Source organism: Girardinichthys multiradiatus, chromosome 8 (genome assembly GCF_021462225.1).
Source record: "Girardinichthys multiradiatus isolate DD_20200921_A chromosome 8, DD_fGirMul_XY1, whole genome shotgun sequence".
NCBI lineage: Eukaryota > Metazoa > Chordata > Actinopteri > Cyprinodontiformes > Goodeidae > Girardinichthys > Girardinichthys multiradiatus.
The window spans coordinates 1,785,609-1,929,787 of NC_061801.1; the positions used below are offsets into that span (position 1 = coordinate 1,785,609).

Sequence of the window (144,179 nt, forward strand, 5' to 3'; positions counted from 1 at the left end):
TGTTTTACTGTGAAAGGTCCACATTTCATCCCCGTCACCTAATCAACACGAAACTGACCCCAGTGACAGATAACAAGATAGTCTAACTTGGTTTGGAACACAGAAACTTTAGGCGGGAGGGTGTGGTCATGGCGGCGTGGCGAGGACAGACGTCACGCCATGGCCTTACTTTTACCTGTGATTTCCACATTTCTAAGCCGATCGCCACCAAACTCAATAGGATTGATACTGGTCCAGCCCCCTAAACATTTCCAGTGAAATAATTGGTGGATGTGCCCTAATTGCTCCACAGCGCCCTCTAGGAGCACTACAACAACCAGCCCCAAGGCATGTGTCCGAGGTTTATGAAATTCTGTACACCTATGTAACTTCTCAGGACCTACAAAAAAGTCTCTTGGACCCATTGTCCAAACCCCACAAAGTCGGCCATTTTGGATCAAAGTTGAATCATACGTCGAATCTGAGCGAACTCCTCCTACAGCTTTTGACTTACAGAAATCGAAATCAATGAGCATAGTCTTAAGGCATTGGGCATTAAACGTTATCGAAAGCTTTTTGCTACATGAAAGTATGTGGGCGTGGCTAAGCCTCAAAATCTGACTTCTCGCCATGAAACACGAAACTCTTATAGTTCCTACATAGAAAGTCACAGACACATGAAACCTTCTGGGATTGATCTACCTCTGGCCCTGAACAATATTCACTGATCAGATGCTGACATCATCGAAGCCCCGCCCCCTCAGAACAGGAAGTGTCATGTTTCACTTAGTGTGGGCCATTTTTGATCTCCTTCAACTAATCAACATGAAACTGTCTCCAATGACAGATAACACGATGGTCTAACTCCATCTCCAGTACTGACAGGTTTGGCTGGAGGGTGTGGCCGTGGCGAAATCTGATGTGACGCCATGGCCATACGTTTGCCCCTAAATTACACATGCAGGGTCCGATTTACTCCAAACTCAATATGGTTGATATTTGTCAGCCCCTAAACAGCTATATTACATTACATATGAATTTGCCTCAACGGCGCCCCCTATGACACTCTAGCTCCCTCATGCCCAATCGGATCCACTTCAAACTTACTGTACAACATCATGGATCAAAGCTGGACATGTTGACACGGTCAACACATTACATCACTTTAGCCCCACCTACTAAGAAACACATGACTGTAGCTTCCGTATGGAAGGTCCGATTCACTCCAAACTGAATATGGTTGATCTTTGTCAGCCTCTAAACAGCTCTATTACATTACATTGGAATTTGCCTCAACGGCGCCCCTTACGATACTTCAAGGGCTCTAGCTCCTTCATGCCCGATCGGATCCACTTGAAACTTACAGTACATCATCATGGATCAAAGCTGGACGTGATGACACACTAAACACATTACATCACTTTAGCCCCACCCCCTGAGAACAGGAAGTGTAATGTTTCACTTAGTGTGGGGCATATTTCATCTCCTTCACCTAATAAACATGAAACTGTCTCCAATGACAGATAACACGATGGTCTAAGTTTGTGTCAAGTACTGACTGGGGTGTGGCTATGACGGAGTGGCGAATTCTGATGTCACGCCACGGCCATATGTTTGCCTCTAAATTACACATGCATGGTCCCATTCACTCCAAACTGAATATGCTTGATCTTTGTCAGCCCCTACACAACTCTATTACATTACATTGGAATTTGGATCAACAGCGCCACCTAGGACATTTCAACTGTTCTATCTCCCTCATGCCTGATCGGATCCATCCACTTCAAACTTCCTGTACATCATCATGTATCAAAGCTGGACATGTTGACACAGTCAATACATTACATCACTCTAGCCCCGCCCACTAATAAACAAATGACTGTAGCTTCCATATGGAAGGTCCGATTCTCTCCAAACTGAATATGCTTGATCTTTGTCAGCCCCCAAACAGCTCTATTGGATTACATTTAAATTTGGATCAATAGCGCCCCCTAGGACACTTCAAGGGCTATATCTCCCTCATTCATCATCGGATCCACTTGAAATGTAGTATACATGATCATGACTTAATGATGGACATTTTGACACAGTCAATTGATGATGCCGTTTTAGCCCCACCCACAAACAAACAAGTGAGTGCAGCTTCCATCTGGAAGGTCAGATTTACTCAAAATTTTGAATGCTTTTTGCCAGACTGAAACTCTGCATGACCGAAGATCATATGACATGTTGCTCACAGTACCACTTAGTGATGACGTGTTGAAGTGACGCGGTGTCATCGTATGTTGCGTGTATGAGGCGATGCCAGGCTCCTGTGGTCGCTCAACAGCCCGAGTTGCGCTGAGGGGTGCGAGGGCCTTCAAAGCTGCTTGCAGGTTTCTAGTTTTATTTCTTCTTCTTCTTCAACTCTAATAACCGAAAGGCAGAGTTTTCCTGTCAGAAAAAAGACGTCTCTTATCATACACCAATTGAAACTTTTTAAGAAATGTCGCGTTTGTCAAACGGAATCTCTTTTTATCCCTCCTGATCGTGTGTTGAGGGATTTCAATGACACCCTCACTTGACCTCTGTAAGTAGCCCTCGACCAGCCCTTTGATGCTGTCAAAATTGACCCTCTCGCTGCATTCATGTGTCTGAGTGATGCCTTTAGCACGTATCATTACATTTTTACGGTTTTTGGTCTGGTATGCATAACTCTTGGGTCCTGTCGATGCAAACTCCGAAATGCTGTCATGCAGAGATTAACGGTGTCAAAGTTGCGGCTGTTTTTTCCACGGCTGTAAAAAGTGTTACATGCCTTATGACAAGTGTCCGTTGAGAGGGGTCGCATTTGAACAGTTTTATGCAGCCACTGTTGAGAGAAGCAAGGTGTTACAAACTGTGTACGGCCTTCGCCTCGAAGTCATATGGGAGCATGAGTGGATTGAAATGAAAAAATCAGACCCAGGGGTGATCAGCTTTCTTGAGAAAGTTAATGCACCCGAACCGCTATCCCCCCGGGATGCTCTGTATGGTGGACGCACCTGTCCTATGAGGTTGAGGTACACAGCGGGGCCGGGTGAAACTGTACACTATGTGGATTACACATCTCTGTACCCTTATGTAAACGCCAACTGCGTTTTTCCCCTCGGACACCCCACCATCATTTACAAAGATTTTGATGACCCCAGCAGCTACTTCGGTATAATCAAAGCTGTGGTCTACCCACCACGTAACCTGTTGTTCCCTGTTTTACCTTACAGAACATCCCAAGGTAAACTTGTGTTCACTCTCTGCCGCACATGCGCTGAAATAAATAACCAGTCAGGTCCCTGCATGCATAATGATGAGGACAGAGCTATGACGGGTGTATAAAGCGTTGGAGTGTAGTTATCGTCTTGCGAAAATCACAGAGGTGTGGCATTTTGAAAAGAGAAGTGATACAATCTTTAAAGGTTACATTAATTGCTTTTTAAAGGGTAAGCAGGAGGCTTCAGGCTATCCGTCTGAAGCAGTGGATCAGGAGAGTAAGTAAAAGTATATAAGCGACTACAAACTGCATCAGGGCATCCAATTAGACCCTGAGAAAATCGAGGTGAATCCTGCCGAAAGGCAGGTTGCAAAATTGTGTTTAAACAGTTTTTGGGGGAAATTTGCGCAAAGAAATGATCTGTCTCAGACCACAGTCATCACTAACCCTGAAGACTTTTTCAGCTTCATGTTCTCGAGTAAATACAGGGTTAACTATTTTCATTTTTTCAACCCTGAAATGTGTGTAGTGCAGTGGAATTTTAGTAAACGTGTCATCTCTCCTCCAAGTAAGGCAAACAATGTGTTTATTGCAGCATTCGCCACCGCTTATGCACGTTTAAAACTTCTCAGCAGCATGGACAAGTTACAGGACAGATTGATTTATATTGACACGGACAGTTTGATTTATGTGACAAAAAGTGGTGAAACTCCTCTGGAATTGGGGAATTATCTGGGTGATCTTACTGACGAGTTAGATGGTGTCAGCATTTCGGAGTTTGCATCGACAGGACCCAAGAGTTATGCATACCAGACCAAAAACCGTAAAAATGTAATGATACGTGCTAAAGGCATCACTCAGACGCATGAATGCAGCGAGAGGGTCAATTTTGACAGCATCAAAGGGCTGGTCGAGGGCTACTTACAGAGGTCAAGTGAAGGTGTCATTGAAATCCCTCAACACACGATCAGGAGGGATAAAAAGAGATTCCGTTTGACAAACGCGACATTTCTTAAAAAGTTTCGATTGGTGTATGATAAGAGACGTCTTTTTTCTGACGGGACAACTCTGCCTTTCGGTTATTAGAGTTGAAGAAGAAATAAAATAAAAAGTCACATGGATTTACAGGAGATTGATTTTGATCCTAGATTTAGAGCACCTTTCTCATGTATGATAGTTGGACCCAGCGGCTGCGGGAAAACCTTCTTTGTAAAAAGTATTTTACAAAACTGTAATCATGTCATGGATATTGTTCCAGAAAATATTGTATGGATTTACACATCTTTTCAACCCATGTATGCTGAATTGCAGAAGATGAATAAAAATATTACCTTTGTGGAAGGATTGCGTCATTCTTTTGAAGATGAAAACCTGTTTCCTCCTGATCAGAATCATCTGATTATTCTAGACGATGTTATTGCTCAAGCCTCAGATGATGAAAACGTGATGAAGGTCTTTACCCAGTTTCGTCACCATCGAAATATGAGCGTTATTATGTTGACTCAGAATGTTTTTCATCAGGGAAAGTTCAGTCGCACTATTAGTTTGAACTGTAATTATATGGTGTTGTTTAAGAACCCGAGAGATAAACTCCAGCTGAATATACTGGCCCGTCAAATGTTTCCATCTCAAAAGGGTCTCTTCTTGGATAGTTTTGAAGTCGCAACGAGAGAAGCTCATGGATATTTAATCATCGATTTTACGCCTACCTGTCCAGAACATTTCAGACTGAGAACGGGCATACTTCCTCAGCAGTGGCCTGCTGTGTACGTGCCCAGAACAAAGTAAGTCATCATTTCTGCGCGTATAAAAAGGAATTTACCATTATTCAGAGCTTTGTACCAGGCCTGTCCACAGAAACGTAAAGATATTCTCGCACACTGCTCTCCCGACTTTATTCAGGCTCTGTGTGAGATTGCACTGAATATCCTAAAAGGTAACATTAAACTATCACCCTCTCAACACCGACAATTGAAGAAACAAAGAAATATCATCAGATTGTTGGGTGATAAAAGAACCGGGATAAAAACTAAACAGTTGGCTCTCAAAAAGCAACGAGGTGGTTTTATTCTGCCCATCTTAACGGCTCTTGCACCCTTGATCGGTGATCTAGTGGGTGGAATCATCAGGAGATAATGTCTCTCAGAACATCGCAGAAGATGTTTCTCATTTTACCTCATCAATTCAAGCGTCTGACCCAGTCAGACACGTCCATCAGACAGACGGCGGAGGAGAATTTGGATGCTGAAATGAGAGCGATATTAAACGAGCTGGGTTTGACTTCTTATGAAAAAATCAAGAGATACGATGCTCTTCTCCAGAGGTATCTGACTTTACTTAAGCAAGGTGTCAAAGAAGAAAAACAGCGGGTCAGTTTAACGCTGCAGCGTGACACAGAGGTTCCTGAACATGAGCGGTCCCAAGAAAAACAAGGCCCAGGGCAGGACGAGGCCCCTAAGGATCAGGTTCTTACGGAAGTACTGAAAAGCCTACCTAAACACAACCGTAAAAATGCAGAGTACATTTTGAAGAAATTATCCAAAAGAAGTGAGAGTTGGACTTCGCGAGGTGAATTTGTATTTAAAGGAAATGTTATAAAAGGGTCCCACATGATTGATTTGTTGAAAAATCTCATGCTTCCGTTTAAAAAATCTGGAGCATCACAAACCCGAGGATGGTCTGACTTTCTACACTCCATGTCAGAAGTAAACATACCTATATCTTCAGTCATTAACCCTTATGCTCGTGAAGAATATAGACGTTTCAAAACAGAGGGTACATCGATTGAAAATGGGGGTACACCCCCCAGCGTTAAGCAGAGAAGAAAAAGAAGAAGAAGGCAGATAACTCTTTCTCCTTACTGGTCGAGATCTGAGCTGGAAGATCCAAAAAATGCTGATGGGAGATCAAAAAGGTCTCTTCGTAAGACGACACTACCACCCCGATGGATTACATTTTCACCATAAACCGTTATAAGAAAATGAAACATGTAGCCTATTTCTTTTATTCAATAAAATATGTATTGATTATATTTTTCAAGTCTAACTTCGTTCTCTACTTCACACACTAACATATGATATCATTACACAAATATTAAATCATAAGAAAAAAAAACAAACAATGAAAAAAAAACATAAGACAATTTAAATTCCATAACAATCCATAAATATCTCAAAAGAGCATGTTCCGTGAGTATAAAATGTACAACTTTGATTAACCATTTTATTGAACTATGCTTAAAATACATATATATATATATATATTGTTTTTATTTAACTTTTATTTCCTTACCTTGCTGCTCGACAGCTGTGTCTTCCACAGAGCTCTCAGTCGAATCTGTAAACAGTTTTATCTGAGGTTTAAAATACATTCACTCTCAAAGAAAAATAGTTAGTTCTTAGGACTTACTTTCTGGAGGTGCCGGTAACTTATCCGGTGTGTCTTCAGGGGAAATGATGATAATTGGCGGAGGAGTATTCAAAGAATCAGTTTTAATTTCTGTGTTAGAAGAAAGTTCAGATGTTGTTGGGGGTTTTTCTTGTTTGGAAATAATTCGCCTTCTCAATTTTGACTGTCGATTCCAGCCGCTGAGCCCTCCAACTTGATCATTCGGGTTTACCTCTCTCATCAAATCTATAAATTGAAACATTGTCAAGGGTTAACTATAATATATATATATATATATATATATATATATATTTTATTGCATTTAACATTTACTTACCATAATCTGATTGTGTCAAGATGAAATCATCAAGGTCATCAGCGGTGGGTTCTATGACAAAGAAACAAATATAAATATATATATATATATATATATATATATATATATATATTTTATTGCATTTAACATTTACTTACCATAATCTGATTGTGTCAAGATGAAATCATCAAGGTCATCAGCGGTGGGTTCTATGACAAAGAAACAAATATATATATATATATATATATAAACAATATATATAAACAAAATTAGAGAACATTCACATGCATTTAATGATTTCTTAAAGATGAATACTTACTTACTTACTTTTAAAGATGTCATTGTACTTTTGTGAATTATTAGAAGTAGATACCACAATTTCCAGGTTTCCTGAAATATTTAACGACATTTTTTCTTGTCAGTACTGGTATTTTCAATGTAACAAGTGTTATGGTTCAAAGACATTCAGCATTTGAAGACCCTGACACTGAGGTTAGCCAATGAAACAGAGCCCCCGGACAACATTTACACAGTATTTATACCAGAACAGGACAGTGTTATCTGTTGTGGAATTTTCCTAACCATCAAAACTTCTAATAATGGTTTTTGCAGCTTTCTCCAATAACACAGAGGTTCAGTGGGATGAGGCAATCCAAATGACAGTGTTATCTCAACTGCAAAGACTCTATGTTTTAAGACCAAAACCCTTCTTGAGTTCAAAGGTGATATGGTTATCTAAGGAACAGACCTAACTGCCCTTCCTGACATCGCACCTAACAGATGGATATAGAATAACTGTAACTCCCTGAATAACCTTTTACTCTAAGATGAAAAGTAAATGTTTTAGAAAAGCTACAGGTAACTAAAATTATCATTCCTTTTTCCTAAAATGGAGTCTCTCATGATTCAAAAACAAACATATCATTGGTAGAGTCAATTTATAACTTGGAAACAGTATACTGAAGTTCTTTTTTTTTTTTTCTGTTAATCTCATATTCGTCTTACCTCTTTCAGCTGCTTTTCCAGTATGTTGACGCAGAAGCTGAAGGTTTTTCTCGTTCCATCGATGTAGTGAAGCACAATCTTTTATTTACTTTTTAGGTCTTTTCTATTTTTGAACTGATTTAGACTGGCTCATATATTCAACAAATAGGTCCTGCTGTAAAGCAAAATGAACTTACAATTCTGTCAGGTTACACAGTTCATTTATTAGGATTTCATGTGATAGGTCAATATTAAGTTGATTATACCTTTAAAATATAAAAGGATGCATGTCTTTTTGTTTTTAGATGTTTTAACGCCTGAAAAAACATACAGATTATTAATAAAACCCTTAAACACACCCCTGTGTGTTTTAATTGGCTCATTTAAGGCCTTCCGCGTAACACCGTTAAACACACCCCTGTGTTTTGATTGACTCACTTAAGGTATCGCCCCTAATGACGACAACCAATCAGCATCCACGGTTACCCCCCCCTTGGACACACCACCTGTTTGACCACGTGACCTCCTGCCCACATGGCACCCACGTGGTGCCTTTTGAAAAAGCACTACTGGCTATTGCTTCAGCCCAAGTCAGAGTGGTGCTATCGTTTCATGGATAACAAGAAAACAGTGAACAGTTTAATTGTTAACATGTGAGGCTGAGTACGTAGCAATGGCAGCTACTATCCAAGAAGCGCTCTATCTATCTCAACTACTACAGGACATGGACCACAGTTTTGAACAAACAGCTAAAGTGTTTGAGGACAACCAAGGGACTACACGTCTTGCAAAGAACCCTGTGAATCATCAGAGGAGCAAGCATGTGGACATTAAGAGTCACTTCATAAGGTCAAACGTTTTACAGGGTAAAATTGTTTTGGTGTACTGTCCTACAGACAACATGGTCACAGATGTGTTCACAAAATCTGCCACAAGAGCCAAGATTGTAAAGTTTTGTTCATATATTTTTGGAAACTAGTGTTATGGCTAAAGTGAGTGGCACCATTGAGTGGGGGTGTTGAGTAGAATGTATGCCACTGTTGTATTTTTGGGTTGGCACTACTTTGTGGAGTGGAAGGTTACGCACCATTATAAAAAGTAATAAAGGCGGAGCCTCCCTGCGTTCGACGTTCAGTGCGTGTTTGAGCCAGAGCAGGGCAGTGTGGCTACCAGTTTAAAAAAAATTTATCCTGTGTCTTATGTACCTGAGTAAGTTAGACACCTTAAAAGATGTCTACACAAGCTGCAAATGGTGGGGAAGAGTTAATAATGAGAGTGAATAATGAGAGACCCGCAGCAGGAGAGCCAACAATACCGGATGCCTCCTGGACGCCTCCCTCGGGAGGTGTTCCAGGTATGTCCCACCAGGAGGAGGCCCAGGCGACTATGTCTCTCGGCTGGCCTGGGAACGCCTTGGGCTCCCCCGGAGGTGCTGGGCCTTGGGCTGAATTATGTTTATATACAAAGCATTGTATTTATCAATAATAGACAAAAAGAATAGAGAAGCATTGAAAACGTATATTTTTAAACATTTATATATTCTATAATTTTGTTTGAATGTTTTGAAAACCCTGGCACTTTGTGTTTATGGTATACTTAAGGTGTATCTTTTTTGCTTGTTTTTTTTCTGTTTTCTTTTTGTCAACAATGTACCCAGTTTTGTTGTTCCTCATAAAGTTTTTTTTTTAAAAGCGGTCAGCTTCTCGGTCGGACTTTGAATGTTTGGCTTTTGGTTTCTTCGGCCCTTGGTTACTGCCACCTGCTGGAATAGAGGTGTAATGCAGTTTTCTTCACAACTTCCCAATTTGTCATTAGGATGATTTAAATAAATGTCCTGCTGCCTTTCAGAGCAGTAGAAACAGAAAGTACACAAATGACCTTTTACCTTTACTTTTAACCAGGTAAAAAAAAAAATCCCACATATTTATCCCATGGGACTTTCGGTGGAAAAGAGGTTTTAGTCTAAAAAATAATCATAGTTTAAATACCTCGGTTTTCACCTGGACAACAGAATGGAGTGGAGATGCAACTGTGAAGACATCTACAAGAAGGGACAAAGCAGATTGTACTTCTTGAGGAAGCTTAGATCCTTCAGTGTTTGCAGCAAGATGCTGCATATCTACAGGTCCTTCTCAAAATATTAGCATATTGTGATAAAGTTCATTATTTTCCATAATGTCATGATGAAAATTTAACATTCATATATTTTAGATTCATTGCACACTAACTGAAATATTTCAGGTCTTTTATTGTCTTAATACGGATGATTTTGGCATACAGCTCATGAAAACCCAAAATTCCTATCTCACAAAATTAGCATATCATTAAAAGAGTCTCTAAACGAGCTATGAACCTAATCATCTGAATCAACGAGTTAACTCTAAACACCTGCAAAAGATTCCTGAGGCCTTTAAAACTCCCAGCCTGGTTCATCACTCAAAACCCCAATCATGGGTAAGACTGCCGACCTGACTGCTGTCCAGAAGGCCACTATTGACACCCTCAAGCAAGAGGGTAAGACATAGAAAGAAATTTCTGAACGAATAGGCTGTTCCCAGAGTGCTGTATCAAGGCACCTCAGTGGGAAGTCTGTGGGAAGGAAAAAGTGTGGCAGAAAACGCTGCACAACGAGAAGAGGTGACCGGACCCTGAGGAAGATTGTGGAGAAGGGCCGATTCCAGAACTTGGGGGACCTGCGGAAGCAGTGGACTGAGTCTGGAGTAGAAACATCCAGAGCCACCGTGCACAGGCGTGTGCAGGAAATGGGCTACAGGTGCCGCATTCCCCAGGTCAAGCCACTTTTGAACCAGAAACAGCGGCAGAAGCGCCTGACCTGGGCTACAGAGAAGCAGCACTGGACTGTTGCTCAGTGGTCCAAAGTACTTTTTTCGGATGAAAGCAAATTCTGCATGTCGTTCGGAAATCAAGGTGCCAGAGTCTGGAGGAAGACTGGGGAGAAGGAAATGCCAAAATGCCAGAAGTCCAGTGTCAAGTACCCACAGTCAGTGATGGTCTGGGGTGCCGTGTCAGCTGCTGGTGTTGGTCCACTGTGTTTTATCAAGGGCAGGGTCAATGCAGCTAGCTATCAGGAGATTTTGGAGCACTTCATGCTTCCATCTGCTGAAAAGCTTTATGGAGATGAAGATTTCATTTTTCAGCACGACCTGGCACCTGCTCACAGTGCCAAAACCACTGGTAAATGGTTTACTGACCATGGTATCACTGTGCTCAATTGGCCTGCCAACTCTCCTGACCTGAACCCCATAGAGAATCTGTGGGATATTGTGAAGAGAACGTTGAGAGACTCAAGACCCAACACTCTGGATGAGCTAAAGGCCGCTATCGAAGCATCCTGGGCCTCCATAAGACCTCAGCAGTGCCACAGGCTGATTGCCTCCATGCCACGCCGCATTGAAGCAGTCATTTCTGCCAAAGGATTCCCGACCAAGTATTGAGTGCATAACTGTACATGATTATTTGAAGGTTGACGTTTTTTGTATTAAAAACACTTTTCTTTTATTGGTCGGATAAAATATGCTAATTTTGTGAGATAGGAATTTTGGGTTTTCATGAGTTGTATGCCAAAATCATCCGTATTAAGACAATAAAAGACCTGAAATATTTCAGTTAGTGTGCAATGAATCTAAAATATATGAATGTTAAATTTTCATCATGACATTATGGAAAATAATGAACTTTATCACAATATGCTAACATTTTGAGAAGGACCTGTATAAGTCTGTTGTGGAGAGAGTGATCTCTTCTGCCATCATCTGCTGGGGTAGCAGCATCAGAGCCAGGGACGTAAAAAATCTCAACAAGCTAATAAAGAACGCTGGCTCTAGTTTGGGGACTCCTCTGGAACTTCTAAAATAATTTTGGCTAGCTGAAGTGTGCAGAAGAGCAAAGACTAGCCGGTGATAAAAGGTCAAAGTTAAAGCTTGATCCTACAGAAATTCATCTAGATACCTTAACTGAATTCAGCCTGACTGCTGTCTGCTGCAGGTAAAATACCGACTGCTCTAGGGTGTTGAGTGCAGGGGTGAAAGTGAGCCGGTACGGTCCGGTACTGCGTACCACTAAAAGATTCTGCGCCGGTACGCCATACCGGGAAGAGGGAAGAACGGCTGTCTGTTATGAAGCAGTCATCCAGAACCAGTTACGGCTGCAAAAACTCACGAGCACACAAAGAACATCAGATCCGCTACCAATAGGCAGTCTAAAACACGAGTTAATCTGTTTATAAATATAGCTTTTTTCCCCTCATTCCAAATAGTTTCTGAACTGTTCTGCTATGCTGGAGCCTCAATGGTCTTGCTTAGCTTCTCTCCCCTCGGAGCTTGAGGCTGTTGTGAACGGCCAGCCTTTAATACGAGCAACGCTACGTTTAATGTCTGTCTGCTCGCTGCTAAATACCTCAATTAAAAGCAAAGGGAGAGAAACTTGTTGTGTTTCATGTAATTTTGCTGAATTACAGTACAGCTCGAAAACACCGCTTATGACCAGAGATTTCACATACACGACACGAGAGCGCATGCACGTTTACCTCCTAACAGAGCGGTTGCCAAGGAGATCGGTGCGTTCGATTTAATGGACTGGGAGATTTTACACAGGTGGTGCACAGACATAAAAAACCGCCACTTGCATTAGGACAAGACGAACCATAAATCACTTACCATCTACAGAAAACAACCGAACTGTCAAATTTTTTATTTAAAAGAAAAGACGAAAACGGAAGATGAAAAGTTATGAATTAGAAAATGGTTTATCATTGTTTCGTACATGGCAGTTCTTTAACAATTTAACATTGTGAAGTGATTCTAATTTCTGTATATACAAACAGCCAACAGTAAAGTAAAATATTGATACATTTTAATTAGTTTGAGTTTGGACTTTGCTGAGAGAGAGAGAGAGATCTCGAGGGGGCCACAGACGAGAGTAACAATTAACACACACACACACATATATATATATATATACATACATATATATATACCCCAGTATGCCCCCAGTGCCTCCCTCCCCCCCTATCTCCGCCCCTAAGTACCGGCAAGAATTTAAAACTACTTTCACCCCTGGCTGCGTGGTATAGCAATGACTGCACATAGCTGTTCTCCACAACATTACTCTCAAAATCATGTTTCATGTATACTTCCTCTGACATCTGTCCAGCTACACAGTGCCTCAAAAAAGCATGCCGACTGTAAGTGCCACTATAACATTTATAAAACTTCTAAAGCTTTTCACTTTGACTTCTTGTAATGTTGTTTAATTTGTTGTGCAGAACTTTAAGCTTAAATTCCAAGATCTGAGATATGCTAACTCTCATGTTTTCCTGCAACATAAATCAGAAATTTCAGCTGATCTCTGTCCATGAAGCATTTAAGATGTCCCTCCACTGACCAGTTCTAATACCTGTCTTTCGATTATGTATTAGAAGCAGGAATTTCTGATGATGCCACACACATGCCTAATTACGAATGGTGATGGAGGGATATCTGCATGTATGCTGACTATAAAGGACCATGTCACGTCCACTGCTCTGTGTTCTGCATATTAAAAGCTTTATGGAAGCAATTAATGTGTGCTTAATGGTCAGGAGCTGGCAGAATGATTGTGCGATTGAATTAGCAGTTATGATGGCCAACATTACAAGATTAAGTAAACGCAATTACCTCAGGCCTCCCCTTCCTCCCGTCAGCTTTAGCAGCATGATATGCCTTCATTAGCTCTTGTCACACACTCTCCTGCTGATCTGATCCTGTGACGGTTTAGAGAAGATCTGAAGCTGAGACAGCCCTTAATGTTGATGCTTGGAGGACCTGTGGTTTTGACCGATGGGTCAGGCCGATGCCTCCTCTCCTCTCTGGAGGGTCTGGAGGGCGTTGATCACTAGAGGATCAAGGCCTTTATTCTTCTCTTGGTGTATCCAACCTCATCCAAGCTCATCTCAGGCTTCCTGGTTCCAAGCTCCTCGTCACTGGGCCTTCCTCCACACTCCCGAGCCCAGACTTCTTCAGCACCTTCCACTGCTCTTTCAACACCCTGTAGTGGTCATCAGCAGATTGGCTTCTTTTACTCCTTCTGTACAGTTTTCAATAGCTGAGCCTGCTCCTCATCTCCAGAGTGCAGCTGAGCCTGCTCCTCATCGTCATCGAGGAGTTCACTCCTAGCCTCACCCTGCTACAGCTCAGCTGTCACCAGAAGACAGGCAGAGCTGCCGCAGCTTATCCCTTGTCCTCAGCCTTGTCCTTGTCTACAGCTAAAGCAGCTCCAGTGGTATGCATGTTGCCAGAAGCAGCAATTCTCACATCCATAACGATAGCAGTAGCAGCAGGTCTCTGCTCTACTGTATTGTCTTTTGAGACTCCCACTGGGCAACCTTTAGCCTCACTACCATCAACACCCCTTTCATCTGCTTCTCTGGGTCTGTCATTTTCCTCATCACCATTTACACCCCTAATTTCATCATCATGTCCATCCTCGGAATCTACAGCTCCTGTTCAACCTTCTTCAACTTCACTGTAGCCTCATGGTATGGTTCCAGAGTTCTGCAAGGGGTCCAAGGAGGACAGTTTGTCTCACGGTCCTGTGCCTGAGTTCTTGAGGGGTTCGAGGATAAGCTGCCTCACATTCCAGTTCGTGAGTTCTCCGACGAGGGTGTCCAGGTAGATCTGCCTCCATCTTCTTCTCCAGAGCTCCATCCATTGATTTATGTTACTGGACTGGACTACCGCATGACACACATGCATCATTGATATCCATTGAGTTAGGACTGCTGCAGAAGCAGCATCTGAAGTACACAAAACCGGTCCTTTAAAGGCTAATAAAGTTCTAGAAGTAGAATGACGAATTACTTTGACAGTTTGACTTGAATGTAGCTGAGATATTATTGACATGAAATGTAATTTGTGAAAATTCTAGAAAAAATAAGTGATGTACACATTTATGCCATTAGTACAGTGTTTAAAATACTAAAATGGAACATTTTCCTTGGTTAAATAAGGTTAAATAAAATAATATAAATGATTTTAATATTCATGTAAATTAATTTATTAGTGTAGTTTATGAAGGGTACACAGAATCTGAATTCTAGGACATTTTAGCATTTGCTCAGTATTAGCGTTTGTTTTGGCCCCTTTAGGTTCCTCAAAGAGGCACAAACCTCCTCATTAAGCTAGCTGTGCTGGTAATGTTATGCTAGCATTTTCACTTCAGCACTAGTGTTTAGGTCTTACCGGCTCCGCTACAAACAAATATTAATTTCCAGCACTTTGCTGCATTGGCTGCCAGTGCTTTCTTATTTTTTTTATCCTCCCCTCCCCTCCTCTGCTCCTGCTTTCCTCTTTGGCTGTCTCTGTGTGTCTCTGCACTGCTGTGACAGACAGCCTCAGAAAAAGAAAGGAGGTGGTCTTTGTCTTCAGTCTGGGAACTTCAGTGAAGCAGATATCCCAGTGAGCTGCACAAACGACCCAAACTGAGCCTTTGGTCCTGCCCCTCAGCAATAGCTGAGTGGGCCAGGCCAGCAGCCAGGCCACCGGGAAATGTCCGCCCCCAATGCCTAGTTCACACGGCAGGATTTTATGGCAATTTTTGCCCCGATCTACCATTTTCAACATGCCCTGATCATCGTGATGGCTCTTTAGATAATCTTATTAGATAATCCAGCCAAGTGTGGTGTGTTAAGAGTGATCTAGTCTGCTCGGCAGGACGTCATGACTGCTCAGACCTCAAATCGGGGATATTCAACATGTTGGATTGTCTTGCCCCGATATCCTACCGAGTGGGGTGTTCCCTGAGGACAAACAAGCATGCAGCCTGTTGAATGTGATGTGTAGCCAATCAGAAAGCGACATAACAAAAACACGGAAGGGAATTACTTTGAACTTTTGTTTGATTACGAGAGGGTTTGTGAGATTTCCTGTCTAAAATCTGAATGTTTGTGAGTGAAATCTGTTTGTGTGTTGTGTGTTGTGCTTGCTGTGTGGCTGGACACCACACACTGAGGGACCAAATCTCTTATACATACAATTTTCTATTGTCATCTGTCTCAGGTTTTGAAAATCAGTGGTCAGTTTGAAAATCCTGGTGTGTGAACCAGGCATAAGCCTAGGTGAGCCATATGAACCCTCTTTTAAAATATCAGTTTACAAATTCCAGCATTAAGGCTAGAAACCAACAAACTGATACAGTAATCACAACTATACAGCTTGAGCTGTTAAAAATCATCTGACAGCATGGCGATCTTTGTTGCAAGGTTTCCTCCCTGTTGCCGGCGTCCTCCTAATTCTCTGCCGCCGCCTGTCTCCTGGGTTCCTACGATGCCAACTTCTAGACCTCCTTTGCAGCCACTGTTGACTTCTTGTGCCTCATCTCCGCAATGGCTGGCGAAGGAGACCTGGAAGTGGCCAGCAAAGAAACCTGGAGGCCGCCTCCAGGTCTACTTTGCTGTCGGCCGCCAGAACATTGTGCTCTTCTCGGGACTACTTCACAGTCGCCCACCTGAACTGTCTCTTTTTTTTCGTGCTGTTCTTCCAAGATGTTCCCCACCCGCCCTGTTTAAGTTGGTATAACTTTGTTTTTCTTTTACACTTACAGAAGGACTCTTGGGTGGGGGTCTTCCTGTCATGATCCTTAAGTGTTAGGAGTAATTTCCCTGTTGTTCATTAATTCTTGCCATATTAGATATTCCTTTTCACTTAGTTTCTTTGTCTATTGTATTCATTTTGTATTATTATTCTGTGTTAAATTTCTTCCCTGTATTCCTCTCTGTGTGCTCCATTTCCTTTTCTCTCCTTCCTCAGCTTCCTGCCTTCTTCTACCTCAGCTGTTCCACATCACCTGATTACTCTCACCTGGACTGAGTGCCATTCTCCACTTGTTCCACAGTATATTTTCTTACCTGTTCTCTTTGTTCCCTGATGGATCCTCCCACTATACTCTCTGTCTTTCTCATTCCCATGCATGGTAATCTCACCGTTTGACCTTCCTGTGTCTCTTCCCCATCCTGCACTCGTTTTCTTTTATTTAATAAATTATGATTATGCTCATCCTATTCCAGTTTAGTTTTTAAACAAAGCTGCAGTTTGGCTGCACATTTTGAAAAAACGTTAATTAGACTAGTAAACATCTGCAAAAAAAAGACAAATGTATATCCTCCTGAGCAGTAATCAGACCAACACACCAACAAATTAGAAGGCAAAGTTCCCAAATAAGGAGTGCTCAGTTGCTTGTGCAAACAAAAAATGGCAGTTAGTGGGCGTGTTGCGGGTGTTCTATTAAGATCGCATGCATAATTGATAACAGGAGCAAAAGTGGTGCAGACCATGTTATTTAAATCAAGATTTTGCAGGTGCTCCTGGCTGTCACCATGGAGAGTTTGTACATATTCAGGCATTTGCACAGTCTGACCACTAATGGTGCTCAAGCACGTGGCCTTTTGCCCTGGATGAGAAAAGTGTAATTTTTACCCAAGCCCATTTGTTTCTTCATGCAACAATATTTAAAAATAAAAATTACTCTCTCTGCCACCAATTCCCCCCAAAAGTGTTTTGATATTTGACGGGCAGTTATTTGAGCGCACTGGCCCTGCACCGGCCTACGTTGCGCACAAACTCCCGTCTTCCCCCTGCTCCCTCCACTTTGCCGTCCTGCAGGGTGGAGTGCAGGGCCAAACGGCTGCAGCAGCCACACTTCCCCCCCCATGAGACAGACAGGCAGACAGGTCAGTGTTTCTGGAATCCCAGAAGGGACACTGAAGTAAATAGAAAAATAATAATTTTCAGGTGCTTGAGACAGTTTTTACATTTCTTTTTCCCTTTCAATGTCCCTTTACAGGCTCCACAATGGTTTAGTGTTCTCTGGTTGCTGTTACGTTTTAAAACATGTCACAATATTTAAGGTCAGTCGTGGTGTTTTTAGTTTTGCTTTAAATGCGAACAAATTTAATGAAATGCATACCTCAAACGGTACATGAGAAGTTGCTTTAAATCAGATTGTCCGATGTCTGCAGTCCCTATACATTAATCTGTCCCCTACATTAATGGCATCTTGAATATGTTGTGGAACATGCAGCAGACAAGTGTCATCTGTGCCACCTTTTCTATATACATCTTTTCTATATAGAAGCGCTCCTCCAGTGCGCTCCAGACGAGTGTCCAGTGGTGGTGCACTAGAACTATCCAAGCGTAAGAACGTGCAGCATTAAGAGGAGTTTTTCCATAGGAGATATGGCATGGCATTTATTTGTGACTTGCTATAAATCATCCTTTAAAATTGGCATTGCTAAATAGATTATATGTCTCTACTATACTACTAATACTCTAATATTTTTAAAGGCAAACACACTAAATGAATTCTGCTTATTTGACAGAGGCAATCCTCAGTGCATCTGGTTTGTACATCAATGCTATCAGCGCTCTTAGTTTCAATTCATTTCAGTTCTTTGTTTATTTATATAGCACATTTAAAACAACCTCAGCTGACCAAGGTGCTGCACAATAGTTACTGCATCACGGAGGTTTTATGTGTTTTTATACAGGCGAACCTTTAGAAGATCAGGCCCAAAATGTTTTGTTAGAGAAACCAGTACTTTTTAGGTTTAAAAAAATTCTATTGAATGTGACTGTGAAGACTTACTAAGTGTTACCTTATCTATCTAGATAGGTATTCATATAACAACTTTTTCAAATAAATTAAATAATCGGCTAGAAAAGAAGCAGAGCCCAGATAAGAATAAAAGCCATTTTACTTGACCACTTTGACCAAATTACTCACCTTTTGACCAAGGTTATAAAGTATTCCTCATGATTTTCTCGGTTTATCAGCTTCCTTCAAACCTGAGCAGTTTTGGTGGTGATAAGCTGAAATGTCTTATCTAGGACAACTTAGCACTATTTCTTGATCCAGAACTCTTTTCCTTTACAGACAAGTTGTCCATCTCTTAATCCAACATTTGACACTAAAGACTCAATATCTCTTGAGGTTTTTTTACATTTCTGGATTCGCCGTGCCACACCTAGTAAACAACTTGCATTTATGGGCTGGGGAGGTTGGTGAGTGATGCGTTCAGGAGCACTAAGAGAAATGGAGCATCCATTAAATTAGACAGAGATAGGTTGTTGATGCTATGGGAATTTTCAGTGGAATAGCCACAATATTTACATTTTGGACAGTTGGCACATAGCTCGCTACATCAAATATGTTCTTTATATGGCCCAGACCTACTTGGAATTAGTAAGGACAGTTTTCTCATTAAAGAAAAGAGTAATGGACACATCCGTAATAGCTTCTATGCATATTCATCAAGAAAAACTCCACTGCTAAAGAAAACTATGTTGAAGCTCATTGAATTTGCTGCAGAACATTAGGACAGGCTAATGAAATACTGGGAGACTATAGTGTGGTCAGGTGAGAGCCAAACTGAACTCTTTGGATGTCGTTGCACATGCAACAATTACATCCAATGTTAGGGGGAGTAATCCCACTGCTTATCCACCAAAAACCCCAAACAAGCATGAAGTTTGTAGGAGGGAAGGTCATGCTGTGGGACTGTCTTTCAGTACATCATATAAAGGATTTAAAAAAGATAAGAATGTAAAGACACACTGACAGTGGCAGATTACATTGTAGCCAGAGCTGCCCTGGGGCAGACTGACAGAAATGAGGCTGCCATACAATCGGTGCCACTAGGCCCTCTGACCATCATCAGCAGGCAAGGCAGGTGAAGTGTCTTGCATGAGGGCACAACGACTGAGACGGACAGTGTGAGTGTTCGTGCAAGGGCTCTGTCCACAGAGACTGATGGAGCTTGATTCTGTCCAATCCTAAAACTTTCCTGAGCATCACTGTGAGGATTTAAAGTGAGGTTAGATGAATCACACTTGATGCTGTCTCTGAGTACTGCTGCCCTCTCAGTAAGACAATTGATCAGCCCTAGGCTCTTAGGGATGGTCATTTGCCAGCGTTAAAGGCTCAGCCAGTGTGAATGGGGTGTCCTTGCAGATTTAGTGGTCACTTCTCTCAACTTTGCCCATTAACCTGAGTGTGACAGGCAGTTTGCCCTCCTCCCTCTGAGCTCCACAGGAACATTTATTACCCTGGGACACCCTAATGGATCCCAGTTAAGGTGTGTTAACAATTTTTCTATTGATTAATTTGAAGAGAATCATAGCCAGACTAACTTAGCTCAGACGATTTAGTGGCTTTTAAGGTAGTAGCGATGAATATAATGCTTTAGAAAGAGCTTCTGTACATTATATATATGACACCTGCTACATTAAGCTACATTAAGCTTTAATATGTCTTCATTACTGGCACTCTGCCCAGCCCCTTCAAGGTTGAAATAGAGATCCACTTTTCATTATAGCGGCCATCATCGCTCTATGGAGAGATATCAAATAATAATGGAACTGTTGAAACAGTTCTGCCTCAGTTGTTAATGTTAATCGACATATTAAATAATAAAGATTTCCATAACAGGACTTTGAACTGCCGCCACACTTCTCCCATCAGGACTGCTGGAACTGCTGCTGCGGCGAAACGCTTGTCTGGGCTGTAATTAGGCAAAGTAGAAGATGATGGCGCCCCCTTTACCTCTAACCTGCTGAAGGCCACAGTGCTGCTGAGGGAAGGGGAGCTCAAAGACGTGTCTCAAAAGGTCAACTGAGGTAGCGAAGGTACTTCTACTGTGTTTCTGACTCCAGAAGTATTTTTGTGAAAATGACCAAGTTGGTTTATTGCTATATTCTCTAGACAAGATATAGCTTAGTACTTAGGCATCTCTTCGGTCACATTTGGTTGTTTTTTTTGTGAGTGTGTGTGTTTTGTGGGTAGGAAGGCGGGGTTGTGTTGAGCAGTTCACGCAGATATTTGTTGAGTGTATTCTAAATGTTTCTGTGTTGTTGTTTAACGTATAAGAATCCTCTACATCTTTGCAAAAAAAAAAATCAAAATGCTAAATATTATATACCCTTAGTAAATGAGATAACTGTTAACACTAAGGTGATTTGTATCTCCCCCTTTTGGTTTCTTTGTTACACTTAAATGCTTTAGATCAAATTTAACATTAGACAAAAATAACCTGAGTGATTGCAAAATGCAGCTTTGAAATTATGCTTTTTATGTTATGTTATGTAAAAATAACTATCTGAACCAAACTAGATTTATGCAGAAAAAAATAATAAAAATAACTCCACTGCCCTTTTTAAATAAATAATAAATTGAGATGAAAACCCGGTTTTATTTAGTTTTACCAGCCACATCTCTAACAAACATGCACCAACTATGGTGGTGAACCTTCCGAGAGCTGGCTGGCCAATTAAAATTACTTCAAGAGTGCATTGACAACTTAGTGAGAAGGTCCACGTAAGAACCTAGAAAAACATCTAAAGCAGTATAGGTCCCACTTGCTTCAGTTAAGGTTAGAGCTCATGATTCAGCAATAACAAAAGAGACAAAAATGGGAGATGTGTCACATTTCCCAGATAACATGCCAACGACTTTTGGATAAATGTTCTGTAAAATGATGTGACAAAAGGTATGTTTTCCAATTCATTTGGTGTCAATTAATGCAGTAATAAAAAAAACAAAAAACATGATGCCATTTTATGGCGGCTGTTGCTGCCAGGGGTTACAAACCCAGAAAGTAGATTGAGGGTAGGGTAGGGTAGGGTAAGGTAGGGTAGGGTAGTTAGTTTTTTGCTTAGGGCCAGGTTGTTTTTCCCCGTAATTAATTAAACCACTATTTGAGAAAATTATTTTGTATTCACTTAGATTATATTTGTCTGATTTTACATTTGCTTTGATGATCCAAAACATTTAAGTGTGACAAAAATAGCAAAAACAGATTTTTTCCTTAAGGAGGCAATAACGTTTTCACAGTACTTTTGTATTTCTCCCACTTTTCCATCTGCTGTCACATACCATAACTGTGTATCATATGATAGTAGGTGTCATGTCAGGTCAGCCAACTTAGTTTAATAAGTAAAAATTTAGAAGAGCTGCTTTGGAAGAGTGGAATGGTAAATGGACTGAACTTATATAGCGCTTTTCCAGTCATACAGACCGCTCAAAGCACTTTACACTAGAGCCACATTCACCCAATCGCACTCACTAACACTCACACATTCATACACCGATACGCAGATCGGTAGGCAACTTGAGGTTAATTGCCTTGCCCAGGGGCACATCGACATATGGCGGAAGGAAGCTGGAATTGAACCCACAACCTTCTGATTGCAAGACGACTACTCTTCCTACTGAGCCACTGCTGATGGCTGTGGGCAGGAAGGATCTCCTGTAGCGCTCCGTCTTACAGCAGATCTGAAGAAGCCTCTGACTGAAGACACACTGTTGTTGTAGGACAGTCTGATGAAGAGGATGCTCAGGGTTTTCCATAATGTTCTTCATTTTATGAAGAATCCTTCTTTCCACAATGATCTCCAGAGGTTCTAGAGGAGTCTCCAGAACAGATCCAGCTTTCTTTATCAGCTTGTTGAGCTTTTTTAAGTCCCTGGTTCTGATGCTGCTACCCCAGCAGATGATGGCAGAAGAGATCACTCTCTCCACAACAGACTTATAGAAGATATGCAGCATCTTGCTGCAAACACCAAAGGACCTAAACTTCCTCAAGAAGTACAGTCTGCTCTGTCCCTTCTTGTAGATGGCTTCACAGTTGCATCTCCACTCCAGTCTGTTGTCCAGGTGAACACCGAGGTATTTATACTCCTGCACCACCTCCACCACCTCCAGATACACTCTGGTGGTGTAATTATTGGGCTCACAGCACGTAGTAATTACAATTAGTTAAATATCGTTAATAACTGATAATTATTAACCAAAACCACGCCAAATGACACCGTGTTATCAACTGTTTCACTGAATGGTAGAACTCTAACCTTATCTTGACAGGTAATCTCTCTTACACAAAATAAACATTTTCACATATTTATGGGAAAATGTCACATATTTATGTGAAAATTTACTACACCAATACTCCCTCTTACAATCAAACTATTCTAGTCCAACAACGTTCACCTAGCATGCACTGTTCTACAAAAAGTGGTGATCCTAATTCACCTCACCCTGCCCAGATCTCTAAATACACCTATCCGATTTAATATAAAAAGAACCAAATTACTTTGATGTCGATTTCTTCTTTTCACTGGCTTGAGGATAGGTCATGGGTCTGAAGAAAAAACAGAGAGTGGGGTGGGGACCAGAGTGTCACGCGTCCTTGATCAACTGAAAAACTGTAAACTTCTCCTTCGTCCAAAATGGGGAAAATATGTGGAACCGTTGCAGTCGACTGAAAAACGAGGAAACTAATCTCAAGCGTAGTGGTTCACTACGACTAAAAATGTCAAATAAAAGTTTGTTTCCACGGCTTTTTATAAGCTGCGATGATGTCCGCTTCAACAGCCGTCGATGCGACGCATGCAGAGCTGCACAGCACAGTCGTTTACCTGACCAAAATGGATGACCCAACACTCTAATAAGAGGTCAGTGCCCCATAAATACACAAATGATCTGTTCTGTTTGAGACATTTTAATCCTGACTAATCTATTACTATTACTTGATTATTTATGGACCCTGTAAATACAGATGAGGATGTGCATAAAAATTAGACACCACAGTCTCCCTGCAGGATCTACTTGTGGCCCTCTACTGTCAACCAGAATACACTGAAGAGATGGAAAACTATATACCCACTGATGAAGCACACATTTACTGTCCTGATGCAGAAAGAATTCCAAGCATGCCATCTGGGCCTAACGGATGCTTTGGATTTTAACTGTTGATATGTCATTTTAAAAGGAGCTCTGTTTTCTGGTTGTACTTTTACATTCTAAGGACTTCTGGATGGTGGTTTGGTCTCATTAGCTCAATTTAAAAGCTGAGAAAGAACAACCCTTTAAAGGCTCAAAAATCAAACAGCTCTGATTTCTCTGTTTCTGCCGGACTGTTTGTCGAATCTCCCTAACATTTGCTCTGATGTTTTTGCAAATCCATCGCTGATCTGCAAACATGTGTGTTAACATCAAACAAACACTCAGCAGACTGAAGGGGAGAACCTGTCAGTGTCTGCTATTAAACTGAAGATCCATGTCCAGACCTCAGCAGTAATCTGGATGAAAGAGACAGGCATGCTGCCGCACACGATGCAGCAAAAATAAACGCTTCTCGGTGAGCTAACGTCACACTGGCGCACAGAAGAGGTGTCTTCCGTACCCAGTGTGTGGAGAGAAAACAGCTTCCTCCACGGGACGCCCCCGCCACCCACCCATTTAACCCCAAACTTCTGTTTCTTTTTCCTTTCAATCATCCAAAGCCTTAGTCATGTTTGCATTGCAAATCTTTTGATGATACAGTGAGTTGCTGTCATCCAACATCAGCATATGTTTCTTTCATAAGAACTTATCATAGCAGGATCAGTCACATTCAGTAGTCACTTTTACTCTTGGTCTTCAGTTTGGAGTCTTATGTGGCTCCTCACGAGGAATTCTTAATGTAATCAGACTACTTTTTCAATATAATTCAAAGCCACATAAATGTTTCAGAGAAAAACACTGCATCATATTTGCAGATTCTCCTTTTAACGGTTTATGATTTACATGGCAGCAGCCGACTTGCAATGTTCTCAGTACAGACAAACCTAAAATGTTTGTATTGTGCAAGTTTCAGTAAAAATAACAGAAGGAAGCAAGCACTGCAGGATGTGACCAGCCTTCAGTGGTTCTCTGGACACAACTTAGCAGTTTTGGAATAATGGCTCAAAACAGCAATACTGAAAAGAAAATTCCTACCTTCCCACATTATTGTTTAGCCAAAATCCCCTTCTTTTCTATATGCCAGTGTTGGGGGAAATATTTACCACACAATCAAAAGCAAACAGTACATTTATCCCCTAATGCCTCTGTTTGTACTAAAAGTCAAAAATCAAAATCCAGCTTCCATCTTAACAGAGGCACACCACAGGGTTGCTCCCTCAGTCCTTTGTTATTTGAGAACCTGCATTTTGTGCAGCTACAATTTTGTTTTAAGCAGCGTGTCAGGGATGAATCTTTAATGAATGAAGGAAAAAAAACTTGCAGGCCAGGTATAAGGAGAACAAGGAATGGAGCAAAGGCAAAACAGGCAGGTACATGACCAGGCCATGCATTAACTGAAACAGTCTAATCTCGCTGGGAGGCAGAGATTGGCAGGAGCATAAATAGTGCAGCACACAGGTGAGACAGGGACACTGATAGGCATGGCACAGGTGGACTGAATAAGCTTATTGCAGTGGGGAGCAGTGGCATGAAAACACAGCATGGACATAAAACATGATCTAACAGAAATAACTATAAATAAATGGAACACTGCAAGGAAGTAATCCAAATATGTGCACAAAAGAAAATCAAAACCCAGACAGAGAGGCTATATTTAGGCCTACAATTTCTTTTCTTTAGTTGTGGTAATACTAGCATTTCTTAATAATTTAAAGTCATAACATCTTACAATTAATTTTCAATTTTAAACTGATCTATGTATTTGTTTTCAAGCAAACACATTTTATGAGGTTGGTAAAAGGGATAAAGTTTCTATCTTTCACTTACGTTTATCTATCTTGCTGACTGCTGAGCTTTCAGGCCTGGGGTGGTATTATACTTCCATTTTACAACCAACATATCCCTCAAACTGTGGGACTGCAGCTCTAAAACAAAGCATAATTGTAGTTATGACAGATGGTAAGACAAAGGACAATAATAGGCTTGTTTGTTGGGGCTCTTTAACTCCCTGTAGCTTCTTGTGCTTGTAAAGTGTGTAGCCAAAAGAGTCATCTCAGAGTAAACATCAGGAATTAGGATCGATGCATTTACCCAAATGCAGCAACTCTGCTTTAAAATAAAAACAAAGACTGAGCTCACATGTAATAAAAGTAATAAAATGTGTTGTGTGAATCAAAGAACCTCCAGTGATGGCGTCCAAAGCTGAACCAGTGTGTAGTTTGTGGTTTATAGGTATAAACAAAAAGAATGCTGCAGCTGCTGACAATGACGGCCTTAAAGAGACGACTGAAGGAAGATCTTGTCGTCCATTTATTGTTTAATGCCACATTAGCAATCTGCAGCAGAGTGGAGTTGCTGCCAGCCGAGGCAGCTCCGGACAGATGGGCTGATCTGTAAGACAGATCCGCTGCCACATAAATTCCCCCAGCCAGCAAAAGCCGAAGGAGAAGCAGCACTAACAGCAGGTTATGGTGGCTCTGAAACTGCTGCCAAAAGCAACAGTTCATGCTTTTCCCCTAGTCAGACATCTGAGTGATAGTTTCAAATGTTACCTCTCATTAGTATTACTGGACAGCAGAAACAGAGAGCACTAACTGACACACTCTGATGCTAAAGATATGCTAAGTTTCCTTCCCATATTCCTTAACAATAAAAAATATTAAAACTTTTAGGGATCTGCTGCAGGTTGGCAGGTGTTGACTCCCAGACAGTTGTCATCACCTGCCTTAACAAAGAACAAGCTACAGCAGTCTCAGAGCCCTGGTTATGTGCTGCAAGACCATACCTCAGCCAGGCAGAGAGGGCAACACACCTTGGTCCTGATCTTCCAAGAGCCCAAATAGGGGGCGCTAAATTGCTTGTACAAAAAAAAGAAAATTGCGCCTGTAATAATGGGGCGTGTTGCGTGCAATCTTCAAAATGGCACATGCAATGGATAACAGGTGTAAAAGAGTTGCAGACCGCCCTATTTAAATGAGGAAATTGGGTGTGCTACTGGCTGTGCTACTGGCTGGCTGCCACTGCCCTCAGCAGAACTAGAGGAAAAGTGAACAAAAGGTGTGTTGCTTAAAACATGCAGGTGTTGTTGCATTGCATCATTATAAATGATCCAGTTGATGAATTTTTTCTTCTGCTCCGTTCTGCTCCTAGTTTTCTGGACTGTTACACTTTGTCAACTTTTGTTGTCACTATTAACAGCAGTAGGTTTGTCATCGCAGCCTCTGCCCTGATACGTTCATTTCCCCTCTTTGTTCATTTGCGCAGGGCGCCTCTAAGTGCATAATTGTGCATGCAGAAGGCTGAGTTTGAAGTTGTTCTGCGAGCAGATGCTTTATGTTTGTGGTCCGGACAGACTCAGTGAGGCAAAGACTACATTCTGCTTCACCTCTAATCAAAATATTGGATTACAGCCTATCGCTGTTAGAAGACATCAGAGCTTATCAGAAATAGACACAATATTTAAGCTTGAATGTAAGATTAGCAACATAAAAGTACATTGCCTGGCCAAAAAAAAAGTTGCCATCAAAAAAAAAAAGTCACTCTCCAATATTTCAGTGAACCGCCTTTAACTGTGATAAGCTTCAATAAGCTTCTGCAATGTCACAAGATTTATTTCCAGCCAGTGTTGCATTAATGTTTCACCAAGATCTTGCATTGATGATGGTAGAGTCTGACCGCTACGCAAAGCCTTCTCCAACACATCCCAAATATTCTCACTGAGGTTAAGGTCTGGACTCTGTGGTGGACAATCCATGTGTAAGAATGATGTCTCATGCTCCCTGAACCACTCTTTCACAATTTGAGCCCAATGAATCCTGGCATTGTCATCTTGGAATATGCCCGTGCCATCAGGAAAGAAAAAATCCATTGATGGAATAAGCTGGTCATTCAGTATATTCAGGTAGTCAGCTGACCTCATTCTTTGAACACATAATGTTAACTGAACCCAGACCTGACCAACTGCAGCAACCCCAGATCATAGCACTGTCCCCACAGGCTGGTACAGTAGGCACTAGGCATGATGGGTGCTTTACTTCACCTGCCTCTCTTTTTACCCTGGAAGGTAAAACTGAAAACGTGCTTCTTCCAATAGAGAGAAGCAGTCATTCTGAGCTCCTCCTGAACAGCCAAACTCCTCTCCTTATTCTAAAGGGTAAAGTCTGCACCCTGCTGCTTGTTTAAGCTATTGTAATAATCTTGCAGTCAAATTCTTACAATCTGTGACCATAGCTCATGACCATAAGTGAGGACTGAAATACATTGTATTGACATCATAATGATGTCTTTGAACGATTCCAGGGCTTTAACATTCCAATTGAGGTGCTACAGTTTGTTCAAGACCTAATTTCCACTGAAGCTGAGACTAATTTCTGTGTCATAGCAGAATGGGTGTCATGATGTGGTTTGCGGGCAGACCAAAGTGCAGACAAGAGCTGGGCAGCAACATGATGTAAACGGTTTTCAGCTTTATTTCCAAAGGTTTTCAAAGAAACCAAACAAGGCACTGCAGATACAAATAAAGTCCTGATTCAAAAACTTACAAGAAGTTCTGCAGGAACATGGAAAAAACTCAGCACGAATACGTGGGTTGAGAACAGGGTATGACAAACACAAGGAACCAGCAACAAACAATGACACAAAACCAACTAATATACTGAGGGATGACAAAGGGCAGGTAATCAGAGAAAACAGGGAACAGGTGTGACAAGGCGGCAGGGAAGCAGAAGGAACAGGTGAAACAATTACAAAGGCTGAGGATGGGCAAAGTAACTAATAAACAAAAAACAGAAACACAGACCAAGCAAACCTATAGACAGAGATAAATAATCAAATGGGGAATAAGAAAACTAGAATAATCATGACCAAAGTAAACAGAGAAACTAGAGGGAACATAGGAACAACAATAACAACCTGAGAACAAACTAAGAACCCATAAAGAAAACCTGAATACAAAAGTAAAAAAAACTAACCACACTGACTGAATTAACTGGAAAGGAAACAGAAAATAAACTAGTAAACAAGAAGAGTGCAAAGGAACAAATAAAACACAATTAAACACAAAGATACTAAAGAGAAATAAAACTAGAGAATCCAGGGAAGATCAAGAACTATAATAATTACAATAAACCATACCAAGTAATAAGAAAACAACCATAAAAGAACTTAAGAAGTAAACACTAGGAGGCGGAAGAGGGAGAAAAGAAAACATGATACAAAAACCAAAATAGAAAAATCTAAGCAAAAGGTTAACAAACACAAAGCCACAAACAGAGTCCAAAAATGACACTCTGTGACAATGGGGTAATGAAGGCATCTTTCAAATGGAGATGATGGATTTGCTGTTGTCTTTTGCTTTAAAACAGCCCTACCTGCCTGATGGTGCAGAGGACTAAGAGGCTAATCATGTCAGCCAGTATCAGTACCCCACGGCAAGGAAAATAGCCCTGGTAATACTCACAATGTTTGGATCTACTTATACCTGTGAATCAATCACTTCTCATATGAATGCCATTAAAACAATGGCACATCTCTTCCTGACCAATGAGAAGTTGCATGAGTGCCTTCGGATCACTCTCACTACTTATAAGCCTAAATATACAGAAAGAACAAAATCAAGGCAGTGTAGTTTTTCTCACTGACAGCAGTCAAAAATGTGTGACATGCGCTGTCGAAAATCACATGACAAAAATTTATATTTTATCCGAAGTAAAATACTTGCACAGCCTTGCTCAGTTAGTTAAAATATTTTGTTGTTACTCTTGTAACAGTTTTGCCCCTTTAATATGTCAAATATGGCACTGACATGAAACTCTTTGTGGGAGGTTTGCTTGTTTGCTCTTTTTGTAAAATAGAATATTATCTCTAAATGTAAGGACCACTGTTATACTATGTTTATATCTCATTTTGGATCAGGATATGTGGTCTCAATGCAACCTCTTCATGGAAGTTGAAAAGCCCTGCTGTAGGACATTGCCTTGGTAGCCAGACAACTCCAGCTGTGAGTGGACTTGGGAAACTAGGAGTGACCAGACCAAGTTTACCTGCAGGAAAACAAGTGACCAAAGAAGATGATAGCTATTTTTCCTTTATAGCAAAACGAGTTTGCACCAGGGAAGAAACAATTTCCAGTCAGATTACTGACAAACTAACTGAACCTAGCTTTGCATTACCGCTTAACAAAATATGAGTAAACATGCTGAACTGGACTTCAAGAGGTTTTGCTCAGTCAGTCAGTCATTTTCTACCGCTTATTGCATAGTGGGTTGCGGGGGACCTGGTGCCTATCTCCAGCAGCCTATGGGCGAGAGGCGGGGTACACCCTAGACAGGTTGCCAGTCCATCACAGGGCAACACACAAACAACCATGCACACACACTCATAAAAGCAATTTAGAGTGACCAATTAACCTAGATCTCAAGGGAGATTCTAAAATCCTGCTCTTTCTAGGATCCACTGTCTTATAAAAACAACTACATAAAACTAACTTTTATTTTTAAATGTTCTTAATTCTTAAGACTATTATTTGACAAAGGCAGATAATAATCATTCTACAAGCCTTACCATTTATTTTCTGGGAATGTAAAATCCCAGCAACAGCAGAACAACTGTATCTGTGTCCTGCAGAAGTTTGTTGAAGCTGTGATTTCATTCTGTCTTCTCTAATGCCACAATTGACTTGTCATGTATTTTCCTGCTAATTGACCCTTTCACTTTAGAGGTGATGTAAGGCTGGCATTGATAAGGACCACAGCAGTATACTGACCGTGTAATGCTGCCATTCATTCAGGGACAATTACCCCCTGTAGAGATAATAGGGACTAATTTAAGACTGTTGTGTGTGGTGTTTGTGGGGGGGATAAATGAACAGCTAATGGGGGGTGGAGAATGTATTCTATCGAACCATTATCGGATGTTTTAGTTAAAGAACCAGCCAAACAGCAACAGAAGAAAACAAAAGAAAAACATTTTCATGTACGTTTGTTCTTTTGTATCTTATTTTTTAACATGAAATACACAAAGGAAACATTCATTCATTCATCTTCTATACCGCTTCTTCCATAGTGGGAAGCTGGTGCCTATATCCAGCAGTCACAAAGGAAACACATTTTTAATTTTTGCAAAACAAAACCATACACCATCCACTTGGCCAACCCACCACATCCCACACAACTATGGGTGGTGCATCATTTATTTGTAAAGCAGGTAGGATGCTGATATCAGCAGCAGAAATAAAAAGAAGAAAATAAAAATAAAATAAGAATCAAATGAAAGTAATAAAAATAGAAATCAATAAATCCAGCAATAATCTTGAAATATTTAAACCAACTAAGAAATGTTTTTATTGTAAGAATATTTAGCGAGGTGCAAAAAGAGGAATATCTCAGTGCAAATCTGCCCTGACATTGCTTGGCAGCCAGACACACTCGAGCGTCTGTCAGAACACACAAAAAACAGCAAATGCTGTACCTCACATTAACATTGAGGTTATATATGTTAGCCATTCAGATATAAATGACAAAAAGAGAAATTCTGTGCAGCTGCACAACTCATGACACATGGAAACTCATGTGTCAGACTTGAACATGTGCCTGCTTTCTCACAATTCTTTGGTTTTCTTCTTTTTGTTTTCTGTGCCCTTACATTTTTTTTTTATTATAGGGGATCAGGAGACCCATATACCAAAGAAGAACTTTTTTCCCACTTGCAGTCCACTCTGTATTTCACTGTTTGTTGTAATGCACTGTTTAAGCAGCCACGTCTCTGCTATATCTGTTTCAGCCTGCTTTGTATTTATGGCTCTCCTGTCGGGTCTGAACTCTGAGGGTTCACTAACTTCTGTCCCTCTGTCTATTATTCAGTTTGTTTTGAGCGGTTCTCCAGCAGTGCTGCATGATTAGTGCTGCCTCTGCTGGTTCTCTTCCTTCAGATCCACTTTCCATAACTGAGCAGAGCTCCCTCTGCAGCTGCTCAAAGCTATCAGATAGCTTCCAGGGATCTCTCCAGGGAGCTTTGCTCTGCTGTGGGCACAGAAACGACTTGTCTCTGTTAATTACAGGCCATTCCTTGTGACGGGTGATGAGGCTGCAGTGAGGGTGAGACAGGTGAAGATTGGCCATTTGCTCTGCTGCAGGCTTCACTCTACTCACACTGTCTATACAGGCTGGCAGCTTAATTCATTGACCATTAGCCAAAAGATTTGTTATTGCTCACTTTTAAAGGCACTGACAGAAGGCATTTGAACTGCTGGACGACTGCTTCGCCAAGAATTACAATAAAGGATTTGGCTTCTGCCGCTCTGTTCCCGAATCTCTACCGCTTGGCTGGAGTCTGGGAAGCCACTGCAGCGGGCCCGCACACCTCATCCCTCAACACATCACGCTTCATTCTGCTCCATAGCTTGTTTTTTGTCACATTGGCAGGGATCAGAGGGCTAGGAAATTGGCTGAGAGCTTTCAGAGTCATGGAGCGCCTGATTTGTCAATCACTTTTCAATTAGCAAATGAGCTCCACCAGCAAGGTAGCTCCTGGTCACAATGAGTTCAATCACAGCCTGGGAGAGCTGAGGTAAGACCAAGGATAGCTGAGCCAGCAGAAATGATACACTTCTTCTCACTCAGCAATGAAATTAACTCAATATAATATAATTGCCATTATGCAATTGATCAAATAGTCTACTTTTTAAAACAGGGCCATCAAAAAGCCAATAAGTGACTTTTTCCAGAGGGGTAAAAGAATGATGAAGCTCTGCAAAACCTCCTTGCTTTATATATTTATATGGCACCAATTCACAACTAATGGAATCAAACACATCTCACAAGACACAATTCATATAAAAAAAACAGATCACTGAATCTACCAAGATAAAATATCCAAACTATTTTTGACTTTGGATTCAGACGCTAATAATTAAATGTGGCAAAAACATCTTGATGGAAAGTCTAACTAGTTTAAGTTATGAGGTATGTGCTTGGGAGGGAATTTCAGAGTCCAAGGTAAGGGTCTGTGTGAAAAATGACTCCTGGAATATGGCGCAGCGTTGGAGGGCAGACAGGTATGTAGGAGATGGAGTCTGGAAGTATGCAAGCTGTGAGGTTCGATCAGCGAAGTTTATGTGAAGAATCCAGGAAATGTCTGAAGCAGCGAATCCAAGCAGAAACTCAAAAAGTAACCTTGGAGCTGGCAAAAAGTCAAAAATTATCTGAGATTGGAAAAAATGAGGTAGCAACAAAGAGATTAACATGAGGTACCGTATAAGATGACACTCAGGTGCTGACTGATTGACACCCAGCTCCTCTTAAGCTCGACTAAGTGCAGGTGCGTCCTCTGGGAAAACCTGCAGCTCCAAGGGAGAGAGGAAAATACACAAACACCAAAGACCCAGATCGCTGAACCTCAGATTCTCTAATGGCGATGTCACACAGGTATAGACCAAGCCCACGCAATGTATCCTCTGTAACTGCTGCCACCATGATTGTCATTCCACAGCAGGACCCTGAGACACCACCACTAGATAAACCACCATGACTTCCCTACAAATGTTTTGTGAATGCTCAGAACAATTAGGAAACTCTTACAAACCATCACTCTTAATGGGGAGCCCACTGCACTAAGACAGATAAAAGCTCAGTTGACTACATGGAGCCAGTTCTGTAATGTTTCCCCCAAGCAAGAAAATGGTGACAATGGACAGTTAATTGCATCAGTAATTAAAGAATGATTTGACATCATCTCTGTTTGCTGATTTTCAAAAGCATAGTGAAAACATTGAAGTAAAGGGGCAAAATGTCTGTCATTTCTGCCTGTCTGTCCCTGCAGTCACTTTCATTTAAAGTTTAACTTTGCAAGCAACGTCATATAATTGTTTGCCTTATCTGACTCACAACCATAGAGTCTACTTCCCCTCAACGTAGGTGCAGCCATTTGTTAGCAGAAGAAAGTGAAGCAATCCATTTATCTGATTTTTTTCGCCCTTTTGGTGTTGACTGGAGGGATGGATGGCTATAGTATAGGCTGGTTGTGGATGCATGCAAGGCAGGGCTAACTGGTAGGACTGAGCTCATCATAAGTCTGTGTGTCTACTAACTATTTTCAGCAAATAAGTTCTGCTAAAAACATAATTTGAACTTAGGACCAGTGCATCAGCCATACCACATGGTTTTTAATACAACTTGGCATAAAATGAACACTGAACATCTTTCATAATAAAAATGCTCCTTTTAGGGGCGGCTGTTGGTGTAAGGGTATAAGCACACCGCCTTGTACTGAGGCTTTGGTCATGTCTTCCCCTCTCTCTCCTTCCCTGTTAACTGTCGCGTAGTGGAAAAAAAAGCCCAGTAGTGCCACAAAAAAAAGTCCTTTCACCAACTTCTTCAATGTGTATATTTTGCTAGATTTTCCAGAAATCCATCCAGTGTTCTTGCATTCAGCTCAGATGTTACTCAGATTGTTTACTGAAGCTGTTCGAAGTACAGATAATGACCTTTAAAGGAAATAAATAAAGTCAGTTATTTTCTATACTGCTTCTTCCACAATGGGTCGCAGGGAAGCTGGTGACTATCTCCAGCAGTCTAATGGTAGGAGGCAGGGTACACCCTGGATAGGATGCCAGTCTATCGCAGAGCAACACACAAAAAGCCAAGCACACACTCATTCATATGCCTAAGGACAATTTAGAGAGACCAATTTACCTAACAGGCATGTCTTTTTATTGTGGGAGGAAGGCAGAGTACCCGGAGAGAACCCATGCATGCACGGGGAGAACATGCAAACTCCATGCAAAAAGACCCCTGGCTAGGAGTCGAACCCAGGACCTTGTTGCTGCAAGCAAGCAATTTCAATGTTATTACTGATAGTTGTTAAGACGATATTGATTACAGTCAGCCCATATTTTCCTAAATATGCTTTCCTTCCCATCATCACAATAGCTCCGCCACTATTAAACATAGCTTGTGTGCAACAAGAATTGTGAGTCCAATAAATGGACTAAATATGTTATTGGCATGCAGAGTGAGAGCATGGCACTTGAGATAAAATAGCCTACCAAATATTGGATCCAAAAGTCCTTCGAAATTGTGACATTGCTGTCATTGATATTTTATATACTGTGCAGGGCTAAAATCTCAGAAAAGCATAAAAAAAAAAAAACACTACAAATGAAATTATCAGTTGCCTTAAAATGCCTTAGGCGATGTCACCAGAGACCTTTCTACATGTCAGCTTGTTTTTGGGAAGACTTGATCTTGATTCACTGATGATTTAGTACAAAATAACAAAACAAAAAGAAAAACTGACGACTGTGGCTCAGTAGGAAGAGTAGTCATCTTGCAATCGGAAGATTGTGGGTTCGATTCCAGCTTCCTCCTGCTGTATGTCGATGTGCCCCTGGGCAAGGCACTTAACCTCAAGTTGCCTACCTATCGGTGTATGAATGTGTGAGCGTTAGTGAGTGCAATTGGGTGAATGTGGCTCTAATGTAAAGCGCTTTGAGCGGTCTGTATGACTGGAAAGGTGCTATATAAATTCAGTCCATTTACCATGTTCTGCTGTCATGTTGGGGTTTAGGATCAGACCAAAATGCAGACAAGAGCTCGGCAGGATCATCTTTGTAATTCAAAGATTTATTTACAAGGTCCAAAAACGTAGCAAAAACACTGCAGGAAATGAACCAGAGCCTAGATACAAAGCTTACAAAAATCACTGCAGGTTTCCCAAGGCAAGGTGTGGCAAAAGATTCCCAAGGAAAGGTAATGCAAAAACAAAGCCTAATCAAGGATGAGAACGAGGTGTGACGAACACAAGGAACCAGCAACAAACAGAGACACCAAACCAACTAATATACTGGGGAAAGACAAAGGCAGGTAATCAAGGGAACTGAGAACAGGTGCGACAAGGAGGCAGGGGAGCAGAAGGAACAGGTGAAACAAATATAAAGGCTGAGGAAGAGTGAAAGGAAGAAACAATAAACAGAAAACACAAACTAAGCAAGAGAATAAATCAGAGGAGGAAATAAAGAACTAGAATAACTATGAACTAAAGTAAAGAGAGAACTAGAGGGAAAACAGAAACAAAAATGTATGTAAAAAAGAATGTAAATTACAAAATAAACAAACCAAACGTAAACAATAACTAAAGCTGGAATAAAACAAATACCTAACCATAACTAAACACAGAGATACTAAATAAGAATCCAAGGGTGAATAATAATAATAATAATAATAAAAATAAAACAAAATAAGAAAGCAACAACAAAGGGAACTAAGAGTTAGAGGAACACAATACACACAAGGAGAAGGTAGAGGAAGGAAAAGAAACTAATAAACATGATAGAAACATCTAGACAAAATAAACCATCACAAGACACCAAAACCAAAGTCCAAAATGTCACACCGTGACATCTGCAAGTGCCAAGGTTATCTACAGCTAGCCAGATTGATTATATTGTCTAATTAGTCACTCCATAACACCACTTTAAAAAATATAATTCAGTAAAAGGTTGCTTTTGGAACAGTTTCCCATAGTTCTGTATAACAATAGATTAACGACAGACTGCATTGATTATTAGTGATCGGGCTGAAGCAGCGCTGCCAGTCTGATCGAACCTCCATCGTGCAGATGGATGTTTGATCTCTTCTACTCAGGTAGGAATGGCAAATTAAGTGATCTGTTTTTTCCCCTGCGTCCTCTGTCAGCAGCTATGACCTTCTCGTGCTCCGTGACAGAAACCGCTAAAGGACGTCCTGATTGGCTGACAGTGCACTTCCTGCTCTCATCAGCATACTAGTTGCTGCCAAAGTGTGAGAGGTCCGGCTGGTGTGTGGGCACTTGATGAAGCAGAGGGATCGATGGAGTGAGGAATGATGAAGAAATGAGTGGCTGGGAGAGACAAACTGCAAAAATGACTGTGACACATTTGGTGATGGTAGGAAGAAACTTCCAAAGAGAGGAGAAGGAGGAGGAGGATGAGGGAGGTGAACAGTAAGTGATTTAAAAGAATCTTTACCAGCCATGTTAATGTTCAACAACAAAGCTGAGTTTATTATTGTGGCACTGAATGTGGTCTAAGAATTTCAAAAATGAATGAAGTTATTGTAGAGTCTTCATGTTTTACACTTTTATGCACTTTTGTTCCTCTGCGGCACTTGAAAGAGACGAACCTGGTATTCTGCGGGAAACATAAGCCTAGCAGTCCTCTGATCATTCTCTCAGAGTCGGAACAATAATAAGCAGTCCAGCAAATGATTGATGAGCATGTGGAATCCTAAACTGCTCTCTGGTTGGTTGCCAGACACTCGGGTTTATTTGTCTTCATATCAGTGTGCGTCTGTGTTTGCGTTTGGGCTCTGGGGAAACCATATGTCCTGAGAAATAACCTAACTCTACAAAGAAACCACAAATATAAAGCTGGGTTCCTCTTTCAGCCATTCAGGGCTGCTTCTGGGATGCATATGTAAAGTGTGACAGCAACATGGATGACTCAAGGAATTCAAAAAACACGAGGCAATACCTTCTCAAACAACCAGACAAACAACTTTATTTATTTATTTATTATAAATTGGATGTTTTTTTCATCTAAATACTGTCAAGGCTAAAAAGGCAAGAAGACTACAACTAAAGCCTGACTTGATATGAACTTAATGAACCAAAAGGGTTTGTTTTCCACTAAACTGTTAAAGCATATTCAAATGTGAGAACCATGTGGTAGCCTTACTTCAATATAATAATAATAATAATACAAATAATAATAATAAAGTGCTTTACAAAACAAACAGGCAGCCAAAGTACTGAACACAACATAGAAGCTAAAAATAACAACATAATAAAAGCAATTAGCAATAACATACAAGGTTGACAATACAATCAGTAATAAAAGGCACAGAAGAAATGGTCATGCTGTCAAGAATAAAAAGCCAGTTTAAGGATGAGTTTTTAAAAGATATTTAAAATCATTAAATGTTCCAGCAGACCTCACAGAAAGAGGCAGACTGTTCCAGAGCCAAAGAGCTGGGGCTGAAAAAGCTCTGTCTCCTCTGGTCATGAACTGAATCCTGGAAACAACTAGAACTTCTGGTCTTGAGATCTTAGAGGTCTAGTGTGGGGTTAGGGTTATGTTCGTGGGTTGTGTGGGTGTAAAAATTAATTAAGTTAAAAAGGTACCAGACAATTTAGAGATTTAAAAACTAAAAGTAAAATCTTTAAAACAATTCTAAAAAACAGACAGCCAGTGGATGGAATACAAATTCAGGGTAATATGTTCATGTTGTCTTGTCTCTGTTAGCAGATGGGCAGCTGAACTTTGGACCAAATAAAGATGGCAAAGAAGAGAATGGTCAGTCCCACTATGAGTTTCAGTAGTCCAGTTTAGAAGTAATAAAAGCATGAATAACCCTATAAAGAGCATCTTGAGGAAATAATCGTTGACTTTAATAAGGCGACTGTGGCTCAGTAGGAAGAGTAGTCGTCTTGCAATCCGATGTGCCCCCGGGCAAGGCACTTAACCTCAAGTTGCCTACCGATCTGTGTATCGGTGTATGAATGTGTGAGCGTTAGTGAGTGCAATTGGGTGAATGTGGCTCTAGTGTAAAGCGCTTTGAGCGGTCTGTATGACTGGAAAAGCGCTATATAAGTTCAGTCCATTTACCATTTAATAATCCTCAGATGATAAAAGCTTGACTGGACTACTGCACTGACCTGTTTATTAAATTTAAAATCTAAATCAAGGATCACCACAAGATTCCTAACAGACACAGAGCCAGAAGAGTCCAGTGACTCAACAGCACTGCTGCATCCTGTCAGTGGGTCAGATTTACCAAATAAAATGACCTCTGCCTTTATATAATTTAAATAAAGAAAGTTCATCTGTTGAAGAAAGTTCAACACTTCAACAGCCTCTCCGTTGGGATCCACTGGATTCTAATGGAATGAAACTTGAATGTCATCTGCATAAAAATGGAATGACACATTATCTTTCTGGAAAATGGACCCCATTGGGAGAAACTAGAAAGAGAATAAAACAGGACCTAATACACTGTAAAAAGGTAAGAGTTTAATTGCATCCATTGGTAATAAGTAATTGAATTAAGTTTATCCAAGTTCATTTATTCGTTTGTTCAACGAATTTAATTTAGACTTACTTAAATAATTCAGACCCCATTTGACATAATTTTATGGAAAATCAATTCAAAAGATTAAGTTGTTCCAAAATAAAAAAAGGTATTCTCCAAAAGCGCATGATCACTCACACTATATTAAAATACAGCTTAAATGTTTTTTTTACCATGTTATTTTAGTGTTTCTAATAGGCATGAAATACTTTCTGTCGGAGTTCTGGGAGTTTGTTTCTGTTCACCTGTTTTACCTGCTACTAACCCCATTCAACCTCTATATTGCACCAGATGCATGGTAGGAGCTGAGTCCACAGGTGTTCTCCATCAGCCTCATCAGGAGTGGAGCTTAAGTACCCAACGTTTCCAACATTACGGTGCCTGTGTGTTAACCTTGCAGTGGTAACTCAAGCTGGCCAAGACAAGTCTCCTTGTGATTCTTTTCTGAGTTCTTACCTTCTCGTGTCCTCCTTCCCAGGTTACTTCCAATTCCGAGCTTCTTATCCAGTCTGTGTATGTAGAAAATCCAGACTCTCTCTCTGCCAGAGAACTTCACGGATTATCTTCTCAGTTGGCTGCATTTGGGTTTCAAGTCTCCTCTCGCTACTTGTGAACGAACCTGGCTCACCCTCCACCGTGCTCCCCTCAAAGATCATCCACCTGGTACCACCTCCACCTCAAGTGCATGTAAAACAGAATTACCTGGACCTTTCACTTACCCGACACACTCCCGGAGTTTTCAATCATCTACCTACTCCTCCCCCCTTAGCGGATCTCCTAATCACCCTCTGTAAGCAAAAATATATCAAGATCAACATCCCAGAATTTTACCTGTCACTTACCATTGATCCCTTCTCCATACAGTGGCGAGTTCTTATTTCTCCAGCAATCGGAATATTTCTTAATAAACTTGTTAAAACTTTTCCTGTTTTCCTGAGTGAATTTCTGCATGTGGGTCAAAGCAACTAGAAAAACGTTGACAGAACACTCAGGCCAATCTGACCCAGCAGGTACACTCAGTAGGACTCTTTCAGATCATAGCCTCCAGATCCAGTCCCACAGAAACTCACTTCGATCATTCCTGGAACAACAACGCCACACAAACCAACAAATTGAACAGATGTCTTCTTTACTCCAGCATGCTCGGAACAGTCTAAGCCCCGCTGTACCAGGGAGCGCCGCTGAGTCTGCTATCTCACAGCAACTTCCTCATTCCCGTGATGTCATTTCCCCCAATCCGAAGAAGTTTTCCGGTGAGGTTGGTAGTTGTGGAGGTTTCCTCCTACAGTGCTCCCTGGTGTTTAATCGCTCTCCACCATCTTTTTCCCATGACGACGTTAAAATCTCTTTTATTTCAGGACTCCATCTGGAAAGGCACTAAGGTGGGCTGAGGCTTACCGATCATAATCGCTTCGGCTGCACTTTTACTGATTTTATAAGTGAATTTAAGCAGATTTTTGACACTGAGTTAGACCAGACCAATAAAGCCCGCCGCTTGTGGGCGTTAAAACAAAAAAAATAAACCAATTTTTGAGTTTTCTATAGAATTTCATACACTAGGTTGGGATTCCTGCACTCTCAAAGCCACCTTTTTCCAGTCCCTTGACGAATCTTTGAAGGATGAATTAGTTTTGCCAGATGAACCCAAGACTCTAAATGAATTTATAGCTCTAGCTACTCAAGTTGATAATAGATTGAGAGATAGAAGAAAGTCACGTTTTGAAAGGTTTGCTGTGAGATCACAGGCACCTCAGAGCTCAGCTGCAGCACCTCGCCCTGAACCACTTACACCTTCCCCTGAACCCATGCAAATTGGTCGAACTCAGCTCTCCCCTGAGGAACATCAACGAAGAATGGAATCCAAACAGTGTTTATACTGTGGCACACATGGACACTCCATCGCCTCTTGTCCAGTGCGACCAAGAGGAGTTTCACAAGTCCTCCGTTATCTTCCTCGGATTCATCCTAGAGGGTAGGCAGGTTCGTTCAGACCTAGGCAAGATTAAGGTTGTACTGGAATGGCCCACTCCTGACTCATGTAAACAGCTTCAATGGTTTTTGGGCTTTGCCAATTTTTATAGAAGATTCATCAGAAACTACTGTCAAACTGCAGCCCCATTAACCACTCTGACTTCCACTAAACACCCTTTTGAGTGGACTTCACAGGCAGATGCAGTTTTTCATAAGCTCAAGGACAGTTTCTCTCAAGCCCCCATTCTCATCCATCCAAACCCGTCTAAACAATTCACACTAGAAGTTGATGCATCTGACATTGGGGGCTGTGCTATCCCAGGTTTCTGACTCTGATGGCAAACTTCAACCTTGTGCCTTTTTCTCCCGCACATTCAATCCAGCCGAGAGAAATTATGATGTGGGAGACCAAGAACTCCTGGCAATAAAACTGGCCCTGGAGGAGTGGCGTCATTGGCTGGAGGGCGCTGAACACCCAAGTGTGGTATGGACATATCATAAAAACCTAGCCTACCTTCAAGCAGCCAAACCCATTAACCCTCGCCAGTCTCATTGATCCCTTTTCTTTTCACATTTTAACCTCTCGATCTCATACAGACCTGGTTCCAAAAATATCAAGAGCGACGCCCACTCTCGACAGTTCTCCCGGATGACTCTGTCAAGGAGCCTGTCCCCATCCTACCGCAAAGTTGTGTTGTTGGAGCCCTAACGTGGGATGTGGAAACCTTGGTATCCCAGGCCCTCAGAGATGAACCGGATCCCATCAACTGTCCGGTCCTGCCTTATCCACTGGTTCATTTATCCTAGTTCTCTGCCCATCCTGGTTTTTTGTCGAACCATCGCCCTCATCTCCAGAAGGTTTTGGTGGCCGTCCCTTCATAGGGACGTTAAAGAGTATGTACAAGCCTGTACTATCTGTGCTAGATATAAGTCCTCTAACCAACCACCCGCAGGACTGTTGCAACCCTTTTGTGTTCCTAAGCGGCCCTGGTTCATTATAGCCCTTGACTTTGTCACCGGACTTCCCACTTCAAGAGGTGTGACCACAAACTTTTCCTGTTTTCCTGAGTGAATTTCTGCATGTGGGTCAAAGCAGCTACAAAAATGATGACACTTTCATGGTAATCAGAAATTCAAGTTGGCTAAAAAAAGAAATCTCCATTGCATAAAAGAAACATTTGAAATTTTATTGTAAAAACACCACCAAGTCATGAACAGTTTTGTACAAATGATTATGCATTAAGCATACAAAAGACCCGCTCTGTTTGTAAAGGTTCATGGAGGAACTGGTGCCTATCTCCAGTGGTATATGGGCAAAAGGCAGAGTACACCCTGGACTGGTCGCCAGCCCATTGTGGGGCATCACAGAAACACACAACTATTCACACCTAAGGGCAATTAAGGGAGACCAATTGACATAACCGTCATGTTTTTGGGCTGTAGGAGGAATACGTAATACAAAAATTATCGGGCAGCATAGGATAAATTTTCACTGTTACGCTGATTATACTCAGCTTTACTTATCCATAAATCCTGATGAACCCAACCAGTTAGATAGACTACAAGCATGTCTTGAAGATATAAAAACTTGGATGACTTTAAATTTTTTGCTTCTAAATTCAGACAAGACAGAAGTTGTCATCTTTGGACCAGAGTCTTTAAAAAAGAAACTGCCTAGTCAATCACTTAACCTGGATGGCATTAAATTGACCTCCGGTAATAAAGTAAAAAACCTTGGTGTTACTTTTGACCAGGACATGTCATTTAAATCCCATATTAAACAGGTTTCTAGGATTTCCTTCTTTCACCTCCAGAAAATTGCCAAAATTAGAAATATCCTGTCCAGGAGTGACGCTGAAAAACTAGTCCATGCATTTGTTACTTCAAGGCTGGACTATTGAAATTCTTTACTATCAGGATGTCCACAAAATGCAGTTAAAAGCCTTCAGCTTATTCAAAATGCTGCAGCAAGAGTTCTGATGAAAATTAAAAAGAGAGATCATATTTCTCCTATTTTAGCTTCCCTTCATTGGCTCCCTGTTAAATCCAGAATGGGAGGCAGATCCTTTAGTTATCAGGCTCCTCTCCCGTGGAACCAGCTCCCAGTTTTAGTCCATGAGGCAGACACTCTGTCTACTTTTAAGGCTAGGTTTAAAACTTTCTTTTTGATAAAGCTTATAGTTAGAGTGGCTTAGTTTATCAGGGACCCTTCCTCCGTCCCTGTTGGATGAAGTAAGGGGGAGTCGGGTTTAGCCTAAACCGGCTCAGTTATGGTTGAGGTGCAAACACACCCTCAATTTCTGCTACCTATATGACCTCTTTTCCAATGGTTATGGTCAATCTGACGGAGGTATGCCAATCCTTGTGGTTTTTAGTATAACAATGACCATCAGTGGGACCCTTTGTGTGGTGCCTTGAGACGACATTGTGGTAAATAAGCGCTGTTTAACTAAATAATCTGAACTGAAACTATCTGTGTAGTTATGCTGCTAGACTTAGGCTGCTGGAGGACATAATGACCACTTTCACCCTCTTCGCTACATTCTCACACTACTCTCCAATTTTGCATTATTTGCTGTTATTTCAGCTTTTAACTTTGCTCTCTCTCTTTTCTCTTCCTAGAAGCTACACCTGGCCTGGCTCTGTGAATACCTGTGACACCTTTCTGGAGAGGGGAATTGTCCGAGCTTCTGCTGGCAACAACTTAATGCTCACCTTCTACAGATGACCCACATGGCTCTGTCTTTCAGTGTTTAACCCTTTCTCTCTCCTAGACATGGCGATTGACTGAGCTAATTATATGTGCTCTTTTTCAGAATCTAACCTTGAAAACTGGCTCAGAGTTTATCTGTTCTTTCTTTCTAGATGAAACGACTAAAGGAGCTACATCCATTAACATTTACTTTTCCTTCCCATAGAAAGTACTCCTAGATCAATGCTTCTTTGTTCTCTTTGTGTCTGTGCTCTGTTCTCTCAAACCCCCAGTCGGTCGTGGCAGATGGCCGCCCACACTGAGCCTGGTTCTGCTGGAGGTTTCTTCCTGTTAAAAGGGAGTTTTTCCTCTCCACTGTTGCTACATGCATGCTCAGTATGAGGGATTGCTGCAAAGTCAACGCCAGTGACTGTCCACTGTCTCTACGTGCTCATCCAGGAGGAGTGAATGCTGCAAGTCACTGACTGGATGCAATCTGCTGGGTTTCCTTAGACAGAAAAACTTTTTATCCAATTTGAATGAATAACTAACTCTGACTGCACTGTTCAATGGTTAGGATTAATTGGAATGTATGAACCTGACTGTTGTGAAGAACCTTGAGACGACATGTGTTGTGAATTGGCGCTATATAAATAAAACTGAATTGAATTGAATTGAAGGTTGTTATGCTTGTGTCATTACATCAAACAAATATATTCCCCCCGTGAGTTCGCTTCGTTCATCCTGGTCGGTGTTTACATCCCGCCGCAAGCTAACGTGCAGGTCGCACAGCGCATGCTCGCCGACCAGATACTGAGTGTGGAGCAGACCAACCCGGACTCCTTAGTTATCATCATTGGCGACTTTAACAAAGGTAATCTCACCCACGAACTCCCCAAATATAGACAGTTCATAAAATGTCCGACCAGAGAGGACAACATTCTGGATCACTGTTACACCACCATCAGAGACGCTTATCACGCCGTCCCACGTGCTGCACTGGGCCAATCCGACCACATCATGGTCCACCTGATTCCTGCATACAGGCAGAAACTAAAGCTCTGCAAACCTGTTGTGAGGACGACAAGGAAGTGGAGCAGTGAGGCTGTGGAGAATCTCCAGGCGTGTTTAGGCTGTACAGACTGGGATGTATTCAGGACTACTACCAACAGTCTGGACGAGTACACAGAGGCTGTGACTTCCTACATCAGCTTCTGTGAGGACAGCTGTGTACCATCATGCACCAGGGTGAGTTACAACAACGACAAACCCTGGTTCACAGCTAAACTCAGAAGGTTAAGACTGGATAAGGAAGAGGCCTTCAGGAGTGGGGACAAAGACATATACAGAGAGGCAAAGTACAAGTTTGGCAAGGCAGTGAAAGAGGCCAAACGACTGTACTCTGAGAAGCTCCAAAACCAGTTCTCAGCCAACGACTCTGCGTCTGTCTGGAAAGGGCTCAAGCAAATCACCAACTACAAGCCGAAAGCCCCCCACTCCATCAACGACCGACGCCTCGCCAACGACCTGAACGAGTTCTACTGCCGCTTTGAAAGACAAAGGGACAGTCCTGCAACCATCCCCCACGACACCCCCCAACAGCTGCAGCCACAATCCACCACCCCCACCTCCCCAACCTCAAGAGGGGCCTTGGCGCCTCCAACCCCCACCCTGAAGTTCCCCCCCACCAGCCCCCTACCCACGCCGAGGACGGCTCTTTCCATCCAGGAGAGGGACGTCAACAAACTCTTCAGGAGACAGAACCCCCGGAAAGCTGCTGGTCCGGATTCTGTCTCACCAGCCAGCCTGAAGCACTGCGCTGATCAGCTGTCTCCAGTCTTCACAGACATTTTTAACACCTCACTGGAGACATGTCATGTGCCAGCCTGCTTCAAGTCCTCCACCATCGTCCCTGTTCCCAAGAAGCCAAGGACCACAGGGCTTAATGACTTCAGACCCGTCGCCCTGACCTCTGTGGTGATGAAGTCCTTTGAGCGCCTTGTGCTCTCACACCTAAAAGACATCACCGACCCCCTCCTGGACCCCCTGCAATTTGCCTACAGAGCCAACAGGTCTGTAGATGATGCAGTCAACCTAGCCCTTCACTTCATCCTCCAGCACCTGGACTCCACAGGAACCTACGCCAGGATCCTGTTTGTGGATTTCAGCTCTGCCTTCAACACCATCGTCCCAGCTCTGCTCCAGGAGAAGCTCTCCCAGCTGAGTGTGCCCGACTCCACCTGCAGGTGGATCACTGACTTCCTGTCTGACAGGGAGCAGCGCGTGAGGCTGGGGAAGCACGTCTCTGACTCCTTGACCATCAGCACCGGTTCCCCCCAAGGCTGTGTTCTCTCTCCTCTGCTCTTCTCCCTATACACCAACAGCTGCACCTCCAGTCACCAGTCTGTCAAGCTTCTGAAGTTTGCGGACGACACCACCCTGATCGGTCTCATCTCTAATGGTGACGAGTCCGCGTACAGATGGGAGGTGGACCATCTGCTGGACTGGTGCAGCCAGAACAACCTTGAGCTCAATGCTCTAAAGACAGTGGAGATGGTTGTGGACTTCAGGCAGAACCCAGCCCCACCTGCCCCCATCACCCTCTGTGACTCCACAATTGACACTGTGGAATCTTTCCACTTCCTGGGAACCATCATCTCCCAGGATGTGAAGTGGGAGCCAAACATCAGCTCCCTCATCAAGAAAGCCCAGCAGAGGATGTTCTTCCTGCGGCAGCTGAAGAAATTCAACCTGCCAAAGACTATGATGGTGCACTTCTACACAGCCATCATTGAGTCCATCCTCACCTCCTCCATCACCATCTGGTACGCCGCTGCTACAGCCAAGGATAAGGGCAGGCTGCAGCGTGTTATTTGGTCTGCTGAGAAGGTGATTGGCTGCAGTCTACTGTCGCTCCAGGAACTGTACACCTCCAGGACCCTGAAGCGGGCAGGGAAGATTCTGGCTGATCCCTCCCACCCTGGTCACAGACTCTTTGAGACTCTCCCCTCTGGCAGGAGGCTGCGGTCCATCCGGACCAAAACCTCACGCCACAGGAACAGTTTTTTCCCATATGCCACCAGCCTGGTTAACAAAGCCTGGAAACCACACTGACACTCCCCCTTTCACTTGTAACCTCTAACTCTATGCGTTACATTAACGCTCAGCATGGACTCCTGCTTTACTTGCACTGACATACTTGCACAATGATCACCTGCACTGTTGTATTGCTCTTGCATCTTATACTGCTGTACATTTACTCTCACTCACTTAAAACTGTGCACATATATTTATATTATATTGTAGATATGTTTATACTGTTTAATTTGTACTGTATTGCACCGACTACGCCAAAACAAATTCCTTGTATGTCCAAAAGCGTACTTGGCAATAAAGCTTTTCTGATTCTGATTCTGATTCTGAAATATAAATTATAATTAATTTATGATCATTGGTGTCCAACTTAGTTTACATTGTGAAAAATTGCCTTTTGTTTTGGCTACCTTCTGAGTAGCCAATAGATTAGCTTGGATCCCTGTCAGAAATTCAATTTTGATAAGGGTCAGATTTTTAATGGTACTTGTTCAGGCACTAGCAGCCATTATTCTGTAATTTATTTTAGGTAGGTTGACTGGAAATAGGGGGACTGAGTGGGGAAGGGAATGCAGGAAACATCGACAAACAGGATTTGATCCAACAACAGCCTGTGTCAAGGACTACATGGGTCACATGCTTAACCCCCTGTACCTCCAACGCCGTACTCAATAAGGGTTAGATTCCGCATTGGGCGAAGTTTACGTCATGGCGTTACACATAGGATACTAAGGCTATATTAAACTTAACTCGTTCACTTGGACTCAAAGTAAAAAGTTACTTTCAGATGAAAATGTGTGACTTTAAGTTTTTTGAACCCATCTATGAATTCTCATTTTATTTACATTAATTGATCAAAGTAAATAAGCCCGAACATGAACTACAGCCCAAATAATCTTTTTAGACTGTATGGAGCCTTGAGGTTCCCCATCTTTAAGAGGAGCAACAGAGAATTAAAATTGTCCCGACTAGACAGAAAAAACCTCTATTGGATAAATATGACTTAAACCATTCTATGGCTGTGCCTTTATTACCAACAGATTGCTTCTTTGACTTGGAGGTGTTCAGATTCCATGCACCATGCTGACAGATGCTCCATCTTCGCCCTGTAAGCCGTCTCATCCCCTCCTGAGATGAGCCCCACCACCGTGGTGTCATCCGCGAACTTGATGATGGTGTTGTTCAGTCGTGGGTGTAGAGGGTGTAGAGCAGGGGGCTCAGCACACAGCCCTGTGGAGAGCCCATGCTGGTCCTCAGTGGAGAGGACAGGTGGTGTCCTACTCTCACCTTCTGGGAGCAGTCTGTCATAAAGTCCATAATCCAACTACAGGTGCTGTTGAGGAGACCCAGGTGTCCCAGTTTGCTCACTAGCCGGCTCGGGATGGTGTTGAACGCCGAGCTGAAGTCCAGGAAGAGCAGCCTCGCATAGCTCCCTCGCTGCTCCACGTGGGTTAGCGTGGTGTGCAGAGCAGTGGTGATGGCATCCTCGGTGGACCAGTTGGCCCTGTAGACAAACTGGTGGGGGTCGAGTGTGGGGGGCAGTTGTGAAGTGATATGCGTCCTTGCATTGTTTTGGCAGTCGCCAATAAATAAAGAGTCCAGTTTAGAGATATGTAGTAATAGGTGCCACAAGGCAATGGCATGGGAGTCAGGCCACTCACTGTTCTCCCTTCATTGCTATGGCAGGCCCCAACTTAGGAATGTTGAGACTTTTATTTTGTAAATATTAGTGAGTTTATTTTGAAAGGATAAAGTAGATCCATTTCCATCACAGAGTCCCAGCAATAGTGTTGAGACCAATGCAGCAATTATCGCTGTGTGAAATATGAAGTCATTTATTTTGTAGGGTATGTCTAGGTGTTGTTTTGAAAGTCCAGTATAGTTGTCCTTTTAGGTCTGGCGTACTTCCACTAGATATAAAGAACCTGCTTGCTATTCTAAAATCATTGTGTATGCTATCATCAGCTTAAAAAATCAATACAAACTATGGAATGCTGAGGCTTTTATTTTGAAAGTTTTAGTTAGCCTTATTTCAAAGGACCAGCATAGTCCCATTTCCAACACAGAGTGAACTCCAACAGTAGTGTAATGCCCAGTCCTGCAATGATATATAGTTTAAAATGTAAAGACTTTTATTTTGTAGAGCATGTTTTGTCTTATTTTGAAAGTCCAGCAAGGTTGTCCTTTCAGGTCTGGGTTAGTTCAATTAGTTGTTCTAAAATCATTGTCTATGCTATTATCAGCTTAAAAAATCATTAGTAACTATGGAAAGTTGAGAATTTTATTTTGAAACTTTCAGTAAGCCTTCTTTTAAAGGGCTGACTTGGTCCTATTTGCTACACTGGATTAGCAACATTAACATTAGTCTGAAGCCCAGTGCTGCAATTTTCTATAGTTTAAAAAGTAAAGGCTTTTATTTTGTAGAGCATGTTTTGTCTTATTTTGAAAATCTAGCAGGGTTGTCCTTTCAAGTCTGGGTTATTTCCATTAGTCATATAGAACCTGCTTGCTTGGCTGAAATCATTGTTTATGCTATTATCAACTTTTAAAAAATCATTTGTAAATGTGGAAGGTTGATGTTCAGTGTGTAAAAATGCTTTTATTTTGTAGAGTATGTGTAGGTCTTATTTTGAACATCTAGTGTGGTTGTCAGCTATGACTGACTTATGGTGCGTTCACACTGAACGCGGTTTCTGTGAAAGGAGCGGCCGATTTACATGTTATCCCTATGTAGAGGTGCGTTCAGGAGTGGAGCGGCGTGGCGCAAAGGAGATGAAGGACGTGGTGCGGAAGGCGCACCGAGCGAAGCAGGAACGGAGCAAGAGCGATGGACGAGTTGAAGAATCTGAACTTTTTCCTAAATTCGCGTCGCATCAACCAATCAGGGACTGGATGTGGCTGTGACGTAGGGTGAAAGACCGCAGCGGTGAAGAAGCGGTTGTCAGTGAAGATGGAGGACCAGATCATAGTGGCGGTGTGCGGCAAGCCAGAGTTGTATGACTCAACTAATTATTTTTACCGAGACAAGTAAAGAAAGTACCTGGCCTGGTTATGTTTAGGCACAAATATCTTATATTTAGGAGATGTGGACATTAAAAATCGGCTGTTTTTTTACTGAGCTGAGATTTATTTACTCACCGAAGACAGATGGTTAGGCGTTCAGCAGTGGGGATGTAGCGTCGGTAGTTGGTGTCCTGGAGGCCAATTCGTCTCCCAACGAGGGACAGCAGATCTTTGAACTGGGTCCTGGATAGACGGAAGTACCACTGAAATAGACCGTCATCCAGACACAGCTCCTGGAGTAGGTGGTGGTAATCTCTGAACTGTTCCCGTCCCTGAAGAATCTTGTGAACCCAGGGACGTTGACGTCGGCGACGTTTTTCAGCTCTCCACAGGTAAAACACCGTAATTATCCGTGAAATCCATGTCCGCCATGTTCAGTTGAAACCAGCAAGCAGCAGATGGAAGCTCCTACTATTTGATGACGCCAAATGGCAACGCGGAGTTCACCCGGAATGTCAAGCGGGCAAAAGCACACAAATGAGGGAAAATATTCACAGAATCCGCGTTTGGTGTGAACGCACCATTATAGTGATCTCTCATGGAAGCTTCTGGCCTGAGCTCAGCCTCAGAGCCACTCTCTGTCAGAGGTTACTTAAGTTCACTGGCAGCTGTGTTCTGTTGCTATGGTAACTAATGAGCGCCCAACAGCTGCTGTTTCTCACTCAGGCAGCACCACACTTAGTGTCTCATCATGGCCTGGCTTTATAACATAGTGGCACATGCTCCCAAACTACTGCCAATAATTCGGAAACCGTAAGGGCTATCAACGTCATTCTTGGACCGTTTTTCTCAGAACGGACAGGGGAACGAGAATATTAACACATTTTTGTTGAAAATATAATAATAAAGGCACAACATTAGGTGAAAAAAAGGGAAAAATGGAGAAAAACACAAAAATGCCTGAAATGCTCTCGAACAACGTCTAATACTTCGAAAACTATAAAGGCTATCAATTTGATTCATGCACTGTATTAATAAGCAGGCTTTGCTGAACAATCATGGAGCTTCTCAATTTTCTACAAAAATCTGTCTGGGAGGTGTGACCCTTTGAAAAAGTGGATCATTTGGACCATTTTTAAGTGAAGGTGAATTTTTCACTCTCAAACAAACCTACTTCACGAGGAAACAATAAACGGTATCCAAAAATATTTTGGACCGTAGGTATTAGCAGGGATTGGTGAACAATCCTGGAGATTTTCATGTGTCTACATAAATCTGTGTAGGAGATGTGACAGTGTAGAAAAGTGGATAATTTTGAAAGTTTTACATTTCAAGTGATTTTGGGAGGGACAGATTTGGTACTCCTAAGCAAACCTTTTCTATGACAAAATGATAAAAGGTATCAAAACAATTCCTTCTCTGTGAGCACCAGCAAGGTCTGAAAATAAATCTGCACAAGGCTCATGTCCCTATCTCAAATGGTTTACAAGAGGAGGCGATTCGAAAACATGTGAGTTTAATGATTTTTTGCTCTGATTTTTTGGTTTCCCATTCAGGGTGTGTTGACTTTGCGTTGCTTTGGGGCGTGTTGCCATAAATCTGTTAGTCCCACATCAATGAGGGTGACATTTTTTGAATCGTGAAAGAGCATCCTACGTTTTGATGTATAATTTCTATAGTTAGAGTGAAAATTGAGCGAGTGAGGAGAGTTTGTTCGTTCTTTCTCAGGTTATTCAACAACCTAAAGTGTACACTCTACCAACTGACAAATTCCGCCATTGGATTACATTATAAAATCGAAAACTACAAAAATCTTGCGTAAAATTTTAATCGCAATTGTAGAAGAACAGTAACAGGTATGAAAAAGCTGAATTATTTGAAGTTAGCTTAATGGCTTGTAAATATTTTAAAAGTTGAATAGTATTTCTAGCTGAAAGTATGTAGAAGTAGTAAGCTGTGAAAGAGCACAAAGTTTTAGCTGAATTTTGCGGAATGTTTTAGATTTTCCATTAATTTCAATGGGCCACAAATCGGCACAAAAAGCTGAATATTTTAAAAAGTATGAAAAGTATTAATACCAAAGGTCACAGCCGTAATATCCTAAATGAGCGGAACATTTTAAAAGTTGAATGGCTGAAATAGCACAAAGAATGAAGGAGGAGATAGGTGCCAAAAAAAGTGTTAGATATACATAATAACTAGAAAAATTTATTTGCATTCCCTGCGAAAATGTAGTGTGAATGCTGAAAGCTGAATTTTTTAGCTGAAAGCTGGCAGAAACCAGCTGACATTGACTGCAAACAATCTGCTAAAATTTAATGAATTAGAAGAAAACAGAAATGCTAAACTCCTGTTGAAAGCTGGCAGAAAGTGGCTAAGGCTGAAAGCAGAATGTCAGCTGAAATCTGATAAATTAGTAGAAATAGCAGAAACAGCAAAGAAAAACTGTCATCTGATCTGTTTAAGCAGGAAGACTATCAGATATAAAACACCATAACAAGGTGGAGTTACCTCAAAACTACTTGAAATAGTTGTTGAAATACAAGAACCGACAAAAAAAGCAGGAAAGAGCTGCCCATAGATGAGCTGAAAAAGCATAGACTGAAGCAATAAAATAGCCTAAGATAGCCTAAGAAGTTTAAGTTAGTGCTAAAATATATAAGAAATGGCAGAAAATTTAGAAAAAGGAAGAACTAACAACAAATACGCTGAAGATACACTAAAACAAACAGGAAATTGCCTAAAAAGTCAAATGTGTTCATCAGCTAAGAGAGAAGAGAGGACAAAGAGAAGCTAAAATGCTAACATTAGCATATTGGCTACCACTAGCATGAAGGCGAATATTAATTTACCCCATCTACTATGCAAAAAGCAATGCATAAGCTAAAATTAATTAAATGGTAATGCTTACTACAGCCTATATTCAGAAGTCTATGAAATTGTCCTTTAAATTATTCACTCTTGTTCAGGCGTTGGGACAGTAGTAGAAGCTGTTTAAGAGGCTGACATCAAATGGTCGCTGTTTTAATGCCCCACTGGGACCTATGAAGATGGTCTTATCATCATAAGTCACAGAGTAGTGGTTTCATTCTGGTTCTGATAGAGATTGGACCTGGTTCTGATGGGAGCTGGTTCCTGATTCTGACACAGGGTTCCTCCTGGATCTGGTGAAGATTTGTGCCTGATTCTGATAGTTTGGACTTGTTTCTGATGGATGCTTGTACATGGTTCTGGTTTAGATTTGTTCAAGGTTCTTATGGAGATTTTTGCCAGGTTCTGATGGAGTTGGGACCTGGTTTTGATTAAGATTTATTCCTGGTTCTAATGAAGATTTGTACCAGTGTCTGATGGAGTTTGGACCTGGTTCTTATAGAGGTTTCTTCCTGGTTCTGACGGAGTTTAGATCTGGTTCTGATGAATGTTTCTCCTTGGCTCTTGTAGAATTTGGACTTGTTTCAGAAGGAGGTTTGTACATGGTTCTGATGAAGATTTGTACCTGGTTCTCATAGAGTTTCCATCTGATTCTGATGGATTTTGGACGAGATTCTGATGGAGTTTGGGTCTGGTTCTGATGAAGACTTGTTCCAGGTTCTGATAGATATTGGACAAGGTTTTGATAGAGGTTCTTCCTGGTTCTGACAGATTTTGGACCTGGTTCTGATGGAAGGTTCCTAACTGGTTCTGATAGAGATTTCCTCTTGGTTCTGATGGAGTTTGGGTCTGGTTCTGATGGAGATTTTCTCAAGGTTCTGATGGATTTTGGTACTGGTTCTGATAGAGGTTTCTTTCTGGTTCTGATTGAGTTTGGACCAGGTTCTGATAGTCAGTTACTGTGAGCGCCAGTAAGCTCTGAAGATAAATCTCCACAAAGCTCATGTCTCTACCTCGAACGGTTTACGAGAGGCGGCGATTCGAAAATGTGTGAGTTTAGTGATTTTTTGCTCAGATTTTTTCTGAAATTCCTGTAGATTTTCTATACAGAGTGCGTTGACTTTGCATTGCTTTGGGGTGTGTTGCCAGAAAACTGTTTGTCCCACATCAATGAGGGTGAAATTTTCTTGATCGCGAAAGAGCATCCTACGTTTTGATATATAATTTGTATAGGTAGAGTGAAAATTGAGCGAGTGAAGAGAGTTTGTCCGTTCTTTTTCAGGTTATTCAAAAACCTAGAGCATACACTCTAGCGACACGAACATTCCGTCATAGGATTACATTATAAAACTGAAAATCTGAAAAAATTGTAATAAAGTTTGAATCCAAATTGTAGAAAAACTGTAAAAGATATCAAAAAGTTGAATTAAACAGTAATAGCAGAAGGTTGTGAAAGCATTTTAAAAGTTGAATGGTGTTTCTAGCTGAAAGTATGCGGAAGTAGTTAAATGGCAAAAACAGTGAAATTTTAGCAGAATTTTTGAGGTTTCCCATTCATTTCAATGGAAGCAAAAAAAAAAAAACACAAAAAGCTGAATATTTTAAAAAGTATATAAGTTATAAATTCCAAAAGTCATAGCCGGAATGTCCTGAAAGGGCTGAATATTGTGAAATTTGAACGGTTTAAATAGCACAAAGTATGCAGGAGGAGTAGCAAATCAAAAAATGTACAGAAGCAACCAGAATAAAACGAAGAAGAAGACGGAATAATAAAGAATAAAGAGAAACACAATAAAGAGAAACAGGATCTCAAGGGTCTCTTAATTGTGTGAATGCCTTCAGCACAAATTAAATCTTGCTGTAGCTCATTATGCAGGTTTCTTCAAAGAGCCTTTGTAGATGCTGATGGCTGTGGGCAAGAAGGATTTCCTGTAGCAGTCTGTCTTACAGCAGATCTGAAGAAGTCTTTGACTGAAGACACTCAGTGTAAAATGATTTAACTGTTGAAAATATTAGTTACTGAAATATTCTGTGACTAGAGATGCCTCCTACCCAATCAGAGGGTGCTCAGAAAGAAAAGTGTCTTCTCGACCTTTTTATTACGTATACAATATTAAGGCTCTAGGTGAGGTCATCTGAGATGTGGACAAGGCACATAAACGTACTTTTCATTAGGTCCACATTTCTGTATGAAAATGTTTTGTCTGGTGTCTGATGTAATAATCTAATCATAAATGTATTGTTTTCAATAGCAGCACATCATCATTATTAACAGCTAAAAAGGCCTTAAAACGTCTTTTTTTTCACTAAGTGACTTATTCACTGCACTGGTAAAATCAATTTTAATTAGTGGCTTACTGTGTTACTGATATAAAATAATTTTTCAATAATATCCATAGTTATTAAATGGTTCCATATGACTGGGATTGAATTAGAATGTATTTAGAATTAGAATTTGAATCTGTCTATATGATTGGACTGTATTATTTGTTTTGATTATGGATATTATTTGGATCTGTTTGTACTGTAACTTGAAATCATATTTGCTGTGAACTGGCACTACATTAATTACTTAATTGAATTACCATCTCCTCTGAATCAGTGTCAGATTTTTATTAGTATTCTGTCTCTTGATGGAGTTCTAAGACGTATGTTTGTCGTGAATTTGCACGGAGCATTGAGACACAAATTGATCTGAAATTATATTAAAATGTCCAGCAGCAGTGTCCATTTTCTAGCTGAAAATAAGTAGAAGGAAAAGGAAAATTCTAGTATAACTACTTTGGTTTGCAGCAATGCTATAGTTTTCAAGCCAATTGATTTATTTCACATTATTAATGAACTTTGCTGCACTTCCACTTGTCAGACTTGGCCTGTTAGTGTCAATAAGAGGAGGAAACTTGATCTTAGTGAATTAGACTTAAGTGATTCTGTTGCACTAATGATTCTGCCTGTCACAACAAATGTCAGCTGCTTTAAATATGTTGATTCTGCAAAACTGATCTGCATAAGCTCTGCAAATGAGCTGAGACTTCTTGGTTTTCAATTAATATTTCATGTGGAGGTGAAATCTTTCTGCCCTACCCCAACTTCTTGAATAAATCAACACTGCAGCCACTCCTGTATGAATCAATAAGGAAGGTAACTTTGGAGAACAAAAACACATTCACCACTAGGTGGTGGTTAAACATGTGAGTAAGGCGACATGCTTGCTGCATTTCATGTGTGTAGCCTGGGGACTGGGAGAGGCAGTAAACACTTAAGGTGACTAAACTGCTGGCTTGAGTTTTCTGGCTGGCAGCAGAAATCAGTACGATGGATCGGAAGGGAGAGATTTAGTTGCAGGTGGCAGAGGTCGGTGGATTGTGTATTCTGCGCAGTCAATAATAAAGTTAGGACTTATGCTTGTGGAAAGTTAATGAGCAATCACAAGGACCTTGGAAAGTCATTTGCATGTGGGTGCGATCTTGTCACTTTGGCTGTGAGAAGGCTGCAGGGACATAGAGAGAGACGGTGGTGTTGTGGAGCTCTTGGATGCTGAGCAGAGGATGCACAGCTCACATAACAATGAGACATTAGAGCCACGATTTAACAGCCAGGCTGATAATGTATGTCTGATCCCTGCAGTAAAGAATAGAATGCTTTATGTGCATTATGTGTTCTCTTTAAAACAGCGTAGTCTCCTGAGGAAGACTACTAAATATTTGGTATCACTAAAGCTTGATTTATGATGTGTTTGGTCTGACCCCTGATCATTCAACTTCAGGACTCACATGTACTCGCTGTCACTCTAGCTTCACATTGGTAAATCCACCTGCTCTCTTTATTTATTGTTTGAGATGAAACTCTGACTCTTCTGTCCAACAATGTCATATAAACCTATGTTGTAATGATAATTGAGGATTGTTAAAGGCTAAAAAAAGAATCAGCATTGATTAAAACAAAAATGAGATATATTGCTCTGCCTGTAACAGCTCCTTATAATATATAAGTTTCTTTATTAATTAAGTAAACTTTTCAGGTATGTTAATTTATGAAGATGCAGCTGTATATGTCACTATATAATTAGAGTATGTCCCACTGACATGTCTAAACTCCATCCTCTCCCAGAGGCATGTGACATTCTAATGCCGGAATGTGTCTCCAATGTCCTACGTCTGTCTAAGAAAAAAGTGTAACCCTGCATGCAATTTTGGTGTAGAACTTACTTCACAGTGGTCAGAGCGAGGTCTCACAGCTTTGACCATGTAATCACCTCTTCTGCATTCACATCAAAAACTATCAAGTTCTTATCTGTCCAGCAGTCATGAAGCAGCATGATTTTCTGTAATATGACTGGCATGATCACTGACATTATAGAGTGAAATAAAGTAAAAGAAAGTTGTTCTTAAAAGTCACAATGGTTAACAGAGACATACTTTAGTATTTCTTAATTAGATTGGGACATTGTGTTCTCTCAGATTCATTTTCTCCCCTTGCCCTCCCCAGAATGCTGTTTTTCCTTTCCCTTCTATGTGTTGTCATGTTTACAGAGATGGTGTGAGGTAGAGGCATCGGTGTGCTCTTCATGCTGATCATCAAGCTCCAGCATAAAAGCCTGGTCTGTAAAGTCTGTGATCAGGGTCTTTGCCAGCCCCCTGGAAATGAACAATAATGGAGTATTTGTTAGTGGGTTTCTCTTTATTTCCAAAATAACTTAATATTAAGGCCTGTCAATTGATTATAATATTTAATTGTGATTAATTGCATAAATGTCCATAGTGAACTCACGATTAATAACAACTTAATCGCAGATTTTTTTTTTAAATATTCTCAATTTACCCTTACCTTTCAATGCTTACATTACCAAGCTGCTTTCTATTCATCAACTCATGACTTGTGAAAGTATCACCTGTAGTGTACCTTTTCTTACTACATAATTACATACTGGGTTCATAGTAAACAGCAAACGCAGAATAGACATCCTGAAATGTAGCATGCTAAGTAAACTTGGCTGACGCCTGATGGCTAAAAGAAATAGCTAGACCCAAGTTAAGGTAGGTCAGAAATAGATTTAAGTTTGAACATGATCATTGACATGCATAAAAGGGTTAAATGTTCAATTCAATTCAGTTTTATTTATATAGCGCCAATTCCCAACACATGTCTCAAGGCACTTCACAACAGTCAGGTTCATACATTCCAATTAATCCGAATCATTGAACAGTGCAGTCAGAGTTAGTTATTTATTAAAATTAGATAAAAAGTTTTTCTGTCTAAGGAAACCCAGCAGATTACATCAAGTCAGTGACTTGCAGCATTCACTCCTCCTGGATGAGCATGTAGAGACAGTGGACAGTCACTGGCGTTGACTTTGCAGCAATCCCTCATACTGAGCATGCATGTAGCGACAGTGGAGAGGAAAAACTCCCTTTTAACAGGAAGAAACCTCCATCCGAACCAGGCTCAGTTTGAGTGGCCATCTGCCACGACCGACTGGGGGTTTGAGAGAACAGAACAGAAAAAAAAGAGAACAAAGAAGCACTGATCCAGGAGTACTTTCTATGGGAAGGAAAAGTAAATGTTAATGGATGTAGCTCCTTTAGTTGTTTCACCTAGAAAGAAAGAACAGATAAACTCTGAGCCAGTTTTCAAGGTTAGAGTCTGAAAGAGAACACATAGAGTTAGTCACAGTAGAAGCTCAGTCAGTAGCCATGTCTAGGAGAGAGAAAGGGTTAAACACTGAAAGACAGAGCCATGTGGATCATCTGTAGAAGGTGAGCATTAAGTTGTTGCCAGCAGAAGCTCGGACGATTCCCCTCTCCAGAAAGGTGTCACAGGTAGACACAGAGTCAGGCCAGGTGTAGCTTCTAGGAAGTGAAAAGAGAGAACAAAGTTAAAAGCTGAAATAACAGCAAATAATGCAAAATTGGAGATTAGTGTGAGAATGTATTGAACAGGGTGAAAGTGGTCATTATGTCCTCCAGCAGCCTAAGCCTATAGCAGCATAACTACACAGAAAGTTTCAGTTCAGATTATTTAGTTAAACGGCGCTTATTTTCAACAATGTCGTCTCAAGGAACCCCACAAAGGCTCCCACTGATGGTCATTGTTATACTCTCTCTGTCAGACTGAATGGAGGGTGTGTTTGCACCTCAACCATAACTGAGCTGGTTTAGGCTAAACCTGACTCCCCCTTACTCCAACCAACAGGGAGGGAGGAAGGCTCCCTCCCTGATAAACTAAGCCACTCTAACTATAAGCTTTATCAAAAAGGAAAGTTTAAGCCTAGCCTTAAAAGTAGACAGGGTGTCTGCCTCACGGACCAAAAACCGGGAGCTTGTTCCACAAGAGAGGAGCCTGATAACTAAAGGATCTGCCTCCCATTCTACTTCTAGAGACTCTAGGAACCATCAGTAAACCTGCAGTCTGAGAACGAAGTGCTCTGTTAGGAACATATGGACCAATCAGATCTCTGATGTGTGATGGAGCTAGATCATTAAGGGCTTTATATGTGAGGAGGAGAATTTTAAATTCTATTCTGGATTTAACAGGGAGCCAATGAAGGGAAGCTAAAATAGGAGAAATATGATTTCTCTTTTTAATTTTCATCAGAACTCTTGCTGCAGCATTTTGAATCAGCTGAAGGCTTTTAACTGCATTTTGTGGACATCCTGATAGTAAAGAATTACAATAGTCCAGCCTTGAAGTAACAAATGCAGTTTTTCAGCATCACTCCTGGATAGGATATTTCTAATTTTGGCAATGTTCCGGAGGTGAAAGAAGGAAATCCTAGAAAACTGTTTAATATTGGATTTAAATGACATGTCCTGGTCAAAAGTAACACCAAGGTTTTTTACTTTATTACCGGAGGTCAATTTAATGCCATCCAGGTTAAGTGATTGACTAGGCAGTTTCTTTTTTAAAGACTCTGGTCCAAAGACGACAACTTCTGTCTTGTCTGAATTTAGAAGCAAAAAATTTAAAGTCATCCAAGTTTTTGAGTGAAAATCTATCCTATGCTGCCTGATAATTTGACCCATTGGAAGCATATATATAGTAAAGAGAATTGGCCCAAGTACTGAACCCTGTGGTACTCCACAATTAACCCTGGAGTTTAAAGATGATTAATCATTTACATGAACAAACTGGAATCTGTTGGGACCCAGCCATGGATTTCAACATCAAACTCCGGTATGGACTTTTCTGGAACTTTCAAAATAAATTGCATTTAACTGACTTCCAGCAATTGAGGAAAGGTAGCAGCAGACTTCCCATGATACCACTGTCTGAATAAGAGCACCCCATCTCCAACAAGCCAACCTCTTCCACACCGGTGTTCATCGGGATAGGAGGGGGACAAAGCGCGCTAATGTCTTTTGTTGGCAAAAAGATAAACTCTTCAAACTGGATCCAAGAGTGTCATAAGATCACACGATCATATGCACAAGTTAAGTATGAGTGAAGCACTGTTTGTGTACGCGGTGATTTCATTCATAAAGAGGGCAAATTAAGGTATAAGCATTGCTGACTCCGAGCCCTGCAGAAGCAAACGGTGTGACGCGGTCTCCCAGTCGGGAAGGAAGACAGCAGAGACCGCATCATCGTGTTAACCCGTGTGGTCAGCAGATAGGACGGGCCGCCCAGCTACAGCTCCGGAGCTAACCCTTTTGTTCACAGAGCGAACGCACCTTCAACCTCCCATGAAGCTACCGAGCCAACCGCTTGTTGACTGTGGACGTTTCTTCAAACTTCGCCCCTTGGACAACATTTCCTCACCATGGTCAGAGGTTAGGTTTGGACACATTAACAGTTAGGATGAAATGATCTGGACGTCTTCATTCCATGAAGTTTGGTTTTGTTTGTGTGAAACTTGGCTATCTTAGTGCTAGTAGGCTATCTGCAGCACACGTGCCCTGTTTGTGTTCTGTGTTTGTGTGTTTTTAAGTTAAGTCAAACTTTACTTGAAGGGTGATTTTAAACACAGAAGATTGCTTATTGCTTATGCATTTTAACCCTTTTATTAACCCTGTTATTTTAAAGGTATGTGTTGATTCTGGTGCTAAGCTATTAGCTTATTTTGTTAGCTCAAGCTAACCGGTAAGAACACGTGCTTGCTACTAAAGAGTATTTAACAGAAAGATTGTTAGTTTTCAAGCTAGTGAATAATAGTCCCTGAACATCAGTTACTAGATTTGATAACTAAGTAAACACCATTAAGCCCCATTTCTCCAGAAAGATTTGGCTCTTTTCCAAAATACTCCCTTAATAATATTTCTTCAAATATTATTTCAATAAATAAAGACAGCTAATGAGACACTGTTGAGAATTAGTCATCCAGAAGGTTGGTTTTATTCAGCAGATTATTATTTAAAACATTATTTTATTAAAATAATATTTTACCTGATCTTGCATTGTGAATGGTTGTCTAAAGGTTTGCTGATTATTGTCTACAGGTCCTTCTCAAAATATTAGCATATTGTGATGAAGTTCATTATTTTCCATAATGTAATGATGAAAATTTAACATTCATATATTTTAGATTCATTGCACACTAACTGAAATATTTCAGGTCTTTTATTGTCTTAATACGGATGATTTTGGCATACAGCTCATGAAAACCCAAAATTCCTATCTCACAAAATTAGCATATCATTAAAAGGGTCTCTAAACGAGCTATGAACCTAATCATCTGAATCAACGAGTTAACTCTAAACACCTGCAAAAGATTCCTGAGGCCTTTAAAACTCCCAGCCTGGTTCATCACTCAAAACCCCAATCATGGGTAAGACTGCCGACCTGACTGCTGTCCAGAAGGCCACTATTGACACCCTCAAGCAAGAGGGTAAGACACAGACAGAAATTTCTGAACAAATAGGCTGTTCCCAGAGTGCTGTATCAAGGCACCTCAGTGGGAAGTCTGTGGGAAGGAAAAGGTGTGGCAGAAAACGCTGCACAACGAGAAGAGGTGACCGGACCCTGAGGAAGATTGTGGAGAAGGGCCGATTCCAGACCTTGGGGGACCTGCGGAAGCAGTGGACTGAGTCTGGAGTAGAAACATCCAGAGCCACCGTGCACAGGCGTGTGCAGGAAATGGGCTACAGGTGCCGCATTCCCCAGGTCAAGCCACTTTTGAACCTGAAACAGCGGCAGAAGCACCTGACCTGGGCTACAGAGAAGCAGCACTGGACTGTTGCTCAGTGGTCCAAAGTACTTTTTTTGGATGAAAGCAAATTCTGCATGTCATTCGGAAATCAAGGTGCCAGAGTCTGGAGGAAGACTGAGGAGAAGGAAATGCCAAAATGCCAGAAGTCCAGTGTCAAGTACCCACAGTCAGTGATGGTCTGGGGTGCCGTGTCAGCTGCTGGTGTTGGTCCACTGTGTTTTATCAAGGGCAGGGTCAATGCAGCTAGCTATCAGGAGATTTTGGAGCACTTCATGCTTCCATCTGCTGAAAAGCTTTATGGAGATGAAGATTTCATTTTTCAGCACGACCTGGCACCTGCTCACAATGCCAAAACCACTGGTAAATGGTTTACTGACCATGGTATCACTGTGCTCAATTTGCCTGCCAACTCTCCCGACCTGAACCCCATAGAGAATCTGTGGGATATTGTGAAGTGAACGTTGAGAGACTCAAGACCCAACACTCTGGATGAGCTAAAGGCCGCTATCGAAGCATCCTGGGCCTCCATAAGACCTCAGCAGTGCCACAGGCTGATTGCCTCCATGCCACGCCACATTGAAGCAGTCATTTCTGCAAAAGGATTCCCGACCAAGTATTGAGTGCATAACTGTACATGATTATTTGAAGGTTGACGTTTTTTGTATTAAAAACACTTTTCTTTTATTGGTCGGATGAAATATGCTAATTTTGTGAGATAGGAATTTTGGGTTTTCATGAGCTGTATGCCAAAATCATCCGTATTAAGATAATAAAAGACCTGAAATATTTCAGTTAGTGTGCAATGAATCTAAAATATATGAATGTTAAATTTTCATCATGACATTATGGAAAATAATGAACTTTATCACAATATGCTAATATTTTGAGAAGGACCTGTAAGTTAGTTACAAGACTAACTTAACTTCATTTCCAGATTCTTCAAGATAATCCTTGGTTCTCAAACATAAACATTGCATGGTAATGTTGCATCACTCTTTTGGTCATGATTTTCAATCATCTTTAATCAACTTGTTTATATTGTACATAGCCCATTAGTCTTCATTATTCTTTAATTCTGCTTGGTAGTTTAGTTGGATTGTTTTAGCATAGTAAAGAGTTTGTTAATTGAAATATGTTTGACTTGGAGTTGACTTATTTTTGTTAATAAATTCTTGTATTTTAAGAAATTGTGTGAATTCATTCCATGTGTGTGCAGAGTTTATGCTGTTCCATAATGTCAGAGCTCGTCTCACACCTTTCTATTCTGTCCTAATACCATCGCCTTACTGGGCTGGTATTCACAGGACAACCCTTAACAGACTGAAATATGATTTGATAAAATATTAAAATATTAATATTAAATATTAAACAATATTCTCAGATTAATAATCACAACAAATCTGTCAGACAAATAAGATTTAAACCAGCCTAGCGCTGTTCCCCTGATCCATACAGCATATTCCAGCCTTTTTAAGAGAATATTATGGTCAACTGTATCAAATGCAGCACTGAGATCTAACAGGACAAGTACAGACACAAGTCCATTATCTGAGGCAATAAGAATATCATTAGTGACTTTCAGCAGAGCTGTTTCAGTGCTATGATGAGCTCTGAAGCCTGACTGAAACTCTTCAAACAGGTCATTGTTGTATAAATGCTCACACATTTGATTAACAACTATTTTCTCAAGAATTTTAGATAAGAATGGAAGATTGGATATAGGTCTGTACTTTTTCAAGTCATCTCGATCAAGCGAAGGTTTGTTAAGTAAAGGTTTAATTACAGCTAACTTAAAAGCCTGTGGTTCTGATCCATTTACTAAAGATAGATTAATCATACCTAAAATGGGGCTGGTAATCAGAGGGAACACTTCCTTAAATAATTTGGTTGGGATTGGGTCTAACATACCAGTTGAAGGTTTAGATGAAGCTAATATTTCTGATAACTCAGGAAGCTTCACAGGATCAAAGCCGTCCAAACACAGATCAGGTTCTACAGTTACTTCCAATGTTGTCTCACTTGCTGAGGATGAAGTAATCATCTTCGGGAGTATGTCAAAGATTTTATTTTTAATAGAATCAATTTTATTTAAGAAGAATCCCATAAAGTCATGACTGCTAAGAGCTAAGGGAATGGATGGCTCAACAGATCTATGACTCTGTGTAAGTTTAGCAACTGTACTAAAGAGAAACCTAGGATTATTCTTGTTCTCTTCTATTAATGATGAGAAATAAGCTGTTCTGGCTTGGCGAAGTGTCTTTTTATACACCGGTAGGCAATTTTTTCCAGATTAAGTAGGAATCCTCTAGGTGTGTAGAGCGCGATTTTCTCCACTTTTCTAACATTGTTCTTTAAAGTATGCAGCTCTGAATTAAACCAAGGAGCTAGCCTCCTATGAATGATTACCTTCTTTTTCAAGGGGGTTGTATTGTCTAGTGTGTCACGCAATGATGAAGAAACACTATGAACAAGAGACTCAATTTGTGAAGGGGCAGAAACAGAATTATTGCCCTCCACTGTGCTTTTCAGTGATAATGAGGAAATTAAAAGTGGAACAGATTCTTTAAAGGTTGTTACAGCATCGCCTGATAATGATCTACTATAATGAAATTTTCTTTCAGGTGTGGAGAACTCGGTTAAATTAAACTCAAAGGTTATTAAGAAATGGTCAGACAGGACAGGGTTATGAGAAAATATTGTTATGTCTTTACACTCAATGCCATATGTCAGCACAAGGTCCAGAGAATGAAGACAAAGGTGGGTAGGTTTGTTAATGTTTTGAGCAAAGCCAATTGAATCTAAGAAAGCATTAAACGCTATATTTAGGCTATCACTTTCAGCTTCAACATGAATGTTAAAATCCCCCACTATAATAACTTTATCTGTATTTAACATTAAATCAGATCAAAGGTCTGAAAACTGATCTAAAAATTTAGGGTAAGGGCCTGGTGGACGGTACAAAACAACAAACAGAAGAGGTTTTAGTGCTTTGCAATTTGGATGAGGAAAACTAAGGATTAAATATTCAAAAGTGTTGTAGCTATTGATTGATCTGGGACTAATCAAAAAATCGGACTGAAAGATGGTTGTTACTCCTCCTCCTCGCCCAGTATTTCGAGGAATGTGAAAATTTAAATAGTTAGTAGGAGTTGACTCATTTATAGTAACATAATCCTCTTGCTGCAGCCAGGTTTCTGTGAGGCAAAATAAATCAATCTGATTATCACAAATCAGGTCACTAACTAGCAAAGTCTTTGAAGAAAGAGATCTTATGTTCAGTAAGCCACATTTAATTGTTTTATTTTTCTTTTTAGTCTGAGTTGTGTTAATTTTTATGAGATTTTCATGATTTTCTCCTTTTAGATTATTTTTTAAACTATTCAATTTTGGCGGTGGGCGAGACACTGTCTTAACAGGGTAATGGGTGGGTAGCAGTACAGAAGCTGTAGAGAGGAGTATTCAACTACGACCCTGCTTCCTGGTCTGAACCCTGGGTTGTCAGAGTTGTGGAGAACTAATAAATTTGGCCAGATTCCTAGAAAGAGGAGCTGCTCCATCCAAAGTGGGATGGATGCCGTCTCTCCGGATGTTAACAAATGTTATTGTCTTACCTGCAAGCAATGCGCAAGCATCATCCCACTGTCTCTTCTTCTCTTTTTCTGGACCTGACTGAGGGGGCTCCTCCCCCACCTAATTGACTCTAAATCTCTGTGATTCAGTTGAATTGACTTTGTAAAGTGCCTCAAGACTGCATGTCAACTGGCACTATATACAGTGGGGAGAGCAAGTATTTGATACACTGCCAATTTTGAAGGTTTTCCCACTTGCAAAGCAAGTAGAAGTCTTTAATTTTTTTCATTCAACTTTGTTTTTTCAACTGCGAGCGACAGAATCTAAAACAAAATTCACATTGTGTGATTTTTAAGTAATTTATTTGCTTAAAGAAGAATTAACTTTCCTGTGAGAGCGGGACTTCTTACTGGTTGTTAGGTGATCAAATACTTATGTCATGCAATAAAATGCAAATTAATATTTATGGCAGTTTAAGCAATAATAAAACAATATCAACATATTGTGCAGCTCTGTTTTAATTTTTAAATTATCATGATTCAAGATTACAAACTAAGTCTAAATAAACAATATTTTATTCACAATTTCAGAATCATTGAACTTTCTAAAAACAAAAAAATTAAATTATATGAATGAGATTTACCTGTCTGTCTCTGTGACCCTCACCTATAGTCACCAGATATGGATCATGATCGAAAGCACAATATTCCAGATACAAACAGCTGAACTGAGCTTCCCCTGTTTGGGGGCTGGACTCCGCCTTAGAGATAGGTGTGGGGTTCTTCAGGGTTTGGGGGGGAGGGTGAATTGTTCAGATGCAACTAGCACACAGAATCTCTTTGGATGACTTGCATAAACAAAATGTTAGGCAAAAATGATTATCAGTGTAGTATTTACATCCAGTTCACCACTGCTCACATTAGCATACAAGTAGCATAAATGGTTTTTCAGTTATAGCTGAATTTACTGCTGAATGTAAAAATGTATTCAACAAACCATAATCCATTTTTGGTTAAATTTAAATGGTCCCATCTGTTTTCTGCTGTGAGAGTGGCTCCTGGCTGCCTCCAGTGCCCTTTGAGCTGCACAACTGAAGCATTTAGTCAAAGCAGGCAGAGGGGAAAAATACATTTCATTACTTTGCTATGTGGCATTTTTTTTCCACGTCATTACAATGCAGTAATGGGCGATCACAGCTGAAACAGATTGCTCCTCTACTTGCATCCAACAGGCCTCATTTTAATGTGCCACCATTATGCAACTCACTGCTTTGTTACAGTCGAGTATAAGCGCTTTCTACTGCGCACGAGCATCTATGTGTCTCAATAGAGGGAGTAGATGCTACTCAGATCTGACATAAGACAAATGTTTCATTCAAATGTTGCTTTCGCATATTGTGGAGGAAGTAATGAATTCCTGCTTGGTGGCAGCACGCTTGGTTCACTGTGTCAAGCCTGAGCTCGCTGCAGGCGCGGCTCCACAGCAGCAAAATTAAATTTAATGTTCCGTTCACCGCAGGAAAGGTGCATAAATCACTGCTTTTGATTTGCATGGACTGTGGTGAAAAACCTCATCCCACGCAAAAATAAACCAGGACAGAATATGATGTCACAGGGAAAACAATGTAATTTCAGACTTTCTAATAAAAACGAGCAACAAGTAGGGCCGTTTCATTAGATTGTTGCTCTGATGTCAAGTATATTATTAAAAATACAACTGCCTCATGCTCCTGTTTTTCATTTAAAGTTAAAAAATACAACATTTTAAAAAGGTTTTCTTAATCTAAAAGAATGAAAAAATCTTAACTCTAGAAATGATTGATAAAAACAAAAACAAGAGCAAGACCAGACTAAAGTGTTAACACTGACTGTGTCAAACATCCGCTATCTCTGCAGCTGCTTTTGTGACTGCAATTAGCATATTTAAAATATTATAACATTTCAAAGAATTTATTTTGTCTATAGCAGACCAGAGCATTGTGAAAAAACCTGTATGAAGAGCTGAAATTCTAATAAGGTTGTGACCTGGTTTTTCACCTTTATCACTGTAACTGGTCTGCCCATGTAGACAGAAAAATCTTAGAGCCATCAATATCTTTCCTCATATCCTCTGTAGTATCTATTCAGAACAGCGTGACCACTTTTACATTTTTGAAGAATATATCTAAAAGCCTCAATATTAAAATACAGGAAATATTTAATAAATCACCCAAATTAGTATATGGTTACAAATCCTAATCACAAATACTACATCCAATTCATAAAAATGAATGGTTAGTACAGAAAACAGTATTTGGTTAATTTAAGGGCCAGACACATTTTCCTCCACAGTGTTGGGACCCACAGCCATGGATTTCAACATTAAACTCCGGTACGGACCTTTCTGGAACTTTCAAAATAAAGTGCATTAACCTTCTTCCGGCACAGCCAGGAAACTGGAAAACTGCGGACTTCCTGTGACGCCACTATCCAAATAAAAGCACAGCTGTTGCTACATCCGCCCTCTCCCACACGGTCTTCCAGAGGGACCGGATAGGGGAGAAAAGCGCGCTGATGTCTCTTTGCTGGCAAACAGACATAAACTCTTCAACTGGATCCAAGGATGTCATACAATCATCGATCATATGCAAAGTTAAGTACAAATGAAATACTGTCTGTGTATCCAGTATTTTCATTCATGAATGGGGGTAATTAAGGTACAAGCATCGCTTGACTTTCTCTCTGAGCCATGTAGGAGCAAACGGTGTTCAAGAGAAACCCCCTGCAAAGACGCGGTCTCCCAGTCTGGAAGGAAGACAGCAGAGACCGCAGCGGACAGGACAGGCTGCCCAGCTACAGCTCCGGAGCTAACCCTTTTGTTCACAGAGCAAATGCACCTTCTGATCATGAGAAGCTGAGGAGGTTAGCGTAGGGTTGCCAACTCCTTGATAAATAAATAAGGGACACCTCCTGGTAGGGCTATCCAACTCCACTGTCTGCACCTCTACCGGCCTGGTGATTTTTTTCACCCTTTTTCTTTGTGTGAAATGACTTTGACTCGAACCCAAGTTTAATTCGATGCATGTTTTTGAATGATACAAATATCCATGGAAAAACAATTATACAGCAATTTATAAAATAATTTATTCTTTTTGCAAAATAAAATTACTAGACAAAAACAAATATCCTTCTGAAATAAATAAACCACTATTGAAAAGACCTCCGTCCTGCTTAACTTAAAACAATATAAAAAAGCATAACAGTATAATGCAAAACATTTTCGTAATAGTGCATTTAGTGCAAACAAAAAGTCTGTAGAAAAGTTGTAAACATAAACACTTGTGTCTTAAAGGCCATGACTGTACAGTTGTAGTGAAAAAAATATTGAACTAGTGAACTAAAAACTGCAGTACTGAATTATGTAGAAACAACCTATTTTTTCCATTTATATTTCATTTGAGGTCTTGCTGCTGCAAGGAGTTGTTTGCTTTTCAGGACTACCGAGTAAAACTCTGAGCAGGACATTTCATTAATTAGACTGACAATTAGCTCACTTCTCATTAATTCTGTAGAACATTTGTTCCTCACATCAGTCCACGTATTTTTCATGATGGAGAAAATATTTTCCACCCTTTGTTCACTGTGGATACCTTCTTCAAACTTTGCCCTTGGACAATGTTTCCTCACCACAGTTCATGAGGTTAGGTGTTTTGGGCAGAGACAGATTTAGAATGAAATTATCTAAACGTTTTTCATTTTATGAAGTTTTGTTTGTGTTGAACTCAGCTATCTTGGTGCTAGCAGGCCATCTGCAGCACACGTGTTCAGGTTGTGTCCTTTGTGTGTTTTTAAAGTTAAGACAAACTTTACTTGAAGGGTGATTTTTAAACAGAAGATCGATCATAACGCGTCGTCCGCATTTTAACCCTTATATTAACCGAGGTATTTTAAAGGTATGTGTTTGTTTCTGGTGCTAAGCTAGCAGCTTCTTTGTTAGCTTAACTGCTAACAGTTAAGGACACGTGCTTGCTGCTAAATAATATTTACCCAGAAAGGTTTAGTTTTCAATCCAGTAAATAATGTGTCCCTAACATCATTTTACTAAAGTTGATAACTAAGTAAACACCATTAAGCACCATTTCTCCAGAAGGATTTGGCTCTTTCCAAAATATTCCCTTAATAATATTTCTTCGAATATTATTTTAATAAATCCAGAAGGTTGATTTTATTCAGCAGATCATTCTTTAAAACATTATTTCATTAAAATAATATTTTATCAATTCTTACATTGTGAATGGTTGTCTAAACGTTGCTGATTATTGCTTAAGTTGGTTCCAAGACTAACTTAACTTCACTTCCAGAATCTTCAAGATAATCCTTGGTTCTCAAACATAAACATTGCATGGTAATGTTGCATTACTGTTTTGGTCATAATTATCAATCATCTTTAATCAACTTGTTTATATTGTACATAGTCCATTAGTCTTCATTATTCTTTAATTCTGCTTGGTAGTTTAGTTGGATTGTTTTAGCAAAGTAAAGAGTTTGTTGATTGAAATATGTTTGACTTTGAGTTGACTTATTTTTGTAAATGAAATCTTGTATTTTAAGAAATTGTGTGAATTCAGTTTATGCTGTTCAATAATGTCAGAGCTCGTCTCACACCTTTCTATTTTGTCCTAATACCATCGCCTTACAGGGCTGGTATTCATAGGACAATCCTTAACAGACCGAAATATTATTTGATAAAATATTAAAATATTAATATTAAATAATATTCTCAGATTCATAATCCTAACAACAGGAGAATGTGGAACCTAATAAAACACTACCAACCAGTCTCCAAAGAACACAGAAAGACACTGTGGTATCTGATAACTCAACTCACAATTTCATACTTCTGTCTTTTCTCAGTATTAAAAAATTGCTCAATTCAAAATTGTTGATACTTGTTCCAACAATATAAGTGAAAAGAGAAAGCTGATGAAATTCACACATTATACGTTTGAGATGGCTGTTGATTTGTAGGATTTACAGAAATAAGTCAAAGTTTTGGCAAAAAAAATGAGACCATATTTGAAAGTACGGTCATATTATTGTTATTATTTGACTTTCACAGAATATTTATTGGTTTGAATAACAAGAAAAAGCTAAACAACCAAAAAGGAAAACTGCTGTGGTTTAACATTGACAAATTTGACATGCTGGTCAATGGTTCCTTTTTTAAGTTACTGCCTCCCTTGAACCTTTCCAAAAAAAGTGTCAAACTTTGAAAAGCTTCAAGTAGCATGAGTAATTTTGAATGTCACTGTATTTACATATGGATCTGATGCTTGCACTATCATAAATGTTGTCCATATATGAGTTGTCATTTAGCTTGTATTATTTTGCTGCTCATTTATTTGCATACTTCTGTCAGAGAAAATGTATCTGTTTATTTTCCAAGATTCCACCAATGCTGCTGTGTTGAGAAAAAATCTAAAAGATTTAATATACTTTGGCCTGAGAGATCAAACTTTATAAGTTGCATCTTAGTCCCTTTCAAATAAAGAAATCTGTTTTTTGTTTGGGTATTTGCTTATATGCATTCTTTCACTTAAATAGTGAACCACACTGAGTAGGGAGGAGTGGAACTAGGGCATTAAAGGACAAAGGGTAACACTGTTCTTGAAGACATCACTGGGGCCACACAACACAACTTCAGTCTTTTTATTGTTCAGGTGTAAGAAATGTGTTGACACCCATGACTTGATTTCTGCAATGCATTCTAGTAGTTTGGTTCACAGAGTAACTATTACTTATCTTCTCCATAAAAGAACTCTGCTAATAATAAACAATCTGCTCCGGAATCTTGGAGTGAAAAGGGAGTTTAGAGATTGGCCTAAAATTAGAGAGTACTGACAAGTCTTTTTAATTAGTGATGTTACCACTGCATGCTTAAAATGCAAAGGAATAATTCCCATTTCTAAACTGCTGCTGATAATATTAAGAACATAAGATGCCAAGGTGGAGAAAACGTTTTTAAAAAGAGTACTGGATCACATGGAAACCTGGGAGGCTTTATATGACCATCACTCTTAATGAGAATGACTGGTCAAAAACAACCTAGCATGTGACAGATAGGGAAGTTCTCACACACTTCAGTCCAGCACACCACACATGCTGATTGTGGGGGGGGGACAGCTCTTTGATACAAATGGTAAATGGACTGAATTTATATAGCACCTTTCCAGTCATACAGACCACTCAAAGCACTTTACACTAGAGCCACATTCACCCAATCACACTCACTAACGCTCACACATTCATACACCAATACACAGATAGGTAGGTTAAGTGCCTTGCCCAGGGGCACATCGACATACAGCAGGAGGGAGTTGGAATCAAACCCACAACCTTCCGATTGCAAGACAACTACTCTTCCTACTGAGCCACAGTCACCTGCCAGGTGTTGCCCAGCATCTGAAAGGAAACCTGTGACTTGTCCTTTTTCCATTCACGTTCTGCTCTCCTGCACTCACGCCTTGCAACGCAGATAGTTTCATTAGTCAAAAGCTCTGACCTGGGTTTGGACAGTTTTGCTTTTAATGGAGCCACAGCATCTAATGCAGACTGCCATGTTGACCTAAAACATCATTAATTGACTGTCGAGTCAATTAATGAATTAAAAGCTACAGAGAACTGAAAAGTTAATAAAACCATGAGATAAAACAAGTTTAGAAGTAGGACCGTACACAGACTGCACAAAATTAAAAGAGTCCTTGGTTTTACAGGACAGCAAATGTAAATATTAAAGTTTCCACCAATTGGAATTTGGTCATATTTAGGTGTAATATCTGCTAAGAATCAAGCAAAGTTACCATTTATGTCTTTGTTGTACTTAGTGGTCTGTTTAAAACAGTGCACAACACAGGGGGGACAGAGCCGAGCGCAAATAAGCTGGACTCAAAGCTGGAATAAAATGTTGTCAGCTTGACTTGTTTACAGACCTGAGCTGCTGTCCTCAAGGAAAGTATGTGTAGTCAGGTAGCAGTAGCTCAGAGAAATCACTAGACTCACCTTTTGTCATGCAGGTTTTGGACCTGCAAACAAAATACTAACCACTGGACATAAATAATTGTTTGAAGATGAATGTTTTATTAGCTAGTGATCTAGCATTCACCAGGGCCATCTTAACTGGAGCAGGAGTTGCTGTATCATCCACCTTTGAAATGGAAGCAAGCTGCTGCAGGTTGTTAAGGTTCATCCTGCACACACGCAGGTTGGGTAAGAAAATGGCGACGTGTCGGTTGTCCCTCATCCATGCTGATCACAGGAACTATGGAAGAATTGATTGGATTCAGAATGCACCTGGGAAGGCTGCGAGGACACAGCAACGCAATATCCCAAATAAAAGTGACAAGAGATCATGCGAAACAGTCCCTCAGGCTCACTATCCTCCCAATCCATTTTACCCGACTTCCGCACCTTCTATCGGCAGGTATAGTAGTAAGGTGCAGGTAAACCAGTATAACAGAGATATGTGGTTGTAGGAGCAAAAATGAATTTATTTGTATTTAAGTTCTGGTGTATTTGGTCACGTGTGTAATCAGCGGTCATCACTATATATATGGTAGGAACCTGTCTTTGTTAGGTTAGGTGTTCCACCTGCAAGAGGGGAAACAGTTTTGATCGCTGAAGCAACAAGGTGCCATACAGCTGTGGATGTTTGCTCTGTTTTGGAATTATGTTGGATTCTGGACGGACTTTGACGAGAAACAAGAACAATAAACTGATGAATTGTTCAACTGGCAATGGCAAGTCAGACTATAATTTATCAGTCAAGGTAACAATCAGCATGTCAATTCTACTACTAGCGGTGCAGCACCTCAGAGACCTAAAGTGTTGGTGTTTCCATTAGTTGACGAACTGAGAGTTGTTGCGAGTTTCGATACGAGTTTCTAGATGTTTATTTGTGGTGTTTGTGATGCCAAGGGACACCGGAAGGAGGCTGTTTATTTGGAGTGATCATTTGGTTGGCGTCACCTCACCTGCAGCCTGGGGTGATATTGGAGAGGATCGACATTACTGAAGACGCTGTGGAACTTCTTGCTGCTGGATTTGAACAGCATTCATTTGAACTAGGAATGTGTAGCGCTACCACTATTATGATGGCCATTTAAATGTGTGCAGACATGAAGGCATATTCCCAATGCACTGGTTGCTGAAGTGGATAAACGATTGACATTGCATTGAGGGACTTATTGGGATCTACTGACTGTTGGACATTTAAATATGGATGACTGCGCAGTCAAGTTGGACATAATGTCTGGTACTGGTGTGCCAGCTGCTGCTGGCAGCCAGGACAATGTGGCCAACTGTAGTGACACACAAATGAGCAAACGGGTGGTTAAACTTTCCGCTAAAGCAGCTGCTGATAGGTTAGATAAATTGCAAATTGGTAGGAAGGCTAAGATAAATAAAGCAAGCGGTTTAAGGAAAAAGATACAAGATTTAAAGCAAGATTTCAGAGGTGCAAAAATCTCTTGATGGTTCATTGAATTGTGTGATGAAATAAGGCATATGCATGATTCATTAATGGTTTTATTGCCACCTGAAGACAAAGAAAATCATGAAACTTGGTTTAAGGCTAAAATGATGTTTAATGGTGAATGTATTGAAAATATGAAAGAATGTAAGCATTGGATGTGCGGAAATTAAGAATTCAGTGGCAAAGCAGCATGCTACAACAACTGCTTGAAAAAAAAATCATAATGGTAGACAACAGAGAAGTCATCAACAAACTGAACAAATTCTTCCTGGAGATTTTGTCACTATAATGCATAAGCAAAATGACATAACGCCTAGCCTTGTGCACCAACAACGTTTACTATCACTGCCAGCATGAGACATTCCTCTCTTTGAAGTAGATCTGTTGCAATATAAAGATTTTATCAAAGCATTTAAACAAGGAGTGGAGGACAAAGCTACTAAAGCTGACTGATTGTACTATTTGGAACAGTTCACTAGAGGACAAACAAGGAACTGATTGGCAGCTGCCAGCACATGCCTCCTTAGCAAGGCTACATTGTAGCAAAGGGTCTTCTTCAAGAACATTTTGGGAATGAGTACAATATAGCAACTGCATATACAGATAAAGCTCTAGCTTAGCCATTAATATAGTCAGAGGATATTAAAGCTCTACAAGCCTATGCTTTATTCTTACGCAGATGTTGTAATGTGATGGAAGAGCTTCACTATATGCAGGATTTGAATATGCCAAGCAACATGATAATGGTCATTTCCAAGCTGCCATACAAACTCAGGGAACGATGGAGAGCTGTTGCTCATGATATTATTACAACTATAGAGCTCATTTTACTGATGTGGTTATATTTCTGGAGAAGCATGTGAGGATCCTGTCTGAGCCAATCTTTGGGGACATTAATGCATATGTACAAGAAAATGCAGCTGGTTTAAGACCTGCCAGCAGGTTCAAGCTACACTCGCAGATCAAAGTGAAAAAGAGTAGTTTTGCTTCTACAGTAACATCAGTGGATTTCTCTGAAAATAAAGCTACAACAAGCAGCTCAAAGAAACAACACCTTTAATATTATTGCTGTTCACATGCTCACCTTTTTAGAAAAATGCCAACAGTTTATAGGAAAGAAACACAGAGAAAAGATTTGTTTTCTAAAGGACAAAGTAATTTGTTTTGGATGCTTATGTACTGGGCACATAAGCCAGAATTGTAACCTCGTTTGAACTAGCAAATGAACTAACAAATGAACTAACAGGAGTTAAATCATCAACTCTACCCCAGTCATGTGGGCATAAAGAGCCCAGAAAAGGTAGCTTCATTCTAGTACAAGTTAAATCCTCCAAGGCAATATAGGTCATAAGACGTATGCATTTCTGGATCTGGGTAGCATGGCTACATCTGTTCAGAACATCTCATGCAGAAGTTAAACATCACAGGAAAAGGACTAACTTTCTTTAAAGGAAATGGGACAAGAAAAAGTGGTTCAGGCACACTCCTTCTCTGGCATCAAGGTATCTGGCTTGGATAGTGATTTTATCCTCTGCCAGAAGTGCTCACACAGAATCACATGCCAGTCACGTCAGATGATATTGTCACTGCTGCAGACATGAAGAGGTGGCATCATTTGTCAAAGGTTAATATCACCATAATGAAAGCCAATGTTGACCTGTTGATAGGAATCAACACTCCCAAGTTATTGGAACCTTGAGAAGTGGTCAACAGCTGTAAAGATGGCCCTTACGCTATAAGAACAGTGTTGGGCTGGGTTATTAATAGTCTCTTGAATGGAAATAGCAGCAGAAAAGATATGGAGCTTCATTCTGTTGTGGTGAATAAAATCTCTGTGTCTAACCTGGAGATCCTGCTGAACAAACAGTATGACCATGACTTTAATGAAAAGACCTCAGAGGAAAGGAGATGTCGAAAAATGGAAATCATGAAATCTTCTGCAACACTTAAAGATTAAAGGTATTGTCTGAAGTTGCCCTTTAAAAGACCAGATGTCATCCTACCAAATAGGTTTACAGTAGCCAAGCAGAGGATACTTGGATGAAAGAGGAAGTTTCTAAGTAACTCACAGTTTCATAAGGAATATTTAAGCTGTTTAGAGGAGATTATTGACAAAGATTATGTTGAGCAGGTGCCTGACCAGCAATTGAGAAGAAGTGGAAAAGTGTGGTACATTCCTCACCACAGTGATTATCATTCAAAAAAGGTTCCCTACGAGTGGTGTTTGATTGTGGGACTACAAGGAACAAGGAACATCATTAAACAATGAACTATTACAAGGGCCTAACCTCACCAATTCCCTGCTAGGAGTACTCACTCAATATAAGCTGGAGCCTGTAGCATTTATGGGGGACATACAAGCAATGTTCTAGTATAGGTTGCAGAACAAGACAGGTATTCTCTATGCATTCTCTGGTGGTGACAAGAAGACTTCAGCAAAGAGCTTATAGTTTACAGGATGACCGTTCACTTGTTCGGAGCAGTTTCGCCCCCCAGGTGCGCTAGCTATGCCCTAAGCAAAACTGCTGATGACAACAAAGGTGATTTTGCTGAAAAGGCTGTTCATGCTATCAAGCGAAACCTTTATGTCGATGACTGTTTGATGAGCTTGGGTTCAGTAGAGGTGGTCATAAAAATGTTAAAGGAACTCAATGTTCTCTGTTAAAGAGGTGGATTCTGTTTGGAAAAATGGATAAGTAACAGTCAAGTAGTTTTGCAGTCAATTGCGGAAGATCAATGGGCAAAGGATCTAAAAACGCTGAATTTGGATTGAGATGATCTTCCAATTGAGAGGGCTTTAGGTCTGCTTTGGTGTGTCAAGTCTGACTCCTTCAAATTCAAGCTGGAGGTTAAACAACAATCTTTAACCGGACGTGGCACGACAAGCTCAGTGTATAATCCAATGTTGCAACAATGAGACTATGGGACTGCAACGTACATAAGGCTGAAAGATAAGAGACCATGCCCATGTCGCTTTCCTATTGGGCAAGGCCAGAGTCACACCTCTAAAATCTATGACAATCCCATGATCGGAACTTACAACTGCGGTCTTAGCTGCCAGAGTGGATGTGTTGCTAAAGGCAGAGCTTTAAATGCAGTTGGATGAATCTGTATTTTGGATAGACAGCACGTGAGTTTTGAAATACATTCATAACGAAGACAAACATTTTCATACGTTTGTGGCAAACAGGATCTCTGTTAAAAGAGAGATTTCAAGCCCTTCCCAATGGAGATACATTGGTTCTAAAGACAACCCAGGTGATGCTGCATCAAGAGGAATGAAAGTGCGCAATTTCCTTACAAACCACAGTTGGCTTGAGGGTCCCAAGTTTCTTTGGAAGTCTAAGGAGCATTGGCAAGAAAGTTTGGTCGATATTAAGGGGAACTCTAATGTTCTAGTGGTAAAAAGGGATGTTTTGATAAACTCTGCTGTCACAGATTCCCTTGGTGTCACTGACCGTCTCATGACTTACTTCTCAGATTGGAGGAAACTTAAGGTGTCTGTAGCCTGGTTTCTCAGGCTGAGAACACTTTTGCTGTAGCTCAGCCGTCAACAAAATGGTTTCAAGGCCTCTGATCCAAAGGGGCAGGTGATTGGACAAGGAGCCACAGTAACACCAAGAAGTAGCACCCTAACGCCCAAAGATCTGTTGGAAGTTGAGTTGGCCATCATATGCTATTGTCAGCAACAAAGGTTTAAAGATGTAATTTCCTCCTTGCTGTCTAAGAAGGAAACAGTAAGCAGACAAAGTTCCATCTAAAAACTGGATCCGATTTTGGAAGATTGACTGCTAAGAGTTGGAGGAAGGTTAAGCAATGGAGAAATGCCACTGGAGGACAAACATCCCCTTATTCTTTCCACAGATCAGCATTTCTCCAGACTTATGCTAAAATATATCCACCAGCTATTAGGACACAGTGGACGAAACCATACTCTTTCGAATATCAGGAGGAAATATTGGATTACCGATGCAAATGCGATTGTAAGAAAAATCCTGTTTAAATGCCGCTTTTGCAGACGCTATAACAGAAGAACTATGGACCAAAAATATTACGGACCTCCCAAAAGAGAGAATAGTCCCAGACCTACCTCTATTTACAAATGTTGGAGTGGAATATTTTGGACCTGTGGAAGTCAAGAAAGGCAGAAAAACGTATAAACGATACGAGGGATATTTACCTGCATGGCAAGTAGAGCTGTGCATTTGGAGGTGGCAAGCTTACTTGATACAGATGCCTGTATTAATACTATACTTCAGTTCATCAGGAGGGGTCAAGTTGTCCATATTAGGTCAGACAATGGAACCAATTTTGTTGGAGCTGAAATAGAACTGAAAGAGGCCCTTGCTGTATTGGATCACAAGTGAATTCAAGGAGCTCTGACTTCAGCTGAAGTTCAATGGAGTTTCAATCCACCAGTAGGATTTCATTATGGCAGAGTTTGGGAATGTATGATAAGTTTTGTAAGACGCATCCTCAACTCAGTCTTACACCAGCAAACCTTGGATGATGATAGACTTCACAGTGTTATGTGTGAGATAGAAGCCATTCTAAATGATCGTCCAATTGCAAAGCTGTCTAACGACCCAAATGACTTGGAGCCTCTCACACCATATCACCTTCTTCTGTTAAAAGGAAATCCTGCCTTCCCACCTGGGTTTTTTGAACCCTCCGACATGTATGTGAAACGCCGCTGGAGAAAAGTTCAGTACATCTTGGATCTGATTTGGAAACATTCGGTCAGGGAATAGCTGCCATTTTGGCAACAAAATGGTATATCTGCACACCAGAAACCGCAGTTTCAGTCCTCACACAAATAAATATAAAGAATTTCCCTTTGTGTATCAATAGGCTACTTCTGATTTCAATTTAGCCTGAGGTCTTTTTTAACAACAGCAAGAGCTATTAAAGCTAATTAAATCACTGATTTTTATAGTTTAGAGATTTAGTGCACCCCGATACCAAACAGTTTGAAAGTTTATTACTACTAAATAGTCAGTCAGTCAGTCAGTCATTTTCTACCGCTTATTCCATAGTGGGTCACGGGGGAGCTGGTGCCTATCTCCAGCAGTCTACGGGCGAGAGGCAGGGTACACCCTGGACAGATTGCCAGTCCATCGCAGGGCAACACACAAACAACCATGAACACACTCATTCATACACCTAAGGTCAATTTAGAGTGACCAATTAACCTAACAGGCATGTCTTTGGACTGTGGGAGGAAGCCGGAGTACCCGGTGAGAACCCACGCATGCACAGGGAGAACATGCAAACTCCATGCAGAAAGACCCCAGGTCAGGAATCGAACCCAGGACCTTCTTGCTGCAAGGCAACAGTGCTACCAACTGCGCCACCGTGCAGCCCACTACTAAATAGTATAACTACTAAATAGTAATAAATGTAAATAGTAATAAATGCTTTATGCTTACACAGAAATATGTAATATGTAATAATGTATACATAAAAACATTCACGTGCTTCAGCTGATCGCAGGAAAGTCATGTCCTGAGAAATGTGAGAAATTTAGCAAACAATTTTAATAATAGATGTATACACATCTATTATAATACATGTGTTGTGATCCCACAGCCATGGTTACAACATGAAAGTCCGGTACGAACTTTTCTGGAACTTTCAAAATAAATCGCATTAACCGATTTCCAGCACAGCCAGGAAAAGGGGTAATAGTGGACTTCCCGTGACATCACCGGTTTGAATAAAACCCCACTTTCGCAAAGCTTCTGTCTCTTCCACCCTGGTACCCCGGCGGATGTGGAAGGAGAGACACAGCGTGCTAATGTCTCATTGCTGGCAAACAGACATAACTCTTCAAACTGGATTCAAGAGTGTCATACAATCATGCGATCATATGCACTAAGTTAAGTAGGAATTAATTGCTGTTTGTGCATCCGGTATTCATTCATGAACGGGGTAATTAAGGTACAAGCGTTGCTTGACTTTCTCTCTATGGTCTACAGAAGCAAAGTGTGTTCCAGAGTTCCCAGCAGAGACCCTGTCTCTACGACACCAGTTTTCCTGGTCTGAAGGAAGGACAACGGGACCGCATCACCGTGGTTACAGCTGTAACGTGTAGTTTGGCCGGCCGACAGAACGAGCCGCCCCACCCCACAGCTACGGAGGTTAGCTGCAGTCAACCCATTGTTCACTGTGGATGTTTCTTCAAACTTCGTCGCTCTGGACAGCTTTTCCTCAGCACGGTTCACCTGAGGAGTTAGGTTTGGGCAGAGAGAGAGTAATTTAGGATGAAATGATCTAAACATTTTTTCGTTTTATGAAGTTTGGTTTTGTTTGTGTGAAACTCAGCCATCTTAGTGCTGTCAGATTATCTGCTCAGCACACGTGCTCAATTTGTGTGTTCTGTGTTTGTGTTTGTTTTAAAATTAAGAAAAACTTTATTTAAAGGGTGATTTTAAACACAGAAGAACGGCCATAATGTGCCGTCCACGCTTATGCATTTTAACCCTTTTATTAGTGGTATGTTAAAGGTATGTGTTTGATTCTGACAAGCTACAAGCTTCTTTTGTCAGCTTTAACTGCTAACAGCTCGGAACACGTGCTTGCCTGCTAGAGATCATTTACCCAAAAAGGTTGTTGGTTTCCAATCTAGTAAAATATTTCCCTAAACATTATTTTACTAAACTTGATAACTAAGTAAACACCATTAAACCCCATTTCTCCAGAAAGATTTGGTTCTTTTTCAAAATAATATTTCCTTAAATATTATTTTACTATTTACTTATTAATATTTCTTTAAATATAATTTTATTTTATATATATTATTTTACCCCTCCTTGAACTGCCACCTTAACGTGGTGGAGGGGTTTGAGTGCTCAAATGATCCTAGAGGCTATGTTGTCTGGGGCCTAAATGCCCCTGGTAGGGTCTCCCATGGCAAACAGGCTCTAGGTGATGAGTCAGACAAAGAGCGGTTCAAGAATCCCTCATGAGGACAAAAATATCGATGTACGTGACGTCGCCCGGTACGGCGGAGACGGGGTCCCACTCCAGAGCCAGGCCTAAGGTCGGGACTTGCTGGAGAGCGCCTGGTGGCCGGGTTGCTCCACGCGGGACCCGGCCGGGCCAAGCCCGAACGAGAGATGCGAAGCCATCCCCTAGTGGGCCCACCATCTGCAGGGGGAACCGTGAGGGACCGGTGCAAAGAGGATTGCGTGGCAGACGAAGATGGAGACCTCAGCGGCCCGATCCCCGGATGCTTAGGCTGGCTCTAGGGACGTGGAATGTCACCTGGCTGGGGGGGAAGGAGCCTGAGCTTGTGCGGGAGGTTGAGAGATATCGACTAGAAATAGTCGGGCTCTACTCCACGCACAGCGTGGGCTCTGGAACCCATCTCCTTGAGAGGGGTTGGACTCTCTTCTACTCTGGAGTGGCCCACGGGGAGAGGCGGCGGGCTGGTGTGGGTTCGCTTGTTGCCCCCCAGCTCAGCCGTCTCATGTTGGGGTTTACCCCAGTGGATGAGAGGGTTGTATCCCTGCGCCTTTGGGTTGGGGATAGGTCTCTGACTGTCGTCTCGGCCTACGGGCCGAGCGGTAGTGCGGAGTACCCGGCCTTCTTGGTGTCCCTGTCAGGGGTGCTGGATAGTGCCCCTCCCGGGGACTCCATTATTCTGCTGGGGGACTTCAACGCCCACGTGGGAAATGACAGTGACACCTGGAGAGGCGTGATCGGGAGGAATGGCCTCCCCGATCTGAATCCGAGTGGTGTTTTGTAATTGAACTTCTGTGCTAGTCACGGATTGTCCATAATGAACACCATGTTCAAACATAAGGGTGTCCATCAGTGCACTTAGCACCAGGACACCCTAGGCAGGACGTCGATGATTGACTTTGTAGTCGTATCATCCGACCTTCGGCCGCATGTTTTGGACACTCGGGTGAAAAGAGGGTCTGAGCTGTCCACTGATCATCACCTGGTGGTGAGTTGGATCCGCTGGAGGAGGAGAAAGCCGGACAGACTTGGCAGGCCCAAGCGCATAGTGAGGGTCTGCTGGGAACACCTCGCGGAGCCCTCGGCCAGGGATGTATTCAACTCCCACCTCCGGGAGAGCTTTGACCAGATCCCGGGGGATGTTGGAGACATAGACTCAGAGTGGACCATGTTCTCCGCATCTATTGTCGATGCTGCTGCCCGTAGCTGCGGCCGTAAGGTCTGCGGTGCCTGTCGCGGCGGCAATCCCAGAACCCGGTGGTGGACACCGGCAGTAAGGGATGCTGTCAAGCTGAAGAAGGAGTCCTATCGGCTGTGGTTGGCTTGTGGGACTCCTGAGGAGGCTGACGGGTACCGTGAGGCCAAGCGTGCTGCGGCCCGGGCTGTGGCAGAGGCAAAAACTCGGGCCTGGGAAGAGTTCGGTGAGGCCATGGAGAAGGACTACCGGTTGGCCTCGAAGCGATTCTGGCAAACCGTCCGACGCCTCAGGAGGGGGAAGCAGTGCTCTGCCAACACTGTTTATAGTGGGGGCGGGAGACTGCTGACCTCGACTGAGGACATTATCGTGCGGTGGAAGGAGTACTTCGAGGATCTCCTCAATCCTGCCATCACGCATTCCGTGGTGGAAACAGAGGCTGGGGACTCGGGGTTGGACTCTTTCATCACCCAGGCTGAAGTCACCGAGGTGGTTAAAAAGCTCCGCGGTGGCAAGGCTTCGGGGGTGGATGAGATCCGCCCTGAGTACCTCAAGTCTCTGGATGTTGTAGGGCTGTCATGGTTGACACGCCTCTTCAACATTGCGTGGCGGTCGGGGACAGTGCCTCTGGACTGGCAGACTGGGGTGGTGGTCCCCCTTTATAAGAAGGGGGACCGGAGGGTGTGTTCCAACTACAGGGGGATCACACTCCTTAGCCTCCCTGGTAAGGCCTACGCCAGGGTATTGGAGAGGAGAGTCCGACCGATAGTCGAACCTCGGCTTCAGGAGGAACAGTGTGGTTTTCGTCCCAGCCGTGGAACACTGGACCAGCTCTATACCCTCTACAGGGTGCTCGAGGGTTCATGGGAGTTTGCCCAACCGGTTCACATGTGTTTTGTGGACCTGGAGAAGGCATTCGACTGTGTCCCTCGTGATGCCCTGTGGGGGGTGCTCCAGGAGTATGGAATCGGGGGCCCTTTATTAGGGGCCATCCGGTCCCTGTACGAGCGGAGCAGGAGTTTGGTCCGCATTGCCGGCACTAAGTCGGACCTGTTCCCAGTGCATGTTGGACTCCGGCAGGGCTGCCCTTTGTCGCCGGTCCTGTTCATAACTTTTATGGACAGGATTTCTAGACGCAGCCAAGGGCCGGAGGGGGTCTGGTTTGGGGACCAGTGGATTTCGTCTCTTCTTTTTGCGGATGACGTGGTCCTGCTGGCCCCCTCTAGCCAAGACCTACAGCATGCGCTGTGGCGGTTCGCAGCCGAGTGTGAAGCGGCTGGGATGAGGATCAGCTCCTCCAAGTCCGAGGCCATGGTACTCGACCGGAAAAGGGTGGCTTGTCCTCTTCAGGTTGGAGGGGAGTTCCTGCCTCAAGTGGAGGAGTTTAAGTATCTCGGGGTCTTGTTCACGAGTGAGGGAAGAATGGAGCGGGAGATCGACAGACGGATCGGTGCAGCTGCCACAGTAATGGGGGCGCTGTGCCGGTCCATTGTGGTGAAGAGAGAGCTGAGCCGAAAAGCAAAGCTCTCAATTTACTGGTCGGTCTACGTTCCTACCCTCACCTATGGCCATGAAGTTTGGGTCCTGACCGAAAGAACGAGATCACGGATACAAGCGGCTGAAATGAGCTTCCTCCGTAGGGTGGCCGGGCACTCCCTTAGAGATAGGGTGAGGAGCTCGGCCATCCGGGAGGGGCTCGGAGTAGAGCCGCTGCTCCTCCACATCGAGAGGAGCCAGTTGAGGTGGCTCGGGCATCTATACCGGATGCCTCCTGGACGCCTTCCTCGGGAGGTGTTCCAGGCACGTCCCACCGGGAGGAGGCCCAGGGGACGGCCCAGGACACGCTGGAGGGACTATGTCTCTCGGCTGGCCTGGGAACGCCTTGGGCTCCCCCTGGAGGAACTGGAGGAGGTGTCTGGAGAGAGGGACGTCTGGGCGTCTCTGCTGAGTCTGCTGCCCCCGCGACCCGGTCCTGGATAAGCGGAAGACGACGAACGAACGAACGAACCTTTTTATGCCCAGCTGCTGTTCAGAGCCAACTGTGTGGGATTAAATAAAGTTGAGCTACAAAAGGTACAGTGAAAGTTTGTGGAGCAGGTCCTGCATCTGTCCAATATGGGCAAGTTTTTTCTGTTGTGGTCAGTCATATGCAACTGAAAAAGAGAGAGCCAAGTTAGTCCAAGTTAATATTTTTCTAAAATACATTCTCAAAATATAGGTAACAGAGTGATATCAACTTAGTAACATAAATATTGACTGAAATAATAACATTTGGCCATCTCTCAATGAACCTCTGGGAAGTTCTGCCAAGGCTCTTTGGAAAACCATTTTCATGAAGCTCATGTGAGAATACCAAGAGAGCAAATCAGTAGGGGCAACTGTGGGTCAGGTTGTAAGAGTTCATCATGTAACTGGTGAGATTCCCCGTTCGAACCCCTGTTCCATCTGTCTCAGTCGTTGGGTCCCTGAGCAAGACCCTTAGCCCCAAAAAGCTCCCGTACAGTGGCAGCCCACTGCTCCCTAAAGTGATGAGTTAAAATGCAGATGTTGATTTTTCCATTGTGAGATCAATAAAGTCTAAATTATTTTCGTTCGTTCGTTCGTCGTCTTCCGCTTATCCAGGACCGGGTCGCGGGGGCAGCAGACTCAGCAGAGACGCCCAGACGTCCCTCTCTCCAGACACCTCCTCCAGTTCCTCCAGGGGGAGCCCAAGGCGTTCCCAGGCCAGCCGAGAGACATAGTCCCTCCAGCGTGTCCTGGGCCGTCCCCTGGGCCTCCTCCCGGTGGGACGTGCCTGGAACACCTCCCGAGGAAGGCGTCCAGGAGCCATCCGGTATAGATGCCCGAGCCACCTCAACTGGCTCCTCTCAATGTGGAGGAGCAGCGGCTCTACTCCGAGCTCCTCCCGGATGGCCGAGCTCCTCACCCTATCTCTAAGGGAGTGCCCGGCCACCCTACGGAGGAAGCTCATTTCAGCCGCTTGTATCCGTGATCTCGTTCTTTCGGTCATGACCCAAAGTTCATGGCCATAGGTGAGGGTAGGAACGTAGACCGACCAGTAAATTGAGAGCTTTGCTTTTCGGCTCAGCTCTCTCTTCACCACAATGGACCGGCACAGCGCCCCCATTACTGTGGCAGCTGCACCGATCCGTCTGTCGATCTCCCGCTCCATTCTTCCCTCACTCGTGAACAAGACCCCGAGATACTTAAACTCCTCCACTTGAGGCAGGAACTCCCCTCCAACCTGAAGAGGACAAGCCACCCTTTTCCGGTCGAGTACCATGGCCTCGGACTTGGAGGAGCTGATCCTCATCCCAGCCGCTTCACACTTGGCTGCGAACCGCCACAGCGCATGCTGTAGGTCTTGGCTAGAGGGGGCCAGCAGGACCACGTCATCCGCAAAAAGAAGAGACGAAATCCACTGGTCCCCAAACCAGACCCCCTCCGGCCCTTGGCTGCGTCTAGAAATCCTGTCCATAAAAGTTATGAACAGGACCGGCGACAAAGGGCAGCCCTGCCGGAGTCCAACATGCACTGGGAATCGGTCCGACTTAGTGCCGGCAATTCGGACCAAACTCCTGCTCCGCTCGTACAGGGACCGGATGGCCCCTAATAAAGGGCCCCCGATTCCATACTCCTGGAGCACCCCCCACAGGGCATCACGAGGGACACAGTCGAATGCCTTCTCCAGGTCCACAAAACACATGTGAACCGGTTGGGCAAACTCCCATGAACCCTCGAGCACCCTGTAGAGGGTATAGAGCTGGTCCAGTGTTCCACGGCTGGGACGAAAACCACACTGTTCCTCCTGAAGCCGAGGTTCGACTATCGGTCGGACTCTCCTCTCCAATACCCTGGCGTAGGCCTTACCAGGGAGGCTGAGGAGTGTGATCCCCCTGTAGTTGGAACACACCCTCCGGTCCCCCTTCTTATAAAGGGGGACCACCACCCCAGTCTGCCAGTCCAGAGGCACTGTCCCCGACCGCCACGCAATGTTGAAGAGGCGTGTCAACCATGACAGCCCTACAACATCCAGACACTTGAGGTACTCAGGGCGGATCTCATCCACCCCCGAAGCCTTGCCACCGCGGAGCTTTTTAACCACCTCGGTGACTTCAGCCTGGGTGATGAAAGAGTCCAACCCCGAGTCCCCAGCCTCTGTTTCCACCACGGAATGCGTGATGGCAGGATTGAGGAGATCCTCGAAGTACTCCTTCCACCGCCCGATAATGTCCTCAGTCGAGGTCAGCAGTCTCCCGCCCCCACTATAAACAGTGTTGGCAAAGCACTGCTTCCCCCTCCTGAGGCGCCGGACAGTTTGCCAGAATCGCTTCGAGGCCAACCGGTAGTCCTTCTCCATGGCCTCACCGAACTCTTCCCAGGCCCGAGTTTTTGCCTCTGCCACAGCCCGGGCCGCAGCACGCTTGGCCTCACGGTACCCGTCAGCCGCCTCAGGAGTCCCACAAGCCAATCACAGCCGATAGGACTCCTTCTTCAGCTTAACAGCATCCCTTACTGCCGGTGTCCACCACCGGGTTCTGGGATTGCCGCCACGACAGGCACCGCAGACCTTACGGCCACAGCTATGGGCAGCAGCATCGACAATAGATGCAGAGAACATGGTCCACTCGGACTCTATGTATCCAACATCCCCCGGGATCTGATCGAAGCTCTCCCGGAGGTGGGAGTTGAATACATCCCTGGCCGAGGGCTCCGCCAGGCGTTCCCAGCAGACCCTCACTATGCGCTTGGGCCTGCCGAGTCTGTCTGGCTTTCTCCTCCTCCAGCGGATCCAACTCACCACCAGGTGATGATCAGTGGACAGCTCAGCCCCTCTCTTCACCCGAGTGTCCAAAACATGCGGCCGAAGGTCTGATGATACGACAACAAAGTCGATCATCGACCTCCTGCCTAGGGTGTCCTGGTGCCAAGTGCACTGATGGACACCGTTATGTTTGAACATGGTGTTCGTTATGGACAATCCATGACTAGCACAGAAGTCCAATAACAAAACACCACTCGGATTCAGATCGGGGAGGCCATTCCTCCCGATCACGCCTCTCCAGGTGTCACTGTCTTTCCCCACGTGGGCGTTGAAGTCCCCCAGCAGAATAATGGAGTCCCCGGGAGGGGCACTATCCAGCACCCCCGACAGGGACGCCAAGAAGGCAGGGTACTCTGCACTACCACTCGGCCCGTAGGCTGAAATGATAGTCAGAGACCTCTCCCCAACCCGAAGGCGCAGGGATACAACCCTCTTTTCCACTGGGGTAAACCCCAACACGAGACGGCTGAGCTGGGGAGCAACAAGCAAACCCACACCAGCCCGCCGCCTCTCCCCGTGGGCCACTCCAGAGTAGAAGAGAGTCCAACCCCTCTCAAGGAGATGGGTTCCAGAGCCCACGCTGCGCGTGGAGGCGAGCCCGACTATTTCTAGTCGATATCTCTCGACCTCCCGCACAAGCTCAAGCTCCTTCCCCCCCAGCGAGGTGACATTCCACGTCCCTAGAGCCAGCCTAAGCATCCGGGGATCGGGCTGTTGAGGTCTCCACCTTCGTCCGCCACCCAATCCTCTTTGCACCGGTCCCTCACGGTTCCCCCTGCAGGTGGTGGGCCCACTGGGGGATAAAATTATTTTTATTATTAATCAAAGCAAAGGGTGGCAATTTTTGAAGAATTTAAAGTAAAAAAAATGTTTAGAGTTACTTTACACTTTTTGTTTACTATATAATTCGATATGTGTTCATTCACAGTTTTGTTGCCTGTGATGAGAATCTGCAATGTAAATAGTCATGAAAATAAAGAAACCCATAAAATGAGAAAGTGTATCCAAAACTTTTGACTGGTATATATATATATACATATATCTATATCTATATAGATATAGATATATATCTATATAAACTCACATGCCACTTTATTAGGTACACCTGTCCAACTACTAGTCAATGAAATTTCTATAGAAATACAATGGTCCAGCCTTGAAGCATACCTGTCAAGTTTTGGATTTGAAAATAAGGGAAATTTTCTCGGGACCGCTGTGAGCCATCCCACTACCCCGACCAAGCTCCAGTATCCCTTGCATTTTAGCACAGGTGTACAAGATATCTAAAATAACCACTTGTCAACCACTAACAGACTACAATAAGCCTACCTTTGTTGACACTGAATGCTGTGGACATTCCTATGTTATAACAGAGCCTAAATTAAACACAAAAGGGGTTCAAGCACATTTATTTATTTAACACATTTTCAGTTTATATATACATTGCTTGTCTTTAGGTTAAACATTTACATTTTGTCTTCATTACACATTTTATTTAAATTTCTCATGTTCACTCAGGTGGCTCTCTTCACTAAAGACTTATTATACAGATTTGTTGCAGCCTTTGCATCCTTTAAGACTCGTTTGGATGGAGTGTATTTGTGGCCTGGGCCAGAGTGGTTGATTTTACATGACAGTAAAGCACAAACCGTGCTGTTGTCTAATGACATCCTATTCTCTGTAACAATCTTTCTTACCATACTGAACACTCTTTCAGAACTGGCATTGCTGTGGGGAATGCATAGTAAAGCCTTCATTAATCTTGGCAGCTCACTGAACCTCACATCTTTCCCTACCAGTCCCCAGAATCTGTCAGTTTTGTCTTCTTGTGGGAGATGCTTGCTATCTGTCACCTGGTAGTCAATGAGTTCCTCTCTCAGCCTATCCTCACTCAAGCTCAACTGAGGGAAAAGGGCCCCTAGCCTTGCCACTGTAATGTAAAACAAGTGTTTGACTGAACATTGCAGATCTAAACCATGCAATATTCATTTATTCATTTAATCAATGAGGAACTGACTCTAACATCTACCTGTCCCTGGAGTAATGTCAAGGCGAGCAGCAGGGTCCTGCACTTTCATGTCCTTCAGGAGTGGATGGTCAAGAGGAAAGGAGGAGAACATCTTCTGAAGCACTGCTTCATAGAATCTTCTCACAGACATACAACAGCATAAGTGTAAAAACAGCATAAGAGTAAACAAAAAACACTACAGCCTATAATCTCATACTGTGAAAAGATGATATAATTAAATAACTGCTGGGTAATATACTCACTGAAAGATTTTCTTCTCCGCTGACACAGGGAGCTCTTTCCTTGCCATGTATGCCTTTGTTTCTGCTCCTATAAAGAGCTCTTCGTCAGCCAACTGATGTCCTTTTCCATACTCCACCTCCTTGAGAGGTACACCCATGATGGTCCTGGCTGGTATGAGGAACCCCAGGATCCTCTTGATCAGCCTGCACATCTCCTCTTCAAGTCTGTGAATCTGCACGGCCTCTGACTGAAGAAAATATAATTGGTCACACTGTAATAAAAAGGCTACAATAAGTACAACCATATTTAATTCATCCAATATGATTGACACCCACCTGGAAGACAATATTAAATTCATATAAAGGCTTAAGGGCAGCACTCAGGAACATGAAGTAAGCCTTCACGATTGGATCACGCAGATGGCTTGCTAGATCGCGCACTTTGGCACTCCTCTCCACCTCCTCATGACTGTTAAAGTAGGCCTACAGTACATATGGACACAGGGTGGCAATTCATGGTTAAAATGGAAATCTAGCATAGTTAATGGTGTATATATCTGCTGGAGTTACCATCCTTACCTGCAGTGCATCCCACTGGTTCAACACTCTCTGGATACAGGTTAGCAGACTCAGCCATCTGGTGCTGCAGTACCCGAGGAGCTTCAGGTGGTCTGAATCAGTGAAATCTACAAACCCTTTGTAGAGTTCACATCTTTTTGCACTGAAAGATAGAAAAATGTTTATAAGAATATTAACTGCAGACCTAGAAAAATAGAAGTCCTATTTAATTTATTTGCATCTACCTTTTATCAAAGTGGGTGTATATCCCCACCAGGATGTCTTCCACCGGTACCTGGGCTGCTCTGATGCCACAGCCAGTGGCCAGCTGTGCCAGGTGGCAGATGCAGCCGAGGTCCTGGACGTGGGGCTGGCTCTGTTTCAGTCTGCTGATAACAGAGTTGTGTCTGCCTTTCATGATGCTCGCATTATCAGAGTTAAAGGCTATCAGGTTCTCCCCTGGGATGCCTCTTTTTCTATGGATAACAGAAAGAAATGCCATAAAACGACTTAGACAAAACGTATGGTTATAATTACAAGCAAACTATTACACAAGTCAACAACACAGTGCAGTTCCCTTACCTTAGTGCTTCACTCAGTTTTTCATACAGATTTTCTGCATTTCCCACGTTGCATACAGGCATCTCCATGAATCTTGTAACGACCTGCAGAGTGGCCTCATCGTAGAGTCTAGTTAGGATGACAAATTCTTTATTTCCTTTTCTGTTGTTCGATTCGTCGCACATCACAGAAAATGGCTGAGATCGGCATGTTTTGGCCAACTCGTCATCTAGCTCTGTTGCTATGGCACCTGTTGAGAGAGCCCAGTAATTAAAATTACCTAACCATTACCCTACAATATGCATACGGGACATTATTAAATAGGCATATGCATACACAATACTCATACTTAATTTGACTCAGCTTACCTTTGATGAGTTGGGTAGCCTTGGTTTTTCCCGCCGAGAATTTCCGTGCGATAGCAGAGTCCGGGAACATTTCAGCTACACACTTATTGAAGTCATCACAGAAGTTGAAAGCAACATTGTTTTTGGCACACAGCATTGCCATTTTAACCTCCGCATTTATGACCTGGTCTGCCTCGGTGGTATTTCTAGTCACAAATGTTGACATTGCCTGGGCATGTTTCTGTGCCTCTAGCCAGCGCTTGTGCTTGGTCGATTTTTCATGCTGACTGATGTCATTCCTTCCCCCGTGGGAGACACTAAAATCACAGTTACAAATCTTACAGAACGCGTGACTGTGCCCCATCCTGCTATTCTTTAGAAAAGAAAATTCGCTGTCCCATTTTTCAAGATATTTGCACGATGTCTTTCTTTTTCTGGCAGGAATGCCTTCCCTTTCGTCACATCTATCCATTTCTCTCCTTTGTTGTTCCAGGTTTGTTCCCGCCGTCAGCACTAATATCGCGACAACTGCCACCTGCAGTAGCGAGGCTAGTGACAGAATTCAGAGAAAGAAGCAGAGGAATGTTTTTTTATTATTATATTGTAATACGGGAGATTTACGGGAGAATACTAATACGTGAGGACGGCGGGAAAGAGGTTAAAATACGGAAGTTTCCCGGCCAAAACGGGAGACTTGACAGCTATGCCTTGAAGTAACAAATGCATGGACTAGTTTTTCAGCACCACTCCTGGATAGGATATTTCTAACCTTCCCAGTTTACCCTCCCAGTGGTTAAAAGCTTTTTGTTTTCCTCACCTCCTTTGCAGATTCTTTTGTTCTTCATTGCCAGCATCCACCATGCTGGTTTCCCTGTGCTCCACTTGCTTTGCTTTTTCCAATAAGTTGTTTCCTCTGTTCCCCTGTGCCACTAAACATATCAATTTCAGTCTTCAGTTTTCTTCGATAGGAGTCTATTAAGATACCATACAATTCACTTTGCCTTGCAAAACATCTCTAAATCTATCAAATTGTGATGAAATCTTTAAGTTACCCTGTAGATTTCTATTGAATGTAAATCTTGGCTCTGAATTTTTGTTGGGAATCAACAATGTGAACAAAGGAGTCTGTGTAGCTTCACATGCCTGACTGCATGGAAGGAACTGAACAAAGGAATTGAAAAAACTCCACATCCCAGAATTCACAACATTTTAAAGCTGAGCTTAACTAAGGGAGGCTGGTTGACTGAGGGAGCTACCTGGAGCTCTATGTCATAGAGCTATCAAAACAAAGCACTGCAGGACTCACTGCAGGATATTTTTCACGTTAAGAACTCCTAAGCGTTGCATTGCAGAAACATAGCTAGATAACTGTCCTGACCTTGTAAATGGAGGTAGGTCTTCCTCCTTTTCGAAGAACTTTGTATCCAAACCAGAAATCAGCTGTGTGTGCATCTGACAATCTTATAAATTCCGACTGAACAAAGGCCTGAACCCAGATCTTTGAAGGAGAGACTCTTTCTACCATCAATATAACTTTTCCCTGAGACATGAGCTGTCCTGGAGCCACATACGGAGTGCTGTGCCGGTCCATTCAGCTTTAGCCAGTCTACCTGGACTTTAGTTGGTAACAAGAATGATCCAAATAAGTAGCTTGGTGTCTGGGCAGGGACATCTGCTTAGAATATAACAATATAAAAAAAATGGTTGATTTTATTGTTGTTTGTTTGTTTGTTGTTGTTTAAATTGTCAAGTTTGCTTTATGAGACCGCCAATTGCGTTAGAAGAGACATTATGCTTTCACATACACATCCATATATACATACACAAAAACACTGCCGATGAATTGATGGGGGTTGCTACTGAGCCCTTGGTGGAAGGAGGGTCCATTGTTTTTTCAAATAGGCCTGTTTATAAACAAAAATATCAGCTTAATATTACATAAAACATTTTTTTTCTTCTGTCAAAGCCGTCTCTGCTTCCCCGGGTCCGTTGATTTGGATACAGGTTTCAAAAGAGTGAAATAAACACAAAGTACAATCAACTTTGAGTTTGCCTCTGCGCAGAGTGAGAGAGGTAGACTCCAGTGAAAACCTATGAGTCCAACTCTGCCCTCTCTTTGCTTCTCAGCTCGTTCTATTCAGTCTCAAGGGTGTGTTCAACATATACATATATCATGTCACTCATGTATATAGCATAACATTTCCTTAGGTCCAAATAAGGAGTGCTTCTGGTCATTCCCTTCTGGCAAACTCATCCTTCCCTGTCTCCCCCATCCTCCATCTATTTATGACCTTGCCCTCTCTTTACCCTCTCCCTTGTCATTCACCAATTTATGACTTTGCAGTTTTTATGCTTCGCTCCCTAAGTTTATATTCTACATTACACACATAGATAGTTTATATTCTACAATATCCCTCTTTTGAACTCTCATAAAAGAGTTCACAATCTAAAATGTCTTTCTACAAATAAGTAGAAATAAGCAAAAATATTACTGTACCACCTGTAAAAGAGAAAATCATTAAAAAACATGCATGCATCATATCATCGTCGTAATCGTCGTCTTCCGCTTTATCCGGGACCGGGTCTCGCGTCTCTCGTTCGGGCTTGGCCTGGCCGGGTCCCGCGAGGAGCAACCCGGCCACCAGGCACTCTCCGACGAGTCCCGACCCCAGGCCTGGCTCCAGGGTAGGACCCCGGCTCCGCCGTACCGGGCGACGTCACGTGCCTCGATATTTTTTTCTTCAACTCATCATATCATGCGTCCATGAATTCACACTCTGAGTCCTCATCCTGGTCAGAGTCAATTTGCAACAGTGGCATCGTTATCTTTGGATCCCTCTGCTCAATTACCGGAGGTGATGAGGCGCACCATCAGAGAACGAATGCATGGGACGCAACAACATCCACAGGTCACCATTATAGCTACAAATACTGCAATAGAAATCATCAAAGACATTATCAAACCCTTCCAGTGTCCAAATATGCCTGTCATCCACTCCTCCAGGGGATTATCAATTCCAGAATGTTCATGCAAGGTGGCGGAGAGGGTCTTAAGTCCCTCTAAAGCCTTTGACACTGAACCGCCAGTGCAGTGTTATTAGGAATGAAAGTACAACACATATCTCCAAACATGGCACACACGCCACCTTTTTCAGCTAATAACATATCCAATGCCATCCTATTTTGAACTGCCATGAGGGACGTTGGGGCCAATTGTTCAGATAAATCTTCTACAGCGTCTCGAGTTAGATTGGCCAGACGCAAAACATTATAATGAATATAATTAATGCGGTCTACATTTTTGTTGGGCGTTACTGGGAACAAGGCAGCTATAATAGGGATGTTTTCAAATCCAGCTGATATTTGGTCTGCAAGTTTATACTCATTTGGGACTCCTCGCGGAACTCCAATTGCATCTATGTAGGTGGGGGAACCCTGACTCAGATCAAAAGTGGTTGAAGCGCTTCTTTTCATAATATCCTCCTACGAGTGAATCCCAGTGCCTTATGTTGTTGATATGTCACAGAGGTAATATTAGGACCAAATAAAATTAACGGGGCCTGCAATCTAACCATAGCACATACTCCTATGGTGTTATCTGGTATATTAGTGAGAAGTCTATATCCTCCACAGTAGTAATATAATCCTGATCGTGCCCAAAGTCCTATCACTTTCCCAGATGTGGTGGTATTACACCAGTCCGAGGGAATTTGTCCTACATTCACCTTTGGGGTGTTTGAGGTGAACTTGAAACAAGAATATGTCCCATTCAGCCTCTGAGGTGTGAATGGTCCTGTCTTGGTATTGTTTGGGATGGGTGGAAAGATGCTAGCTAGCATGGTACAGTTGGCAGGGGTGGCTTCTCTAGTTAGTTGTAACATGCAACTGTACCCCCAAGCATCTTCCGGATGTAAAGGGGCTGGGTCAGTGGTTAAGTGTGGCCTTGCAGATGCACATGCAATGCAGTCAGACCTACGTTGTTCCTTTGCAGTTTGGGTCATCCATTGCAACCAAAGATTATCATCTGTGTAACCTGTGGCCATCTGGATTATTTCTAGAGGCTGTAGGGTGGAGTAATCTACTTTCATCACCCCTTCTAGTTGGTCTTCTGGTTCTGGGACTGTAGTGCTAGTGGCCTGTAGCTGAGGTGTTGGTTTATTTAAATTGACTTTGATTAGTACCTGGGGGTCGGTCCGTGTTACCTCTACCCCTAGAGTGAAATACATCACCTAACGATTTTATGGACAAAAATAGTGGATTGACACCCCCAAGTGTGTTATGTGTCAACGCTCATACCAGGCTGATTTGTTTGGCTTTTTCTCGATTCCGTGAATTTACATATGTCAGGGTGGGTGTCCAGCTACCCGTGTACCCTACTGCGTGACCCCAGTTTCCGCAAAGCTCGTTTCCCCCATATAAACTCATGGTCCTGCCTGCAGCGCATTGGGTGGACACGTCGAGATTGGCACACAAATACACATTATACCCCAACCAGGCAGTCGGATTCTTCCCACACTTCATGACATCACACAGGTCAAACCGAAAAGTGGTAGTTGCTCTTAACGTGTAATTTAGTTCTAATCCCCCATAACGCTTAAGGCATACGTCCTTGGATGGAGTTACCCTAGACCTTTTGGACACCTTCCCGGAGTGGTTTTCAGAACATGTCTGGAATGGAAGTTCACAAAAATACCATAAAATAAACATAACAATGAGTACTGAGAGTAACACTCCACCTATCATGAAACTCCTAGAGAGTCTAGTTCCCTTGTTTTGGGTACTCGTTTCTTTTTTTTTAATCTTATGAAACTTAAAACATAAACATATACAGTTAAATCATAACCTGAAAATAGATACCAAAAAATCAAAATGTAATATAAAATATAAAATGTTTGCCGAGCAGTGTCTTCTGGGGTGGGAGGGAAACTCTACCACTCCTAGTGAGAGGGAAACTCAATCACCTGCGCCTCTTCTTTTGTTGTTCTTCTGTCTTCAGCTCTCAGGGCAGACTGACCCTGGGCTAATTTCTCTCACCCGGGGATTATTCTGCCCCTTCTTGGGTGAGAGAAGTGAGATTGTCTTCTCCTGGGTTTTTGCTCAGATCCTCCTGGACCTGAGAAAGGGATCGTTGAAGTGGTTCTGCCCCTGCACACTGGCTCCAGTGATACCAAGTAGCGCCTTTGCCCTTCAGCCTGACTGCATGGGTTGTCCTCTCTGTGACCTGAAATGGACCGGTCCACCTTGGCTCTGACCACTTTCTTTTGATGACTTTCAGGAGGACCCACTCGGCTTCCGATGTGGTGGTCCCAACCCCGGTCTCTGGTTCTGCTGGGATCTGTTTGGAGAAGGCTGTAACAAGACTGTGGAGAGATCTGTAATAATCACGATGAGACATAGATTGTTCACACTCAGTAAGAAACGGTAACCTTGTTTGTGGACCTGGAAATGGCCTCCCTGTTTGCAGCTCATGTGGAGTTAAACCATGTTTCTGATTTACAGAACTCCGTACAGACATCAGAGCTAATGGCAAGGCCGTAACCCAATTCATTTTGGACTGTGCACAGATCTTAGCCAATTTGGTTTTAAGGGTTTGATTCATTCTTTCAACCTTCCCCTGTGACTGTGGATGGTACACAGTGCCAAATGAGTGTTTCAGTCCCAGAAATATTTCCACTTCTTTGAGTTCCTCATTTTTGAAATGTGTTTCGTTGTCAGAAGTTATTTTAGCTGGGAAACCATGTCTAGGGATATAATGATTTATCAAACACTTCACCACAGATTTGCTGTCTTCCTTTTTTGTAGGCCATGCCTCCGCCATCCAGTAAATGCATCCACACACACCAACAGATATCTGAACCCATTTACTCTCTCAGTCATGTCTGTATAATCAATGATAACCTCTTTTCCTGCTATTGGGTCTACTGGGAACTTCCGAGGTGCTGGCTTCAAGGTTGGTCTAACATTGAACTGCCTGCGCATCTCACATGAATTAATCCAATGCACTGCCATTGGTTTCAAAAAAGGGTGCCACCAGTGTTCAAGATTTTTCAACATTTGCATTGTTCCCACATGTCCTACTAAGTGTGCTACTTCTAAGGCTACTTTGGTAAGACCTGGTGGCAAAATGGGATGTCCGTCTGGGCTTCTCCAGAGACCATTCTGATCTTGTGAGCCTCCTCGGGCCTTCCAAACTGATTTTTCCGCAGGGGAGGCCGCCTTTTGTATTTTCATTACTTCTTCCAGGGTGGGTTCTGGTGTCCACCCTGCTTCTGAACACAGCATTATGTGCTTGGGCTGATATCCTGCACACTGTTTAGCAGCCTGGTCAGCGGCCTGATTCCCTTGTGCTACTCTGGTGTTACTGCTGTCATGTCCTCTGCATTTAATGACAGCTACTTCTTGAGGGAGCAACAAAGCTTCAGCCAACTTTCTCATTTCCTGTTCATGTTTAATGGGTTTCTGTCCTGCAGTTCTAAATCCTGTCCTCAGCCACTGTTTGAGTTCTACATGTACTGCTCCTGCAGCGTATGCGGAATCTGTGTAAATGTTAACCTTCTGTCCTGCTCCTAGTTCCAGAGCAGCTTTCACTGCCAAAACTTCTGCTCTCTGCGCTGATTGTGAATCTGTCAGTTCCTCTGCCTGTACTGTGACAAAATCTGTCCCTGTGTCTTCCACAACCGCGTATGCTGCCTTATGTCCTTCTGTGTCATGTCTGAAGCAGCACCCGTCTGTGTACAGGTTTTGGGCGTCTGTTAGGGATGTACTTTATAGATCTGGTCTGATTTTTTCATTAAACTACACTTTTTCTGCGCAGACACGTGGTGTACCGGTAGTTATTCTATCTGCCATGTTTATCCCTTCATGTGTGTATGTGATGTTTGGGGCCTCCAGCACCTTACTCAGCCTCTGTTGTCTCAGTGGTGAGTGTGAAAGCCTGAGAGTTCACAAAGGCCACCATGCCATGTGATGTTAATATGTTAAGAGGATGTCCCATCACTACATGAGCTGTTTTTTGAATTATTTTAGCCATCCCTGCTGCGTGTCGGGTGCACTCATGATGTCTTTGTTCCATATTGTCCAACATTACACTTATGTACATTAGCACTGTTCTTATTCCCCCTTTTTTCTGGAACAGCAACACCATTTGCTGTGTGTGCTGTTACAGAAACATCCAACTGGAAGAGCAACGTGTAATCTGGGTGTGCCAAATGTGCAGCTTGCGAGAGGCTGGTTTTTAAGTTAATGAACGCTTCTTTGGCTTCTCTGGTTCATTCAAGCAGGGCAGTGAGGTTTCTCATGCCCTGTTTTTTGACAAGATCTCTAAGGGGTGCAGTGAGGTCGGTGTAGCCGGGCACAAAAGATCTGCTATACCCTGTGAGCTCTAGGAAAGACAACATGTCCTTTACCAGGAGCGGTTTTGGGTGGGACAAAACTGCAGATTGGTGTGCTGGGGACATCCCCGTGCCAGGTTGGGCAACAACTCTGCCCAAAAAGTCAACCTGGCATCTGCAGATCTGGAGTTTGGCTTTGCTAACCTTGTAGCCTTTTTTAGCCAAATGCGACAGGACAATTGCTGTTGCCTCTAAGCATTCATCCATAGTGGGTGTTGCGAGGAAAATGTCTTCCACGTACTGAATTAGAGTGGTGTTTTGTGGTAATAGGCAATCTTGGAGAGAGTCTTTTAGAACCTGATTGAAGATTCCTGGAGAAAACGCGAATCCCTGCGGCAAACGAGTGTATCTATACCTATGAGATTTATAGGTAAATGCAAAAATGTCCCTGCATTCCTCAGCTAAAGGAAGGCAGAAAAATGCATTGGCCAGATCAATGCAGGTAAACCAGCAATGGTCAGGGTTAAGATTTGTCAGAGCCACATAGGGATTGGGCACGGGAATGGTAGGGGTGGCCAAAGCTGCATTTATCATTAAATCATGTGCCATGTGCCATTTACCTGTCCCTTTTTTCTCCACTGGCAAAATGGGTGTGTTCTATGAAGAGGAATGTGCGGACTCTAAAACACCTGAGTTCCAGAGGCCTTCCACTGTATCTTTAATGCCTAATTCTGCTGCTGGTTTGTGAGGGTATTGGGGCTTCCATATTGGTTGGTCGGTGGTTAACTGAAAGGTAATGGGGGAACATTGAATCAGGCCTACATCTGTGGGCCCCTCTGCCCAGAAAGTGGAAGGCATTTTTTCTACAACAGCAGCTGCCAGTGGATGGTCTGTTTTTTCCCTGCCATGGGGTCTGTCTAACTAAACATGCTCCAGTGTGCCCACATCCGTAGAGTGGTTGAATATGCGATAAGTATTACCTGAGGGCGAGTAAAAAAGGTCAGGGGTTGCCAAAGGCTGCCAATCCTGTAGGTTCAGGGAGCGTTTTAACACACCTCCAAGTTCACGTGCTTCATGACCTGGTGCAGAGCTAAAGAGACATGAGGCACGCCATCAGACCACATCCTAAACCACACTTCCTGCTCTTTAGTCAAATGAACCTTGGCCACCACTCCTTCTGGTGCTACATAAATGTCTGTGGTGGCAATGTCCCAGTGTGTACCCTCTAACTCGTCAGCAAAGCTTTCCTGGTAGCATTCACGATTATTTCTATCATAAAACAAGGTGACATGCGGGGGGTCAGGAGGAGGTACATAGGGTGCCAGAGTGGAGACCCAGGATTTCCACTGATGGAAAGCTGAGAGAATGCCTCTGTGCGCGGTGGTTTCAGGTTGCAGCAAAATCCAGTATATGTCAGCTATTGAGTCCTGCAGTGGCTGGAGGAGGTACTGTCCATGTGAAAAAGAAGTGTTATTGTCACAAAATAACTGGATGCCATTGGGCAGGTGAACATGCAGTCCATCAGTCCCGCATAAAATGGTTGCTCCCAGTTTTATTAACATGTCTCTCCCCAGTTAATTTACTGGTGTGTGTGGAGACCAAATAACTGTGATTCAGTGTCTCTCCACCAATTTCAATCTTTAAAGGCTTGGTATATGGCAGGACCTGTTTTGCCCCCGAGAACCCCATGACAGTTGTAGTCCTGGTGGAGAGTGTTTTTGGAGGAGCCTGTTTGATGGTTGAACATGTGGCCCCAGTGTCCACCAGAAAAGGAAGGCTATTTCCGGACACAGTCACTGACAGCAGGGGGTCCGCAGTCCCGCTGTCTTCTGGGGTTGGTGGGGACCTTCAGTGGTGCTCAGGCCAGAGACTAGGCCCGTCCCAGGCCGGTAATTGGTGTTGTGGTCCGTATGCACCGCGTGCTGGGCCACCTCTGCCTCTGTATGGACGGGCAGGAGGAGCCATGGCGGGACCATAACATCCACACCCTCCGGGTGGACCATTCTTATGGGGGCAATCTCGGGCCCAGTGTCCAGGCTCATTGCAGTAATAACACACATCAGCATTACCCAGTCTCCTCTGTGGTCCTCTCTGGAATCCCCTTGCTCTTAGCCCTCCCCGTCCCCCAAAACGACCAGCATGTCCCTGATTCAATTCAATTCAATTCAAAGATACTTTATTGATCCCCGAGGGGAAATTAGAATTCCAGTACAACCCATCCAAACATACATCATGACACAAGACAAGGGGGTACGGGTCACCGAGGCTTTGCTGCCCACTCACAGGTGCTGCCCTTGCTAGATGAGAAAAGAGGCCACATTAGGTAAGTAGAGGGGGAAAAAAAATCATATTTCACACTTTATCCTTAGCAGGATTCAGTTTGAGATTGCTAAAAACCTCAGCACAAAGAAGCAACAAGTTGACAAAACAACATCATGCCGGGAACGGTGAAGTTGGTGTGAGGGGTGCATATGTTTATCTTGAGCATGTGTGTGTGTGCGAGTGAGTGTGTGCAAGTAAGTCCATGAAGCACTGTCACAGAGGCCATTGTCCTTGATGGTTCATTGGAATGTACATCAACCGGCCAAGTTCTGAGCAGGTCCACAGATGTCCTCAGGGAAGGGAGGGGGCAGAGGGAGCAGAGCGTCATGTTTACATAACTTCCAGGAGAAGTTGAAGATAGCCAGCCATCAAGGCCGTGCAGGGGAGCCAGATTCAGAAAAACAATAATTATTTGGGTTAGGCTGACTCTTAATTTTCCGTCAGCCTTGAGAATCTCGCTGGTGCTTCTCAAAGGCGAATCCAAACAGCCAAATTCCTGGCCTGATGACCGGGGCCTGATACCACTGTCCTGCTGTTTCTCTATTTCCAGGAAATGGGGGAGCCTGAGGGGGCTGAGACACTGCACCTTCATACATAATTTTAGATGTTTTACCCTCCTTCTTCTTTTCCCCAACCTTCTGTTTAGCTTCTGCTAATTGCATTTTCAGGAGCTGAGTTTGTAACGTTTTTAATTCACTCTCCTCATCTTGTTTTGTCTCTTTGAGTTTAGATAAATGATGCATCAAATGGCGATCCCATGCTCCAGGCTCTGATCCAGGGAGGTCGGGATTATCCTCCATATTAGTTTTAACCTGCAACGGTAACCCTCTTAACCAGTCCCTTTGGGGACCAGCTCTGTCTGGATTAGTTCCTGTCTGTGTTTGCCACATGGATTTGCACTGATCTAAATATTCTCTAGGATTTGTGCTTGCGTTCCACTCATATTTTGGAATGGTACGTCCTCTGGTTACTGGATACATTTGTTTAAGAGCCATGCCTATAAGAGTGGAATATGCAGTAAGTGGGACCCCATCTGGTACTGCTATTGTACCTGCTACAAGCTCTATGTCCCTACAGCTGTGTGGCTTCATGCATCGCCCAGCAATGGCCCTGTAATCACCTAGAGCTAACGTGGTGCCTGCTGTCAGGGAGTCTAGAGTCTGTAACCATATAGACGCACCTTCTGCGATCGGAGGCAATTTGTCACACAAAGTGGTAAGATCTCCCAGTATAAAAGGCTTGTATCTATTTGCCCCAAATTGTTGTTGGAACAGTGGACCCATATACCCATATGACACTGACATATTAACTGAGCCCTCAGTTACATCTGATTTCAGAGGTGTGACCAATTCCATATCACTAGGTGAATGGGAAAGATACGGGGTGGAACACTTTTTTGGGCCAGAAGCTGGCCACATTTTGTCCCGTGTTACCCGGTCAGCAAATGGGTCAGTTAATGGATCTTGTGAAATTAAGGAACCTCCGGATGAGAGTACTGACGCAGCACTGGAATGTGAGCAGACAGAGGTGGGGGCCAAGGGGGGAGGGTCAGGGGGTGATGGACCATGAGGGGGCCGGGCAGTTACTGGCGGTAAATCACACACGCTCACTTTTCCCCCAGTTACTTTCAGCGTGGGATACAAGCCTATAAGAGGAGAAGTGGGGGCCGTGTGGTGTGATAGAGTGGGCTGATTTGCTAGAAGGTCATATGATGGTGGCATTTCAACTGTACTGTTATTTTTAATCTGTCTGCTTTTCTGGTCAGTCATCGCATGGTCACAACTTTGCCACAACATTCCCATCTGGGACCAAAATTTTCCATCTTTTTCTGCTTTGTCTCTCAGCTCTTTCCATTTTCCTCTGCTCAACCACCTGCTGTCTCTACACTGTTTGTCAGCCAAATCTCTCTCCTTTGTATTGTTTTCCTTCAAGTAAAACCACTTGCTAACATTCTCTCTATCTGTCTTGCTCTTTCCAACTTTTGACAATTCTTCATTTATTTTAGAATCCATTCGTTTAACCAACTTCTGTTCCTTTCTGTATTCAAGTGTTTTCTTAATAGCAGTTTTTATTATTAACAGCCGAGTTTCTATAGTTTTCCATGAATCATTCTGTTCTTTTGCACTGATATCCATTTTTCTATTAAATTCACTTTCCATCTTATGACAACTACTATCCTTTTTTCTAAAAGATATATTTTTAATGCGTTATCTCAGTCACTCAGTCATTCAGTTCTGACCAACCTCCAAGACACCAGAACACATTCAACCCCCAGAAGCCTGTTTTTAGTGGCTAGTGTGTGTGTGTATCTCAGCTCATGAATTTAAACTATAAATCTTGTCTAATTTTTGCTGGTGTTTTTTGTGTCCAGCTCATTCACTCTTTAACTCCAACAAGTCTGATGTTGTTGGTTTATTTATACCCAACTCACAGCTCATTAAGTTTTTTAACCCTAACAAGTCTGTTTGTTGGTTATTTATCCAACTAACAGCTCATTCTTTTAACTTTTATTTCTGTCTGATGTCGTTGGTTTTACCCAACTCACAGCTCATTTATTATTATATCTTACGGTGTTATCTCCACCGCTTATATTGTTCCTTCTGTGTTTATACAGACGTCTGTAATCTGAGTTTTCACAAAGAAATATTTCCATTACTCATCAAAAGCAGCAATCGGCAGTCTGTCCTTGTTATCACTGTAAGGTTTCCAGATAGAAAGCTGCATTCAGTCACCTGCTTATGAGAGTTTCTCTGCACAGCGCTGCTCTCCAGTCATACACAAATTTTCACTCACTCCACCTAATAATGTCTGTAACACAGATTATTTCCTCTGCGCACAGCTCATGAGTTTTTTTACCAAAAAGCCTGGTCTTCCTGAATTCCTGTATTTCAGTTCACAGTTCATCACTTCACAGGACTTATTCTCAGACTATGTGCTTGTGCTTTTACTACGTCTGTAATCCGGTTTTACTGAGGCAGAACTCACGTAAAACACGGCATTCACACCCAAGTGTTTTGCCTGATCTTAGTGTATTTACTTTTCTGTAGAATTTGAGGTTTCTCACTTCCTCGGGCCTCAAACCCAGCTAAACAGTAATCCTCCGTCGAGGGTTACTCTGAACCGCCACGTTCGAGAAATTACTATATTTTTCCACACAACACCACCACTAAGTCTTGTAATTCTCTTAAAACAACATCCTATTCACCAGTGTAAATCCTAGTCAACATTTATAACACTCTTTTTTCTTAAGTTTTGGCAGACTTCAGACTTACTTAGACATCAGACACAATATTAATTTAGCCTATCGAAAATCCAAAAGCAGAGTTTGATTAAACAGGTTCTGCTTACCTTTTCTGTAGTTTTTGGCAAGCCTGTGTCTAATGTCTTTTGGTTCTCGTCAGTGATCCCAATTTTTCACCCAATTCTTCCAAATCCCGGACGAGCCTCCAATTGTCGAAGCCGTCTCTGCGTCCGTTGATTTGGATACAGGTTTCAAAAGAGTGAAATAAACACAAAGTACAATCAACTTTGAGTTTGCCTCTGCGCAGAGTGAGAGAGGTAGACTCCAGTGAAAACCTATGAGTCCAACTCTGCCCTCTCTTCGCTTCTCAGCTCATTTTATTCAGTCTCAAGGGTGAGTTCAACATATACATATATCATGTCACTCATGTATATAGCATAACATTTCCTTAGATCCAAATAAGCAGTGCCTCTGGTCATTCCCTTCTGGCAAACTCATCCTTCCCTGTCTCCCCCATCCTCCATCTATTTACGACCTTGCCCTCTCTTTACCCTCTCCCTTGTCATTCACCAATTTATGACTTTGCAGTTTTTATGCTTCACTCCCTAAGCTTGACCCCCCCCCCCCCCCCCCCTAATTCCACACATTCCAGCTATACACACATAGATAGTTTATATTCTACATTTCACACATAGATAGTTTATATTCTACACTTCCCAGTTGCCCTTGCAGTAGTGGGGGGAGGTTATGTCAGTGGCCAAACACAAACATGGTTTGGCCACTGACACAACTTCTGACTGCAAGTACAAGCTGATGCAAAAACGGAACCAGGGGAGCAATCGTATTTTTTCTTCTACATCCATTGCTCTACATTCCTTTAGTTAAACATAAATGTGTGGTGTCTTTTGAAATGTCTGACTCTTGGCTAAAAGCTGATATAAACCACTTCTACGATCACCAAACACAGTTGAAACTACAAGCAGTTGAATCAGAAAGTAATCAAACTCCACAGAATGCCGTTATTGTAAATCTTGGTCTCAGCTGCTCTACCCGCAATTTCTACACACACTAGCATATCTGCAGACTGCAGAGAACTCACAGATTCCGAAAATATAGCTTTCTCACAATCCGCCAAGTGTTTACTGAACCAGCAGCAAAAGAAGTCCAGAATTATCAATCACGATTGAAAAACATATCTAAGATAACTACATCTCTCAGTGTGCTTTCCAAGCGGATGTAACACATTTCCTGTTTGCTGGTTGAGGATCGCAGACTTCATTGGAAGAATGTACCAGTCACTCAGTCTGCGTCACTGGTATTCGTCTTTTTACAGCTGGTGATTGGTGGGACTGATGTCAATGTGTTTGACATTATCTGATTCTATTGGCTCTATGGATTAAAAGTAGGGTTCGTTTGTGCAATTTTGGCCAACCAAACTCGAGTTGTTGCTGCGCGTACAACTGCCTGACAGGGAACATGCAGCTCTTGGAGCAAAAAGAGCAGTTCCTCAGTGTTTCACTAAAAATAGAAAATAAACGTTGGCAATTTGAATAAAGAATATGTAAAAAACGCACAATTTTAGACATGTAAAAAACTGTTTAAGTTTTGCAAGTAAAAACACAATTTATTGTAAATGGTACCAACATATGAGGGAACAGCTCCTGTCACCTGAGGAACACCCCTCATAACGTGGATATAGCCTGGACCTTTCATCTCTGTGTCCTCTGCTCTACTGATGCTAACAAAAGCAGGAGTTTTTGTCAGAGACCTATTGTGTATTTTTGCTGATGGAAGTTATAGTTAGAACAGGTCCTATAGATAACATGATGGTTGATAAAGGTTGATGGTACCAGGCTATCCTCGCCGCTGCACCTGCACATTGGATTTATGGCTGGCAGTCATCCACCATGCTAAATGAAGATAGTAATGTAGAGCATCAAATACTAAAGGAAGGGTCATCCAATGGCATTTAGAACGCAAATATAAATATGACACAAAAGCAGAGGCCTAAAATATTAACGATTTAAACCACAGCATGTATGGAAATCCCCAGCCTCAGTCCAATAATTTAAAAAGTCTCAAAATTGATATGAATTTTAATAAAACTGAAGACGCATGTGTCCAATAAGTTAATCTATCTTTATCTCAAATAAATAAAACAAAAATATTATACCTTTTTATATAACTTTTGTAATTATTTCATATTTACATTTTCCTCATGGTCACGTGCTGCAGGACATCATGAATTTATCTTATTTCTCCACCTTACAAATCAAAATCACTCAGCGACTCTAACACTACTATAGAAAAGGTGATTGGTCTGCAGATGAGTTGCTGTGCAGCGTAACCAATAAGATGATTAGGGTGGGGTGAGGAGCTCGGTCATCCAGGAATAATCACATATAACAATGCATTTAATACTTAGTAATTTTTAAAATTTGTGTCACTGTTAGCTTTCTATTAAAAAAGGAGCAGATAGGAGGGGGAGAGAAGGGTAAAAATAGTAAGGTAAAAGATTAATAATGTCTTGAAATGGTAAATATTAATAATTGTCTACTAGTTACAGAATTGTCTACTAGTTACAGAAGATGCTCTTGTCCATGGCCCGGGGAAGGCTGTCAGCAGGCCTGCACTTACATACCCATTTGATTGTGATATTGCTGTTTTGAGAATCGTTCTGTTTTTGTTAAAAGAGAGTTTTTCCTCTCTACTGTCGCTACATGCATGCTCAGTATGAGGGATTGCTGCCAAGTCAACGCCAGTGACTGTCCACTGTCTCTACATGCTCATCCAGGAGGAGTGAATGCTGCAAGTCACTGACTGGATGCAATTTGCTGGGTTTCTTTAGATGGAAAAACGTTTTATCCAATTTGAATAAATAACTAACTCTGACTGCACTGTTCAATGATTAGGATTAATTGGAATGTATGTACCTGACTTTTGTGAAGTGCCTTGAGACGACATGTGTTGTGAATTGGCGCTATATAAATAAACTGAATTGAATTGTTGATTGCCATTTATTTTGTAGTTTAGTTTAAATTTACTTGTTTAGTGATAGAGTTTATTGAGTCAAGCATTTTAACTGTAAAGTTGTGGTTTTGCATTGAACAATTTCTGGTGTGATTTAAAGAGAAGTGGTGTTGTTTTACATTTATATGAGTGTTTCTTTCTGATTGAGAACACCGGTACTTGGATTCACTCCTTCATTCATTGCTTTCTAATACCACACCTCATCCAGCGTGGTACTTATAGAGCTATAACCTACGTAGACTGAATGTGTTTGGTTATTGATTCCTAATAATTAGATGGTGCCTCAATTTGTTATTTCAACCACGAAGCATTCAGTTTATTAATAAATGCCATTGGGTACGTGTTATTATCTATTGATAGCCAAACAAGGCCATTATTTCCCAACATTTTCCTCTCATGAAGTCATTATTCTGTGGATTTTGATGTATGCACTGACACACAATGATGCTGTAAAATAAAATACTTCTTCATCTTCATCTACACCTGAGGGTTTGGGGTTAAAACAGGATGGTGTTTCCAGAGGTCTGCCTAAAAAAAGTGGATCAGACAGCTGCAGTTGATCCAGAACGCTGCTGCCCACGTCCTCACTAGAACTAAGAAAGTGGAGCACATCACCCCAGTTCTAAAGTCCCTACACTGGCTTCCTGTAGCTCAGAGAATAGACTTTAAAATACTTCTGTTAGTCTAGAAGTCACTGAATGGCTTAGCAGCAAAATACATAACAAACTTGTTGTCAGTGTATCAACCACCCAGACCTCTCAGGTCTTCTGGCTCAAATCTACTCTGCATATCCAGAACCAGAACCAAACATGGAGAAGCTGCTTGTAGTTCTAAAAGGTCCACTTATCTGGAATAAACTCCCAGAAAACTATAAAAGCGCTGAAACCCTAAGTTGTTTAATTTGCTTAGAGTGGCCTTTGAATGTGTTATTAAGTTTTCAGTCCAACTTTCCTTTCATTTTCTTATCAATCATTTTATCATAAATTTTTCATTTTCTATTTATTATTATCATCTTATCATTTTTATTCTCTTTAAATAAACTTGCCTTGACTTGCCAAGTAGCTCAGCAGTTTCTGAAATACGTAGACCAGCCCGTCTGGGACCAACAACCATATCACGTTATTCCTGATGCTCACTTTCAATTTCAGCAAGTCGTCAAAACACATTTTAGACCTTTAATATTTCACTTTCACCTGGGTAAAAAGATATATAAGTACAGGGGTTGGACAATGAAACTGAAACACCTGTCATTTTAGTGTGGGAGGATTCATGGCTAAATTGGACCAGTCTGGTAGCCAGTCTTCATTGATTGCACATTGCACCAGTAAGAGCAGAGTGTGAAGGTTCAATTAGCAGGGTAAGAGCACAGTTTTGCTCAAAATATTGAAATGCACACAACATTATGGGTGACATACCAGAGTTCAAAAGAGGACAAATTGTTGGTGCACATCTTGCTGGCGCATCTTTGACCAAGGCAGCAAGTCTTTGTGATGTATCAAGAGCCACGGTATCCAGGGTAATGTCAGCATACCACCAAGAAGGACCAACCACATCCAACAGGATTAACTGTGGACGCAAGAGGAAGTTGTCTGGAAGGGATGTTTGGGTGCTAACCCGGATTGTACCCAAAAAACATAAAGCCACGGCAGCCCAAATCACGGCAGAATTAAATGTGCACCTCAACTCTCCTGTTTCCACCAGAACTGTCCGTCGGGAGCTCCACAGGGTCAATATACACGGCCGGGCTGCTATAGCCAAACCTTTGGTCACTCATGCCAATGCCAAACGTCGGTTTCAATGGTGCAAGGAGCGAAAATCTTGGGCTGTGAAACATGTATTTTTCTCTGATGAGTCCACCTTTACTGTTTTCCCCACATCCGGGAGAGTTACGGTAAGGAGAAGCCTCAAAGAAGCGTACCACCCAGACTGTTGCATGCCCAGAGTGAAGCATGGGGGTGGATCAGTGATGGTTTGGGCTGCCATATCATGGCATTCCCTTGGCCCAATACTTGTGCTAGATGGGCGCGTCACTGCCAAGGACTACCGAACCATTCTTGAGGACCATGTGCATCCAATGGTTCAAACATTGTATCCTGAAGGCGGTGCCGTGTATCAGGATGACAATGCACCAATACACACAGCAAGACTGGGGAAAGATTGGTTTGATGAACATGAAAGTGAAGTTGAACATCTCCCATGGCCTCCCATTTTGGGAGATGGGAGGCCATCTCCCAAAAGGAGGCCATACACCATACTAATAAATGATTGTGGTCTAAAACCAGGTGTTTCAGTTTCATTGTCCAACCCCTGTAGTATTTATCAAGCAAATCTATATAGGCTATACTTCTACTTACAGTAAGATGTAATAGTTTACTTTTGTGCCTGATACTAATACACTGGAGATTAATTTTGTTTGGGGTATTTTCAAAGCAACGAAGTAAGGCCATAAAAAAAGCAGGTAAAAAGTAACAATTCAATAATTCTTTTTGAAACTAGACAGCCTATAGTGCTTTTAAAGAATATTGCAGTATAAAGATTGAACAATATTAATTTTGTTAAAAATAGGTTCATTGGACGAGTATGTACATGTTTTTACATTTTAATAAACAATACAAATCAAATGTCGCTGGCACTTTGGAGTAATACAAAGCTGTTTCATGTTGCTCCTCTTTGCAGCATTCACCATATGTTCAGCTCTGGTTACTAACTTGGAATGTCAAGTGTGAGTTTTGAGCAGGACCGAAGTGTAGACAGGAACTCGGGAATCACGTGTAGAATAGTTAAATGATAAATGAAACAGCAAACTTACAGGACAAGGAGCATGGTGTTGGTCCCCAGCCTTTGGTTACAACATTAAAGGCCATTAAGAACTTTTCTGCAGCTTTCAAAATAAATGGTATTAACCTACTTCCAGCACAGCCAGGAACAGGAGGAATCAGAGCTGGAATCTCTGACCCAAGAGTATGCTTCCCCCTCCGCTGGCCTCATTCCGGCTGCGGACAGCGGCTCATGGAGGGACCAGAGCTTGTGTCAGCTGAAAGCCTTGAAACTTGCGGGCGAGTAAGGCTTCTCCTTCAAAGAATCCTTGGATCCAAAAGTGACTACAATCACACCGATCTTAAGCAACAAAGTTAAGTAATGATTTTGATGTTTGTGTATTCAGCATTCATTCATAAAAAGGGTGCAATAAGAAAAGTTTGGCTTGACTTTTCTTCTGAAGCCTCCAGAAGCAGCCCCAGCCCTAATCAAAGTGGATTTTCCCCACAGCCTGGAAGAGAATGCCATAGATTGCAGCATTGCACTGCAGCATACACTTCCTGCATGCACGTCCAGGTAACGAGAGCTACCCCACTGAAGTTGCCTTTGTTGTACAGTTCGGCCAAGCCAGCCAAAAAATCTACCCCTTACAGCTACTGAGATTAGCTGCAACGCTAGTCCCTTTAATGCCTACACGTGGATTATCAGGACAGTTTCGCTTTCCAACTTGTCACCCCGAAACTTTTCCTCATCACTGTTCACGTACCATACCTTATGACCCTCTTGATAGCTAAAGATGATACACATTGCAGTGTACATGAATGTTTAATATTTTACAATGTCCCATCATTTCTCCCATGTGCTTCTTCTAAGTATTGAGTAGCTCTGGTTAAAATTCAAGGCAGTAAGGTGCAAAGTGCCTCTATTTGCTGACCACAGGGACTCTGTCTGGACTCTGGTCCTGAATCTCGAACTCTGCTCCTCTGTAATGATACAACTGCACATATGGATTATTGAACTAAAATATGTCTACACTACTCTTCTTTCCATCCAGTTTTTCAACAGTGCAGAGAAAGAAGATATGATGGAGACAAGAGCAGTAGAGGAGAGGCCAAGTCCTGCTGAGGTATGATGGGATTAGATGCATGAGCTATAGAGTGAATGCAGCTGCCCTAGATGAAGAGGTTCAGGTGTAGCAGCTCACCCCTGTAGGTAAAGAGATTACCAACAATGAGAATAATCAAAAGAAAAGTTTCTGCACTCCACACACACCCTGAAACGTCTTAAAATTCTTCAAACAAATTCCCAGAAAAGGTTTTTTATTACATAAGTGTTGTGCTGGCGGCCAGCAGCACAGGTGCTCACCCTGTGAACCCCAGCAGCTCCACTCGCCTCTACAAACCTAATAACACACGCCAGAGGGATGACAGGCTTTTATATTAAAAGCCATATATTTTGATTAATTCTTCTATTTGAGAATTGCTTCCTTGAACAAAAAGACGAAGACAGAGAAAGGGTCCTCTCAGAGCAGAGCCACAGTGCTCCTTTACTTCTTATCATAGAAACCTATGTATAATAAAAAAAACCACCAGCCTGTAGTCTCTTTATTTCTGTAGATATAATGCTCCTCTATTTAGCATCATGGCGCTTCAATCCTGAAACATAATACAAAGTAGATAAATTATTGATCACTCAACCTGTATTAGGAAAATGGATGTCATCAGACACAGACAATTCACCAGCAATAAGAAAGCAAACCACAGCTGGAGCCCATCACCTGAGTCAGCACCACAGACAGGTCCCTCTCACAGAATTGTGTAATTTGGATGTTTAAAATTTGGATTTTATTGAGCGCTGGTTGTTTTTTATGATAGCAGGAATAATGGTGCCTCTAAAAAGGTTTTTTTGGGTGGGTTTGAAGAATTGAAGGTCATTTGGTGAAACATTAAAAGCAATCACATCTATGAAGTATCTGTGTACCTTAAATGTGCTCCTGTATTAAATATAGCAAGTGTTCACAAGATGTATTTGCAAAGATCCAAATCTGGCTTCCAGGTGAGGTCAAAGGTCAGAAAAAGCTAGATAGAGCAACTCCCTCATAACTTAAAAACAAATGAAATGCTACTATATGCCTGCAATTGTTTGTTTATGACCCTAAAATGGTCTAATATTTGACATTAAAATTTAATAAGCAATCAAATTTTGCAACACATTTTAAACTGTCCATATTAATTACTTTTTCTTTTTATAGAAGAACAAACAAAGCACAAGATGACATGGTATCATCACACAACAGAAATAAATTACAGATACCCAGGGACAGAATCACAAAGCAATCAAAATATATTAACTAGAAAAATTTGCATTTTCTGCGAAAATGCAGTGTGAATGCTGTAAACTGAATTGTTTTTAGCTGAAAGCTGGCACAAACAAGCTGAAATTGACAGCAGAAAATCTGCTGAAATCTGATAAATTAGTAGAAATAGCAGAAACAGCAAAGACAAACTCTCATCTGATCTCTTTGAGCAGGAAGACTATTAGCTATAAAACAGCTTAACAATGTAAAGTTACCTCAAAACTACTTGTTGAAAGAGTTGTTGAAATGCAAGAACTGACAAAAACTTTAAAAAAGCAGGAAAGAGCTGCCATAGATGAGCTGAAAAAGCATAGACTGAAGCAAAAATATAGCCTAAGAAGTTGAAGTCAGTGGTAAAAAAACATAAAAAATTGCAGAAATTTCAGAAAAAAGGGATCTAACAACAAATACTCTGAAGAAACACAAAAACAAACAAGAAATTGCCTAAAAAACACAAGTGTTCTTCAGCTAAGAGTCAAGAGAGGAGAAAGAGAAGCTAAAATGATAACATTAGCATATTGGCTATTACTAGCATGGAGGCTGATATTAATTTAAACCACCTACCATGCAAAAAGCAATGTATAAGCTAACATGAGCTAAAATGCTAATGCTTACTACAGCATATATTCAAAAGTCTATGAAATTGCCGTTTAAAATTATTCACTGCATTGCTTTGTCAGTCGCCTATAAATAAAGAGTCCAGTTTAGAGATGTGTAGTAATAGGTGCCACCAGGCAATAGCATGGGAGTCAGGCCACTCACTGTTCTCTCTTCATTGCTATGGCAGGCCCCAACTAAGGAATGTTGAGACTTTTATTTTGTAAATATCAGTGAGTGCATTTTGAAAGGATAAAGTAGATCCATTTCCATCACAGAGTCCCAGCAATAGTGTTAAGACCAATGCTGGAATTATCGCTCTGTGAAATATGAAGACATTTATTTTGTAGGGTATGTCTAGGTGTTGTTTTGAAAGTCCAGCATGGTTGTCCTTTCAGGTCTGGCGTACTTCCACTAGATATAAAAAACCTGTTTGCTATTCTAAAATCATTAAGTATGATTTTATCAGCTTAAAAAATCAATACAAACTATGGAATGCTGAGGATTTTATTTTGAAAGTTTCAGTAAGCCTTATTTCAAAGGACTAGCATAGTCCCATTTCCAACACTGGGTGAACTCCAACAATAGTGTAATGCCCAGTGCTGCAATGATATATAGTTTAAAATGTAAAGGCTTTTATTTTGTAGAGCATGTTTTGTCTTATTTTGAAAATCCATCATGGTTGTCCTTTCAGGTCTGGGTTACTTCCATTAGTTACATAGAACCTGCTTGCTATTCAAACATCATAATGTATGCCATTATCAGCTTAAATAATCACTAGTAACTATTAAAGATTGAGGCTTTTATTTTTGAAAATTTCAGTAAGCCTTATTTTAAAGGGCTGACCTGCTCCTATTTCCTACACTGGATGAGCTCCAACATTAGTGTGAAGCCCAGTGCTGCAATTTTCTATATTTTAAAATGTAAAGGCTTTCATTTTGTAGAGCATTTTTGTCTTATTTTGAAAATCTAGCAGGGTTGTCCTTTCAAGTCTGGGTTATTTCGATTAGTCATATAAAACCTGCTTGCTCGGCTGAAATTATTGTTTATGCTATTATCAGCTTTAAAAAATAATTTGTAAATATGGAAGGTTGATGTTCAGTGTAAAAACAGGCTTTTATTTTTTAAACTATGTGTAGGTCTTATTTTGAAAGTCTAGTTTGGTTGTCAGCTATGACTGACTTATTGTGAACACTCATGGAAGCTTCTGGCCTGAGCTCAGCCTCAGAGCCACTCTCTGTCAGAGGTTACTTAAGTTCACTGGCAGCTGTGTTCTGTTGCTATGGTAATTAATGAGCGCCCAACAGCTGCTGTTTCTCACTCAGGCAGCACCACACTTAGTGTCTCATCATGGCCTGGCTTTATAACATGGTGGGACATGCTCCCAAACTACTGCCCATAACCCGGAAACCGTAAGGGCTATCAACGTCATTCTTGGACCGGTTTTCTCAGAGCGGACAGGGGAACAAGAATATTAACACATTTTTGTTGAAAGTATAAAAATAAAGGCACAACACTAGGTGTAAAAAAGGGAAAAATGGAGAAAAACAGTAAAATGCCTGAACATGCTCTCGATCAACGTCTAATAACTCGGACACTATAAGGGCTATTGATTTGATTCATGCACCGTATGACTCAGTAGGCCTTGCTGAATAATCATGGAGCTTTTCAGGTTTCTACAAAGATGTGTCTGAGAGGTGTGACCCTGTGAAAAAGTGGATCATTTTGACCATTTCTAACCCGAGTGAAGGTGAGATTTTCACTCTCAAACAAACCTACTTCACGCGAAAACGATAAAAGGTATCCAAATAATTTTTGGACCGTAGGTATCAGCAGGGAGGGGTGAACAATCCGGTATATTTTCATGTGTCTACATAAATCAGTGTAGGAGATGTGACAGTGTAGAAAAGTGGATAATTTTGAAATTTCATGCGATTTTGGGAAGGACAGTTTTGGTACTCCTAAACAAACCTTTAACAAAATGATAAAATGTATCAAACTAATTCCTTCACTGTGAGTGCCAGCAAGGTCTGAAGATTAATTGGTGCTCATGTCTCTAAATTGAACGGTTTAGGAGCGGCGGCGATTCGAAAACATGTGAGTTTAAGGATTTTTTTCTGAAATTCCTATAGGTTTCCATTCAGGGTGTGTTGACTTTGCGTTGCTCCGGGGCGTCTTGCATGAAATCTGTTAATACCACATTAATGAGGGTGACATTTTCTGAATCGCAAAAGAGCATTCTACATTTTGATACGTAATTTGTGCCAGTAGAGTGAAAATTGAGCGTGTGAGGAGAGTTTGTTCGTTCTTTCTCAGGTTATTCAAAAACCTAGAGCATACACTCTACCAACTGACGAATTCCGCCATAGGATTACATTATAAAATGAAAAACGTCAAAAATCTTGCCTAAAATTTGAATCGCAATTGTAGAAGAACCGTAATAGATATCAAAAAGCTGAATCATTTGAAAATAGCTTAATGTCTTGTGAACATTTTAAAAGTTCAATGGTGTTTCTAGCTGAAAGTATGCAGAAATAGTAAGCTGTGAAAAAGCACAAAGTTTTAGCTGAATGTTGCGGAATTTGTATGATTTTTGCCTTCAGCATTCACACAAATATAGTACGATGTGTCCTCTATGTGCAGAAACTTGTAACTTCTGTTGCCTAGCAACCGTTTTAGGCAAAGCACGGAGCTGTGAAACCGAACAAATGGAGCCTGACGGTTAATACCGCTGTCTCTACTGTAAATAACTACATGGTTTTTATTTACTCTTTCACATATTGTTGATGGCTTATAATCCTATTTGTTTATAATGTTCTTGTTTTATGATCTTCTTCATTATTAGCCATTTAAAATGTTCTAAATAATTTTTCTGTTCATAGATATAAAAATCTAACACTGTAGATAAAATACATGATGACAAATACCATTTGTTTATTTTTTCTTTTTTGTAAAGTTTTTAAGAACTTAAACAAAAAATATTAACTTTAGGAACAAAGTTTAAATCAGTTTCTTTGTAGAGCATAATATAATTATAATAAATAAACCAAAGATTAGCCTAATATTAGATATCATCTGACTGAAATAAATCTGTTTAACTTCCACTCATTGGGGAAACCCACCAGGAGTTTGAAAACAATGTTCCGGGAGTCAGCTGTTCTCTCGGGGTTGAGCGGACCTCAACCTCCCGGTCAGCTGACGAGGCGAGCCGAAGCGGCTGCTGGGGCGGCAGACATCTCCGAACCGTCCGCGAACTTATGCAATTAAGGGATATCTTGATAAACCGATCAGATATTTCAGGTTTACAAAACTATATTCTCGTCTAAAAACACTGTAAAAGTTTATTTTGTTTCCCAGAATGCGTAATATATCCAATTTTATTCACAGCTTTACTCCCACCTCCGGCCTTTGCTACTTCCGTTTGAACAATCTACTTCGACCCGCAATGAATCGTGGGATAGGGTGGGACATGGAGGATGCACCGGAGCCATCCTTCAAATCTGGGGACAAGAAGGATGTATTTGTCGGCCGTATTTGAAGGAGCCTTCGAAGTTGGAAAGCCTTCGTCACCTCACCATGAAGTAATTGGCCTACAAATGCGACTTTCAAATGATGCAACCCCTGAATTTGGACACAGCAATAGTGAATGACATTCATGAATCAGTGAATCTGTGTTTGATTAATGTGTGGCTTCAAGGACCCGGATGTGTGACACAAAAAAAAAAAAAACTGAATTTTGGAACTGAAACGTAATTATAGAACTGAAACTGAAAGTAATCAAACTTAGATTTTAATACAAAGGAAATCAGTTATATAGCCAACAAATTAAATTTCAAATCATTAAATTCAGTTTCAGTTTAGTGAAACTCATTTTCAAACCAATGCATTTAATTTCAAATTACGCAAGTACGGATTCAGTCTGAGCAATTCAAATTCAGTTTCTGATGGCACGTTTCTTGCCATAGCCCTCAGTGTGCTGCCTATAGTTGTGAAATTAGCTTTTTTCTTTTGATTCAATTTTTTTCCCCAGAATTTCATGTTTTACAAATTAAGCATATGTTTTAACCTTAAAAAGTATTGAACCCTATTGAACAACAATACAACAATAACCCTAATTTGTAAAATATTTCTGAAATAAAAAAGTAGCACACATGTTCCATTTGATAGTTAAAAAATAATTCCTTAAAAACAATTGATAAGACAAATTCTACATTTAAAATTGAAATTTACACTTTCATTATGATATGATCCATAATAGTTCTGTGATTGATGTTCAACATATATTTTTTTCATTTTTGACAGCATTTGACTTTTTCCCCTTTTTTTTCTTTGCTCAAACATAGAATCAGCTGGGTTTTACAAAGCTGCTGTAATCTTTAAGCAACACTCCACCTAAATAATGCATAGCTATCATTTATTAATCATAAAGCTACTAAAGTCTTTAGTAAACACATGTCTCATTCTCCAGAGGACCTCTGCTGAGGGAGGAGATTATAGAAACAGCAAGCAAATGTTAGCTTGTTTCCTCTAAGTGTTTACATCCTTTGTTTGATAATTTGGCTCATAACAATTATATACAGTTCCAGTTAATCAAACCATACAGATAAATCTGTTTTCTCGCTTCCTGAAACCAAGCTATTGAGGAGAATATTTCTGCTGCACTGCAGTTAGCTGTCTACTACACACCTGTCAATCTAGAAGAGAGCCAAGCCTTGGCTGTGTTGTGGAATTTTCTTATCAAAGTTGGTAGAAGTTGACTCATAACAAGAGAAAATCCGGACTTTGTCTTTATAAGTTTTATTCAAAGGCATTCAGCGTTTGAAGACCCTGACACTGAGGTTAGTCAGTGAAACAGAGCCCCGATCAACATTTAGACACAGTATTTATACCAGAACATGACAGTGTTATCTCAACTTCAAAGAGTCTGTGTTTTATTAACCCAGACCCTTATCAGGTTCAGAGGTGACAAAGTTATTTAGGAACCCATCTGTCCTTCCCAACACATCATCCTAACAAATGGGTTTTAACCATTAAACTTCTGATAATGGCTTTTACAGATTCCTCCCCTAACACAGATGCTCAGAGGAGTGAGGTAACCCAAAGGTTGTACACTTTGGAATGCTTACTGCAAGAATTTCCATTACAGCTGACATGTCAAATTCAACGATTCTGTTCACATTATCTGCACTGCAGACTGGATCCAGACCACAGTCTGGACTTTGACAAAGGCTGATGGAGAGTGTATGTGTTGTCTTGAAGGCTGTATGATTTACAGTGTGCTACTGCATGCAGAATGAAGTTAGATACTTTTACCAGACATCAGTGTCTCATTTTCTTCCTTTTATATGTTTAATGATTGTCATCACAGTCTAGGTGTGTGCCTAAGTAGTCAAAGGATGATTAAATGAGATAATCGGACTGTGGTCAATTGTAGCCACTCCAAACATCCGGCATGTGAACCTTCTTCAGTTCAGACTAAGTGTCTGCATGATATAGCATGAAATTCAGTAAATGTTATTATCAGGTAATTTCTATAACATTTGAGTGTAACTTGTAGTGCAGCATTGGTGCATTGTATAGTCTAATGCATATGAAGCACTTTCGGATGTGTAGAAAATCAATGTTTTAGCATGATTTACTTAGGGCAGAGCATCCTCCTATAACTTGTCATAGAGCAAGAAGGTCCTGTGTTCAAATCTTAGTCGGTGGTCTTTCTGCATGGAGTTAAAAAGTTCTCTCTGGATGCTCTGGCTTCATGGACTAACAGCCTGTAAGCTAACTTAACTGTTCACACTGAGTTGCCCTTAGAAGTTTGCCATGTTGATTGGTTGTTTGTTCTGTGTCTCTGTGTTGCCTTGTGATAGTTTGGCAAACCAAAATGATTTATACCCCTGAATGGAAGTAATATTTACATTTTGGAGTGGCTCAGCCAGAGTGCCTACTTGAATTTGATAGAGGATCTATGGACAGACCTTGTCAGGGTTTGTGTAGCGAAGGACCCCGGAATGCAGACTAGCAGGCAGCATGATGGTAAGTGGAAAAAGATTTAATAAATAAAAAACAAAAACTCACTCACAGACGAGGCAGGAACAAAACAGAAACAGGCAGGCGAGACAGGCATGGCATGATCCAAAAAGCAAGATATGAGCATGATTTGACAATGATTCCGCAAAGAATAAACAGAACGGAGGTGTATATAAGGAACATGAACCAGGTGAAGAAAGGAGCCAGATTAGCTTGGAGCAGGTGAACTGAATAAAGTTAATTGACAGGAGAACAAAACATGGCTGGAGCAAAACAGAGACTCTTAACAGAAACTGGAAAAACATGAAACTAAAGCATAACCAGATCCAAAAACCAAACTTGACAAAACATGAACAAGACGACAAAACTAAAGCATGACCAGAAGCATAATTCAAAATCTAACAACAATAATAATAATAATCAGAAGAACGATTCAAAACCTTAACTGTGAAAAACGTATAAAAAGAAACCAAACCAAAACCAAACAACCCCAAATCATAGCACACCTAAAGATATAGAGCTCATCATTAAAGATAAATCATCAGATTAGAAGAGGAAACATGCAAAATGCTGCTCATGAATTACAAGAAGTGTTTGATTTCTCAAATGTCAATAAAGGCATTTCTGTTAATAATAGTTAAGGATATAAATAATTGTCAACATGCCATTTTTTTAATCAAATATATATAAAACAGATTTTATTTTTTCAAAATTTAAACTGTTTTTAAATAGATTTATTATCTTTTGACAGATCCTTGTCTCATTTCTATCAGAAACAAACTTGGGTCAATTAAAAATAATTGTAAACTTAAATCTGCCAGGGGCTTGAATAATTTTAACTGTGTAAAGCTTAACTGGATAACTCAACCTCAATGAAATGTTATGGTAGGATTTTGAAGAGTTTTCCAGAAACAAATTTCTTCAAACATCAATGAACAAAAGCAATGTTGTGAAGACGAATGGGCCAAAACACCTACAGTCAATTCAAAAATTCAATTCAAAAATACTTTATTAATCCCAAAGGGAAATTAAATGTTGTTGTAGCTCATTATGTAGGTTTCTTCAAAGATCCGTTGTAGATTCACATCTGAAGAAGCCTCTGACTGAAGACACTCTGTTGTTGTAGGACAGTCTCATGAGCAATGTAAGATACTGATACACCCATGCAGAATATGACTACCTCAAGGTATTGCTGCTACACATAGTTACACAAACTGTTAAATAATAGGTTGTACTTAGTTTCGAATTTGGGTAATTGTTTGTTTAATAAATGATGACAGTGTAGAATCTGTTGTGTAAGCTTGATTTCAAAAATGTTTTGAATATCGGAAAAGACCAGATCCTTTTCTTAGGTGTCAGGTCCGCAGCTACTAATATCTAATGAATAGCTAATATCATTAGAGCTTCCTGCAGATCCGGTGGAACTGGAATAGGACAGAGGTGGTAACCTTGTCTCACCATCAGAGGGCAGTATATTAGACTGGTCTCAAGTGATCCTACACTGCCCCCTCTTGGACACTCTTCTGCAGGGCTTCCATAATCCACATCTGGGGAACACATGCAGCTGGGAAGAACAGGGTTGTTAGCTGAAGAGCGACGGCGTCGAGCACCTGAAGGACTGTGCTTCTACTGTGGTCACTCTGTTTAACTTCTGTGTTTCTTACTGTCCAGGGTCCAAGATTGCCATGTCACATCTGTTCATTCCCAAGATCCCGGTATCTGCTTCTGATCCTGTTTTGCCTGTGACCTGCATTGTGGGAGCTGTTTCCTGGTCGGTGAAGGATAGGGTTCGACAGGTCACAGATGAACTGCTGTCTACTGGGTGTTCTGCCAACCATCTGTGACATTGTCTGTCTGTCCCACTAGACCTGTTACTGGGCTCATTCAGCTCCTTTCTCATGCCATCTAGGAGGGAAGAGAACACCCTTATGGGTTTGAAAATGGTTTTGGTGGCCCACTATGGTCAAATACATTGCTGCCTGCTGCCCTTGTGCTTGAAGCAAGTCCTCCAGGAAACTGCCTTCTGGTCTGCCGCATCCACTTCTGGTTCCCAGCTGTCCGTGGTCTCATATCGCTTTTGATTTTGTCACCAGGTTACCAGTCTCTCGAGGTAATACCACCATACTCATAATTGACAGATTCTCAAAGATGGTACATTTTGTTCCCATGCTCAAGCTCCCGTCAGGTATAAAAACTGCCCATGACGTTCAGTCAGATTTTCCACTTACATGGGGTGCCTGGTGATGTGGTTTCTGATCGTGGACCGCAGTTTGTCTTCAAGTTCTGGAAGGCAGAAGAATTGGAGAATGGAGTGTGCCTGCTGGCTTCACAAACTTCACCCTGCTCCTGGAACGATAAGTTGGTCTGTGGTATATATATGCTTATAATTTCTTGCCTGTTCCTCTAATGATTTGTCCTCCTTCTAGTGTGTTTATGGCTACCAGCCACCCCATTTTCCTGCACTGGGAAGTGAAGTTGGAGTTCTTTTATCCTTGACCCTTGTTCGTCTCTGCAGACATGTCTGGGTTCATGCTCGTCAGATCCTCCTGCGAAGTTCTTGTAGTTATAAGAAGGCTGCTTGCCATTGATGTCAGACAGTGCCTCAGTACCAGGTATAACAACAGGTTTGGCTCTATACACAAGACCTTTCTCTGCACATGGAGTCTCATAAGTTGAATCCCTGCTTTGTGGGGCCTTTCTCCATCTGTAAAGTTATCAACCCTGTGGCAGTTAAGTTTATACTTCATCGTGCTCTGTGGGTACACCCCATGTTTCAAGTCGCCTTCAAGGTTCAAGCCTGCTGGTCCCACCCTATTCGCCCACTCCTCCTCCTCCTAGGATTTCTAAATTCTGTTGTCAAATTAAAACTAACCAACTTAAAACTGCTAAATCATTTCATTTGCAGCTTCATAAACAAGATTTTCCTTAAAATTATTTTGTAGGTTTTTTTACTTTAGCACAGAAGAAATTTAGATAGCCCACTATGTAACTTTGAAAGGATTGAGCCTATATTCTACAGTGTATATTTGGAAGGACGATGTTCATTCTGAATTATTTAAAAGAAAATGTCAGTACACCTTTTCCCCTTTACTATTGCATTTGTTCAATAATTGTCTGTAGCATTGATGTTAGCATTTAGCATCAGACATGCTGTGATATCCTTGGTACCAGAGAAAGAGAAGGACACTTTAAAAAAAAAATCAGTTTCACAAAAAAATCCAACCAAAAGAAGGCAACAGGTGTGGAAGTCATTACTCAGGCAGAGAACAACATGCGCTGGTCAGAGGACGTGGTAGAGCAACGGTCGCCATTCTGGGGCTTAAGGCGGGCAATACTACCTCCGGGAAGTGGCCCATGGTGCTACAGCACCTTTCTACCAAAGCAGTCAGAAGACCAGCTCGGCATGGTTGTGTCATAATAGGTGGTTGAACAGAGCTGGAGTTCAGAAAGATGCTCGGAAGCAGCATGGTAAGTTTAAAAATCACTCTTCTTTAATAACAAAGATAACGGAACTTACACGAATCTCCAAAAACATAGACAGCCATATGGAACAGGAAACAGCAGGGAAGTTAACAGGAGGACAAGATTAATGCTTCATTAAAAAAATCAGAAAAGAAGGAAAATAACCCGTTTATTTCTTATGTTTTCTGTTGTTCCTGTGACTGTTTCAGTGGGGCCGTCAGGGGGGAGGTCCCCCTAGAAAAACATTGGTCCCCCTAATACCCCCTCCAGGTGTGTAAATTGTTGGTTGACTGAAGCTGAGTTATCCACTCATCAGCAAACACACCTGCCTTTTCCAACTGTTTCTGCACTGTTTATCATGTAGCAGTACAGTATATACTTTTGAATTAATTTTAACAGTTTTATTGAAATTTGTCATTGTTACTCTGTGTTTAGTGAATAGTTTACTTTAGATTATTTCTTTTGCATTATGTTTTTTGTGGATACATTTTCAATCATTTTGTAATGTTTTTCAGTTTGTAAAAAGAAAGAAATCCTGTGATTTTAAAGAATAAAACTATTGAAGATATTTGAAGGCTGTGAAACTTTAAGAGCTCATTTCAAGTCTGTCTGAAATATATATTAACAAAAACAAGACAAGTGATAGTGTTCTTTTTGTAGTTCCTATTATATAGTAGCACAACATCACAGCATTTTTCATAGTCAGCCATTGGGCTTGATTTTGGTGTGTCACCCTGAGATTTAATGGCCCCATGACCCTGTGAGAAGTTTCTGGGGTTGCCATTGTGTAACTCACAATTCCAGAAGGATCAGGTTTTGTAAAAGGCTAGCTTGCTGCAGATCTAAGTTTGCATTGAGTGGAAGTGCAGTACTGCAGAGGCAGGAACAAGTGTGGAAGTACTGAGAAAAAAAGGAAATCGGGGCGGTGAAAAAAACTCACAAGCTCATCCACCAGAGATTCAAATCAATTTCAAAGTAGAGATGCAGGAAATTTCTGTACCAATGAGCACAAAGTTCCTCATTTGCTGAAGAACAAGCACACAGACGTAGAAGTGGTGATGGTAAGAGGGGAACAGGCAGCCGCTGACGAAGAGAAAAAGACTGAAAAAACTTCTTTCAATTTCAACTTGCAAATAAAAAAGCAAAGCAATCAATCATGTCAGGAAGCCTTCATTCCTAGCTGCTCCTTCCAGGCGGCAGCAGAATGAAATCGGACAAGACTAGAATATGCAAACTTGCCTACTTTTTGTGGATGTTGTGGGTGTGGGGCGGGGGGGGGAACGATGTTGGAACAAGGAGACGGTGATGAGAGGGTTTGGAAATATAAATGGTTATTCCAGAGGCCAACACAGGGGGCTGTTAAAAGTTTACCATCACAAACACTAATTAATCACTGCAGCACAGGCTAATAATCATATATTCATGAGATAGTCTCTTTACATTGGCCCACAGATTTACTTTCACAAGTGGAGCACAACAGCTAACGTTTAAAGCTCTGCTTGATATTTATAAAAAGAAACTTTATTAGAAACTGTTTTGGGATTACAGACACGGAGACAGAAATGAAAAGGAAAAAAAGAAGCATGAAAGAGAGAAAGGGGGGAGGCCAAAGAGGAAAAGGGGAGAGAAGGAGAATAGAATGGAAGAAAGAAAGAAAGATGAATAGAATAAAAGATAACACCCTGCTTGCTTCTACCCCTGCAGAAACGTTCATATTAACAGCTTTTTTACCGAAATGTGCATGGTACTTATGAATGCAAGATATATTTAGTGGTAAATGCGGCTCAATACAGAACATTTGTGTATCTGTTAACACCTGAATCTAAACACCTGTGGGTCTGAGTGTGAGGAGCCACAGACCTGCCTATAAACTCAGGTAATAGCTGTTTGTGTTGCTCAAGCTGCACTCAGTTGCATCTACGCTGGAAACTAAAAACTTGAGATGTTGATTTATGTTTTGTTTTATCACGTTTAGAGTATTGTAAGTCTGTTCACATGTCTTAACAAGTAGGAGTTATCTCGTCTACAGCTGGTCCAAAATTCTGCAATGTAGTCAATGTAAAATAAATCATTTCTAGAGAATGATTGATGTTATTGTGTTAAAAGGAATATGCCTAGTAGGATATGTTTCAATGGATCTACCAAGTTTCTTGCTCTCGCAAAGTGTTTGATCAGTTTTGTTGATTTAGTCAATGTCTACTGCCTGAGTAATGATTCAAGTATAAAGCCACCACCCATTATCAAACTATGTTCAAATTGTGTACAGTTGGAAGAGAGGATGTTATTGTACATATAAATACATCATCATTGCGGTTAGGTCCATAAATGTTTCCCAGCATAACTGGTGTAGAACACAGTTTCGGATGACTTTAACAAATCTTCCTTGTGGGTATAGAATTGAATCAAACCAGATAAATAAAAATTAAATTCTTCCTAATCAAGAAAGCTACACCCCTTGATTTTTGGTTAAAACTCAAATGAAATATGTTGCCTATCCAATTTTTATGCAAGAGAGTTCTGTCCCGGATGCCTCTCCTGGATAAATATAATATCTGCCCCAACAACACTAATAATATGGGGAGAATGTTCTTTTTCAGTGCCCCATTCAGACCTCTCCAATTCCAGGACAGAAATTAAGATGGAACAGAAAAATGGAGAACTTTGCCTTTTGGCTCAGCCCCATCTTCATTAGTACAAACCAGAGAAAGGCCCTGGTTACAGCAGTTAAAACTCAGATCCACTCAGTTTTACGAACAAAGTTTTTGTTTTGGACCTAAAACTGCCCACAATGCTCTCCAACCTACGACCTCTGACATCAAATGCTGAAACAATTTTTTTTTTTTTTTTTTACCATAATCACTAAACAGCAGTGTGCTTTGATTAAACTGCACAGCCTTATCCTGCCAGAGCTGCTTTGTGAGTGTGGGTGACCTGTGAGTTTCCCCTGCAGAAATGTTTATCACACAGTGGCCATTAATAAACTGCAGGAGTGCATTAAACAGTGCAGGTGTCAGTGCATACTGATGGAGAGAGATGCAGTATTTTCCCTTCAGTATGCAGATTAGGCTGAAGGTCAGGCAGCTGCTACACTCGGAACCACTGGACCCACATATTAAGGTGCTCACACCTACAGTATGACAACTAAAAAACTAACAATGACGACAAGCATCAGCAGACTAACTCTAAGAAGTTTAGTCTATTATAATTGGACTGTGTTGAAAACAGGAGTAAAGGTTCACAAAGGCAATGTTATGAAACTTTACAGCACAGAAAAATAAAGAAAAGCAGTGTTATGTTCTTAAATAAAAACAAACATCTAACAGTGCAACAACTTGAACAATAACTGAAAAATAGTTTTTTAATTAATTAGCATTTTCGATGAGATTAGACTACAAAGTGTTTTTAGAAGTATAAATGTCCTATACCTATCAGCCAAGACATTATGACCACTTGCCTGGTACTTCTGAGATATGGTGCATTTTCCCACCCAAAATGCCCTGCTTAATTTTAATTTAAGCCAACTGCTTAAATTTGTTGTTGTGTGAGGTATTTTCACCTGATAGCAAATCCTTTCAAGAGGTAAAGGTGGTGGGACATGTCCTTTGGAAAGGGCTACAAGACACCAATGTATCCATCAGGAAGTGGAATTCATCAGTAGCAACGTTTATGTAGTGGCCATATGTTTCAGTTTATTCAGTTTTGGTTTATTTATATAGCGCCAATTTACAAAACATGTCGTCTCAAGGCACTTCACAAAAGTCAGGTTAATACATTCCAATTAATCCGAACCATTGAACAGTGCACTCAGATTCAGTTATTTATTCAAATTGGATAAAAAGTTTTTCTATCAAAGGAAACCCAGCAGATTACATCCAGTCAGTGACTTGCAGCATTCACTCCTCCTGGATGAGCATGTAGAGACAGTGGACAGTCACTGGCGTTGACTTTGCAGCAATCCCTCATATTGAGCATGCATGTAGCGACAGTGGAGAGGAAAAACTCCCTTTTAACAGGAAGAAACCTCCAGCAGAACCAGAACCAGGCTCAGTGTGAGCGGCCATCTGCCACGACCGACTGGGGGTTTGAGAGAACAGAGCAGAGACACAAAGAGAACAAAGAAGCACTGATCCAGGAGTACTTTCTATGGGACGAAAAAGTAAATGTTAGTGGATGTAGATCCTTTAGTCGTTTCACCTAGAAAGAAAGAACAGATAAACTCTGAGCCAGTTTTCAAGGATAGTGTCTGAAAGAGAGCACATAGTTAGTCACAGTAGAAGCTCAGTCAATTGCCATGTCTAGGAAAGAGAAAGGGTTAAACACTGAACGACAGGGCCATGTGGATCATCGGTAGAGGGTGAGCATTAAGTTGTTGCCAGCAGAAGCTTGGACAATGCCCCTCTCCAGAAAGGTGTCACAGGTAGACACAGAGTCAGGCCAGGTGTAGCTTCTAGGAAGAGAAAAGAGAGAGAACATAAAGTTAAAAACTGAATTAACAGCAAATAATGCAAAATTAGAGAGTAGTGTGAGAATGCAGCGAAGAGGGTGAAAGTGGTCATTATGTCCTCTAGCAGCCTAAGCCTATAGCTGCATAACTACAGAGATAGCTCAGGATAACCTAAGCCACTCTAACTATAAGCTTTATCAAAAAGGAAAGTTTTAAGCCTAGCCTTAAAAGTAGACAGTTTGTCCATCTAGAGCCCACTGATGGTCATTGTTATACTAAAAACCACAACGATTGGGATACCTCTCTCTGTCAGATTGACCATAACCATTGGAAAAGAGAGGGGGTCATACAGGTAGCAGAAATGAAGGGTGTGTTTGCACCTCAACCATAACGGAGCCGGTTTAGGCGAAACCTGAATCCCCCTTGCTCCATCCAACAGGGAGGGAAGAAGACGGAGGTAAAAAATAAGGATGATAGCTCAGGATAAACTAAGCCACTATAACTATAAGCTTTATCAAAAAGGAAAGTTTTAAGCCTAGCCTTAAAAGTAGACAGAGTGTCTGCCTCACGGACTAAAACCGGGAGCTGGTTCCACAGGAGAGGAGCCTGATAACTAAAGGATCTGCCTCCCATTCTACTTCTAGAAACTCTAGGAACCACCAGTAAACCTGCAGTCTGAGAACGAAGTGCTCTGTTAGGAACATATGGAAAAATCAGATCTCTGATGTATGATGGAGCTAGATCATTAAGGGCTTTATATGTGAGGAGGAGAATTTTAAATTCTATTCTGAATTTAACAAGTAGCCAATGAAGGGAAGCTAAAGTAGGAGAAATATGACCTCTCTTTAATTTTCATCAGAACTCTTGATGCAGCATTTTGAATAAGCTGAAGGCTTTTAACAGCAGAGCTGTTTCAGTACTATGATGAGCTCTGAAACCTGACTGAAACTCTTCAAACAGGTCATTGCTGTATAAATGTTCACACATTTGATTAGGAACTATTTTCTCAAGAATTTTAGATAAGAATGGAAGATTGGATATAGGTCTGTAATTTTTCAAGTCATCTGGATCAAACGAAGGTTTCTTAAGTAAAGGTTTAATTGCAGCTCACTTATAAAGCCTATGGTACATATCCATTTACTAATGATAAATTAATCATATCTAAAATGGGGCTGGTAATCAGAGGGAACACTTCCTTAAATAATTTGGATGGGATTGGGTCTAACACACAAGTTGAAGGTTTAGATGAAGCTAATATTTCTGATAACTCAGGAAGCTCTACAGGATCAAAGTCATCCAAACACAGATCAAGTTCTGCAGTTATTTCCAATGTTGTCTCACTTACTGAGGATGAAGTAATCATCTTCGGGAGTATGTCAAAGATTTTATTTTTAATAGAATCAATTTTATTTTGGAAGAATCCCATAAAGTCATGACTGCTGAGAGCTAAGGGAATGGATGGCTCAACAGAGCTATGACTCTGTATACGTTTAGCAACTGTACTAAAGAGAAACCTAGGATTATTCTTGTTCTTTTCTATTAATGATGATAAATAAGCTGTTATAAGTGTCTTTTTATACAACAATAGGCTATTTTTCCAGATTAAGTAGGAATCCTCTAGGTGTGTAGAGCGCCATTTTCTCTCCAAATGTCTTACATTGTGCTTTAAAGTACGCAGCTCTGAATTAAACCAGGGAGCTAGCCTCCTATGAATAATTACCTTCTTTTTAAAGGGGCTGCATTGTCTAACGCCCCACTTAATGATGAAGTAACACTATGATCAAGAGAATCGATTTGTGAAGGTGAAGAAACTAAATCATTGCCCTCCACTGTACTTTTCTGTGATAATGAGGAAATTAAAAGTGGAACAGATTCTTTAAAGGTTGTTACAGCATTGTCTGATAATGATCTACTATAATTAAATTTTCTTTCAGGTGTTACTAGGTTAAATTAAACTCAAAGGTTATTAAGAAATGGTCAGACAGGACAGGGTTATGAGAAAATATTGTTATGTCTTTACACTCAATGCCATATGTCAGCACAAGGTCCAGAGAATGAAGACAAAGGTGGGTAGGTTTGTTAATGTTTTGAGCAAAGCCAATTGAGTCTTAGATAGCATTAAAGGCTATATTTAGACTATGACCTTCAGTGTCAACATGAATGTTAAAATCCCCCACTATAATAACCTTATCTGTATTTAACACTAAATCAGATAAAAGGTCTGAAAACTGATCTAAAAATTGAGAGTAAGGGCCTGGTGGACGGTACAAAACAACAAACAGAAGTGGTTTTAGTGATTTGCACGTTGGATGAGGAAAACTAAGGATTCAATATTCAAAAGAATTGTAGCTATTGATTGGTCTGGGGCTAATCAATAAATCAGACTGAAAGATGGTTGCTACTCCTCCTCCTTGCCCAGTATTTCGAGGAATGTGAAAATTTTAATAATTTGTAGGAGTTGACTCATTTATAGTAACATAATCCTCTTGCTGCAGCCAGGTTTCTGTGAGGCAAAATAAATCAATCTGATTGTCAGAAATCAGGTCACTAACTAGCAATGTCTTTGAAGAGAGAGATCTTATGTTTAGTAAGCCACATTTAATTGTTTTATTTTTCTTTTTAGTCTGAGTTGTGTTTATTTTTATTAGATTTTCCGGATTTCCTCGTTTTAGATTATTTTTTAATCTATTCAATTTTGGCCGTGGGTGAGACACTGTCTTAATAGGGTATTGGGTGGGTAGCAGTACAGAAGCTGCAGAGAGGAGTGCTAAACTTACGACCCTGCTTCCTGGTCTGAACCCTGGGTTGTCAGAGGTTTGGAGAACTAATAAATTCGCCCAGATTCCTATGTCAAAGTAACATCACCTTCAACCCATATTCTGGCATCATGTCCTTCGTAGTTACACATCACAGAGTGACCATACAAAGCAATTAACAAAAGCAGCAATTAACATAATAAAGTTAAGGTAGTTCAGTTCTTTGCCAGCAAGAGGACAGCCACAGTGCAGCTAAAATGTTTTTTTTTTTTGCTATTGTCATTTGTGGAAAAGTGCAAGGACAGAATGATGGACTTCACTTCCAAATATTGTAAGTACAACTCTCATTATATTATGGTACCTCTCACAAAATGCCTAGATTGTAATAGGTGGTTTAGTAACATACAGGGAGGAAAACAAGTATTTGAACACCCTGCGACATTGCAAGTTCTCTGACTTAGAAATCATGCTAATCAGCTAACGACCTCAAACAGGTGCTTCTAATTTAGAATAATAAGTGGAGTGGAGGTGGACTTTTTAGAGGCGGACTAACAGTTCTTTGAGGGCCAGAATTTTATTCCATTGGCAGGTGTTCAAATACTCCTTTTTTCCTCACTGTATATACTGACAGTGATGGCTATGGTCAAATCTTGTCTGAATGACCGCAGGCTTCTTTGTGTACTGGACTAAATTCCGAGGTCACTGTACCTGATTACAAGAGGATAAATATGTAGATAGCATCAATTTAGAGGAAGGGCTATTGCATAGTTATGTGGTGCTCTGAAAACTAAACTAGTAGTGGCTAGAGGTCTTAGCCATCTTACTAAGACAGTATTCTAAGTTGCAGCTGTGGTTGTTGAGTTGTGTAACATTCATTTCATGGAGTGTTTCATATTATTTGATCACATAATGAAATTGTATTTGAGTCACATACCTAACATTGATGACATAGACCTGATTTGTTGGCTCTCCCTTATTAATAATCAGTGGCATAACTGGTCTACACTGCCCAGCTGACCTCAAGACACGTCACTGAGTAATTTGTGTTTTATAGCTAATGTAGATTAAGCCATCTACTAGTCTGATGTAAAATGAGGAGTTTTATTAATTTAACTTGCTGGCTTGTCAGAATTCTTTGATTAGTCCGTTGTGACATCCATGGTCTATATATCTGCTTATCCTTACAGGGTTCCAGGGGGGCTGGTGTCTATCTCCAGCTCTCATTGAGCGAGAGGCGGGGTACACCCTGGACAGGTCGCCAACCAATCACAGGGGAACACGGACAGAACCCTGCATACAGAGTTACACCGAAGGGTTAATTAGAGAGACCAATTAACCAAACATGTCATTTTTTTAACTGTGGATGGAAGCCAGAGTACCTGAAGAGAACCCACACATGCACTGGGAGAACATGAAAACTATATGCTGATCAGAAGGAAACAACACACATTTAAATCTTAAGTTTTGTTAAACATTTGAGCCGTACAGGCTGTTCCCTGGCAACAAAATGATTTGTGCATATCCCTAGATGTGAATTTATGTTTGTTTCCATTTAATAAAAAATGTTACCAAAATAATTTCTCAACCAAATGCCACTGTCTTATACAGTGGCAACACCTCGGTGCCACTGCCACTGCCTTTTAAAATGATCTCATCAGAGAGATGATGTAGTGCAGACAGACTTTTTCAGAGACAGACAAGGAACCCACTTAGGGGTTTATTGAAAAAACAATAATTAATTCACAAACAACAATAATATATAATACTGGCACATGTGAAATTGCCTGAAATTTATCTCAGGAAAATCAGGTTCCTGAGTTCAAAGGTCCAACTCATTTTCCTTCTTTTCTTAAGTGTTTTCTTTTTCTGCTCAAATAGGTCATTTAAACTTCTAAAAAATCTTGTTAAAAACGTTCACTTTGAGCCTAAATATGTATCAATTCTAGCCTAGACATGTATGAAGCCCTTAAACATCGCATTATTATATATTATATATATTATTATATAATATGTAAATTGGCAAAAAACAACTAGCCTAATTAAACCAAACTAACTCATGAAAAAAAATGGTTAATATTTTAAATTTATACCTATATTTAAATGCATAAGTTGCCTAATAGGCTAAGGCATGGTGTTTTCTAGTTAATGCTGCCTCGACAATATGCTGATTTAATAAACCTATTTAAAGATTTTACAGTTGCAACAGAGTCCTACAGCTGCATCTGCTTCAGCAGCTTTGTTGCTATGGAAACAATCCCTTTGAGGATTGAAGATGGAAGAAGATGTAGGTCAACATGTCGTTTTGTAATACATGTCTGCAGCTCTGTGGCCACTGCCCTCCATGCAGCGCTGACCCCTAATTACGTGAATGGAGCTAAATGAAGCATTGTTTCACTTTACACCTGTAGGATTTGTCACTCAGGATAGTAAAGTTAATGGGGTGTAAATTTACCAAGCAACATCTACCAGAAGTGAAACATGGAGGTTGGTGGACAGTTATACTGAAAATCTTTACTACTAGGCCCCAAAGGCTTTTAGATTTATCTTTAAAAAGAAGGAACACTAAACTATGAAAATAAGTAGACATTCTACATGTATTTACATGGGTACAAATGACTTGGAGTTCTCACCAGGCCACAGTTATGAACTGGCTGGGACACACCAACACATCTACCTTCAGCAAATTAAGAGCAGTTAGCAGCTAATCCTATAAGAGCATCTTTACTGGTGCATGCCTAGAAACTTTCCTGTCTGAACAAAATATGCAGTGATGAATGGATACAAAGACGGAAAGATAACAAGTTGATTAAAGATGATTGAAAACCATGACCAAAAGAGTGATGCAACATTAACATGCAATGTTTATGTTTGAGAACCAAGGATTATCTTGAAGGATCTGGAAGTGACGTGACGTTAGTCTTGGAACTAACTTAGACAATAATCAGCAAACCTTTAGACAACCATTCACAATGCAAGATTAGATAAAATATTTTTTTTATAAAATAATGTTTTAAGAATGATCTGCTGAATAAAACCAACCTTCTGGATGACTAATTCTAAACGGGGTCTCATTAGCTGCCTTTATTTATTAAAATAATATTTAAAGAACTATTATTAAGGGAATATTTTGGAAAAGAGGCAAATCTTTCTGGAGAAATGGGGCTTAATGGTGTTTACTTAGTTATCAGATTTAGTAAAATAATGTTTAGGGACTATTATTTACTAGCTTGAAAACTAACAACCTTTCTGTTAAATATTATTTGGCAGCAAGCACGTGTCCTTACCTGTTAGCAGTTGAAGCTAACAAAGGAGGATGATAGCTTAACACCAGAATCAAACACACACCTTTAAATACCATCAATAAAAGGGTTAAAATGCATAAGCGCACACGGCGCGTCATGGCCAATCTTCTGTGTTTAAAATCAGCCTTTAAATAAAGTTTGTCTTAACTTTAAAAACCCACAAACACAGAACACAACCTGAACATGTGTGCTGCAGATATTCTGCTAACACCAAGATAGCTGAGTTCAACACAAACAAAACCAAACTTCATAAAATGAAAAACGTTTTGATCATTTCAATCTAAATCACTTCTATCTCTCTTATTCTGCCCAAACACCAAACCTCATATGAACGTGTTGAGGAGTTGTCCAGGTGACGACGAAGTTTGAAGAAACGTACACAGTCAACAAACGGTTAGCTTTCAGCTAACCTTCGTAGCTCATCTTCTCCTCCCTGGCCTTGGAGAAGATGAGTATGTCATCGAGGTACACAAACACAAAATGGTTAAGGAAGTCTCCTAAAACATTGTTAACCAGGGCCTGGAAAATGGAAGGGGCATTAGTTAGGCCAAAAGGTATGACCACGTATTTGAAATTGCCCAAGGGGGTCTTAAAAGCCGTCTTCCATTTATTCCCTTCCTGGATGCAGATGAGGTGTTAAGTGTTGGGACCCCAGCCATGTATTACAATATGGTTAGACATGGACAGTAAACTTCACATCATCGATGGCCTGTATAAATCTTTGCACCTTCAACATCACACTAACCTATTCCTAACCCAGCCCAGGGACAGGAAGAGTCACAGCTGACGCCCCATGACGTCACTGTTTGAACAAAAATGCCGTGTTCCAACATGGCGGCCGCTATCACATAGCTTTCAAGGAAACCGGATGGAGGGACATAATGCATGAATGTCTCCTTGCTGGCGAGCAGACATAACTCTTCAACTTACAGCTCATCAATGCACTGAAACAGCTCTGCTGAAAGTCACTGATGATATTCATATGGCCTCAGATAATGGACTTGTGTCTGTACTTGTCCTCTTAGATCTCAGTGCTGCATTTGATACAGTCAATCATAATATTCTCTTAGAATGGCTGGAATACGCTGTAGTGATCAGGAAAACAGCACTAGGCTGGTTTAAATCTTATTTGTCTGACAGACTCCAGTTTGTTCATGTCAGGATCTGGAGTCATCTGCTGCCTGCTATTAACACTGTTCCAACACGAGGTGCCACCAGCAGAAGATTGCCACAGACTACAGGTGTGGCTCATTGGTTCCTCATCTGGGAAGCATAAAGAGGATGGATTGCCAGCACTTCGTTGCCTGAATGTTTTGCCCTCCGTGGTAATCTTCTGGTCAGCTCTGAAAACCTTTTTTCTTGCAAGTTGTTGTGACTAAGGATTGAAGGACGTTTCTCTGAAACACTAACTTCCACGCTCCCCCCCCCCCACCAGTAAGAAACGTTAACCTTTAGGCCACATTCTGAGGTTCAGTCTCTAACCTTTTCCCCTATTGTTTCACACAGTGACGGGGATAAGGCTCACCGCTTCCATTAGTGACTGATCTTGTTTTCTGAGTGTACTCGTACGAGTATGAGTACAAGTACACTCATCCCTGTTGCCAGTTTCACAGAAGCCTCTGGTCGGCCACCCCGAGATCGAGTCCATGCAGGTGGGGAGAGCCAGGCTCTTGCCTGGAGAACAACGGCGGCGGTGGGAGGCTAACCAGTGTTTCTATTGTGGTGCCCCCGACCATTTTATTTCCGCGTGTCCCGTCCGGCCAAAAGGGAAGGTCCGCCGGCTGTGAAGGGGCAACCGACGGACCCACCCTCCAGTTATAGGACCCCTCGATTCACGTTACCGGCCACTTTGTTTTTGAACCGTCACGCTGAAGTTTTGTCCGCCCTAGTTGATTCTGGGTGTGATTTAAATTTGATTGACCAAGATCTTGTTACTAGGAAACAAATAGCTACAGAAATGTTGTCCCAGCCCCGCCGGGTTTCGGCATTGGATGGGTTATCTTTACATGAGATCACCCATCGAACTATAACTTATTTTGTCTGGTAATCACTGTGAGCAGGTGTCTTTTTATGTATTTCCACTTGCCTCAGCTCTTGTTTACAGTCTGCCATCTGCCCTAGTACCCCTGTGGAGGAGGGTAAGGAGGAGGAGCCCCCAGATTTGACTAGGGTTCCCTCCGAGTACCACGACCTCAAACAGGTATTTAGTAAGTCTCGGGCTCTCTCTCGGCCGGCCCATCGACCTTACGACTGCGCCATTAACCTCCTCCCAGGCGCTCCGTTGCCCTCCAGCCGGCTCTATAGGATCTCTGGGCCGGAGAGACGGGTAATGGAGAAGTATATTGCTGAGTCTTTAGCTGCTGGGATTATCCGCCCTTCCTCATCTCCCCTGGGGGCAGGCTTCTTTTTTGTGGGCAAGAAGGATGGTAGCTTACGTCCCTGCATTGATTACAGAGGTTTGAACGCTATTACAGTAAAGAATAAATACCCCCTCCCGTTGTTAGCTTCTGCTTTTGAACCCGTACACGGCGCCACTATATTCACTAAACTGGACCTCAGAAATGCCTACCACTGAGTCCGAATCCGCCAGGGAGGCGAGTGGAAGACGACATTTTGAGCATTTGGTCATGCCCTTCGGCTTACGCAATGCCCCAGCAGTGTTCCAGGCACTCGTCAATGACATTTTGAGAGACTTTTTGAACATTTTTGTGTTTGTATACCTGGACGACATTTAAATTTTTTCTAGAAGGCTCGAGGAACACCGCCACCACGTTCGGCTGGTCCTACAGCGCCTCCTTGAAAACAAGCTGTTTGTCAAAGTTGAGAAGTGCGACTATCATCAGTCGACCGTCAGTTACCTCGGGTTTGTTTTGGAGGAGGGACAGGTTTGCGCTGACCCAGGGAAGGTTCGAGCAGTGGTGGACTGGCCAGTGCCTGGCTCCCAGAAGAAGCTGCAGCAGTTCCTGGGGTTCGCCAACTTCTAGCGGAGGTTCATACGGAATTACAGCCAAGTGGCGGCCCCCTTTACTGTGCTGACCTCCACCAAGACGACCTTCAGCTGGGGCACGGAGGCCGAGACCGCCTTCACCCGGTTAAAGAGGCTGCTCTCCCAAGCGCCTGTCTTGATCCATCCAGACTCGGCTAAGCAGTTCACGTTGGAGGTTGACGCCTCGGACACCGGGGTGGGAGCGGTCCTCTCTCAGCTTTCGGACCAAGATGGGAGGCTTCACCCATGTGCCTTCTTCTCTCGTCGACTGACCCCTGCCGAACAGAACTACCAGGTGGGAGACAAGGAGCTGCTAGCCATCAAACCCTCCAATCGACCCTCCGCTGGCCTGCTCCAGCCTCTCAGCATCCCCAAGCAACCCTGGTCTCATGTGGCTTTGGATTTCATCACCAGCCTGCCGAGCTCTCATGGAATGACTGTAATAATGACTATAGTCGATCGGTTCTCCAAGGCCTGCCACCTGGTCCCTCTCAGGAAGCTGCCATTGCCTCTCCAAACAGCAAAGTTGATGGTTAAACATGTCTTTCAACTGCACGGCATCCTCTGTTGCCTGTTGTCCGACAAGGGCCCTCAGTTCACTTCCCGGGTCTGGAGACATTTCTGTAACGCCTTGGGGGCAAAAGTGCCGCTGACTTCAGGTCATTACCCCCAGTCGAATGGCCAAGTGGAGCGTCTCAACCAAGAGCTGGAGGCAGCCCTGCGGTGCATAACGTCAACCAGTCCCACTGAATGGAGTGCCCACTTGGGGTGGATCGAATACGCCCACAACTCTCACGTCTCCTCAGCTAAACACCGGCTACACACCTTTTGAGGCCTCCCTGGGATACCGGCCGCCATTGTTCCCGTCGGAGGAGAAGGACATCGCTGTTCCTACAGTGCGACACCACATCCGGAGATGTAAGCAGGTTTGGGACGCCAGCATCCGGGCACTTCACCGAACAGCAGCCCAAAACGAGCCCTACGCAGACCGTCGACGTCTGCCCGCTCCCAGTTACCGCCCTGGTCAGAAGGTTTGGCTCGCCGCACGGGACATCCCACTTAAGTCCCTGTCCAGAAAGCTCTCTCCCAGGTTCATTGAACCGTACGTGATTAACTCACTTGTTGGCCCTGCCTCTGTTTGTCTTCGTCTGCCTCCCAGTCTCTGCGTACACCCTGTCTTTCACGTTTCTCAGTTGAAGCCTGTCCAGACCAGCACGCTCTGCCCTCCGGCCGTGCCCCCTCTGCTCGCCCGGGACTTCCAGGGCCACCCTGTCTACTCTGTTCGCCGCATTGTGGCCTCCCGGCAGCGGGGACGTGGATGTCAGTACCTCGTCGATTGGGCCCGGAGGACCACTCCTGGGTTCCTGGGTCCTTCATTGTCGATCCCTCCCTGGTCCGGGATTTCTTGGCCTCCCAGACTGCTTGTTTTGGGCCGCCAGGTGGCGGCCATTGAGGGGGAGGTGGTGTCAGGATCTGGAGTAATCTGCTGCCTGCTATTAACACTATTCCAACACTAGGTGCTGCCAGTAGGAGATTGCCAGAGACTACAGGTGTGGCTCATTGGTTCATCAGCTGGGAAGCATAAAGAGGATGGATTGCCAGCACTTTGTTGCCTGAGTGTTTTAGCCTCCATGGTAATCTTCTGGCCAGCTCTGAAAACCTTTTTTCTTGCAAGTTGTTGTGAAAAAGGATTGAAAAACGTTTCTCTGAAACACTAACTTCCTCCTGTTACCCGTTCCAGGTGTGATCTCTGGCTGATCTGATCCAGACCTCCGTTTGTTGTGCGGACACCGTCCTGGACTAGGACTGAACCTGGCAGACTGTGCTCCTCTCCTGACTCTGTGCCGCTCCCTGGCGGGTTCCACGCTTCCCCCCCACCAGTAAGAAACGTTAACCTTTAGGCCACATTCTGAAGTTCAGTCTCTAACCTTTTCCCCTATTGTTTCACACAGTGACGGGGATAAGGCTCACCGCTTCCATTAGTGCCTGACCGTGTTTCCAATAAACTTCACTAAACTGATCTTGTTTTCTGAGTGTCTCTGCATGTGGGTTAAGTCGGCAGTAAAAATCATGACAGTTCATGTAAATGATAAATCATCTTTAAACTCCAGGGTTAAATTTTCACTGTTATGCTGATGATACTCAGCTTTACTTTTTAATAAATCCTGATGAGCCCAACCAGTTAGATAGACTACAAGCATGTCTTGAAGATATAAAAACTTGAATGACTTTAAATGTTTTGCTTCTAAATTCAGACAAGACAGAAGTTGCTGTCTTTGGACCGGAGTCTTTAGGAGTGACGCTGAAAAACTACTTCGTGCATGTGTTACTTCAAGGCTGGACTATTGTAATTCTTTACTATCAGGATGTCCATAAAATGCAGTTAAAAGCCTTCAGCTGATTCAAAATGCTGCAGCAAGAGTTCTGATGAAAATTAAAAAGAGAGGTCATATTTCTCCTATTTTAGCTTCCCTTCATTGGCTCCCTGTTAAATTCAGAATAGAATTTAAAATTCTCCTCCTCACATATAAAGCCCTTAATGATCTAGATCCATCATACATCAGAGATCTGATTGGTCCATATGTTCCTAGCAGAGCACTTCATTCTTAGACTGCAGGTTTTACTGGTGGTTCCTAGAGTCTCTAGAAGTAGAATGGGAGGCAGATCCTTTAGTTATCAGGCTCCTCTCCTGTGGAACCAGCTCCCAGTTTTAGTCCGTGAGGCAGACACCCTGTCTACTTTTAAGGCTAGGCTTAAAACTTTCCTTTTTGATAAAGCTTATAGTTAGAGTGGCTTAGTTTATCCTGAGCTATCTTCCTTATTTTTTACCTCCGCCTTCCTCCCTGCCTGTTGGATGGAGTAAGGGTGAGTCAGGTTTAGCCTAAACTGGCTCAGTTATGGTTGAGGTGCAAACACACCCTCCATTTCTGCTACCTGTATGAACCCTTCTCTTTTCCAATGGTTATAATCAGTCTGACAGAGAGGTATCCCGATCCTTGTGGTTTTTAGTATAACAATGGCCGTCAGTGGGCTCTAGATGGACAAACTTTATCAGTTTAAGCTGCTGGAGGACATAATGACCACTTTCACCCTCTTCGTTACATTCTCTCACTACTCTCCAATTTTGCATTATTTGCTGTTATCTTCAGTTTTTACCTTCATGTTCTCTCTCTTTTCTCTTCCTAGAAGCTACACCTGGCCTGACTCTGTGTCTACCTGTGACACCTTTCTGGAGAGGGGCATTGTCCAAGCTTCTGCTGGCAACAACTTAATGCTCACCCTCTACCGATGACCCACATGGCCCCGTCATTCATTGTATAACCCTTTCTCTTTCCTAGAGATGGCAATTGACTGAGCTTTTACTGTGACTAACTCTATGTGCTCTCTTTCAGACACTATCCTTGAAAACTGGCTCAGAGTTTATCTGTTCTTTCTTTCTAGGTGAAACGACTAAAGGAGCTACATCCACTAACATTTACTTTTCCTTCCCATAGAAAGTACTCCTGGATCAGTGCTTCTGTGTTCTTTTTGTGTCTCTGCTCTGTTCTCTCAAACCCCCAGTCAGCCATGGCAGATGGCCGCTCACACTGAGCCTGGTTCTGCTGGAGGTTTCTTCCTGTTAAAAGGGAGTTTTTCCTCTCCACTGTCGCTACATGCATGCTCAGTATGAGGGATTGCTGCAAAGTCAACGCCAGTGACTGTCCACTGTCTCTACATGCTCATTCAGGAGGAGTGAATGCTGCAAGTCACTGACTGGATGCAATCTGCTGGGTTTCCTTAGATAGAAAAACTTTTTATCCAATTTGAATAAATAACTGAATCTGACTGCACTGTTCAATGGTTAGGATTAATTGGAATGTATGTACCTGACTTTTGTGAAGTGCCTTGAGACGACGTGTTGTGAATTGGCGCTATATAAATAAACTGAATTGAATTGAATTGAACTTGGATCCAAAAGTGACTACGATCACGGCAATCGTATGCAACAATGTTAAGTAATGATTTTGCTGTTTGAGTACCCAGTATTCATTCGTAAAAGGTGTAAAAAGACATGCGTGGCTTGACTTTTTTTGTGGCCTTGAAAAGCAACCCTAACTGAAGCGGATTTTCCCCCAGGGCCTGGAGAAGACGGCATTGGGAACGCAGCATCACTCGCCTTCCTGCATGCATGTCCAGGTAGAGAGAGCTGCCCCGCTGCACCACGGCCACTGAAGGAGCCGAACATGCCTTTGTTATACAGTTTAGCCGGGCTGGCTAACCAACCAACGTCCCCCCGGCTGCAATGCTAGTCCCGTGTTCAGTCCATACGTGGATGACCGGACAGCTTCGATTCCCTCAACTTGTCGTCCGAAAAGGTTCACATAAGAGGTAGTGTTTGGGCAGAGAGGATTAGTTTAGAATGAAATCATCTAAATAATGTTCGTTTCATGACATGTGGTATTAGTTTGTGTTGAGAAAACTTAGCTAAGTGCTAACAGACTCGCTGCTCAACTGTGTGTGTTTTCTAAAGTTAAGACAAATTTAAAGAGTGGTTTTAAAACACTGATCGGCCATAACGCTTATGCATTTAAAACCTTTTTTTGGATGGTATTTTAAAGTTACATGTTTGATTTTAAAGGAGTGGTAAGCTCTAGGCTTCCCTTTTGTTAGCTGAAACCGCTAACGGCTAAGTTGAAACACATGACTCGCCGCCATCTTATGAATCCATTAAGAATCATTTATCCAGAAAGGTTGTTAGTTTCCAATCAAGGAATATAATTTCTCTAAATATAATTTGACTAAATGTGATAGCTAATTTAACACCATTATGACTCATTTATCCAGAAAGGTTGTTTATTCAAAATAATATTTCCTTAAATATTATTTTTATATTTTCCTATAATAACTATCATCTCCCAGGATCTCAAGTGGGAGCCAAACATCAGCTCCCTCATCAAGAAAGCCCAGCAGAGGATGTTCTTCCTGCGGCAGCTGAAGAAATTCAACCTGCCAAAGATTATGATGGTGCACTTCTACACAGCCATCATTGAGTCCATCCTCACCTCCTCCATCACCATCTGGTATGCCGCTGCTACAGCCAAGGATAAGGGCAGGCTGCAGCGTGTCATTCGGTCTGCTGAGAAGGTGATTGGCTGCAGTCTACTGTTGCTCCAGGAATTGTACACCACCAGGACCCTGAAGCGGGCAGGGAAGATTCTGGCTGATCCCTCCCACCCCGGTCACAGACTCTTTGAAACTCTCCCCTCTGGCAGGAGGCTCCGGTCCATCCGGACCAAAACCTCACGCCACAAGAACAGTTTTTTCCTATTTGCCACCAGCCTTGTTAACAAAGCCCGGAAACCACCCTGACACTCTCCCTTTCGCCCACACCCCTCCTTTTTTTTTTTTGCTGACAGGACACCTGTAACCTGCAACTCTATGTGTTATATTAACGCTCAGCTTGGACTCCTGCTTTACTTGCACAATGATCACCTGCACTGTTGTACCGCTCTGGCATCCTATACTGCTCTATATTTACTCTCATTCACTTAAAACTGTGCACATATATTTATATTATATTGTAGATATGTTTATACTGTTTTATTTGTATTGTATTGCACCGACTACGCCAAAACAAATTCCTTGTATGCCCAAAAACAAACTTGGCAATAAAGCTTTTCTGATTCTGATTCTGATAATACTTCCTTATAAATTTATTTTACTAAATAAAGGCAGCTAATTAAACACTATTGAAAATTAGTCATCCAAAAATATTCTTAAAAATATTATTTTATTAAGATAATGTTTTATCTGATCTTGCATTGTGAATGGTTGTTTGAAGGTATACCAATTTGTTATTATTAGGTTCCCTTTGTCTGCACTGCCTGTGTCTGCCTTTGTTCCTCTGTGTGCAGAAGCAACCTAGAACATTGTTTTCATCTGCTTCTCCCCCTGCCAGGACCCTAACTGTTAGGTATTATTTAGTCAACTCAGAGGTAAGAACGATACAGTCATAGTTACTTGTGACAAGGGTAGCCCACTTTGCAGTGAAACTACAAAGTTTTGACACCCTATCTCTTTATTTATATACACAGTTCAACAGACAGTTCAGACAGGGTGTGTGTGTGAGACGGAAAGGAGGCTGGTTCACACAGAGATAACAATGATCTCACACACACAGGGAGGAAGGCATAGTGCAGGTGCCTTCCAACCCAAGGTTTTTACATGAGTGATAACAAGTTTTTGCACCCATCCAACAGTCCCTCCTTTTATCACAAGTAAAAACATTTAATATAAAAACGAGTAAGAAAAATACTTTGTATGAGCGAAAACCCACGGACGGTAAACAGATTATATTTTGTGGGAAATACTCATACGGCCCCGCCGCCCTCGGCGACCATTAAAAGTTAAATGTTGATTAATACTTGAAATCATAAAAATAAAATAATGATACTTGAAATCATAAAAATAAAATAATGATACTTGAAATCATAAAAATAAAAGAATGATACTTGAAATCATAAAAATAAAAGAATAATACTTGAAATCATAAAAATAAAAGAATAATACTTGAAATCATAAAAATAAAAGAATAATACTTGAAATCATAAAAATAAAAGAATAATACTTGAAATCATAAAAATAAAAGAATTAAAAAATCTGCCCTGTTTATGTCATCATTGTACTTTTTCTCATTTAACTTAAGCAACAACTTCTTCCGATTTTCTGCTGTAAGGTTATTTTATGAAATACAATGTATGAGTACATTCAGGCTTTTGATGTGATTTATTTACAACATGTCATCATAATCGTCCCCTTCATTTTCGTGCATTTCTACCTAGTTCAGTGTTGCATATGCCACCATGAACAATACCAGAAATTCTGTAGGAATGGATGTGCGTCATGTTCTTCCGTCAGTGTTCTGAGATGGGTCCCGTCTGATGTCCATCTCTTCTGGTTCGGTATCACCTCCTGTGGATCCTGCTTTAGATAGAGAAAGAGTCCTGCTACCAGAATTAAGCTCAGGTTTATCAGTCCTGTCCACATGTTACAGAGAGCCATTTTATAATTGGGCGCAGATCAGCTGTTTTCTTCACCGGTTTGAGACGCTGGGCCATCTTTGAACCCGGACTTCCTCTGCTACCCCGTCGGTTGGTTTGGCTCCTGTAACGGCAAAACTGGCTTACAGTGGCTTTTATGGATCCAGGAAGGCCTCTCTGCTATTTTCAGAGCTGTGGGCGTTGTCAGGAGTATTTGAAACGGCCCTTTCCACCAAGGAGTGCTCCAATCCTTCCGGTGGAGTGTCTTAATCAGGACCAGGTCTCCAGGCCTCATTCTGTGGGATAGGAGCAGAGATTATCGGCAGACCACTGGACATTTGTTCTTCTTTTGTCTGCAACATTTTATTCATCCACTCAGCTAATGAAGGTTCCTGTTGTGCTTTCTCTATTTCATTCATGTCAGAGGGCAGAGAAAACGGTCTGCCATGTACTATTTCTTTGAGAATACAAATTTACATCAGCAACTTGGTGTCACGTGATCTCAGACTCAGAATATAGTGGGTGGAGCCATACAATGATGTACAGTAGGTGGCAAATGGAGTAAGACCAGTTTGATTTGGAGTTATTCTCATCCATAATTAACCAGGGATAGGCATTCGGGCCATGGCCTCCCTGTTTCTTCCATTGTTTTCCTTAATCTTTAACTGAAACCCTAATGCATTAGAACTTAGATCTATTAATTTATTTACAAAATGAGTTCCATTATCTGACCTTATAATCTGTGGGATACCATATGTGGGGAAGAAATGTGTCACTAGGTTCATCTATTACAACTAGGCAATATTTCTTCCCCCGTGTTTGCAACAAATTATGCATGATCTGCAAAAATTCTTTGCATAGTCAGAAAAATTTATAGTGTAGCATTAATGCTTTACCAGATGTGACATATTCCCCCCTTGACACGTGGGTCTTCCCAATGTGTCACTGTAGCCGCTGTGTTGTATACATTTTTTGGGAGGATTGGTTTATCTTCTATCTGATAGATGTCATCTTTTTTCTGTGCTCCTCTCTTTAGCCAGGCCTTTATTTCTGTCTTGGGTGCTGACTGTTGGGCGTCTTTCAGCACGTCTGTGTCTATAAATAGCAGATCTGACATTTTCTCTTTAATAGGTTGAAATGAGTTAGTTCTGTCCCTGATGATGTTTTAAAACCTCTATTTTGCCAAATCTTAGCATGGTGATGTACTGATCCGAAAACGTATTGGCTGTCTGTGTATATAGTAAGTATTTGTCTTACTATATACACAGCATATAATTCTGCTGTTTGGGCTGAGCATGTATTGGGTAGAGATTTAGCTTCTATTATCCTATCGATGGTTGTTACTGCATAACCAACTCTATTCTTTCCATATTCATCTTTAGATGCTGAGCCATCTACAAACACAACACATGAATCTGGTATAAGGGTTTGAGAAATGTCTTGTCTGGGTTTGGTGTCTTCTTCAACTTTTGCTTTATAAGAATGTGGTTTTCCATCTTCTGCAGTAGGTATTAGAGTACTTGGATTTAAAGGGCACATCTTTTTAGAGTTATGTTTGGCTGTGATAATAATAGTGATGTCAGTGTGATATGTCTTGCATGTAGCGTCAGGTGCTTCTCTTAATATTCCTGACTTCAACATATCTTGTATTACTGGCTTAGTATCTTCTTCAGCTTCTGGCTTTAAGGGGTATTGGCGGACTAATGGCCTTTTTTCAGATATTAGTTTAACCTTGTATGGTGGGAACCCCTTTATAAGCCCTACATCAGTTGATGATTGGGACCATAGTTCAGGTGGGACAGCAGCTAGGGCAGGATGCATGTTGCTCTCTTTGCTCTCAGCTAAGCCCTGTATTTGTCCCTCTGCCTCATCTAAATGTGTCCTTGGATGGACTTTGACTGTCCACGCCAGAATGAGCTTCCAGATTCCTGTATTAGGATCCACTTTTGACAGTGTCAGTGCTGTTCCTGCAGAGGTTTAAAGCCTCTGTTTTTCCAAATTCTTATTATTCTTTTTTACCATATTTTATAAAGTAAGTCCTTATTACATTTAAAAATGAGATCACTATTTTTGGTAGTTGCTATTATTATAAATAATGCTTGGTTTAGTTCTTATTAAAAATAAAAAATTAAAACTCACTCACTGATGAACACAAAAAATGAAGGGCATATTATATCTTATAATCTTAGTTTATCTTACCCAGTTTTATAGATACAACATACAGTTTCAG

The 144,179-nt window shown here is 41.7% G+C and overlaps 1 protein-coding gene and 1 long non-coding RNA gene across 2 annotated transcripts; one reads left to right on the forward strand and one right to left on the reverse strand.

Moving 5' to 3' along the window:
* Positions 1–36,362: 36,362 nt before the first annotated feature.
* LOC124873041 lies at positions 36,363–42,257 on the forward strand. The gene is made up of 3 exons (XR_007039423.1): positions 36,363–36,641; positions 39,246–41,222; positions 41,336–42,257. It is a non-coding gene; the product is annotated as an uncharacterized LOC124873041 (long non-coding RNA).
* A 5,448-nt stretch (positions 42,258–47,705) lies between these two features.
* On the reverse strand, positions 47,706–90,686 carry LOC124872986. The gene is made up of 10 exons (XM_047373440.1): positions 90,344–90,686; positions 89,997–90,225; positions 89,660–89,890; positions 89,436–89,577; positions 89,193–89,339; positions 88,878–89,104; positions 88,636–88,751; positions 88,460–88,536; positions 49,662–49,789; positions 47,706–48,027 (listed from the first exon to the last, which is right to left on the reverse strand). The coding sequence occupies exons 1-10, from the start codon at positions 90,684–90,686 to the stop codon at positions 47,706–47,708; spliced, it is 1,962 nt and encodes a 653-aa protein (XP_047229396.1).
* Positions 90,687–144,179: the final 53,493 nt, after the last annotated feature.

Coding starts and splice junctions, on each gene's coding strand:
- LOC124872986 (XM_047373440.1), bottom strand. CDS start 90,686: ATGGGGCACAGTCACGCGTTCTGTAAGATTTGTAACTGTGATTTTAGT. Junction 89,105..89,192: donor AATTTAATATTGTCTTCCAG/GTGGGTGTCAAT, acceptor TATTTTCTTCAG/TCAGAGGCCGTGCAGATTCA. Junction 88,752..88,877: donor GCGGAGAAGAAAATCTTTCA/GTGAGTATATTA, acceptor GTCTGTGAGAAG/ATTCTATGAAGCAGTGCTTC.